Source organism: Fundulus heteroclitus, chromosome 20 (genome assembly GCF_011125445.2).
Source record: "Fundulus heteroclitus isolate FHET01 chromosome 20, MU-UCD_Fhet_4.1, whole genome shotgun sequence".
Classification (NCBI taxonomy): Eukaryota; Metazoa; Chordata; class Actinopteri; order Cyprinodontiformes; family Fundulidae; genus Fundulus; species Fundulus heteroclitus.
In genome coordinates this window covers 45476480-45618630 of record NC_046380.1, presented here as the reverse complement: position 1 = coordinate 45618630, position 142151 = coordinate 45476480, and the positions used below count along the sequence as shown (strand labels likewise).

General features: G+C 40.8%; 4 protein-coding genes across 6 annotated transcripts; 1 reads left to right on the top strand and 3 right to left on the bottom strand.

Annotated features, from left to right (window-relative positions):
* Window positions 1-23943: 23943 nt before the first annotated feature.
* On the bottom strand, window positions 23944-37254 carry pdrg1 (p53 and DNA-damage regulated 1). Its single transcript, XM_012873391.3, has 5 exons — window positions 37089-37254; window positions 32809-32884; window positions 32593-32667; window positions 32427-32507; window positions 23944-25465 (listed from the first exon to the last, which is right to left on the bottom strand). Exons 1-5 carry the CDS (start codon window positions 37170-37172, stop codon window positions 25383-25385), a joined length of 399 nt encoding a protein of 132 aa, XP_012728845.2. The 5' UTR covers window positions 37173-37254; the 3' UTR covers window positions 23944-25382.
* A 4982-nt stretch (window positions 37255-42236) lies between these two features.
* On the bottom strand, window positions 42237-45843 carry LOC105933724 (protein FAM217A). 3 transcript variants are annotated; one of them, XM_012873389.3, is made up of 4 exons: window positions 45652-45843; window positions 45359-45452; window positions 44298-44362; window positions 42237-44222 (listed from the first exon to the last, which is right to left on the bottom strand). In XM_012873389.3, the coding sequence occupies exons 1-4, from the start codon at window positions 45762-45764 to the stop codon at window positions 42932-42934; spliced, it is 1563 nt and encodes a 520-aa protein (XP_012728843.3). In that variant the 5' UTR covers window positions 45765-45843; the 3' UTR covers window positions 42237-42931. The 3 variants fall into 3 exon arrangements, with proteins under 3 accessions (XP_012728843.3, XP_021177622.2, XP_036008028.1); XM_021321947.2 differs by having other exon boundaries at window positions 45608-45692; XM_036152135.1 differs by lacking the exons at window positions 45359-45452; window positions 45652-45843 and adding an exon at window positions 44764-45340.
* An 8577-nt stretch (window positions 45844-54420) lies between these two features.
* On the top strand, window positions 54421-59463 carry LOC105933701 (zinc finger protein 271). The gene is made up of 2 exons (XM_012873364.3): window positions 54421-54712; window positions 57678-59463. Exons 1-2 carry the CDS (start codon window positions 54487-54489, stop codon window positions 58592-58594), a joined length of 1143 nt encoding a protein of 380 aa, XP_012728818.2. The 5' UTR covers window positions 54421-54486; the 3' UTR covers window positions 58595-59463.
* A 999-nt stretch (window positions 59464-60462) lies between these two features.
* Window positions 60463-114235, bottom strand: aldh1l1 (aldehyde dehydrogenase 1 family, member L1). Its single transcript, XM_012873377.3, has 23 exons — window positions 114129-114235; window positions 102856-103002; window positions 89338-89572; window positions 89085-89250; window positions 87144-87245; window positions 85668-85757; window positions 85301-85438; window positions 74697-74822; window positions 74500-74591; window positions 73950-74097; window positions 73758-73877; window positions 73460-73587; window positions 70443-70593; window positions 70052-70122; window positions 64010-64115; window positions 63839-63926; window positions 63663-63756; window positions 63477-63576; window positions 63289-63387; window positions 62183-62348; window positions 61365-61470; window positions 61063-61262; window positions 60463-60881 (listed from the first exon to the last, which is right to left on the bottom strand). The coding sequence occupies exons 2-23, from the start codon at window positions 102980-102982 to the stop codon at window positions 60826-60828; spliced, it is 2709 nt and encodes a 902-aa protein (XP_012728831.2). The 5' UTR covers window positions 102983-103002; window positions 114129-114235; the 3' UTR covers window positions 60463-60825.
* Between the last annotated feature and the right edge of the window lie 27916 nt (window positions 114236-142151).

Genomic DNA, 142151 nt, shown 5'->3' with positions numbered 1-142151 from the left:
TTGTAATTGGCTTTATTGCAAATGATGTGTTTTTTAATTATTTTAAGTATCCATATATAGAGTATCATGTATTTTTGGACTTCATGACTGCTGTTTTTCAGATTAACACCTCAACCTCCCGTTCAGCTGAATAGAGTTGTTCATCTGACTGTACAGCTGCAAATCAATTGTGGTCTTGGGTAAACCTGATTCAGAGAAGAGCCTTATAAGCTGCAAAGTTGTGCTTGGGACGGAACATCTCAAATACTGTAGTGTTGATGTTAGCATTTCATTGCATGTTAGAACCGATTAGAGAAGAGATTCCACACAGGGAAAATTATACAAAAGAAAAGATGAATGCTCCTGGAGACCCTGCTCTGTAATTTTCCATGGCCTACCACTCTATGGCTATGTTAGCTTTGTACTGAATTACTCCCACTTCCACTCCATTATAATACCACTAACATGTGATTGTAGAATATCTAGTAGTGATCCGAGATTCAAACGGATGTCTGTAGTACAGTAGATTATGATTTAAGTTAAAGCAACCATATAAGGGTAAAATGTGTAGAAAAGAAACAAACAGATGAAAAAGTTCAAACTAAAAAATTGAAGGGTGAAATGTTATCATAAATCATATGATGATGAGTGTCAGGATTCTGTAGCCGGCGCTGTCTGCGCTGCATGTTCTTGTCTCGTTTTCCCTCACAGGTGATCGTAGTTGATAGGTGGGCGTGGTGCACACCTGCAGCTCGTTTCGGCAGCTCCGGCTTGGAGCTTAAAAGTAGGTTGCAGTCAGCTGAAGGACGCCAGAGTGTTAAACCGTTGTGGTAAGCTTAGTGGCCACTGTCTCTTGACAGTTTCTTATCCCAGCGCTTCTTATGTTCCTGGTTCCCTGTGCTAACACTTGTCTCCTGTTTTTTCGTAGTTCGCTTTGCGCCTTGGATTACTCACCATTCGCTTCTCCAAGCGCTGACGACAGATTCCTGAATCCCCGCCACTCAGATTTTGCTCTGGCATTCCTCTCAAGCCCTTCTGATATTACCAAGACAGACAAGAGTTTCCCTTCCCTGGATTCACCCTGGTTCCTTCAGCTGCTCTCTGTTCCCTGCTACCTGCTGTGGTCCTGTTCGGGCTCCCCGCCTCTGTTCCACCTGCTAGCTCACCTGTCACTCGATCACCTAGTTCCTCCAAGAGTAAGAGTTCTACTGAATCCGTTCTTCCACTCCACTGCCCCCGGATATGTTACCCATACCTGGTGGTAAGCAGAGCTACACGCAGCTTATTTCCCGTACTCGCCCTCATTAATCTGTTCCTTTGTCTCGATCACTGTCAGCTGCTCTCTCAGAGAGCACAATATTCATGTACCTTTGAGCCTTAAATAAACATTTTTAACTGCTTGTTGTATCCCGACTGTGTTCTGCATGTGGGCCAAACACCTCAAAACCATAACAATGAGAAGAACACAGGTTATAAATAAGACATGGTTTTGTCTATTACGGGGTATTTTCATAAACGGTTTACTCTGCAATCCACTTGAAGGCTTTAGGAAAGTTCACATTCAAGACTGGTTGGAATGAAGATTTTGTTTGGCCTTCACTTCTTTGTGTTTTAATGTGCTCTGCTGGATCAGTCAAACTCAGTTAGAAAGCTGAGTGCTGAAGGGAGCTGCAGTCTCCTGTAAGGACGACCTCACACAACGCTTCACAGCTGGAAACTGCGAAAACTCCAAACAGAAGGATTCACCTAGTATTCCCAACTTCACTCTTTATTTTCTATTAACAAATTTGATGCCAACTACAAACATTTCTACCTCTTTAGGACTGCAGAGAGTCATAAATAACTGTTGCCCAGATTGTTGCAATAGTTTGTTGTTGCATAAACACCAACTTTTTTAAACTGCTGATTTCTCCATCTGATTAATTTAAAGCTCAAGATGATTAATTTATATTTTTTTTAAATCCCAATTTGTTATTTTCTTCTTCTCTTCCTTGTAGGCAGTGTATGAGGCAAGGCAAGGCAAATTTATTTATATAGCACATTTCAGTACAGAGACAATGCAAAGTGCTTTACATGATTAAAATACAAGATAATAAAACAGAATAAAAGTAAGTAGGAATAAAACGTAGAAACAAAATAGAACATTAAAAACAGTTGGACTAAAAAAAAATCTGAACTAATGATGTTTCAGTAGAAAAGTTTAACTGGGACAGTCAAAGGCAATCCTGAGCAAATGTGTTTTTAATCTTGATTCTCTGTGTTTAGTTCGTGCTCTAGGTATGCAGAGTAGGCTGGAGCCAGAAGACCTTAGTGGTCTGGAGGGTTTATACGCTGATAACAAGTCTGTGATGTATTTAGGCGCTAAGCCATTCAGAGATTTATAGACTAACAGAAGTATTTTAAAGTCTATTCTCTGAGATACAGGGAGCCAGTGGAAGGACTTTAGAACTGGGGTTATGTGCTCTACTTTCTTAGTCTTAGTGAGGACGCGGGCAGCAGCGTTCTGGATCAGCTGCAGCTGTCTGATCCACTTTTTAGGCAGACCTGTGAAAACACTGTTGCAGTAATCAATTCGACTAAATATAAACGCATGGATTCGTTTTTCCAGAGCCTTCTGAGACATTAGTCCTTTAATCCTGGAAATGTTCCTCAGATGATAGAAAGCTGACCTTGTAATTGTCTTTAGATGCTTTTGGAGGTTCAGGTCTGAGTCCATCACTACACCAAGGTTTCGGGCCTGATCAGTGGTTCCTAGCTGAAGCAGCTGAAGCTGTGTGCTAACTTTTGATCTCTCCACTATTGGTTCAAATATTATTACTTTTGTTTGTTTTTATTTAATTGAAGAAAGTTTTGACACATCCATGCATTGATTTCTTTTAGGCATTTACTCCGTGCTTGAACTGGTTCATAGTCACCTGGTGACATGGTGATGTAAAGCTGTGTGTCGTCTGCATAATTATGGTAGCAGATGTTGTTATTTTTTATTATCTGGGCTAGAGGGAGCATGTAGATATTGAACAGGAGGGGACCCAGGATGGACCCTTGGGGAACCCCACATGTGATTATTGTCATCTCTGATGTAAAGTTACCTACTGATACAAAAAAGTCCTTGTCCTTTAAGTAGGATTTAAACCAGTTGAGAGCTGTACCAGAGAGGCCAACCCAGTTCTCCAGGCGTTCTAACAGGATGGAGTGATCAACAGTATCAATGCTGCACTGAGGTCCAACAGAACCAGCACTGTGGTTCTTCCACAGTCTGTATTTATATGGATGTCATTAAACACCTTGATAAGGGCGGTCTCTGTACTGTGGTGAGAAGCCAGACTGGAAAACGTCAAAGCGGCTGGTCGTTGTTAAGAAGGTGTTTAATTGTTCAAATACAACTTTTTCAATAATCTTACTGATAAGGCAGAGGTTTGAGATGGGCCTGTAGTTCTGGAGTAGAAGTTTGTCTAAATTGTTCTTTTTCAGCAGTGGTTTGATAATTGCTGTTTTTAGGGACTGGGGGAAAACACCTGACAGAAGGGACGTCTGTCAGGTGTATTATAAACCAGTATTATCACCCACATAAGAAGGAAACAAAATTTCTCTGTGGAACTGAGCAACATTAAATCAAGAAATATAAAGACAGGAATTATATAACAAGACTTAAGTGACTAACATTCATGGATCCTGATATGCATGTTCAGGCATTTAGCTGATTAACTGGAGCTGCTCAGATGGAGCCTGCTACTGGATTTTAGTTCTGTAATTATTTACATCAAAAGATGCCTTTCCTTTGGTCATCTGCCATAACTGGAGCCATCGGCCATGAGGTGTGTCATCAGATGGTTACCAGCAATCATCGAGTGTTTCAACCCTCAAACCGTCATGTTTAAAGAAGTGAGACTCTGAATGAGGGCAACCACAGAGACTGACAGTTTGGTAAGAGAGTTTATTGACAAAAAGGTGCGGTTGGATCTGAGGTGGTGCTGGCAGGTTGGACTGTCCGGGTTTCTGCTGGAGAAAGACGAGGAGACTGGTGAGCAAGGGATGGTGCCCAATGAGAATACCGGTAGGGAGTTTGACTCACTCAGGTTGAGGCTAGCTTTAGTCCTGGGAGGGTGGTGTCCAGGGGTCCAGGCTGTAGGTGCAGGTCCGGCGAGTTATCTCCAGTTATGTTGGTGTTGGAGAGTGGACAGGCAAGGTGAGCTCAGGCAGGAGGACTAACCAGATAGATGACCTGAGGGCTTTCTCTAATTCATGGAGGTCCGGCTTGGACTATCTCAGGGTGGAGTCCAGGTTTCTAGGAGGGAAAACAGATACATGGGTTAGGTCCAGGCTGGGTGGTTTAACAGGATCAACAGAGTTAGATTGGTCCAGTACCAGCTGTAAGCAAGAAAGAACTGACGTTCACCTGCTGGTTTCAGGTCCTTAAGAAGGGCTCCAATTAGTGGTGATGTGGCGCACCTGCCCGTCACGCCCAGCAGAGGAGGGAGAGAGAAACCCAAACTTGCACCCAGACCTGAGAGTATGACATAACCATAATACTCTCATGATGGTGGGTCAGCATTGCTGGCCAGCCACTACTCATTACCTCCTGGCTGCTAGCTCAACTCCTCCTTCCTGTTCCATAGCCAACATAAGGCTTACTGCCTTGCCCAATCTTAGCACTGCTTGTTTTCTCTGACTTCCTGGCAACCCCACTGCTGTCAACACCGTCCAAGCTGACTGAGCTGGGAACCCTCTACCATGTCTGCCAAGCCCTACCCTTGCAGTCCTGCACCAGCTCTTTGTAACGATCTGTCTTTCTCATAAATTCCTTCTCATGGTACCATTAACTCGATCAGAATGATCTTCCTCACCTCAATAGAGACAATACTGTGTCAGGTGTTAAAGTAGTCTGAACAATATCCGGACATGTACGCCTTCTCTTTAGGTCAACCCTATTTTTGGGTACTGGTAGTTTTGCTTCCTCTTAATAAATGTTATTTGTGGAGGCTTGATGTAAGGGTGTTTCTTTCTTCTTTCTTGCGCCAAGATGCCAGTGAGTACTGCCAGTACTTTATGATGGGACCACCTATACCTACCCTGAGAGAGGGCAGTCTTACATTTAGCCCACAAAGTTTACATGTTGGATCTTCTCTCATGCCCCATCCATGCAAATTCAAAGGTGTTGGAAGGATATCATAACAGCCCTCAGCAGGAACGAGATCTGTAAAGGCTCAAGTCTCCATAATTCAGACCATTTAAGCCTATTCTTGTGGGACATTTCCTTCTTATCCATGTCCCCTGATATCCTAGCTCTACGTTTGCCTTTCTCTGTTCTTCCTATAGGTTACTTACTTCTGCCTGTATCATGGTTGTCTTTTCCATTGGGTTTGCTTTCCCCCACCTTGGGAGTGGGTCATTCCCAGCCCCTGCCTTCCAGTACATGGAACACCAATGACATCCTTAAGTTTGAGGTTTTCCTTCCGCCTTTAGCTATAAAGTCTGAGGCTTCCACTTTCAACCTGATCTTGTTTTTCTTCCTGTATTCCTGATCTTGGCATCTCTTGAATCCTTAAGGATCCTAACAAACCCTGCATTTTTCTACTCCTAACTCTTCCACCAGGGATGAAAGGGGTAGTTGTAATGCCTCTGATCTGATGTACAGTCTAACAGATGTGAAACTTGGGAGGAATCCTCAACCACCTCCTGAGGTGAGAGTGGGAGTCCAGATTTTTACATTGTATTCAACCAGATCTCTGGTTACCTATCAGTCTTGCGGACATCATTGTGGTCTCTCAATGACATATCATACCACTTTCCAAGGTACTAGATTGGATTATCCTTTATCAATAGAGTTGTCTTGCTTTGGATGTAGGTTGTACCTGTTGGTGACCTTGCCTTTCTGATCAAACAAACTCCTTGATTTCTTGGGTTTAAATTTAATTCTTGCCCTAGTTGCAACTATTTCTAGCTTTGTTAGGGCCCATCTTGCTTATACACGAATTGACATTATTGTCAAATTATCCATGTAACTCCTAATTGCTAGTTGCTGGAACCCAGAATCAATCTTTGGCCCTATGGTTTCCCTTTCCCAGGTATTAGTGATAAGGTTCATGCCCATGACAAATAGGAGGGGAGAAACTGTACATCCAGTAACTATTCCCCTCTCAAATCGCTGCCATTGTGCAACGTAAACCTTGGCCTTAAACCGAATCTTGATCCTTGGGATGTGATACTGCTTTGGTGCTATCCTGATTAAATTGCGGGAAATGGTACCATAGGCATTAACCAGGACCAGCCATACCACATTCAAGTCACTCTCCTTCAACCTGGCTTCATGCCTCATCTGGCTTAAAATTCCAGTGTCCTCAAGACATCCTGCAAATCCTGGAATCCCCGCTTTTTGGAAGTGTCAACACATCTATTTTCAATAAGAAATATAGTTAACCTTTTTGCAGGCACTGATAAGAACATTTCGCATTCAACACTAAGCAAGGAAATAGTTCTTAATTGACTTATAATTGCAGAATCCTCTTCTTTTGAGACAAAGCATTATTTAAAGACCTTTTATGGTTTTAACCTTATTTAAAGAGTTAGCAACAGGCTTTGAACTGCACATCTTTACTTGTTGCATAGCCCCCTAAGATGACCTTTTCTGGTTCAATTAAAATATCTCTTTCGATGCAACTAAGCCACCAAAAGACAAAACTGAAAGAACAGATACCTTTCAGTTCTTAATAAACATAATTTCCTTACAAGTCTGACCGCATGTCCATCTTGTCCACCTAAAAAGATGCCTTTAGTTCTTTACAAAACTATTTTTTAGTTCCTTCTATCTAAAATAATGAAATGTTGCTTATTGCTCCTTTGAATATTGTTTATGGCTTTGTGAATGTGAATAACTGTACAAATCTTGGTGTAGAACTTTTCCCTTACAATACACATGAGTGGAACAGCAGCTCGCCAACAAGAGATGTCCATGAATCAGCCATGCTCTTTGTTTGACCTCCTGAATGTTTCTCAGTGGCCTGTTGGGTATTCAGCAGGTGCTTAACTGCTATGGATCCCAGCTTTCCTGTGGTTTAACCCACCTTAATGCTGCCTTTATGATCTGTCTAGTCTGTCCTGTTAGTCTTGCTTCCAAGTAGTCTTCTGCAATAGCACAACCTGTCTACTTTGTATCCACTCTTCAGTGTAACTGTGTTGGTGCCAATGTGTGAGCATTCTAGGTTACCTGTATTTTTGACTGATGCTACTAGTACATCTGCAAATGTATTTATTTCAAAACATAGATTTTTTCTTCTTTTATTCAGAAGACTTTATATTTAATGTGATCATTGGAGGAGCACACAAATAATTACTGAAAGCCTGTCAGTCCTCCTAAGCACTCTGGAAGCTCACCCTTAATAGTTTGTGTTCATAATCCTCATATTAAAAAAAAATCACACTTTCATCATTAACTGTTTCTCATTGGTCTATTATTTTTCATGAAATAAAGTTTACCTGTTGTTTATAGACATGATGATGGGGTTCTATTGTGCATGGGAGTCAGCTCCACAGTTTGTTTCTGTGCTCCTCAGCTATAAAACCAACAACCTGAAGACAAAAAAATGTTCAGAAAGTGTTCTTCTGACAGAACTACAAAACAATATTGTTTACTGTAGGATAGCCATTATGATCGAATATATCTTTATCATTTCTATCATGCCTCAGCTTTTTATTTGCATAGATTTTGTCATTCTTTTATGTGATAATTTATCATGTTTCTTTTTTGTGATGCATTTATTGTCTGTTCAGGTTAAAGCTTTTTTTTATAGCTTTGAATAACTATGTGTATGAATGAGGCTATGGATCATAGCCAGTAAAAAGTGGCGATCTCTCCCCCAAGGTCACAGGTCAGCCTCTGTCTCACTTGTGTTCAATTACATTTGTATCACATATGGAATAAAAACAACTATCTAGATCCAAATCACATTGAATTTCATTTACTCTCCACCAACAGAACCAATCAGAGCACTTAGAAGAGAGGAAGAGATCTGGCTGTGTGTGTGAATGGCGGTTCCAAAACACACTGATGAAGAGTGTGGCAGATTTATGTAATGCATAACTTTACATAACTAAACATTTTAGTTGTATGCAGTAACTAGTAATAATGTTGATGGGATCAAAAACAGATTATTCTTGATTTTGTAAAGTGCCTTGAGATGACATGTTTCATGATTTGGCGCTATATAAATAAAAATTGAATTGAATTGAATTATTACTCTGCTTTCCATATGAACACACACGTATTGATAGCTGGAGAATATCAGGTCTGTCCTGAAACAGCCCACACACCAAAATAATATGGTAAGCATAATTTTAAAGATGATTAGTGACATTATTTTTAATTGATAACTGAAATTAGTTGGTGTGGGTCAGCAGGTCAGTTCTCACATCAGCTGATAAATTAATAGTGCAGTTGTTTTGAATTACATCTGTATGAGTGTGAGGGATTTACCCCCTCACTAACAAATAATGTAAACAGGCATTTGCTGTTTTTTAAAGTAATTGAGTATTTGGGGGAAGGTTTAAGTTTATTTGTATTTAATGTAACTTTATGAACTTGTTTTGTTCTCACCACTCTTTTTTCTTTGAGGTCACCTGGTCAGGTGTTGCCATGGAAGCGCGCCCATGAGCAGTACTAATAAGGACCTGGTGTTGTCAATCAGCCTCATGAGGGAAAATCCATTTTGATTGAGATGGAGGGGAGATGTTTTGGTTTTTGGAGAATTGTTTTGATATGTTGAAGTTGAATGTAAATTGTTTTTTTTTTTGTTTTTCCTCTAGAGGTTTTAATTAAGTTTGTTCCCTAAATAGAAATTGTAATTGTTGTAAAGGTTTTCACCCCTGTTTCTTGTTAGTTGGTACAGGCTGGTGCTTTAAAAGCTGGGTTATTGCAATATGGGAGTGTCTGTTTTTTGTTTGTCCTGCACTGTTGGAGAAAGTGGAATCCCTGCTCCTCTGCTGTATAATGTAAGGTCTGCCTTTTCACATTTTTTTTGCAAATATCTATAAAAAAGAAACGGAGCTCTACAATTTTTGGACTCAGTCTGATTCTGATTTTTTCCCTTTTTGTGTGTTTTCTGCACTATACCGGTCATTTTGAAGTCCCTAAGGTTTTTGCTTTGGCATGCAAATCCTTAAAATGAGGTACACCTTTTTCAGTCTGGAGAGACTCACACAGACAGAAAGAAACAATCAGAGGGATTAATTGACATAAATTAGAAAAATTCTTTGGAGCTCAGACCCTGGCAGAAAACGTGAAAGCTGCAAATGTCTAAGAGCTTGGATGTTCATTTTAGGATTAGGAATGGTGAAGTCTTCCCCCCGGGAAGGAGAGAAGGAGGAGTCAGGTGAAGGTTGAGAGCGTGAAGGAGGAGATGGGGTGGAGGAGGGTTGAAGCTCAGCTGAAGGGCAGGAGAATCCATGAGTGGGGCACCTTATAAGAAACGCCTTGTGGTATGGTAGAATGAGGTCTTCACACAGATTGGCTGGTGCATAGATGCTTGACGAGGCAATCAGTGGAAGCAGGTGCGCCGGGTGGAGTCTTTCAGCTTGAACTTTCGTTTAAGCTGCATTTGTCAAACCAAGGTATAATCAATATTAAAGAATACCCAAAGACTCCAGTTTACAGGAGTAAGCAGGGTCAATAACAGAAAACAGTGGCATGTATACTATATTACTAAAAGTTCTGAGTCACTGATTCAAACCATTGAATTCAGATGTTCCAACCATTTCCATGTCCACAGGCATTTAAAGTACCTAGACACGTAGATCACTTCCAAAACCTTTTTGCCTAAAAATGGGTTGCTTCCAGGAGGTCACTGAATTTCAGCAGGGTACCATGAAAGTATGCCATCTGTGGAATAAGTCCACTCATGAAATCTTTTTTTAGAGATTTTTCCACAGGAACAGTGTGGTCTCTGAAGTGCAGTTTAAATAGAGTGTTTTAATTGCAATTGTGTTTGTTATATTTGTACAATGTAAATGTCCGGTCACCTGGATAACAGCATGGGTCATTTTACACTGAAATGAAGAACCTTGTGCTGTAGCAGTATTTATAAATCTGGCTGGATGCTCCAGCAAGGTCTGCAGCTAGGAATCTTCAAATTCAAGGATCCTTCAAGGACCAATTTTCTCACATTTTAAGGACCATGGGTGGCAGCATTAACCTACTGCTACCACTACATATATTATCAATTAACAATTTTAATATAATGCAAATTCAATACAAAACTGAATACAAAACTTCCGACATGCCTCATCTGATAATTGAGGCATGTCAGAAGGGGAAGATCAAAGCAAAAATTGGGCTAATTCTCTGCCATGTCAGTAAATTCATGTCATAAGAAAATAAAGTTCCATTTCATGACAATAATGCTATAGAATAGATAATTAACATATTTTGCTATATCTTTAGCAAACCCTTCCTTTGTTCCAAATTGGAAAAATTTAGTGCACTTTAAGTCGTCTCATTTAAATTTGTGGTCACAGTGATGGAAACGTTCTTCTCCTGATGAACGTTTCACAGTTAAAATAGTTTTGATTTGTGTTTGAAGGCCTCTTGAAAATTCCAGACCCCAACTAAACCCCCATCCTTTTCCTCCAACAGTGATTTATGTCATACACTTCTGTAAGTATGAGGGCGGTATTTTGTTTAGCTACACAGTGGCAATGATGTTCTTCCTGAGTTTCTCTATCTAGTTTGTTTTCCAGACAGAGGATCTTCGCAGAAACCTCTCCTCAGTAGGAATAATATGAATTTTCAGGATGCTAGGCAACTACTTTTGGTTTATTGGAAAAAATACTTGTGAACAGAATGCAGGAAAACTAGGCAGGTCTTTTACTTCCTGAAGCCGAATTCACCCACCCCTGCAAAACAGTTTCACAAAGCAAATAACACCTAAAATAAACTGGCTTAAACACACATCAAATTCAGCGAGGTGCAAGCAGCTCACTACTCTCCGTGCCTGACTAAGAAAATATGAAAAGTTTCCTTACAGGAAACTCTGGGTTTTAAAGCTCAAAGTATCGAGGCACTGTTCAAAACCGAAAAAAAATAAATAACATTGCAGGTGGTGATGCCCTTATTGCTTCTTTAAAGACAGTGGAATAATACATCCCTTTAATAGGTTAACACAAAACTAATAAATAAAGTCTTTGGATGGTGTAAATGTATCAGATCATACAATTATTGCATGGTTATATAAATATGCTGTCCTTACTTCTCATTTAGTCAGAATTATAAATCAGAAAAATAATTTAAAAAGCAAAAACTGAACCCTTGATTTCCAGCAAGACAGGGAGGAACTCGAAAACTGTAACTGCAACAAAAGACAGGCAAAAATTGTCTTCAGTGCCAATAAGCCATTCCAGGCAAACCAGATCACATAGTTTGTTTTCTATATGCACAATTCCCCGAATTACTTGGGCAAAATTGCCACACCTGAGCCCTGTGGCATTCTCCATCATCTTAGAAGATCAAGGAGGACATGGCTCCAGAATTTTTGCCCAGCAGAGGGTCACTACTTTTGGCTGAGATTCCCTAAATATTCAACAGGAATGCTATGCATCTCTGCAGGTGTGATTTTTGGAGCAAATTACAACGTGAGCATGTCTTCAGGTTAGCAAGGACCACATTTCACAACATCATAACATGCAAAAACAGGTTTTGCATCTGTAGCAGTCTCAAGAAGAGGAATTATTCCCAAGCCTTCATTGAAGACATGGTATGGTGGTATCCCAGCTGGATAATATGTCTCCGACATATCAAGACAAGGCAAGGCAAGGCAAGTTTATTTGTATAGCACGTTCAGTAACAAGACAACAGTGCTGTACGTGAACAGAACAAAGAGAAACATTACAGAGGAAAGTTCATTGCAGTGGAATAGTAGGAGCAGGTCTAGATGCTCCACTGATCCTCAACACAGGAACGCCACAGGGTTGTGTCCTTAGCCCAGCTCTCTTCATCCTTTTCACTCAGGACTGTTCTGCTGTCCACCCCACAAACACAGTGGTGAAGTTTGTGGACGACACCACTGTAGTGAGTCTCATCTCCACCAATGATGAGTCCCACTACAGGGATGAGGTCAGCAATCTCACACAGTGGTGCTCCAGGAACAACCTGATCCTGAACAGCAGTAAGACCAAGGAGGTAACAATAGACTACAGGAGGTCCAGGAGGTCTGAACACGCTCCTCTCTGCATACAGGGGGAGGTGGTGGAGCACGTGGACAGCATTAGGTTCCTGGGCATCTCCTCCAACCTCTCCTGGACTGTGAACACCTCCTACCTGGAGAAGAAAGCCCAACAATGGCTCTTCTTTATCAGGAAACTGAAAAGGTCTGGACTATCCACTAAACTGCTAAATACGTAACTTCTACAGAGCTACCATAGAGAGTATTTTATGTATCAGCATAATTGTATGGTATGGGAGCTGCACAGTCTAGGAAGGATTTAGGACGGGTGGTGGGAACAGCACAGGGGATTGTGGGATGCCGTCTGCAGGATCTAGATTAAATCTATGTAAAACGAGTCCAAAGAGGGGCCAGGCGCATCTCCGCTGATCCCACTCACCCAGGCAATGCACTGTTTGCCCCTCTCCCATCAGGTAAACACCCCAGAAGCCTTAAAGCCAAAACAAGTAAACTTAGAAACAGCTTCTTCCCAAGAGCTGTGAGGGCAATCGCCCCCTGATAGGAGACTGCAGCCCAACGCTTTTAAATCACTGCCACTGTAACTAACCCGTCATATGTTACAATCACCATAATGTTATTGCCCACTTGCACACTATCATCTCAGAATATGTAAATGCACATTGCTGTCAACGAAACCTCAAATCATCATTGTTCAATAACCACCCTATTGTGACACCCATCTGCGACTTTCCTGAACCCTAAAAAAATTAACCCATGTTCATTGCCTGTTTGTCAGTTTTTGCATTCATTACGTGTAAAGTGAACTATAATGTGAGCTGGAGTAGCTAAAAAGAAATTTTGTTGCGGTGACAAATAAAATATTCTTGATTGTTGAGATATAAGAAAAGCTGGACAACAAACTTCAACATTAACATTCAAAGGCAACTCTAAACAAATAAGTTCTTAACCTTGATTTAAAGGAACGCAGGGTTACAGTACTTTTACAATCTTCTGGGAGTTTTTTTCCAGATAAGTGGAGCATAAGAAAGATCCTATTTCTACTATTTTAGCTTCCCTTCATTGGCTTCCTGTTAAATCAAGAATAGAATTTCAAATTCTCCTTCTAACATATAAAGCCCTTAATAATCAAGCTCCATCATATATCAGAGCTCTGATTACCCCGTATGTTCCTAACAGAGCACTTCGCTCTCAGACTGCAGGTCTGCTGGTGGTTCCTAGAGTCTCTAAAAGTAGAATGGGAGGCAGATCCTTTAGCTATCAGGCTCCTCTCCTGTGGAACCAACTCCCAGTTTTGGTCCGTGAGGCAGACACCCCGTCTACTTTAAAGACTAGGCTTAAAACTTTCCTTTCTGGTAAAGCCTATAGTTAGAGTAGCTTAGGTTACCTTGAGCTACCTCTATAGTTATGCTGCTATAGGCTTAGGCTGCTGGAGGACATCAGGGTCTATTTTTCTCTCTCTGCTTAGTTCTCCTACTGTTCTCCAATTTGCATTTTTGTTGTTTTTTCAAGTTTTAACTTTCGTTCTTTGTTTTTTTTTTTCTTCATAGTAGGTACACCTGGTCTGCCATTCTGTTAGCTGTGACACCATCCAGGGGAGGCAGATCACCCGCTATTACCATATAACATAAAATGGATTCCTGGATCAATGTGTGCTTCTATGCTTTTGTGTCTCTGCTCTGTCTTCTCTAACCCCCAGCTGGTCGAGGCAGATGACCGTTCACACTGACCCTTGTTCTGCTGGAGGTTTTCATCCCTGTTAAAGGGGAGTTTTCCTCTCCACTGTCGCTTCATGCTTGCTCAGTATGAGGGATTGCTGCAAAGCCATGGACAATGCAGACGACGGTCCACTGTGGCTATATCCTCTTTTAGGAGGAGTGAATGCTGCTTGTCAAGACTTGATGCAATCAATTGGGTTTCCTTAGATAGAAAACTTGTTGATCAATCTGTATGATTTGATTGAATTTGACTTTGTACAGTGCCTTGAGATGACAGGTGTTGTGAATTGGTAATATATAAATAAAATTGAATTGAATTGAATAAGAACTAAATGCTTATCTTCCATGGTTGGTTATGGGTCTGGGTATGCAGAGTAGAATTGAGCCAAAACTCCTGAGTGGTCTGGAGGATTGATACACTGATAACACTTCTGTGATGTATTCAGGTGCTAAGCCATTGAGTGATTTATAGACTAACAGAAGTATTTTAAAGTCTATTCTCTGAGATACAGGGAGCCGGTGTAAGGACTTTAGAACTGGGGTGATGTGCTCTCTTTCTTAGTCTTAGTAATTTAGTAATGACCGAGCAGCAGCGTTCAATTGCAGCTGTCTGATCGACTTTTTTTTGACAGACCTGTTAAGACACTGTTTAGACAGAAGATAAACTCATGGATCAGTTTTTCACGATCCTGTAGAGACATTAGTCCTTTAATCCTGGCAATGTTCTTCAGGTGATAGACGGCCGACTTTGTCTTTAGATGCCTTTGAAGGTTTAGGTCTGAGTCCATCACTAGACCCAGATTTCGGATTCTTCCATTGGTCGAAAGATTCTTACTTCAGTTTTGTTGATATTCAACAGTAGAAATTTCTGGCACATCCATGTATTAATTTCTTCTAAGCATTTACTCAGCACTTGAATGGGTCATAGTCAACTGATGACATGGTGATGTAGAGCTGCGTGTCATCTATGGTAACATTTTTATGAGCTGAGATAGAGGGAGATTTCAAATATTGAACAGGAGGGGACCTAAGAAAGACCCTTGGGGAACCCTGCATGTGATTATTGTGGTCTCTGATATTAAGTTACCTACTGACACAAAAAGGTCTTGTTTAAGTTGGATTTCAACCAAGTCGAGTACTGTGCCAGAAAGGCCAACCCAGTGTTCCGGCGCACGTTAGAGTGTGATCAGTAGTGTTAAATGCTGCACTCAGGCTCAATAATAACACCATTGTGGTTCTTACACAGTCTGTATTAATATGAATGTCATTAAATACCTTGACAAGGGCAGCCTCTGTACTGTGGCGAGCATGAAAACCTGACTGTAAAATATTGAAGCACCTGGTCATTGCCAAGAAGGTATTTAATTGTTCAGTTCAATTCTATTCAATTCAATTTTATTTATATTGCGCCAAATCATGAAACATGTCATTAGTAGGCACTTTACAAAGTCAGGTTCAATCATATTATACAGATTGGGTCAGATTATACAGATTGGTCAAAAATGTCCTATATAAGGAAACCAGTTGATTGCATCAAAGTCCCGACAAGCAGCATTCATTCCTGGAGAAGCGTAGAGCCACAGGGAGAGTCGTCTGCATTGTACATGGCTTTGCTGCAATCCCTCATACTGAGCAAGCATGAAGCGACAGTGGGAAGAAAAACTCCCCATTAACGGGAAGGAAAACCTCCAGCAGAACCGGGCTCAGTATGAACGGTCATCTGCCTCGACCGACTGGGGTTACAGAAGACAGAACAGAGACACAACAAGAGAGACAAAAAAGCTCAGAAGCACACATTGATCTAGTAATCTGTTCTACATTAGATGGTAGTAGCGGGTGAGCCGTCTTCTCTGGATGATGTCACAGTTAACAGAACGCCAGACCAGGTGTACCTACTATGAAGAGAAAAGAGAGAGAACAGAAAGTTAAAGCAGAAATGACAACACGTAATGCATAATTGAAGAACAGTAGAACTCTATAGAGTGAGAAAATTAGATCCTGATATCCTCCAGCAGCCTAAGCCTATAGCAGCATAACTATAGAGATAGCTCAGGGTAACATGAGCCACTCTAGTTATAAGTTTTGTCAAAAAGGAAAGTTTTAAGATTAGTCTTAAAAGTAGACGGGGTGTCTGCCTCACGGACCAAAACTGGGAGTTGGTTCCACAGGAGAGGAGCCTGTTAGCTAAAGGATCTGCCTCCCATTCTACTTTTAGAGACTCGATGAACCACCAGCAGACCTGCAGTCTGAGAGCGAAGTGCTCTGTTAGGAACATACGGGGTAATCAGAGCTCTGATATATGATGGAGCTTGATTATTAAGGGCTTTATATGTTAGAAGAAGAATTTTAAATTCTATTCTTGATTTAACAGGAAGCCAATGAAGGGAAGCTAAAATTGGAGAAATATGATCCCTCTTGTTGATTTTCATCAGAATTCTTGCTGCAGCATTTTGGATCAGCTGAAGACTTTGAACTGCATTTTGTGGACTTCCTGATAGTAAAGAATTACAATAGTCCAGCCTTGAAGTAACAAATGCATGGACTAGTTTTTCAGCATCACTCCTGGACAGAATGTTTCTAATTTTGGCGATATTCCTGAGGTGAAAAAAGGAAACTCTGGAAACCTGTTTAATATGAAATTTAAATGACATGTCTTGGTCAAAAATAACACCAAGATTTTTTACTTTACTACCAGAGGCCAAGTTAATGCCATCCAGATTAAGTGATTGATTAAGAAGTTTATTTTTTGAGGACTCTGGCCCAAAGATTACAACTTCGGTATTGTCAGGAGTTTATTTAATTGTTGAAACACAACTTTTTCGATAATCTTACAGATAAAGAGGAGGCTGGAGATGGACCTGTAGTTCTGCAGTAGTAATTTGTCTAAATTGTCCTTATTCAACAACTGTTTGACAATTGCTATTTTTAGAGACTGGGGGAATACACCTGATAGAAGGGACGTGTTTATTATTAGCCAAATCAAATGTTATGACATGCAAAACTTTCTGTGGTTAGAACATCAAGACAGCAGGAGGAGGAATTTAGGTGGTGTATAATTTCTTCTAAGCTTTTGTAGTTTAACACTGGCCATACATTTGTCTCCTAAGCCAGACAACAAGTTCACCCTCAAAGGAAAACCTTGCCATTTCTCCACTTCTGAAATGCACCTACATCCTGCAGTTCTATTTTTGATGCACCTAACATTTCTGTGCTTGACAAATGTTTTCCCCCATCTTTTGAATCGGCACACTTGAACTATTGTTACACACATTTTGTTACAAAAAAGTTGGGCTGCACACAGTTCCCATCGGGGAATATAGGACCCCTGTGGACTGGTAGAGGTGTTGAAATCCATGGCCCACAAGCATCTTGATGTAGCAGATAAACAACTAAACTGGGCCCTGTGCAACACCTAATTGTGCTTTTGCTTCAGTGCAACAACTTACAAAACTGATAAGGATATGAGAGAATAAAACAGCATCCATAAATAATGACATCTGAGCTCTATGAATTAGCTGCAATGTGATTTGGAGCATGCATGCAGCTGTGTAGAGCAGTGGCTTTCATTAGTCCATCAGGTGTTGGTGAAAAACTGTCAAATCTTCTTCTATAGTTCTTTGCTCTGTGTCATAGTTTGCTTAAAATGATTCAGTAATAAAAAGGGATGGGTAAGTAATAACACATAGCTCATGAAGCATGTAGAAAAAATGGCATGTTAAAATTCTTACAGCCAGTGAAAGCATTTATAAGACCTTATAGGTTTCCACAGTTCTTCCTCTCCAATTTATGCGAATATAAGTCATGATATCCTAAGATTTCACATTAAAGTATTAATAGAGAAGTACAAATGTGAGAGTTATATTTGTCCTTCTTTAATGATACTTTAATTTGAAATCTAAAGATTACATCTAATCAGTCTATAATTATATAATTATAGTTGACAAGAAAACGAAAAAGCTTTGAAACAGTATGTCTCATTCACAATGGCACCTTTCAGATCATGGCCAGTACCGTGCCACAATTTGCATTTTATTAAGGGTGTTCCTTGTCTATTTATTTAAGTACAAAAGTGATTTTTATGTGTTACATATTTAGACTGTGCGATTAGGCTTTGTTTCTATTGAGCAACGATCGCTTTACTGACCAAAGACGGTTATAGTTCATGTCCCAGAGGGTGAGCCGTCCTCCGACGTGGGACAGCAGGTCCTCATACTGAGTCCTGGAAAGACAGAAGTACCGTTGGAAGCATTCGTCATCTAGACGTAACTACAGGTGGTGGTACTCACCCAACCAGGTGTGTCTTTGGAGGATCTGGTCGACCAGGTGGCGCTAGCGGCATTGTTTGGCTTTCCACATTAAACAAAGCATTGTGACTTGTTCAGTAAATTCCTTCTCCGCCACGGTGAGTTGAACGGACAGGGGGAACCGGCAAGAGGATAGACTTTTGATGAATTGTCAAGCAACCAATGGCCGGTGATCCTGGCAAAAAATTTGCCTGATCATGTGCAGAACGTACCTCATAGATCAGGGGTGCCCTGTATGTTGATCACATGGCATAAAAACTGATCACCCAGTGTGCTTGACGCTGGCTGTTAGCAGCTACTGTCCGATCATGCATCTGTGGCTGATTCCAATAATCAGAACAGGATAAAAAAAAATCCAGATTTGTTTAATATGGATTCATGCAGATGCCACTGCAACTGACCTCCAGTTTTGTAAAGGATGTTAGACTGTTGTTTTTCTTTTACTCTCCTACTTTCCCATTGTAGTGTCCATATAATTTGAAATTCTCCCTGCAGGAATCACAATAAAGCTATTTACACGCACAAATCAAGTGGAGCATTATGGCGAAAGCTGTTTGCTCCACTTGTGAAAGCAAAATCTGTCAAGCTCTATTTGGGATTAAGATATCAATTCTTATTGCCACATTGCTAGACAGGACACTGGGAAAAAAAAAAAAAAAAAAAAGGATGTTAGACTAAGACTTAGACAACTTTATTTGTCATTTTGTATGCACAGAGTGCGTACAGAACGAAATTTCGTTGCATACAGCTTTGTAAATTGCAGTAAAAGTTAGATTACAGTTTTAGGTGCAGCAGAGATTTAAAAGTAAACATAGATTTAAAATACACTATAAAAACAATTAAAATGTAAACAATGCAGGAGAAGGTCACAGTATACAAACCGTTGAATGTGCAGAATTGGGTTGTGTAAGGGCATTTGTGCAAGGATGCTTTTAAGGACTAAGAGTTCGGCAGCATTTTAATGCTAGATGGAGATGCAATGATGCAAAGTGTGCAAATATGCAAATGTTGTGCAGAGTTTATGGGTTGTAGTTCAGCCGTTCAACAGCAGTTCAACAGTCTGATGGCAGCAGGGAAAAAGCTTCTGCAGAACCTGGTGGACCTGCAGAGGATGCTGCGGAACCTTCTTCCCAGAGGGCAGCAGGGAGAACAGTCCATGGTGGGGGTGTGAGGTGTCTCTGATGATGTTACGGGCGTGGGACACACAGAGCTGAGATGAAATGTCCTCGATGGAGGGAAGAGGAGCCCCGATGATCCCTTCTGCTGTCCTCACCACTCTCCTCACGTTCTTCCAGTCTGAGGCGCTGCAGCCTCCACACCACACAGAGACAGCTGGTCAGAATGCTCTCTATGGTGCTTCTGTAGAAGGTCGTGAGGATGGGCGGGGGCAGGTGGGCTCTCCTCATCCTCCGCAGTAAGTACAAGCGCTTCTGTGCCCTCTTGACCAGTGACCAGTGTTAATGTATACTACATCTGTACTACATCTGTAAATGCTAAGGAGGACTGTGTGGCATACCAGAGATGTATAACAAACTGAAATAATCCACATAGTAAACATGGCGAAGACGACATGAGCTCGAGAAAATATTTTTCCACGTTAGAGTTTGTTTTCCTGCACATCCTCTTCCAGGAACCATAGCTGACATTAGCTGATAGATGTTCACCAGCTGCTGGATATGTTTACAGCCATGTTGGTATTGTCTGCTTTATTTGATCCTGTCCAGATGAAGCTGTCAGAAGCAACACTGAGTGATGACCCTGAACTAAAGGTTTCATAAATCTGAAACAATGCAGTAAAGCACAGTGCTGTGCAGTCATTCACCACTACAAGCTTCACCTTTACTTGTTTCATTTATTTATTGGTCATATGGAAATATTTAAGTGTTACTTTTTTGTCATTTTCTTTTTATTGCTTTTGCTAGTGTTAAAACAATTCCAAAACGTACGCATGGTTGTAACTGATACACGGGACACCAGAAAAATGAACAAATGAAAAAAACAATAACAGAAAAAAACTATACTTGCATACTTGAAAATTAAATGTCCTTATATTACATATTACATTATATTACATTTATATTAATTATTGGTTTAATTTTGAAAACTGTACGTCTGTTTGCTAAGACAGAAAGTGTGATATGGTGATGGGATCGGCAGTCCAATTTCAATCTCTAGCATCAATGCATTAAAATAGCAGATCCTTTCACTGAATCACACATTTCATTGCAGAGTGACACAGTACCTCTTCCAGTACAATCCACGTACTGCACAAATGAGAGTATGATCAGTTCACGCTGTGACACAGCTTCTCGGTTAAAGCAGACATTTCAGTTCTTCCTTTTCACATTTTAAATCATGCAGTTGTGGTCTATATAAAGTGGACCTGCAATGCTTTGGTCTGAATTCCTCTTTAATTTACCCCCACATTTCCCCTTTCTACCCGTTCTGAGGTGCGTCTGAGAGCAACTGGTTTTGGTGCCGTCTCATTAAATCTAAGGTAGGCACTTCAAACCCCACACCAATCCAAGTCAGAGAATGTTCCACTCAACCGCTTGTAGCTATTTAGTCTACTGAAGGACGGTGTAATGAATTGTGAACAGTTTCACCTATCCACTTGTAGCTTCAACATCCTTGAGCTTGGACTACAAAATTGCTGTGAAAAATAATAATGACAGATTTGTGAAATTGGCAAGCTATAAGTCTATGGCCTTGTTTAGCAGTTCCACCGCAAACACTGTGACATATTTGTTAAAAAACGTAATAGATGACAGAGAAAACTGAACGGTTTGAAAAATATGATCCAAAAAGAATATAAAGATATCTACGCATTACCTGGTGAGACTACATGACTGCATATGCCAGTGATGACGTTGGTGTGGCATTTGGCATTTTCACAGTTCACTTAAATTAAATTCAATTATATTTATATAGCCCGTCCCTGGGCTGCCACCTTATCGTGGTGGAGGGGTGTGAGTGCCCCAATGACCCTAGGAGCTATGCTGTCAGGGGCTTTAAGCCCCTAGTAGGGTCGCCCAAGGCAGACAAGTTCTAGGTGAGGGACCAGACAAAGAGCAGCCCAAAGACCCCTTATGATGAGTGAAAAAATGGACGTAGTGTTCCCTCACCTGGATGCGGGTAACTGGGGCCCCACTCTGAAGCCAGGCCTGGAGGCAGGGCACATTGGCGAGCGCCTGGTAGCCCGGGTTTTACCTTTGGAGCCCGGCTGGGCTCAGCCCGAAGAGGTGACATGTGTCCCCCTTCCAATGGGCTCACCACCTGTTGGAGGGGCCAAAGGGGTCGGGTGCATTGTGTGATAGGTGGCAGCCTAGGGTGGGTACCTTGGCGTTCCGATCCTCGGCTGCAGAAGCTGGCTTTTGGGACGTGGAATGTCACCTCTCTGGTGGGGAAGGAGCCTGAGCTAGTGCGTGAGGTTGAGAGGTTCCGGGTAGCAATAGTCTGGCTCACCTTGACGCATGGCTCTGGCTCTGGAATCAGTCTCCTTGAGAGTGATTGGACATTCTTCCACTCTGGAGTTGCCCCTGGTGAGAGGTGCTGAGCAGGAGTGGGCATACTTGTTGCCCCTCATCTCGGTGCCCATATGTTGGGATTTACCCCGGTGAACGAAAGGGTGAGGGTTTAACCTAGTCTATCTAAAAAGATACCTTTAGTTCTTCAAAAACAATTTTTTAGTTCTTTCTTTCTAAAATAATGAGATTTCTCTTATTGCTCCTCTTCAATGTTTCAAAAGGTACTTTTAATCTGACAAAACAAGGCTGATCTGAATGCAGTTTCCAATTAATTGGATATGACTCTGTGATAATGGACTATTGTGACATTTATGAGGGTAACATTCAACACAAAAAAATTACTAGAATTAGTGACAGCCATAAGGCAAGATTTTGTGTTTATACCCATTGGCACATAATGACCTGTGTGTAACATATTCAGTCCAAACATCATTGCTATGGCTACTGCATACCTCACATGCTCCAAACTGTCCACTCTACAAATACCAAAAATAACAAACACATTGAACAGAAATGGCCCACCCTTGTTCCATTGCATATGTTGGAATAGAGCTATGTCTTTCATCAGATTAATGCTAACCATCTTCTGTTCCCTGTGAGCAGGAAGTTAGTCTTAGTACCCCATTTATAAGACATACAGGATCAATATCTAAGAAGTCACAGATGATGCAGCTGTATCACATCATGTCCTATTCTACACAATCCGGACTCTCCTGTCCTTGTTTCTGCACTCGCCTCCCCCCCCCCTCTATATCTGAGAACTGCAAGAAAATGTAGTCTGATGGCATCTGAAAATGAACCTGTAAACCTTTGAATTTGTTATACCAACTAGAAGAACTGACACAGATGTTCCACTAATGTGTTCTGTCCTATTCTAAGGGCATTTTTTTGTCTCTAAAACTACGTATCCCTACATACAGTGTCAAATTGTGAAAGTTTTAGTTGTTCCAGCGCTTTGTGCTGTGAAGGCCACAGGGGAAATTAAGGAATGTTGTGCAGTAGCATACAGTCATCTAAGGTCTGTCACCCATTCTGCTCAACCCAACACATCGATCCCAGCCCTGTCTGTGAAAATAATCATTCATCCCACTCTAAAAAAAATCCCTCCATCTGTTTGACTCCTTATCTCTGCAACAACGTGCATTGTGGGGTTACCACACAGTCATCTTACATAAATCACTCCCTAAATTCTGCTCTCAGATGACACAGGACAGACAATGAAATGAGATCTGATCTCTTGAAAGTCATTAAACAATTTCGTCTCACAGCAGGAAGGAACGGTTGCCACATGCAAGGCTCTGTAGGGGCAGTGAAGAGTTCATCATCCTGAACTAAATGGCAGATTAATTGAAGCCTTCTAGAGGCTGACAGCTGCTGGATGTGTTCTGCAGCTTGTTAATCCAAGAGTTGTGGCAACGTCACAGCTTTCTGAAGCATGTGAGGGTGCCTGAGCCTGACTTGGCCTTTGATACAGCTTTACTCTGCCTCTTCAAACTGCTATATGGATTCATTTACACTTTACGAGGGGTGGTGACTGTTTAGACCTTCTAGTTTATCAGAGGTAAACAAGATACTTGTAGAGCAAGTCATCAGTAAAAAAAAACAGAACACATTGACTGTCTGTGTGGTACTCATCTGACTTTTGAGACAATTAGCAGGTTCCCATCGTTTGACTCATGAACTCATCATAACGGCCTGGTTTCAGCTCTGAGAACTGTGGCACGCAACCAAAGCGTGTCAGGAGCAAAAGCTGAAAACACCAGCGCTTCCTCTCCCTCTCTCACACACACACACACACACACACACACACACACCTGTGTCATCAGCCCTACCCTCGTCTCATTGCCTCAGGGTGTTTGTGTCAGATGCTGAAATACTTCCATTTCTTTGCTGCCTCCCCCTAAGGACAATAACACACCATGTATTTATCATTCTGACCGGAGGAGCTTGTACGGTATGTCCCAGTGAAAGAAAAACAATCCAGTGTTTCACATTTACATCCTTTATAATGCAAAGTTAGGAAGTGAACAAAAGATATGATGGATTAAGCTTTTAAACGTCAACTGTAACCTGTTTGAAACATTTTTACATCTACAAGAGGCAGACCTGTTAATCTGCACTGTGCTGCCACCTTCTGGTCTAACCATTTCTTAACATAGAACCCCCCACCCCTCCTCCTCCTCCCCAGGCTGAACAGATGCACTCAACTGAAAGGTTGGATATTTCCAAATTTCTCAGTGTGACATTATGGTGCTGCAGTAGTAAACTCATTTATTTTCATCTTTTTACACTTCTTTAACAGCAGTATCAACAGATTTATCTCCACCCTCCCAATCATGACTAAAGAGGACAAATATCTGCTTTTGCAAATTATGCAGCTTCAGCTTTTACATTGACAGATTTTTTGTGCAGTATTATCAGAAGTGTATGAATTTATTGCAGTGACCTAATGGCTCAAAAGTGTATAGTTAAACCCCATTTATGTTCACCGTGTCACAAAGAGATCAACTAACTTTACTTCAGAACAGTGGTAATAAGAGCCCAGATGAAGCAGGGTTACAGAGCAAATCACTATTAAACCCATGAGCAGACACTTGGAATCAGTCCTCTTAGCATTTTGGTTACACAACAATCATTTTTTGCATCAAAATGGACACATGCAGGAAACTGCTGCCAAGAATATTTTAGCTCAAAGAAGAGTTTCATAAAGTCACACCACTGGGATCGTGTCATTGTCAGCACATCTACTCCCTAAGGGAGGTGAAGTCTTTTGTTTCACTTCCAGCTACCTAACCCTGACCTCTGACTCATTCAGCCATTACAGGTCTATAATCTCAGGGCTGAAACAAAGGAGGAGAGAAAAAAATGAATGCCCCTCTGCACAGACAAGCTGGTTCTATCAAAACACAGCATGATGTGCAGTTTTTTGTTTTTAATTAGAAAACCATCAGGAAAAAAGGAAAAGGCTTGAGAAGCTACTTCCAGCAGATAAACCTTTGGAAATTGTTCTTCAAAATTGTTGTAAAAATAATCCACCAAAGGCCTAACACAGGACCTGAGAGATGCGTCACCATTCAACTTATCATGGTTTTCTGGGAATCACCACATGTTCTGCTATAAAAGTAGTGTTTTATCACCAAACTCAATAAGGTTTAGCTGGTTTTTTCAAGGTCAAACATTTTAGAAGGAAATACGTGTTTTAAAGACGCATGACAAGAAATGTTTGAATTAGTTTTGTATTTAATCATAATGTGGTAAATAAAAGGAGCGTTTGCCCATTTAACAAAACAATATACAGTTTATTTTACACAAGTGTTAAATTCAGTGCCGAATCTGCTAAGCCACTAAAAACAGGTCCTGTCCAGGCTGGTGCTAAAACCATGGGATGATTTAATGATGGGTGGGCCGTCTGTTGCCAGCAGCCACAGAAATGAGCATTTCCTTCCAGCGCATCAGGAGCACTGAGCCACGCCGAGCTTCTGGCTGATGAAGAAGCCTAAAACCTGTTGCCATTTATCCCAGTGGACACACCCACCAGAAATCAATCCGACTTCAGGTAAAGCTGTCTCACATACTTCTAAAATTCATTGGAACTGCTGTGCTCTTGACTAGGATGGACTGTGATGTTTTCGAAGTATCGATCAAACTGTCTTTGAATGTGTCCAGATGTGTGGAGTGGTCTGCAGGTCATCTCGTTAGCAGGCTGTTGATTGCTCTAATTTCATCAGCGGACAGTGGAGAGAGATTGTACCCTGTGAGCTCAGGCTTTCCTGGAAGCACAAAAGAAGAAAACACATCATGGTCACCTACTAGGGAACTTCAGACATATAAAACTGCTGAAAATTAGGCAAATGCTGTCAGATGTAATTCCTTTGCACACGCCGACATTTCTGTTGGCTTTTCTTTGGTTTGGTATACTAGGGAGCCGCATACTCAGGCATAAACATTATTAGTATTCCTCCAAGTTTACAGCCATCCAATAACGCAGACTGGTCCAACCTCCTGCTCTCTGTTGTAAGGCAAGATGACAACTTCAGCAACACTTGATGTATTTGGAGCAAACTTTATTAGCAGACCAACACGTTTCAGCTTGTGGCTTTCTTGGATCACTCTGAAGAATGTGCCAATGTTTTAAAAAGATTTCTTTAACATGCCTTCTTTTTGGCGCAGTGTGATGTCTATATTTATTTGTTTTTCCATTTTCTTAATTTGGTACTAGAGTATTCATATGTAGAAGTAAACTTTTAATGGTATTGCAATTTTATTTTCTGGATTGTACTTTTTATTTAAATATAACTGGTGTAGTGATTTGTAAGGACTCTGAAGAAGGCCACAAGCTGAAACACGTTGGTCTGCTGATAAAGTTTGCTCCTTATACTTCAAGTGTTGCTCAAGTTTTCATCTTACTGGTTCGTTGACCCTCTTCATGCACTTTGGAGGTTGTAGAAGTTGTGCCAGAAACTTTTGAATCTCCATTGTAAGGTGACAGATTCCTCTATCCCGCATTGAAAAGCCAAAGTCATTTCAGTGGGTTAGCGACGAATGTTGCACCACTCTAAGGGACAATTCAGGTGCTCTGCACATGGCAAATAAAGATAATGTGACAAGCTGAGTTTGGCTGCAATTTGCCATGGTGGTGATTGATTGCTTGTGATATAACCTGTAACTGTGCAAGAAATATTCAGTAGGCAACTGGAGAAAACGTCAATGCCTCATTAGTTTTAGCACAAATTAATTAGTTATAGTTTACTTGTCTGCTCTTAGTTTCCATAAAACAAAGCTAAAATAGTCACAAACCAAATTGTTGCATATTTTTTCCTTCAGGCGCAGGAAGCATAAAGAATCCAGTTAGGAGCTGAATTAAACGTATAACTAAATGTGGAATATTTCTGTTTATGGAAGGAGAAACAAATAATTAAAATGTGATATGACAACATGAGTACAAATAGTGACCAATATGACTTGTTCCAGGTTTGGTCCTAGGTTTCTAAAAAGCAAATACAACTTCTACAATATGCTGATTGAGATTAATTTTATTATGAAAACAATCATGCCAAATCCACGCTTGTCTCATTTATTTCTTCTGAGACCTTCCTCTTCTCCTCATAAACTTTCTCTCAGCCATTTTCAAAGACTGAAACTGAAGCTCACTGCATACATAAACACTTGATGTGTGCCTCAAGGGGAAACTAGCAAGGAACATTGTTGTTATGTGAAAGTGTCACAATGATCGGTGTGTGGACGACCAATAGATGAGATCCCCCCGAACACGAAACTGAAAGATCGTCCACTATATATCTTTCGAGCAAAGTTATGTTTACTTAAATTATGTTTTGTTATGTTTATTTATGTTTTATTCATTTCTACACTTTTGTAAGTCACTTTGTTTTTAGAAAATATACAATTTGGGTTTTAAACAGTCAGATATGAGCAATAACAAGTGCAGATTGTGAGGTTTGTTTTGCTTAGGGACGTCAGGGAATCGGGGGTCAGTGTAACAAAGTCTGGCTTCTACAGACCACTGCTGGTCAGTGAGCAGCAGGATCTGGTCACCAGTAGCTACGCACAGGGACATACTCATTTAGGTTAATAATTTTTTTTATAAGCAGCACTTCACCACTGCTTTTTAGTCTGCATCATTCTTCTTGTAGTTCTTGTCTAAGCTTGTAATAAATCGCATAGTTTAAACCATGGAAGTTACTCTTTTAGCCTCGCTGTGATATGTTGTAGCTAATTGAATTTGCAGACGATTAGCCACCGTGGCTAACCTTGAGTCCCAGAGAACGATGCACCCTACATCCTGGGAAAGCCTGGTAAAATGAATAAGCTTCACTGGGAGGGTTTAGCTGAGTCATGATGCTTTAAATAATTTCTGCTTCCTGAGCATCACAAAACTGTGTGGATTTGAAACAATGCAAACAAATCCTGAAATACAATCATCTTTAATTGCAGTGGGAAAAAAATGTCCCCCTAAAGACAAGATCAAATCCAAATCCAAATATGGAATTTGATTAGGTGAGGGAAAATCATGTTAAGAAACAAGAGGAACAATTATTAATACTCCTCCTGTTGATAATAACCTCCATCAGGTCGCTCCACAGGTTTTCCACAGGCCTCGGGTCTAAGGAGTGGGAGAACCAGGACAGTAAGCTAATTTTGTGTTGATTTATTATCCTACGGGAAGGACCCGTGAAGGACTTTACTGGCAGAGACTATCCATCCATCGAGCCATCCATCAATCTTCTTTAGCTTATCCAGGGTCAGGTCTCGAGGGGTAGCAGCTTCAGTAGCGAGGCCCAGACGTCCCTCTCCCCAGCCACCTGGGCCAGCTCCTCCGGGGGAATCCCAAGGCGTTCCCAGGCCAGCCGGGAGACATAGTCCCTCCAGCGTGTCCTGGGTCTTCCCCTGGGTCTCCTCCATGTGGGACGTGCCCAGAACACCTCTCCAGGGAGGCGTCCAGGAGGCATCCTGACCAGATGCCCGAGCCACCTCAACTGGCTCCTCTCGACGTGAAGGAGCAGTGGCTCTACTCTGAGTCCTCCCCGGATGACTGAGCTCCTCACCCTATCTCTAAGGGAGAGCCCAGACACACTACGGAGAAAACTCTGTTGTGATATTACCGCCATGATTATCAAAATGGTTTGACTGAATCAGATTGTAATTCTGATCACACAGCCACGAGTGAGAGAGAGACAGCAAGGACAGCTCTCTCTCTCTTGCTCAGCAGGATGTCAGCTGGGATGGCCCTTCTTACCCAGCAGGGGTTCCTTCTTGCTATATAGTTTTCCCTACAGACAAAGACCTTCTCTTCTGTAGCTCCCACACTCCTGACCAGCCGCTCAGACCACCTTCTCCTGGGGCTCCCAAGGAAAGGGGGGGTGTCCTTCCTCAGCAGCCATGTAAGTCAAGGCCGGAAGCCCACAGACCAACCGTTCTGCAGAACTCATCTGCTGCTTCAATAAAATGACCAAGAGGGAGCGGAGGACTTGACTGAATCCAGATAAACAACACACAAATACAGAGCTAAATCTGCTGTTTTAACCTCATCACCGGTAGCAGGAGAAAAGATCCTGCCTGCCAAAACAGCTCTGTGTATTTCTCCTCAGCCGTTACCAGGAAGCGAACCCCAGATGGAGCTGAAAGCTGCATGCTGAGGAAAACCTCTGCTCAAATAGTGACTGCAACTGGGTCAGAGAATGTGGCAGAGACCAGGCCTCTGACCCCGACCACATGGTGCTGCAGAGCTAAAAGCCTTGCCGCTGCTGAACAACCAACAACCTCCCTGCTTTCAACGCTCCTTCCTTGGAATGGCCAAACTGGACAAAACTCACACAAGGCAAACGACAGGTTTGGGCAGAAAGAGCTGAGGGTGAACTTAAATGGTTTGTCTGGAAATGTTTGGTAACTCGGTTGGACATATGGTTGCTTTAGAACAAAGGGCTAACGGAGGTAGCTCACGCTAGCCTTCCGTTTATGGCATTGCTAACGTCATTTGAGTGTGTTTTTATGGTTATAATAACAAGGTTCTCTCCACAAGGGTTTCATACATTGATGGAACAATAATGTTTACGTTATCTCATTATGACTAAAAATAAAGCTAAAACCTTATTCGTTAGCGCCGAATGCCCACTAGCCAAAATGCTATTAGCTCCTGCTAACATCTGGTTCCAGACATTTCAAAAGGAGCTTGTGTTTAAAGCGTAAAGCTTAACCGTTCTGCTCGGCCATCCTTCGATGGTGTTATGAGCCTTATTCCCGCATTAATATTGAATATTAATGTAGGTTTTAAAGGCAACTTTGATAACTTTAGACTTTAACCAGGTTAGCAACCGATCGCTACAGCGACCCCTAGCGCCTGGAGGTAGAATCCTATAAACAAAGGCAGCGATTCTGAATGAAATTATTTTACAGGACAAACCGGTCCTCAGAATGTTATTCACTCAAAAATAATGTTCTGGTTAACTTGTGCTTTGCATTGTGAATGGGTAGAAACATGTCAAATGTTGTTCTGAATTAAGCTAATTTAATCACAATTCACATTCTTTAAGTAATAAATTATTATTACATCAAATAATGTTTTTTTTTAATTTGGGCTTTGCATTGTGAATGGATTGAAACATATGCCAAATGTTTTTAACTCCATTCCATGTTTTTATTTTTTATTTATGTTTTATTTTTTTAAATCAGATCTGCAGTGAACAAGGATTCACTGAATTATTCTGATTATGACAAACCACTTTTGTTTTGTCTTTTGTTTGTTTTTGCATGTAAATAGTTCCTTAGCTTAGCTTCTTTTTATCTTCATTTAGCTTAGTAGTTTAGTTAAGTTTCACTAGCCTAGTAGAGAGGATTTGTTAATCAAAATATTGTGTTAATTCAGATAAACAGCATTACATAGTGATGGATGTTCATTTTATTTCTGTTATTAAATTCTTGGACTTGAAAAGAAGTTATCACTCCTTTATTCTATGTGTGTGCAGGTTTTGCTGTTAAAAGATCGCTAGTGCTCGAATTCATCCCTTTCAACGATTGTCTTGATATCAGCTTAAGAGCTGATCATCACCAGACAATACTTAACAGACAGAGGGCTATTTAATAAACATTAAATAACTTTAACAGTGTATAATTGCACAACGACTCATTTCGGCCGCTTTTATCCGGGATCTCGTTCTTCGGTCATGACATAAATCTCCCTTTGACTCAGCTTTTAATTCATTACAATTGATCGCTACAGCGTCCGCTTCAATGAAGACGCAGGACCAATCCGCCTGTGGAACTCACGTTCCATCTTTCCCTCATTCATGAACAAGACCCTGAGATACTTAAACTCCTCCACTTGGGACAGGACATCCTCCCCAACCCGGAGTGTTCTGGTTCTTAGAAAGCGTCCATGATTCCAAGGTGCTTGAAAGAGACAGGCCCACACTATTACAGATCCTCCAGCACACTTAACAGTGGGTCTGTGGAGTGTGCTGTCACCGGGAATGAGCGAGGCTTTGTGGAGGCCCAGTGGGGCTGAGCATTTTCAGTCTGACCTGCTGGCTCAAGGCGCTGACTAAGCAATGCCGCCAAAGCAGCGGAGGACAGGATCGGTCTAGTTATATATTAGATTTCCCACTTCGTAATTCAGGTGGGATCACCAGCAGCTTTGTGCATCATGATTCATTTGTAATGCGGACACAAAGCGTGGTTGATCGTCTCTTTCACGACGATCACGAGTTCACAGCAACCGCAGTGAAGTCAGTTCTAGGTTGGACAGCGGACATCCGCGCTCCGCGGCTTCAGCGACGTCTGCCTCCTGTTTGAGCTGATAAAGGGAGGCTGATCTGCTGCTGTTGAAGCAGCGGAGCACGAATGTCCAATATCCAACCTAAAACCAACTTCACCTCGGTCTCACAGATGCCCCTTCTCAAGACACCGATGGCAGAACAATTGATTGCTTTCACATAAATTCACCAATAACACATAAAAAGTCGGTGGATTTGTTTCTAGTCGGTTATTTCAAGAAAAAAAGTCGCTAGAGGGTTTGAAAAGTGCAACAATGCTCGCTGTGGAGGCACAGGACAGAGGGAGCTGTGTGGGGTTTTTTTAAGCTGCTTTTATAGGTTTCTCTAAATTGTCCTTAGGTGTGCGTGTGTGTGTGAATGGTTGTTTGTCCTGTTTATCTCTGTGTTGCTCTGCGATAGACTGACGACCTGTCCAGGTTGTACCCTGCCTCTCGCCCAGTGACAGCTGGAGATAGGCACCAGCACCCCTCATGACCCCGATAGGGATAGACGTGTTAGAACATGGATGGAAGCTGCTTTTATATCCCACATCGGCAGAACTACTGACATCACAGTCTCTGAATTACGCAACAGCCACAGAAAGCTCTATAAGACAACCATGTTAACAGTGTATTGGGAAAAAAAGTTGATTTGGGGGTGAGTTACCCTTTAAGTTCTAAACACACCTGATCACTATTTTTAATAACTTTTTTTGCTTGGCTCTTCTACAGCCTGGGTCACAAATGTAAGAACAAATATGCAAATTAGATGATGACGTCACCAAACACGGTTTTAAAAAACAAAAATCCTAGAGGAAACCCTGATACAAACTGTTTGGACTCTTAACTTCAGGTGGCGCCACAGAGCACGGTTTACAAAGCCAGCCTTCTCTCAGGCCGTCAATGTGATGAACACCGAACAATCAGAGCGCTAAGATCCAAATCACGCTTGTTTGTTTGTACCAACCCAACCTGTTAGTCTTTTGTTTATGTTCACATATCATGCCAGGCCACTAGGGGGCTCTGGAGGATAGCCTACGGCTTCCTTGTTCGTTGTGGGTGTTTACATGGCGGCGTTGCCTGTACGTATGTTGGAGTAAAAAGAAAATAAAAGTTTTCCTGGACTCATCTTAAAGTGGAGTTATCTTTGGATTAACACAACAGAGTCTTCCTCTTTTGTAAAAACTATCTATACACATATTTTTAGTTCCCTTTCCACATGTTTATACTTTAAATGTCTTCAGTAAGAGCAAAGTGGAACCAAAGTCAAATTCCTTGTTAGTGTGCTCAACCTCAGAGATTAAAACTGATTCTGATGTTTTAATGGAAGACTACGCTGCTTAACGCTTTCTATCCATCTTTACCCCAGACGTAGCCATCATCTCCCCGCTATACCATATAATACAGAGAATGTGAGGGGACAGAGCACACAGCTAAACTACATATACAAACTGGTCTTTTCATACCTTGCATCTCATTGAGACGGTTGACTTTTGCTTTCAGCCCTCTACGAAGGTCACTGATCTCCTTATCAAGCTGCTCCAGATCTACAGAGAAGAAAAATGTATTTAGATTTTATCGTGAATTTGATACTTTGCATAATTTAGAAGGTTGTTATGTGAAACTGATCACCTTTCTGAATCATCTCTCTGGTTTTGGATGTGGGGAATTTGATGAACATGTTTCCAAAGCAAACCTTGACTTTTTCTGCCAACAGCCAAAGACAAGAACATCACTTTTAAGACCAGTGGCACTTTCAAACCATAGATTTATAACTTAGTGTAGATAGTACACTGAGCCATGACAGTCAGGAAAACGCTGTCAGTCATAATGCTGGAGATCACTCACCTGAATCGGACATCTCCTGTTTCAGAGCGCTCAGCGCCTCCCTGTTTCTGTTCCTCTTCATGTCCAGGTCTACAATCTGAAACACCAACAGACAGCCTTAGTTCAGCCAGCGATGCTCCAGCATCTCATAACCAAGCCGTTGGTCGGGTGTGGAAAAAGGAACTAGATGCCCCCACACATTTAAACCAGAAAGATAAACTGTCTCGCACAAGCTGGATGCTTCAGTCTGGGAAAAAGGTCAGAGCGTTTTAGTTGATGTTTGTTAATCTTCTACCTGAACTGCAGCAGCAATTGTGAAGCTTCTTTTTGTTTGACTTTGGGGTGTTTAAGAGTCCCATAACGGGACACCAAGGCTGAGGTGAGCAGACTAATCCCAGGTAAAGAATATCCCGAGCTGTGTTCACTCTCCCAGTAGACTCTGCAGAGCTCTCAAGTGTTTTTCCTCCTTTCTTACTGCAGCATGGCTTTCTCCACAACACTGCAAACCAGAATGTGGATCATGTGAAGGTTCCAGATCTCAGGCAGTTCTGGAGCCTGAGGAACAAAAAGCCAGTCAGGGACAAGGCGGGAGGATTCTGACCAGCCCGTCTGTTTCTGGCCAAACCGGTCGGTGGTCAAATGTTTTTTCTCCTCCTTTCTACCCAAAGATAAAATGCAGCCGCCCTCGCCGACACTGGTGACGCAGTACAACATCAGGCTGAGTCAATCTGATATTATACAAGATCCAATTGGCCCCTAATAATTACAGTTAAAAGCAAGAAAGAAACTCGAGCGAGTTAAAGTAGCAAAGATGTTGGAAAGAAAAGGAGAAAGAAGGGCCTGGAGTAGAGAAAATGTATTTCTGTATTTATTTTTACATATGGTAGAGGTGTATGGAGGACCAGCTCTACCATATTTAAAAATAAATACAGAAATAAATAAAAAGGGGCTGTGTGAATGGTTGTTTGTCTCTCTGTGTTTCCCTGCGACAGACTGGTTACCTGTCCAGGTGAACCCCGCCTCTCACCCAGTGAACGCTGGAGATAGGCACCAGCACCCCGCGACCCCATGAGGGATAAAGCAGTTTGGAAAATGGATGGATGGATGGATATATCTCTTTTAATTAGCTTCTTTATTTATTTGCGTTTGTAATAATTACCTTTTTTATTTATTGTCCGTTATAATCTTCAACTTTATTTATCAATTACTTATTTCTTGAAGTATTTATGTACATGTTATAATATTTTTGTCTGTTTTATTCTTCTTTTGTATTTTTTTACCCTATCAGGGCAGTCAAACTTTTTTACAGTAGCAGGCCACACACCATCAGGTAGGAGGGTGCACTGATGCCGGTGCACCCTTTAGAAAAATAGAGTCTCCCTGATGTATTTTGGAAGCTTTTAACACAGGTGATTATTTAAAGAATAGAGTCAGAGTGCATGTTTTAAATTGAATAAAAAGCAAAAAAAGTGAATGATCAATTCTTAAAAAACAACCTTTGTTTTTTTATTCTTAAATCATTTTTTCACATGTTATCATCATGTTTTAACAAGGTTTTGAACAAATTTGCATAAAACTAGTTGAATTTGAATTACCAGCACCATATAAAACGGATCAGATTAGGTGAATATATGACAATTTACTAACTTCCGAGCGCGCAGTGAGACAACACACTCGCGCTCGACCTGCTCATTCCATGCTCAACACCAGCTGTGCTGTGCGCTCGCTTGGCTGTGTCTCCACGAGCGTCGCGCGAGAAGAGTTTTTCAGAGTTGAGCTCGGATTGGTTCCTGTGCGCTCAACCAGAAGGCACAAATATCGCTCCATTATATAATCGGGGAAATGTAGGCGGCGGCAAGAGCTGCTATAGACAACGATTTGAGGCCGTTGACCGGCTACTTTTGACTGCCCTGTCCTATATATTTCTGTGATGCTATTTATTTCTGCCTGTCCTTTTTACATTTCTGTATGCATTTCTGCCTCATTATGCAAATGAGGAGGGGCTGTGTCTTAGGGCTCAACTTCCGCCCATTGGTTGGTTAGCATTTTACTGCATCGGTCAATCTACATGGCTTTTCCCCGCACTAAAGCATTGTTTAGTAATGTCAAACTCAGCAGGCAGACGTTCAGTGTCCGACCTCTTAAGGGAAGCTGCTAATAGACTGGAAGAATTAGAACGCTGTACATTTGGGATCTGAAATGCTTTTCTGTGGTTTCAGATTCGGCTTTTCCAGATCAATAACTCATCCGCGGATGATTTATTCTACAAAACAGACACCTCTCTGCAACACTAAGCTATATAATACACTGGAGTGCTGATTTTGCCGAAAAACTGAAGTCACTGGCCGCCATCTTGCTACTCCCTACTCTCCCAGAACCCCATAGTATTTGGTTGCAACAACAAGCAGTTTTCTGGCTGTGTGAAAACGTTTCACAGGTAATTCTACAGTCAGTGGATGTACTAACACTATCAATAATTAGGAAATTATGTGCTGGACTCAGGGTGGATATGACGCTGAGTTTAGTCACCTGATTGATATCACCTGGGGTCCGTTCTTCGTACGTCGCTAACTCAGTTAGCTGGATTTGATTGTTGAGGATTTGGCATGATCTTGGATCGTTTGGTTCTTCGAAACTCATCCTGGACTTGTTGTCATAGCAACATGTGAGCCAGCTTAAACCTGCTCGAGAGCAGGCTTATTTCATGTAAACAGGATTAGATCGCAGCTTTATAAGCGGATGAGATAGGAAGTCTGTCCAGCCAGCACACTTGGACCACCTAGTGGCAGAGGACGGGACAGAATTGTGGAACACCATAATTTAATGTTTAATAAAAGACGAAACAAATAATGCTTAGTTGCTGTCGTTTTATTTAAACAATTATTTATAAAGAAAAGACAACAAGTCATCTTTTGCCTGCAATAAGAGATAGTTATGTAAAGTCAGCAATACTACTGTCAAATGGTTTATTAGAACTTACTCTGAACGTCCTTTTGAAGCAACTCGATCTCTAGTGCAATGTTTCTCTTTTTCACGTTGTGGAGTTCAATTTCTCCTCTTAATTTGTGTTTTTTTCAGGTCAAAATACTATTTTTTTGTTGAAGATGCTGTTTATATAGGGAACGAATGGCGCTATGTGTCATTTTGTGAAAGAAAAAGAAATGGTGAAACATGCCTCATGAAACAAAAGTAAAAAAAGGGTTTTTTTCAGCCTTTTCCTTGGTGGCTGTTATAAACAGACAAACATCATTTAACAGTGGCTTTTAAAAAAGAGGAAGAAGTTGCTTTTTAAAATACAGTATAATAATTAAAGGCTACCATTTTGTAGAATATTCTTGTAGCCTACTTCACTTTTTTCCCCATGTTCTAGTGGGTCCCGTGGAGGCTCTGATATAAAAGAACAAAGTAAATATGAAATTATTAAATGCAAAAATACATACTGTAGAAAGTGATAGAAACATCTACCATGGACAGTATTTACGCATTAATTTGTCTGCTACTTTCTGCCAGCCCTCTCTCCTGGCTTTAACAGATTTTGAGGTGCTCCCTGTCGTTTTAATTAATGACTCAAATTAATCATAACCTTCCATTAAAAGCTCGTGTTCTGCTGGGAGAAAAACTGTGGACATTCTTTGACCATGCTGAACAGCCAATAGCAGCGCTGCTGATCATTGTTTCTACTATCGATACATTTCCCCTTTTAAACAAACGCATGAACGCGCAGTTGTCTCAGATAACTCAATCCAGCCATACTAATCATAAACAACAGGTGTGTTGGAAGAACCCAGTTAGCCGGATCATGATTAGCCGGATGAAATCATCTTGGATGTGTCATTTGATCTCGGATGTTTTAAGCAACGTATGAAGAACGGGGCCCTGGTCTAAAAGTATGACAGCGTGACGTAGAACACTCTGCTTTCTGCTCAGGGTAGACGGGTTATTGTTTCTGAAACGGGGCCGTGTGTGCTCCAGGACAGTAAGCGGAGCGGTTCTGCTTTCCTACAGGAGTTCAGGATGGTCAGCGTTTCATAAAGCGCCTGCAGCACTCCGCTCACGAGCCCAAAAGAAACAGTTAAGAGTTCAAAAACAATTTTTTTTAAATAAACTAATAATAATACTGAAGTACAATGCATTATAATTTTGAGAAGACTTGAGTACACAAGCGGCTTTAGCAGTTTTTTTAAAAAAAACAATTCGTAATGCTGTTGGCTTAGCTGGAATGATGAACACACGCGAGTGTTCCTCTGTGATAAACGAGTTAGCGTTTTGTTTGTTTGTTTGTTTGTTTGTGGTTCGGGTACCTGTTGTTTAGTAGTGAGGACATCCTCAGCTGCCTCTTCAACTTCTGTTAAATACTGTAAAACATGCTGAGAACCGGCGTCCATGTCGGCGGTGTAGCTCCAAAAATACGTCCGGCCTGAAACTTTACGCAAAGCTCTAAAGGACCCTTTTCTTCTTCTTCTTCTTCTTCTTTGTGGAATTTTTTGGCGGTTGGCACGCAACGAAATGGTGCATTACCGCCACCACCTGGCATGGAGTGTGAATCAGAATGACTACTACTGTACTTATTTATACTAAACAAAACAAGTCACAACCAAATCAACAAAACCAAAATAAGATTCAAATCCTCTCAATTACATTAATTAATCGAAGATAATGAAGAACAATTACATAACACTTATCTCTTGTGTTATATTTTTATAAGTATTTCTATTAAATCAAAGTGTGTTCTTTCCATTTTTAGATTTTGAACCATTTCCCTCCTTTCTCTTTTATACTTCTTACAGCGTACCATAACGTGTTCGACTGTCTCTTGTTGCTCACAGTATTCACATCTGCCAGTGTTATGCTTACCTATTTTGAATAATGTACTGTTTAATCCTGTGTGCCCAAATCTAAGTTTTAATATAATTGTTTCTTCTCTTCTGTTCCTCCCTGCACATCTCATTTCTCCCACTCTCCTCTGAATCATGGAAAACCACCGTCCTTTTTTCTCTTCCTCCCATTGCTTTTGCCACCTTTCCTTCATCTTCTGTTTAATGATGCTCTTTATTTCCATCTTACTAATTTTAACTGACACATCAATGTCTTCTTGTTGTAGCCTCCTTTGCAGCCTTATCTGCCATTTAATTTCCTTTAACTCTCATATGTGCTGGTACCCACAAAAATATGACTGTAATGCCCATCATTTGAATTCTGTATGTTTGCTGGATTTCTATCCAAATATCTGGCCTACTGTCTGAGTGATTTATCTGTAAACTGACTAGTGATGAAGATGAATCTGAATAATAATCACTCTCAGAGGTCTTATTTCCTCTACCCATTGCACTGCAAACTAGCATTTCTCCTGTGTATACTGATATATTATCACTGGTCCTCTTTCCTACTGTAATATGAAAGTCTGGAGCAATAAAATATACTCCTATCCTGTTAACTAAACTTTTTGATGCATCTGTGTTGATCTGAATGAAACTGTAGTAATAATATATTCCTGTATTGTTAAAGGACCTTTCTTCTTACTCGCTTGCATTTAATGGTGATTGGCTAACAACGATGTGGTGCATTACTGCCACCAACCAGTAAGGAGTGTGGATCAGGATAAACATGCTCAAAAAAGTCTTTTGAGCTAAACCTGTAACAGATACACAACGAAACATATTCTTATAACTTGAATCATAAGCATATTTCCTTAAAATATTCATAAGATTATACTGTTCAAGACTCCTCACCAATTCTGTCCTTTTTCTCTGATATTTCCTACAGATATACATTGCATGCTCTGTTATTTCACTTTCCCCACAGACATCGCATCTTCCTGTTTTCCCAATAACTGTAATGTTGAATTAAGTCCTATATGTCCGAACCGAAGTCTAGTTATTATCCTTTCCTGTATTCTGTTTGTTCCAATTTTTCTTTGAACTTCTCCAACCTTCCTTTGTATTCTGTAAAACCGTCTTCCTTATATATCTTCTTCCCACTGTTTTTTTTATTTTTCTTGGATCTTCCTTTTCATAAAACCTTTAATCACTGATGTACTCGTTTTAATTCTTACATCACTCCCACCCCGGTTTGAAGACTCTTTACTCTTCTTTTCTGCCATTTAATTTCCTTTCACCCCTGTATGCACAGGAGGGCAGAGAAACAGCACTGCTAACCCCATCATCTGAATGGTTTCTTTGTAAAATGAACAATGATGAACTTGAATCTGAACATATAACTGCTCTTAATGGTTTCACCTCTTCAATTCATTCTACTGAAAGTAGCAATGCCATGATTTCTGCAGTATAAACAGATAGTCGATTTAATTTCCTCCCTATATGAAGTTCAAACTCTGGAACTGTTACGGCTACTCCTGTTTGTCCTGACTGATTTTGTAATGCATCTGTATAAATTTTAACATAGTTATAAAACTGTTCTATATATTCCTGTACTATTATTGAATTACATATATATGTTTTTATCTTTACTTTTCCTTTCTAGTATTGTCAAATCTACAACGGCATCGGGTAAAATCCAGGGAAGTATTATTGGTAATGGCACAGTTGGACTGATGTTTAAATGGTTTAATTCTGATGCTGTTGCTTTCTGATTGATTGTCCAACCAAATGATTTGTTATTGGCTCCTTCTTTCTCACTGCAGGAATGTTTAAAGTTACCTGTGTAGGATGACTTTGATTGTATCCTTGCAAATTAAGCCAGTTATTTAATGACAGCTGAATCCTTCTCAATGCTAATGGCATTTCAGCCACCTCCACCTGTAAACCTGACGTTGGAGTAAAGGACCTTTCAAACAGAACGGCCTGTGATCATTGGAGGGGCTCATTACCACCATATACTGGACCGTAGTGTGGAGCGGTGACTTCACAAGAAAACATGATGTTGATTCTTCTAGTGTACTTGCATGTATATTCATGCACTGACTACTAAATGATGTATATTCTACTATATTTTACTGATTGTAATAATTTAATGAATCACTTTTATTTAATTATTATTTTATTATTTGTTTGGTGGAGCATATGACTAAAAGTGGCCCAGCAGCAGACTGTGTATTGTTTTAGAACCAGCTTGGACCTCATGGTGTTGGGTGTCCCCAGCTGTTCTCTAACAAACCTCCTAGACCAGGTTTAGTCAGATTACATTACACACAACTCCACTCTAGTTACTAATCTAAGGACAGTTGTCTGCACTGGAGTTTATTTTTGGGGGTTGGGGTAAAGTGGGCCGGGAAAAAAAGCTCAACATACCATATATTTTTACTTGCAAAACATTTTGCAAGGGAAAATTTTCCACCTCACAGTTATGCTTGACAACTAACTATATGACTATCACTCTGCTTATGCCCTGTGGTGTCCATTCTACACGTGTAGTGGGAGCGCTGACCTAGTGGCTAATTAATGTAGCGTCCTGGATAGGGCAAACGGTGCCAGAGCAAGACCCTTGGCCACAGATTGCTCTCTGTGGGCCATTGAGCGTTGGTAGCACCCTGCTCCCTCAGGGCTGGGTTCAATGCAGACAAATTTCACCTCTGTGGGACTAGAAAGGATTTTTTTTTGTTGCCTCTAGATAAACTGATAAACATATCCATCATGGGTTTCCATGTGTGCTAGTGTTGATATCATTTTGTGAAGAATTGCACTCAGTTGCACATTTTTTGTTGTTGCATGTATTTAATAATTCTGACAGATTAAAAAAAATTGTCCACTTCACTCATATCACCTTTAACACTGGAGAATTGTAAACCTTTTCATTTAAACATGGTGTTTAAAAAGCATGGTGTACAACACTCACAAAAACCTGTAAAACCTTATGAACAGTACGTCTTGTAATGTTACAATCAAAAACTTTGTTTTATTTTTTTAGACTTTCACATGGCAGACCAACACAAAGTTCTGCATAACTGTGAAGTGGAAGGAAAATGACACATTGCTTAAAAAATTGAAAAATGTTGTGTGCACTTGGATTCAGACCTCTCTGATATCCCCAAATAAATGAATTGAATGCAATCGACTACTCTTAACTGTGTAATGGAATGTGAGAGTACAGCCATATTCAATAAATTTTAACATTATTTAAAAGTTCATTTATTCTAAAGTTCATTCATGTAACTCGCTTTACTAAATGAGACACATTAGAGACATTAGTTACACAGACTGGTGTTTTCAAGCCTTTAATTCTGTTAACTTTGATATTTTTATTTTGCTTACAGCTATAAAAAACACAATATTTAGGATCAGAATATCATATCAGACCATCAAAAGAAACATTTTAAGAAAGAAATGTGCGCTTAATGAAAAGTATAGTTAATACCAGTCAATAAGTTATTTTTAAAAGGTGCTTTCAATCTGACAGATTAAAAAAAAAAAAGGGATTCAATTTTGCTTCTGGCCTCAGAGCGTTGCTAGAGAACATTCAAGAACAACCAGCAACCAAGGAACCCAGATCTTGTACCGCTCCAGCTTCAACCGTTTGTGTCCGAACTAAAAACAATTCGGGCCAATCACGTTGCAGTATTGTGGTTTAAGGCGGGACATGCTGGTGTGACAAAAGCCCAAAGCCAAACCAACATAAACATGGCAGCGCAGGAAGACACGCAGCTGCTGCTATTACATTTGTTTTGTAAGAATCCACAATTTCTTTGATAGTAGAAAAGCAAGAAGCGCCTTGACTAGCTTACCTTCTTGTGGTTTCTCATGATGCGTGCTGCTTACGTTTTAATTTGATACCGTGATTGGCTAAAACCAACTTTTGGTAGGTGAGCACTAGGTGTCGCTTTGCCCAATCAGCTCAGAGAGTTCTGCTGAATATCCAACCTTTCCCCAAATGGATCATCATCATGCTGTGGGGACACTTTTCAAGCAAAGACAGGAAGCTGTTCAGAGTTGATGGTGAGATGGATGGAGCCAAACCCAGGGTGAGCCTGGAAGAAATCCTGTTAGAGGCAGCAGAGGTTCACCTTCCAGCAGACATTAGTCTGTTTTTGCAGAACAATAACCTGTTGTTAATATTATAGTTTTTAAAATGTGTCAACGTGGAAAAATGGCAGTTGTTAGGAACTCATTGTTATAAATGTAAAAGAAATTCTGGGTAATCCTGAGAGCAACTGCTTCATTGCTCTGAGAGAGAATAAAAGCTACATTTTAAAAAATGTAGCTTTTATGATAAAATGTTTTATAATAAACACTAAATTTATTACAAAATCCATCCATCCATCGATTTTGTAGCATGTCTATCCCTTGTGGGGTTGTGAGGGGTGCTGGTTCCTATCTCCAGCTGTCAATGGGCGAGAGGCGGGGTTCACCCTGGACAGGTCACCAGTCCATGGCAGGGTTATTACAAAATGTTTCTTTTATTATAAAATGTCTCATTCTTCAAAGGCAGAAGCAACAGAAAAAGTATGAAAACCACTGGTTTAGATTAAAGCATGTCTTTGAGTTGAGAATGTCCTAGTCAAACTTCAGACATAAATCAAGTTTTAAAAATCAATGTTCCCAGAAGCTCTCCATCCAGTCTGGCTGAGATTCAGCTATTTGACAATTCCAAGGGCCCCTGACTGACAGGGGCCCCAAAAAGAAAATGTACATCTTTATATGAGCTTTTGGAATGATTTAGAATTTTTTGTCATGGGGCCAAAAATTCCTGGTAGCACCTCTGCTGGCAAATAGCAAGGGGCAAATATTCAATCTGTATCTCTTTAAAGCTGATAGAGACCTGCAGACTCGTGGGGTTGAATCCAAATAAGACTTTTTTCTGTGTAAAAAAAATTAAAACCCTGTATAACTTTCCCTCTACAACACAGCTCGAAGAAAGAATCCCTGCTTTGTGTTGGTCTACCACAAAAATGTCAATAAAATACACTGAAGCTTCTGTGTGTAATGTGGCAAAAATATAAAACAGTTGAAGGGTATGAACCCGTTTGTAAGGCAGTGTAGCTGACTGACTGAGATCCTGGGCGTTTTAGAGGTGCATTCCTGTGCGCTGTGACAAACGTTGCTGTAAACACTGATGATGTCGCAGCGTATCTGAGAGGAACGATGGGTTTGTATCGACGGCAAAGATGCTTCATGAACTCCTGTCTAGAAACTGAAATGACACATGAGGTCTTTGAGTGATGTGAGTGCCTGACCACACACTCAGCTTGCTGTTATGTAACAAAGCCAACCTGTTTGGCTCTGACGGGCCTCTGGACAGGGGAATATCCAGAGCCAGGTAAATGATCTAGAATTGCAGTGACGGCATCGGGCTTGATCTCTTGTTCGGTGCAGTTCACTGCTCTGCCCCGCTCAGCTCTTCCTTTCCTGCATGGGGAACTGCTCCAGCCCTTTTCTGATCCATTCTGTTGCCTCTCTCCTCCTCCTCTCCCCTGCTCAGAGCCGCTCCTCTTCCTGAGAACTCCCACTGTACGGTCTGACCCGTTTCCCCTCTCAGCCCAGTTACAGCCCCTGGCAGAGGAATGGGACCTCCCTGAAGCACCTTGGATGGGATGGCGGATGTTTCCTGAAGCCTGCATCCTTCTTAAGTAGCTGTTAGTCCTTGTGGGGCTGACGGACGTCTGATTTCTGAGCGTCCTGTCTGTGGAGTGGACCCGGCTCTCGCTGTAGCTCCTTCTAGGGAATGGCCTGGCGCCTCTGTTGCAATGCAGCATGGGACTCAGCCTGGACTGATGACTGTGGCTGTGGATGGAGCGGTTACATGTGGAACTGCAGATCCGGCAGAGAGCGCAGGCACATGCGGACAGCAGGGCCGAGTGACAGGCCAGCGACGGCAGGAAGGTGAGGGGGAAGGCACGCTGGCACTGGAGGATGCATTTGGGAGAACTGAGGCGTGATGGGGCAGCAGCAGTCGACCTCTGACAGCTGGATATCAATCCTGACGCCTCCTGCGTCCCATGATCCACCAGGACGGTCTGGATCTGGTACCACTCCAGCTGCAGCAACCTCTCCAGGTACCTCTCCAAAGCCCCCACAGGCCTGGGCCGAGGGGCCCCTACGCCCTCCGTGTTGTAGAACACAGCCAGCTGACTGAGGCTCCATGAATTAAACGGTGGAGGGAGAAAGTCTGAGAAGTCAAACTGTGCGTGGTTCCGTCCTCTGTCTCTCAGGCTGTGGGAGCCGGGCTCTTCATCCTCGATGACCTCGGGCCTCAGCTCAAGGTGTGAGGCGACTGGACAGGAGGACAGGGGAAGTCTTTCTGAATCAGACAAGTCTGTGTCACTGTCCTGCTGAGGGGGGCTGCTCAGCTCTCCTCCCTCCTGCTTGGCTGAGAGCTCCCCCTGCTGGTCAGGACTGGAATGAGGCAGGCTGTGACAGAGGGGAGCTGTTCTGTGTCTGTGCTGGTGTTTTCTGTGGACACAGTGCTCAGCAGCTGATGACACCTTTATCTTCATGCTGTCTTCTTCAGGGGCCACTGGATGAGACACGGAGGCTCCCTGAGCACTGCAGGAGAAAGGAAGTTGTGTCACCTTATCAAACACAGCTGGATGACACAATGCAGTGAAGCTATCGTCTTACCTGGGCAGTGAAGCACTGCATTTGGTCGAAGACGTGTTGGACTTGTGTTTTCTTCTTTGTGGTCTCTGTGGATATACAGTTAAGCCTGACATTATTGATACCATTATTACATTCTTGATGATTAGGTTTGATCTAAAAATCAACCAACATCTTTCTTCTGACAAGATGTGATATTATGAAGAGGCCCGGCTAGAATCCTGGCTTGAATCTGCAAGTATCTACGGAGGCAGATAAAGATTAATTGATAAATAAGAATATTTCATTCATTCAGATCTAGGATGGGTTATTTTAGTGTTCCCTTTATTTTTCTGAGCAGTTTGTGTGTGTGTGTGTGTGGGGGGGGGGGGGGGGGGGGGGGTAGCTGGTCAATGGGTGAGACGCAGACAGGTCACCAGTCCCCCTCAGGCAACAGAAACAGCCATGGATGCACACCTACAGGTAAATTAGAGTGGCCAAATTACCCAACACCTGAAAGGTAGAATGGTGAAAGGAAGCAGGAGTTCCCAGAGAAAATCCAGCCGTACACAAGAAGAGCACACAGACTCCACACAAACATGGACCTCCAGGTTTACTTGCACCAAAAGAAAAACCCAAATGTCAGAACTGATTTGTAATCTAATTAGCATATTTTTATTTAGCTTTCTACATGAGAAGTTAGCAGGGATATTAAAGTGTCTGTCTGCTACATCTTTAGCGTGTTTTTTTTTTTTTTTTAATTCTGCCAGTTAATGATCAACAATTTCAACCTTTTGTATTAAATTGGTGCCAGTGGTCATGGGGCGAGAGGCAGGGTACACCCTGGACACCTGACCTGTCTATCACCTGTTCTATTTACAAGGACATTCAGCAGGAAGGGAAAATACATAGTATCCCGTATGACAGCAGATATTTTGGAGAAAAGTTCTAGGATGTTTGTAAAGTATAGCCTACTACCAACAAGACTATTTCAAGCAAAAGAATACTCCACTGAAACATTTTATAAAAACAACTCATCAGTGTTTGGTTTTCCTATAAATATACAGCTTTATGTATATCTAATTGATTCTAACCCACTAACCCACCTTCTCATGGTTGTTTTCCTGACTCTGGGTCGCACACTGCGGAGGAAGACCCTTCCTCAGTGACTGCCGCCTTCCCATTTTAGTCCTTAAAATCCTACAGTGGGAGACAGAAGAAATCATCATTACACTAAAACACATGCAGAAAAAATAAACATGGCCGTCATCCGTGTTTTTAATTCCCCTTATCCGGTCTGTACATTCAGAGCCAGCTCCCAGTGGGCGTGAGCTGGAGATGCGGAGAGGACGCGCCTGCTTTCTGCTGCTCAGCGTCACTAAGGATGTTAGGAACCCACCCAGCCACAGTCGGCCTGCTGCTGCTTCCTGGAGCCTTCCTCCATTCCCTGTCACCGATGGAGACCCTCTCCCCGCTCCGCTGAGCGACCCTCTCCTGCAGGATGCTGCCCATCCCCGCTCTCGGAAGGGGTCCCAGATTCACCGAGCGCAGCCTTTTGTTAGTAACGAGCCATTCAGCTGCTGTCCAGTAGAGGGCGCCGTGGCGCTGCTCAACATCATCTCAAATAGAGAGACGCAATCAGCTTCTGCTTCTCTGCCAAGGGGAAATAATTCTATTTTTGAAACAAATATATTTTGTTGTGTATTTTCTGATTTGCTGTAGAAAGAAAACACACCGACATGCAGTGCTGTACATGCACATCTTAATATTCGATTCAATTCAATTCAATTCAATTCAATTTTATTCATATAGCACCAAATCATGAAACATGTCATCTCAAGGCACTTTACAAAGTCAAGTTCAATCATATTATACAGATTGGGTCAGATTATACAGATTGGTCAAAAATGTCCTATATAAGGAAACCAGTTGATTGCATCAAAGTCCCGACAAGCAGCATTCACTCCTGGGGAAGCGTAGAGCCACAGGGAGAGTCGTCTGCATTGTACATGGCTTTGCAGCAATCCCTCATACTGAGCAAGCATGAAGCGACAGTGGAAAGAAAAACTCCCCATTAACAGGAAGGAAAACCTCCAGCAGAACCGGGCTCAGTATGAACGGTCATCTGCCTCGACCGACTGGGAGTTAGAGAAGACAGAACAGAGACACAACAAGAGAAACAAAAAAGCACAGAAGCACACATTGATCCAGTAATCTGTTCTACATTAGATGGTAGTAGCGGGTGAGCCGTCTTCTCTGGATGATGTCACAGTTAACAGAACGCCAGACCAGGTGTACCTACTATGAAGAAAAAGAAAGAGAACAAAAAGTTAAAAGCTGAAATGACGACATGTAATACATTAGAATCATTTAAAAGCTCCTTTTTAACAATTCATTAGAAAAAAGAACAACTCAGATATTTAATGACCAATCACAGAGAAAAATTACATATGCGTTTAATGTATTCATTTCTGGTTATTTTGACAGTTTCAGCTTCTGGCTAATGAAAACACCAAATTCAGTTTTTCCAGAAAATTAGAATATTAGATCATACAATTGAAACATTTTCCATGACATTATGTCCATGAAGTGTACAGCATTTGCAGTGAGTATTTGGTTGGAGCTCCTTTTGCAGGTAATAATGCATTAAAGCAGCGTGGCATGAAGGATTTCATATGTTGATGTGTTCAGGAAGCTCAGGTTTACAATAGCAACTTTCAGTTCATCTCATCTTGTTTATATAAGCAGCTCATAATTTTGATGTGCGTTTTAGGTTTGTTGGCCAAACATTCAAAGTGATCAAAGTATTGATACATTAGCAGCGTGATCAGGTATCAAGTCCTGCTGGAAAATAAAATCAGCATCTCCAAAAAGCTTGTCAGTAGAGTAGCGGATGACAGGGCTCCATCCCTGACTCCCACTGGACATTGCTCCTCTCCACTCTTCCTCCAGATTGTTGATATCCAAGTGAAACACAAACTTTACTTTTATCTGAGAAAAAGATTTTGGGCCAGTGAAAGTCAGATTCTTTAGCCCAGTTTACAGAACGACTGACACCTCTGTGGTCTGTAGTTCAGGTTTAACACAGTCACTGCAACAGCTGCAGTCAGTGTCCTGGATTTGTTGGTGGTTCTTAAAGTGCTGCCTCCAACTTCATTCAACACCTTGTGAATTTTCCCAAAACTCTTGAATGGGCTTTGCTTCAAAATAATGTAACATTCCTGCATGATAAATCCTTTTTGTGTAATACATTTCCAAGAAACTAGATAATGGGCATTGATTAGCTGTAAGTCTTTCTCAAAACTAAGAGATGCAGTAATCTGTGTTATAGAAGCTGGTAGTAGAAACCTGAGTAGTCTTTTCAGAAAAGGAGGCCTAAATGTTTAATTTTCTGGGCTGCATGGTGGAGCTAGTATAACTCGGACATTTTCTGGGCTCTTCTTTGCACAGACCTGTGCATGGATTTTCTCCCTTTCATGTCTGGACTGTCCTTGGCTTCAAAAATCCAGAAACATAAGATTCTCTAAAGTGCTTTGAGCAGGGCCGTGCAGAGACCACTGAAGGTGCTCAAAGTAAAAAAGGCACATTTGACTGGATTCTAGTGCTGAATGTTTAACATAACTTTTACAGTTCAATGTACAATGATGTGTTACAAAATAGTTAACAGAGTTATACAATAGATTAAAATCTAGGGAAAATGATAAAACACAACACCATGCATATGTTTATTCAATATTTTATTACAATCACAATTTCCCTCTGCAAGAGTCCTTTGACTATAAGGAGTTATAGAGATGTTTCAACCTGCAGGGGAGCAAAATATGTCAATTAGAAACCAGGACCATCGAAGATATTTTATTTTTTCATAATTACACAGCTAAAAGTACAAACAGAGTGGGCACAATACAACCTTATAGTTTACTGTAATAAAGACTATAACTATAAATAAAGCAGCCCAGATGTTCTGGACTTACAGTTGAGGTGAAGACGGCCAGTTCAGAACAGCACAGATGGATCAACTTTAACAGCAAACTGCAAACAACAGAACGAAAAGGACGTTACCCTAAGTTAGCCGTCACCATGAGAAAACATGAAGCCAAACTCACCCCTGAACTTTAGCTTAAACCTCTTCTATTTGTGTGTGTGTGTGTGTGTGTGTGTGTGTGTGTGTGTGTGTGTGTGTGTGTGTGTGTGTGTGTGTGTGTGTGTGTGTTTTATTAGTACATATGTACATTTGTTTTTTCTCTCTTCTTTTTTCTTCCCAGTCTATGGTGTCTTCTTTTCTGTCTCATCCTCCCTGTAACTCTGTGTATTTTGCTAACTCTGACTCTCGTCCTCCTTTTCTCTGTGCTCCCTGTGTTCTCTACTGCAGCTTTGTGTCTTTTCTAATCTGCTTATCAAGCTCCTCATCTGACTCATCCCTTTACTTCTGTCCATCTAGGAGCAGGACGTTGCAGTTGTTCTGCATTTAACTATAGTACATCCTAACATAATTAACAACTTGTAAACTGACTACTTTCTACTTAGGCCCAGTACCAAACAGCTGTATTCTGACTAGAAAAACTTTGTTTTTACCTGCTGAAATCTTTCTAACCCAGCTGGTTAACATCCCTTGTCTCCCGCTCCCTTTGGCTGCTCCTTATTTTTTAATAATAATAATAATTAATAATAATAGACCTTTATTGATCTCACAATGGAGAAATTCACTTCTGCTTTTAACCCATCCCCTAGGGGAGCAGTGGGCTGCCATGTGCAGCGCCTGGGGAGCAGTCTGGGGTTAAGGGTCTTGCTCAGGGACCCAGAGTGCAGGCAGTGGGGATCGAACCGGGTACTTGCATCCTTCTCTGAGTGCAAGCCGAGTGGTTCTGTCTCCCACAGAATCACTCGGCCACGACCCCGTGAGGCCGAGTGGTTCTGTGGGAGACATTCTTTGGGAGGCATCTTTCACCTTAAAAATATTATGCATGGTAATCTAAAAACATTTATTTTAATATATTCTCATTATATTTAAATAAAAAGTATAAGTATTTTTGTTTTAGATTCTGGGGCATGTTTTTTTACTAATCACACAGGACAGGTTTTGCTCTGATTTGTCAATTCATAATTTATCTATCCCGGATTAAAATCTATGCAGAAAAAGGTTTCATTTTAAATTCCAAGTTTATGTTTTTTTAATTTTCAGTTACATTCAAAGTTCATTTTGAATTGTGAGATAGAGTCTGGAGTCTCCTTCACACATGATCTCTAAATCCTGAAAATCTGAAATCCTTGCCATGTTTTCCTTCTATACCACTCGGCACTGAAAGAGCGATTTTGTCTTCCCAGCTTGAACCGTGTTGGAATCCTCTGGTTGATGAGGTCCTAAACGCAGGGATAACAACACTAGATGTATGCACACTGTCTGACAGAACGTAAATGTAATGTGTGAAATTCCAGTATTTTAATTGGATGATTTGAGTTTCAGATCATACCTTATACCTTATTTTAACTAATGTTGATGGGTCGGCAGGCTGCAGAGTGTCGCAGTGGGTAGCGCTGTTGCCATGTAGCAAGAAGGTCCTGGGTTCTGCATGGAGTTTGCATGTTCTCCCTGTGCATGCGTGGGTTCTCTCTGGGTACTCCAGCTTCCAGCTTCCTCCCACAGTACAAAAACATGACTGTTAGGTTAATTGGTCTCTCTAAATTGTCCTTAGGTGTGAGTGTGTGTGTGAATAGTTTGTCCTGTCTGTCTCTGTGTTGCCCTGCGACAGACTGGCGACCTGTCCAGGGTGAACCCCGCCTCTCACCTATTGACAGCTGGAGATAGGCACCAGCAGACGTGTTAGAAAATGAATAGATAGATGATGGGCCAGCCCAGTGGCCCCAATATCAGGGCACCTTAAGCAGATTTACGGTAGCCTACAGACCTTGTCAGTTTTTTGGCACAGATTTAGCCCAAGATCTATTTTTTTTTTACAACATAATCTTACTGGGAATAACTTCTTTATAAATATTACTCTAAAAGAATGATAATCCTATTCCACATAATATTTTGAGAGCATAGAGCTCAACAGCGACATCTGGTGGAGCCAGGCTCCACTGGCCCCAAAAGCAGAGACACCACAGGAGATTATCAAAAGTTTTCATCGGGATTGTTGATCCTTTTCTTACTGGAGGAGGGCTGTAAACTGGAAAAGACTAAAATCCTTACTAGGATGAGTTTTGGCCAGGTGTTTACCTTTCCCGGAGAAGACTCTGAGTTTTGAACTTGAATCTCAGACAGTGGTGGCGAGTCAACCCATGCAGTGCGAATCCTAGGAGTGCTATCAGGACAATGCACAATCCCATCTCCACCATAAACTCCCTGCTACATCAAGGCTGCAGTAAGGATTGGGATTTTTTTTCCTGAATCGATTGAAGTGTGTACTTTTCTGACACACATAGTTGATGGACATTTGAAGCATTTACTAAACTAAGGAACTACTGCTGTGGAAAATTTAATTGATGTATGTAACTCTGATCATATCTTGTCTAGATGCACCTGCATAACATTCCTGTGTGAAAGAAGCTCACATCTTACAGAATGAATTATAGTGTTCTGTTCAACCAAGGACAGAGATAAGAGTTGTGTTGGATAAGAACTGGATCATACCAGCTGTGTGCATTCAAACGTTTTATGTCTTTGAATAAAATTGCAAAGACAAAGATGCATCTCTCTCTAATTAATGAGTACTGTAGTGTCTTCTTACTGAATTTGATAAAGATTTTAATCCACCACATTTCAAAGACAATATTATTTACAAGTGTGTGGCACCCAACACGCGTAGTTGATGGACATTTAAAGCATTTGCTTAGCTAAAGAACCTTGGAAGCACTGTTCAATTAATGTTTGCAAGTTATATTGATTTTATGTGAAAGTTTAGTTATAAAAGGGTAATTGTAAAGACAATCTGAAGCATCATTTTTGATCAAAAAAAGTGCATTGGGTGAATTGTGTGAACTTAAAGTGAGTTTAATCATAAAATGAAGCTAACAGCATCACATTTATTACCCAGAATCAGTCGGTCTCTCTGGTACAGCACTCAGCTGGTTTAAATCCTACTTAAAGGACAGGGACTTTTTGTGTCAGTAGGTAACTTTACATCAGAGATGATAAAAATCACATGTGGGGTTCCCCAAAGGGGTTCTCTCCTATATTCAATATCTACATGCTCCATCTAGCTCAGATCATGAAAAAACAACATCAGTTATCATAACTATGCAGATGACATGCAACTCGGGTGACTATGAACCAGTTCAAGCACTGAGTAAATGCCTAGAAGAAATCAATGCGTGGTCTCCAATTGAATAAAAACAAAACAAAAGTAATAATATTTGGACCAATAGAGGAGAGATCAAAAGTTAGCACACAGCTTCAGCTGCTTCAGCTAGAAACCACTGATCAGGCCTGAAATCTGGGTGTAGTGATGGACTCAGACCTGAACCTCCAAAAGCATCTAAAGACAGTTACAAGGTCGGGTTTCTATCACCTGAGGAACATTTCCAGGATTAAAGGACTAATGTCTCAGCAGGATCTGGAAAAACTAATTCATGCGTTTATCCAGTGGTCCCCAATCCTGGTCCTCGAGGGCCGGTGTCCCTGCGGGTTTTACATGTGTCCCTGATCCAACACACCTGACTTACTTCCCCAGTGTGCTGTCAAGTTCTCCAGAGTCCTCCTAATGACCTCATTATTTGACTCAGGTGTGTTGAAGCAGAGTAACAAATAAAAGTTGCAGGACACCGGCCCTCGAGGACAAGGATTGGGGACCACTGCTTTTATCCTTAGTCGAATTGATTACTGCAACGGTGTTTTCACAGGCCTGCCTAAAAAGTGGATCAGACAGCTGCAGCTGATCCAGAACGCTGCTGCCCGCGTCCTCACTAAGACTAAGAAAGTAGAGCACATAACCCCAGTTCTAAAGTCCTTACACTGGCTCCCTGTATCTCAGAGAATAGACTTTAAAATACTTCTGTTAGTCTATAAATCCCTGAATGGCTTAGCACCTAAATACATCACAGACTTGTTATCAGTGTATAAACCCTCCAGACCATTCAGGTCTTCTGGCTCCAGCCTACTCTGCATACCTAGAACCAGAACCAAATATGGAGAAGCAGCATTTAGTTCCAATTATCTGGAACAAACTTCCAGAAAACTTTAAAAGTGCTGAAAGCCTTTTAAATCAAGAATAAAAAACATTTTTTTTAGGATTGCCTTTGACTGTTCTAGTTAAACTTTTAACTGAAACATCATTAGTTTAAGTTTTTAAAATCATTAATATTTGCTTTTAGTTTACATTTTCCCATGTTTTTTTCTATATTTTATTCCAACTTGCTTTTATTCTGTTTTTATTTTTCCTGTTTTAATTATGTAAAGCACTTAGCATTGTCCTTGTACTTAAATGTGCTAAGCCGTGTGAAAGAGGGGTTGAAATATAGAGTTCACAGTAAAGAAAATACAAGATACCATTACAAAGGGAATTCAATTAAAACTATATAATCGAGATTTAGAAAGAGCTAGGAGTACAACATTTTTAGAATTAAGGTTTGATGAAAAGTTAAAGTGGAACATTAAAAAACAAAAACATTATATATAAATGTAAAAGAGTTTTAAATATGAAGTGTCTTGGTGGGAAATGATTGCGGAGCAGATTGAGTTGCTCTAAAAAGTATTTACGTGGGTATGATTAAGTCAAATATAGATTATGGGAGCTAGTATATGGATCAGCAGCAACATATCTGGAACAATTAGACAACACTCAACATTTTGTGTTACGATTATGTACAGGAGCATTCAAAACACCAACAGAAGCTCTTAAAGTGGAGATGGGAGAAATGCCTTTGGAATTAAGAAAAAGTCAATTGGCAATAAATTATTGGATAAATCTACAGAGCAGTGAACCAGATCATCCAACATTAGAGATACCAAAACCATGCTGGGAAAAAGAGAAAAGGGAGTCGAGACGTTTTGGCTGGAAAATCAGTAAGAAGTTTGAAGAAATACAAATAAGCAATGAAACAATAAGTCTAATAGCACCATTAACACTGATTCCGCCATGGATTTTACCACTTATGTCAAAAGCCTAAGCAGCAAAAGATTCAGTTCATATCACAGGAATATAAAAAAAATACAAGTAAAACAAACCAATAACGGATTGTCTGTGTATGAAGAAGAATTGTTAGCCATTTTATTAGCAGTTCACTGGACAGTGGAACTAAAATACGGAGTCCTTACTTGATAATAAAACCATTAAAAGCATTGGTGTGTTCAGACCAGACATTTTAAAAGAAATACAGCAGTCATTGTTCAGGATTCAGATGATGGGATTATCAGTTATTTTTTAATGGGTACCAGCACACATAGCACATAGTTGAGGGAAACAACAGCAGTTAAAATGGCAAAAAGGGCAACAACTGGGGAAATTAATTTTAGAGTTAGTACAAGCAAATCAGAGGCGAGAAGTATAGTTAAACAAAAATGAAGGAAAAGTGGCAAAAAAAAATGGAATGAAAGGAAAAAGGGAAGGCGGTATTATAAGATTAAAAAAAGAGTATGATAAGTTAGAACAGGTAGGAGAAACAGAAGAGGCAAGGCAAATTTATTTGTATAGCACATTTCAGTACAGAGACAATGCAAAGTGTTTTACATGATTAAAATACAGGAAAATAAAAGCAAGTGGGAATAAAATGTAGAAAAAAATTTAACATGGGAGAATAGAAACTAAAAGAAAACATTAAAAACAAAAGAGGATTTATAAGATTAAAGTTTGGCCACACAGGACTTGATGATAGATTAGTTGTAATAAATAAACACGATACACGATACAGTGTTTTGGAAAAGAGGAAACAATAGAACATGTTATATTAGAATGTGGGAAAATATGAAAAAGAATGAAGACATAATAGCAGATTCAGGAAAAAAATCAAGAAATTTTTTATTCAACAAACATCTTGCAAAAAGCTTCAGAAATTAAAATTATCATATTTTTTTAAAACTAACGAAGTTGAATAATATCATTTTAAGGAAAGCAAGAAATCAATCAGGATTAAACGATAATCATTCTGTACCAGTAGGTGGCGGTAATGCACACCTTTTGCTTTTTGCCAACCACTAAATAAAACCCCACGAAGAAGAAGAAGAAGAAGAAGAAGAAGAAGAAGAAGAAAAAGAAGAAGGTTTGCGCGCCCTCTGCTGTTCGCTCCGGACTCTGCAGTAATGGCTGGTGTTTTTAGGCAGGCCCTGTCCCCGTCCAGGATGTCCAAGCTGCAGCAGCTGAGGGTGTTTGTCAGGGAGCGGCTGAGCGCAGCAGCGGAGGAGATTTTCGGCGCTGTGGAGAGAACCTTGCTGGAGCTGGAAAACGACGTTTACGTGTCGATGGAAGCGGTCCGAAACACCGAGCTGCTGACGTCAGCCGAGGCGCTAACAGCGATGCCAAACACAGGTAGGTTCATGATGCTGCAGTTTGACTTTCCCTTCTGCTGCCACTGCTCTCTGTTTGGGTCAACAAATAAACTGTGCTTCTATTATCTGCTGGAAGAGACGGCAGAGCTCTAAGCTTTTACGTATCAGTACAAGATCGAAACGTCCGGCTGTAAGATCAACTTTAAATAAAGCACACACGGCATGTTAAACAATAAATGTCCATGGAGAAATGAAATGAGCAAAACCACTTAATCCAAACTGCTCCTGGTGGCTCTGATCAGGTCCTGAAGGAGTCAGGTGGAACCCTGTGAAGCCACCTCCCACCTCAGGGTGCTATGTGCCCACTGACAGACGCCCTGTCAACATTTTCCCCACCTTCCATGTGAATAGGGGGTTTTCAGCTGACGTCACGCTCACGTGACTACTCAGCGCGTCCGCCATATTGGGTGGCAGTCGTTTCGCACCGTTGACCTGCATTGTATGACGCCTTAGGCAGTATTGGAAGTGAACAATGGGGAAAACGTGTTTAATGGTTGGTTGCACGGCCCGTGGAGGTGGAGATCAACGCTCTTTCTATCGCCTACCAGCCGTAATAGTGAATCAGTGTGGAAAAAAAAAAAACAGCTGTCTGAACAACGCTGTCACCTATGGCTGACACGGATATCCAGGTCCGATTTGGACGGTGTTAAGCTGGAATACGCCAGAGTCTGCGGTGCTCACTTTGTCACAGGTAATTAACTGTTAAGTATTTAAAACATATAAGAAGAATATATTAATAATAGGGCTTGGGCGTTATGACTTATTACTTTCCGCGGCTGTCGTGTTGACTGCCTCCGCCGCCTCTACTGCCTATTACTACCGCATACTGTACTCCCTCTCTCAGCCGTGTTTTAATTTGATTAATTTCACCTTAACTTGATTTCAACCACGGTAAACCGTTGCTGTATTGTGGGCTGTAACAGCGCAACACATGATCGCCATGGGAAAAACATAGAAACAGATTAATTTTCCACCGCTTTCCTGCCTGGAGGCGCAACCACTGAGAACAACTGTTAGAGATAACAAAGAGTCGTCGGCTCGCTTGGATCGCGGCTGTAAGTCGACCGAACATAACTTTCCACAGTATCCCGATGTCAATGAGAGAGTGTTCTAAACGTTTGAAACACATAGCAGCAAGTTAAAAGTACATTACATTCGCGAGTGGTTGTTAGCGCTAACGGTTAGCATGTGCTAACCCGGCTGAGCGCAGCTTACCTTTGAACGAGTTACAGAGATAAAGAGATCGTCGGCTCGCTTGGATCGCGGCTGTAAGACCGAACATAACTTTCCACAGTATCCCGATGTCAATGAGAGTGTGTTCTAAACGTTTGAAACACATAGCAGCAAGTTAAAAGTACATTACATTCGCGAGTGGTTGTTAGCGCTAACGGTTAGCATGTGCTAACCCGTCTGAGCGCAGCTTACCTTTGAACGAGTTGCTGTGTTCCCACTGTTTGCTGGCTTTATGATCTGCAGCTCCTACCGGCGCCAATACGGTAAATACAACTTAATTTTGCACTGGTCATTGTTCTGCTTAAATAATTAAAGCCGCGAGCGGCGTCGATCGGCCTTGCAGCCAAGCGCCTTCGCGCACCGCCCGCCGCCGGCGGGCGGTGCAACACATTTGCGTCGGATTGTTTACATTTTTACCATCTTATTAAAACTCACCCGTCCACGTATGATGGCGATTTCCTTGATGTACATAACCAGATGTGAACTGGTTGTGAGCCTCTAGATCCTCATTTCCTCAAGAGTGTGCAGAGGGTTTTCACCGAACACCAGGTAATGCACTATGTCGCCGTGCTCTACATTTGGCCAATCATCTGGATTACGGCTAAACAAGGCACCGTGGAGGGAATAGGGGTCCATATGGTCGATCACGGAACATTTCCTCAGATATACGTCCTTATCTGGTCGCTCTAGCGTGCTGGCGTACTTATCCATTCGCGATACGATAATACGTGTAAGACAACTAGAGATAAGGAAGTGTGCCACCCAATATGGCGGACCGGAAGTTGGCCAGTGACGTCAGTGAAAACACCCTATTATAACTCCCTCCCCCTGAAATAATGTGATTAAAAATGCCATGGAACGGGCTTCCATGAAAGTTTGGTGGAGGGTGCATTAGAGCGGGCCTAGGGGGGATTCAGCGTACCGCGACATTTTGGAGAATTTCAGGCTCCCAACTTTGATGAAAGAGTTTGGCATCCCTTGTTGTTCCAGCATGACCCTTTCACCAGTGCACTAAGCACGGTCCACAAAGACATGGATGACGTTGGTGAGGAAGAACTTTACTGGCCTGCCTAAAATCAACATCAACCTGATGGAACACCATCAGCATGGATCAAAGCAGAGACTGTGAGCCAGGCCCTCTCATGAGACTTCACTGTCTGATCTCATCAATGGAAGAAAGGTAAAAACTAAAAAAGGTGCTCCTGAACCTGACAGGAAGTCTTCTGAGGAGAACTGAAGCTGTTATCGTCAGGGCTAACCTGGCATTAGACCCTGAAGGTAGTCAGGATGTGTTCAGGTTCATAGTGAAGGCAGTCCAGCAGAAACCTTTGGCAGCATAGAGTCTGCTGTTTGCCTTTAAACTTAAACTTTGCCCTTCAGTCCTAGAAGACTCAGCAGCGACCAGCCTGTTGGTGTGTCTGCTAAAGTTGAGATGTGTCTCACTATCTTCAGAAAATGTCGACTAGAGCAGCCGAGCTTTACCTAATCAGCCACATTTATTTAGTATTTCCCTCCTGAAAGATCTGCCTTGTTTTTCTGTGCCGAGTGGTCCAGCTCACAGGAGGAACACTTCTCCTGACCGCTTCTTTTCCCATCACATAACCCCGCCATGTGAGCAGTGTCTGTGACTGTGAGGGGAAAGTATCCTGAGGGCTTTCGTACCTCCATGTTTTTTTGTTTTGTGTTTTTGAAAACGTTCTTTGTGTTTCCAGCTTCTCAGGAGCTCGGCGTGTCTGAGAAACAAGCGTCCCAGGGAGCAGCTGAGGTGCTGGTGAAGCAGATCAAGCCGGAGTTCTGGGACGGCACAGAATACTGGCCTGGTCAGGACAACGGGACGCTGCTGGATCTGTTAAATAGTGAGCCTGTTGCCTGCTTAAAGTCAGAACAGGGCACACGCACTTCCTCCTGCTTCTCCCACAACGCCAGCATCATGGAGGAAGGGATGCTTTTCCCTCACGCCTCCACGGAGCAACTGAACACTGATGGCTATGACGGATCGGACTTCTGCCAGCCAGTCTCCTCTGAGGGGGAGGCAGAGAACGATGGGAGCGCTACGGATAGGAGCGACACAAACGCAGATTCAGCTCTGATGAACTCTGAGAGGAAGGCAAAGCAAAGACAGAACAGTAAGAAAGGGATCACCTTTTTCCACTGTGGAACGTGCGGAGAATCTTTCCTCCGCAGGAGTTCTATGGTGATGCACGCTAGATCCCACGTGACGGGGTTTTCTCCCCTCTGTCCTTCAAACAGCGCAGCGTCTGCACAGAGGTCCCTGGAGGGCCACAAGGTGGACAATCTGTGCCACGTCTGTGGGAAAACCTTCACCACGGCGACCCATTTAAAGAGGCACATGATGATTCACACGGGCCAGAGGCCTCACTGCTGCAAAGAATGCGGCAAGACGTTTGCCCGGGGCGAGTGTCTGAGGATCCACATGAGGATCCACACGGTGGAGAGGCCGTACATGTGTAAAGTGTGTCCCAAGAGCTTCAGGCAGAGGAGCAACTTAGTCACGCACATGAGGATGCACACAGGGGAGAAACCTTACCACTGCAGCATCTGCTCCCAACCCTTCACCTACAAGAAGGACATGAATAAACACATGCAGAGCCACAGCCTCACCACATGAAAGCCCACTGTGCTGGAGGTGCAGCCACCAGGCCTTCCTGTCGCTGCTCTTTGACTAAATTAAAGATGTGCTGCATTAGAGATCAACCTATTTGTTTGTTTCCTGTTGTGTTTACATACAGGAGACATGTGGGAGTTTTCAGCTTTAATACATTTATTTTGACCAGCGGATTGATCGGTTCATGGCTACTGTGTAACATCCTGCTGAAGGACAGATGTAGCTCCATTGTGTTCTGATTAGACTTTGGAGAGCTTGAGGTGCCTTCCCTGGTTAAAACATCAACAACTTTTTGACTCACCTTCAGCCAATTGTTCTGTTTTCTTAAAAAATAAGTTATTGGCCCCTTTTCTATTGAAAGCTTCAGGATGTTAAACCCCAGGCTTTGGTTTTCTGGGATAAATGAAGGGCTGGGGCTTTTAATCATTTAAATATTGTGTATTTAATTGTGCAGTGCTTGGTTTTGTTGTTTAAGTTGAAGCCACCAACCTGAGGCTACCACGCTACAGACTGTTTTTGCTGTTTCATTTGTTTGCACTGTACAGTGCATGGTGACCTGGCTTTTTAAAAACCCATCAACTGTTGTTCTTTGTCAGCTTTAAAACAGAATTTTCCTCATTACCAATTTGTCATAAACCTGTTGGTTCTGACAAATACATATTAACACTAAACTGTAGTGTTTCAGTTCGATTCCCAGCAGTTCCTGCCATCATCATCATTCTTCAGTTCCTTAGTTTTCTTTTTATTATTTTCCTTTTTATCTAGTAGCCTAGTTGAACGGTACTAGTCCAGTTAGAGGGTTTGTTGACTGAAGTTGATTTTTATTTTTTATCTTGTTAATAAATTATTATATATTGGAAAGAACTTGTTCATTCTGTGTAGGTGCATGAATTCACTCTGTCATCTATTGTGCCTATACCTAATAATCAGGTGGTGCCCTGACTTTAATGTAATACATTTTATTTAATTTACAATATACAAATCACTAACTTGATTGGTAATTGCTCTTAGCATTTCTTAGGAATATTCAGTTAAATTGTACTGAGTCAGTTCTATCAAATCCTCAGACAGATTGGTCAAAGTGTTTCCTATCTAAGGAAACTTAGCAGATTCTTCAAGTCTTGACAGGTAAGCATTCACTCCTGAAAGAGCGTAGAGCCACAGGGAGAGTCGTCTGCATTGTCAATGGCTTTGCAGCAATCCCTCATACTGAGCATGGATTTAAAAAGACAGAACATAAAGTTAAAAGGTGAAAATCAACAAATAATGCAACATTGGAGAACTCAGCAGAGTGAGAGAAATAGATGTCCTCCAGCAGCCTAAGCCTATAGCAGCATAACTATAGAGGTAGCTCAGGGTAACATGAGCCACTCTGATTATAAGCTTTGTCACAAAGGAAAGTTTTAAGATTAGTCTTAAAAGTAGACGGGGTGTCTGCCTCACGGACCAAAACTGGGAGTTGGTCCCACAGGAGATGTTTTTCTTTCAATATATTTCGCTACTGGCTGAGACCTCAGGAGTCAGGGATCATGCTGTCGAATGGGTTTCCTTAGAAGCAAAAAACCTTTGAACTATTTGACTCCATTGTATTCAGACTAATATTGAATGATAAAATATTTAATTGACTTTTAATCTTTCTATATGAATTTAATATTTATAAATATAAACTACAATTTGTCTTATAAAGTGGCTTTAGGCAACATGTCTTGTGAACTGACGCCATATAGATAATCTGAATTGAATCAAACTGGATTATGCTACATCAGAGACATGCATTTGGTTTTATTTGGATATTTATATCCATCACACAAACTGAGTAAAAAAGTGAAGTATATTGACTCCAACACAATAAAAGAAAACTGCATCAGGAGTCTGTTTAACAGGTTTTATTTGTGATCAACATTTGCTGGGAATGTTACATCTCTAATGTCTCTGGTAAGCATTGTTAAAATTAATGAAGTTTGTTAAATCTAACAGATCTTGCTTCTAGACCTGCTGGGTTAAATGCACAATGATTGTTGTGTTCATATTCACAGTTTTGGACCAAATCTCTTGCAGCTTACGCAATGGCTCAGTTGGAAAGGAGTGAATGAGTTAGAAAATGTTTCCATTACTGTTATTTGTTAGCATGTTGAGGCAGAATCAGAGCTATAATCAGTGTCATTATGTCAGCATCCACACACATCCTCTGTCCTCGTGTCTTCTTGAGATACTTCTCTCTGCTGGGTGATGACTTAATACTCGATGGTCACGGCTTTTGTCTTCAGGTATTCATTGAGCGCCTCCTGACCTGTTGACAAAGAGACACAGTGAACATGTTGAACAGTCAGTTGGTTCCTTCGTCAGTTCCTCTCCTCATTTTACTGAGACCCATTTCACCCTTCCTCCTCTTCCACTGCGCATCCATTCAGGTATATCTAATTTCAGTGATTGTGGTTCTGATTGAATATAAGCAATAGGTTTTCCCTTACCCAGGTCCTTGCCAAATCCAGACTGTTTGAAGCCTCCAAAAGGCGCGGCCACATCTGTTTTATTGTAGGTGTTGACAAAGACAGTGCCGGCATTGAGCCTCTCGCTCACATACAGAGCTTTGCTGATGTCCCGTGTGAAAACGCCTGAGGCCAGCCCATACTCCGTAGCGTTAGCTCTCCTGAGGACATCATCCACCTCACTGAAGGAAGTTGGGAGAAAGTGGAGCACATTGTGACAAAAAGCACTGGGCCTACTGTGAGAGCTGATAAGGTGCACAAAGCAGCTTAGGATTTCAGCATACCCATTCTTGAACTTGGAAATGATCATGATGGGACCAAATGACTCTTCTGTAGCGATGTACATGTGGTCCTGGACATCAGTAAACACCGTGGGTTCAAAGAAGAAACCTGCAAGCAGAAAGTAAAATTCAATGAATTGCATTGAAATGACTGTTGTCATTACAGCTTTTAACTTTTTGTTCTCTCTCTTTTTCTTCATAGTAGGTACACCTGGTCTGACGTTCTGTTAACTGTGACATCATCCAGAGAAGACGGCTCACCCGCTACTACCATCTAATGTAGAACAGATTACTAGATCAATGTGTGCTTCTGTGCTTGTTTGTCTCTCTTGTTGTGTCTCTGCTCTGTCTTCTGTAACCCCAGTCGGTCGAGGCAGATGACCGTTCATACTGAGCCCGGTTCTGCTAGAGGTTTTCCGTCCCGTTAATGGGGAGTTTTTCTTTCCACTGTCACTTCATGCTTGCTCAGTATGAGGGATTGCAGCAAAGCCATGGACAATGCAGACTCTCCCTATAGCTCTATGCTTCTCCAGGAGTGAATGCTGCTTGTCGGGACTTTGATGCAATCCACTGGTTCCCTTATATAGGAAATTCTATATTATCTGACCCAATCTGGTTAATATGATTGAATTTGACTTTGTAAAGTGCCTTGAGATGACATGCTTCATGAATTGGCGCTATATAAATAAAATTGAATTGAATTGAAAGTAAAACACAACAACAGCTTTACTGCTGAATCCAGAACAAACAAGAATCAGTCAACAGCACACTCCATGTCCCACATGATCCATGAGGGTGGGATCTAACTCATGCAGCCTCACCTGGTCGCTGTACCTGTTTACCACCATAGATCAGTTTGGCTCCCTCCTTCATGCCCATCTGACAGTATTCCAAAAGTTTGTCTAGGTGGGCTTTGTGATTTTGAGGGCCGTGGTCTGTGGAGCGGTCCAACGGATCACCAATCTTCATCTTCTTAACCTCCTCAACCTGAAAAAGACAGGATCATTTTACCAGAAGTCAAATGAGCACATTGCGTCTGTGAGAAGATTCCATCCATCCATCAAAGAGATGATTGTGATGTTGTTTTAGGCTCTCAGTGAATTCTTCCAGTTCTTTTCTCTGAGCTGAATAATCATTTTAAAAAGCCCTTTGTTTGTTTTCACAAGCAAGAGTTGGGTGCACAGGTTAGAATTTATGAGAGTTTTTACTGATCTACTTGTCAACATGCATGCTTGTCACTGCATACAGTAAACATATTTTACATTACGACCCCATTTCTGCATGAAACATTTCGCTTTTTTATTGGTTCGATGCAATATTCTAACTTTAAATGCTGTGTTTTTCTCAGTAGGAGGTGAAGAGAAATCTGACAAAAAGGCTTTAAAACATCTTCAGTCTCTGTTAATCTGTATAATGTGTTTCCCTTAAGAAACTGAGTTACTGGAATAAACAACCTTTTTGATAATATTCTAATTGATTGGACATGACTTGCCCAGGAGGAGGGATTGCTGTTAGTCTGTAACTTGATGCCGTTTAGGTTACTTTGATTCGAAACTATGAACTGAAAATCCAAGTTGGCCACCAGTTTTCAAGATGTTCGTCTCATAAATAGGAAATGTAAAACGGTTATAAATAGAAACATGCTATTGATCCAAATGTTAAATGGAATGTATTTTGACTGGAAAAAAAATTATTATATTCCAAAATGGCCTCCAGTTTTTAAGACGACGGCCATTGCAAGACTCAAACTTAGTACTTTCAATAATTTACTGTAACAGCTCTGGAGGGTTTTGTATAAACGTACAAAATATCAAACCTAATAAGTGATTCAAGTTAGGTAATAAATTCATAAACAGATAAACAAATGAAATCAGTTTAGACCGCTGGTCTCCTGTTCCAATCTTTAAACGAGGCTTGTGAAACGTACCACTTTCGCCACAAACTGGTCGTGAATGGTTTCCTCCACAAACAGCCTGCCAGCTGCGATGCAGTTCTCTCCTTTGTTGAAGAACACTGAACTCATGCCCTGAAATCCACAGACAACAGCTGGGCTTTAGTACAGCAAACCGTTAGCATGAGCTCCAAATGATGAAAACGGCCTCTAAAGGAACACACCATGCGCACAGCCTTGTCCATGTCACAGTCACTGAAGATGATGAGAGGGGATTTTCCTCCGAGCTCCAAGGAAACCTTCTTTACGTTACTGACTGCACAGCTTTAAACCAAGCAGAGGGCACGTACAAATGTAAGCAGCTATGTTTCCCAGTTTCAAAGGGAGTTCTTCGTAAGGGCCTCTCTCACCTCTTCATGATGTGTTTACCAATTTCTGTAGAACCAGTGAAGCCCAGTTTTCGTACATTTGGATGATCAGACAAACGCTGGCCCACCAGAGCACCTAAAAGAAAAGAGGAAGTTCCAGGAAAAGTTTCTGGATGATTTTGTTTTATTTCAGACAATGTGACATGTCTGAGGTGCACCTGATCCAGGTAAGATGTTAACCACCCCTTTAGGCAGTCCTGCCCTCGCTGCCAGTTCAGCAAACTTCAATGCTGTAAGCGGAGTGACCTGGAACCTCAAAGAATACAAATTATTAAAATGGCTTCAGGATTTTCTGCTCTCTGAGTCATGTCCATAAAGTGTTAACCCACCTGAGCTGGTTTGAGGACTACAGTGTTTCCAGCTGCCAGGCAGGCAGCTGTCTTCCAGGCCAGCATCATCAGTGGATAGTTCCAGGGAATCACAATGGCACACACCCTGAGCAGAGCAAGAAGAGGTCATATGGACTGTATGTAATGATCCGCTGGTTGACTGGGCTGCTGGAGGACATCACAGTCTATTTTTCTCCCTCTGCTGAGTTCTCCTACTGTTCTCCAATTTGCATTAGTTGTTATTTCAACTTTTAACTTTTTGTCCTTAGCTCTTAGTAGTAATGATTTTATGGGATTCTTCATAAATAAAATTGATGCCATTAAAAATAAAATAAATTCAAACATGATTACCTCGTCCTCAGTAAGTGAGGCAGCATTGGAGGAATCTTTAGAACCTGCGCGGTGCCTGAACTGTTTAAAAGCAGTAGAGCTTTCTGAGCTATCTAAAATTTTACCTTCATCTAAACCTTCTACCTGTATGTTAGACCCAATCCCAACCAAGTTGTTTAAGGAGGTATTCCCTCTGATCAGTGGTCCTATTTTAGACATGATTAATCTATCCTTAGTAAATGGATATGTACCACAGGTTTTGAAAGTAGCTGTTATTAAACCTTTACTTAAGAAACCTTCTCTTGATCAGGATAAGTTAGTAAATTACAGACCTATATCTAATCTTCTTTTCTTATCTAAAATTCTTGAGAAAGTAGTTGCTAATCTACTTTGTGAACATTTACAAAGTAATGACCTACTTGAGGAGTTTCAGTCAGGCTTCAGAGCTCATCATAGCACTGAAACAGCTCTGGTGAAGGTCACTAATGATATTCTCATGGCCTCAGATAATGGACTTGTGTCTATACTTGTCCTGTTAGATCTCAGTGCTGCGTTTGATACAGTTGATCACAATATTCTCCTACAAAGACTTGAGCATACTGTAGGGATTAAGGGGAAAGCATTAGGCTGGTTTAAATCTTATCTGTCAGACAGATTCCAATTTGTTCATGTTAATAATAAATCTTCCTCAAACTCTAGGGTCACCTGTGGAGTACCACAGGGTTCAGTCCTTGGACCAATTCTCTTTACTATATATATGCTTCTGATCGGCAAAATTATCAGACAGCATGGGATTAATTTCCACTGTTATGCTGATGACACTCAGCTATATTTATCCATAAATCCTGATGAATCCAATCAATTACTTCGACTGCAGTCATGTCTTGATGACATCAAAAGCTGGATGACTTTAAATTTCCTGCATCTAAATTCTGACAAGACAGAAGTTGTAATCTTTGGGCCAGAGTCCTCAAAAAATAAAGTTCTTAATCAATCACTTAATATGGGTGGCATTAACTTGGCCTCTGGTAATAAAGTAAAAAATCTTGGTGTTATTTTTGACCAAGACATGTCATTTAAATCCCATATTAAACAGGTTTCCAGAGTTTCCTTTTTTCACCTCAGGAATATCGCCAAAATTAGAAACATTCTGTCCAGGAGTGATGCCGAAAAACTGGTCCATGCATTTGTTACTTCAAGGCTGGACTATTGTAATTCTTTACTATCAGGAATTCCACAAAATGCAGTTCGAAGCCTTCAGCTGATCCAAAATGCTGCGGCAAGAGTTCTGATGAAAATCAACAAGAGGGATCATATTTCTCCAATTTTAGCTTCCCTTCATTGGCTTCCTGTTAAATCAAGAATAGAATTTAAAATTCTTCTTCTAACGTATAAAGCCCTTAATAATCAAACTCCATCATATATCAGAGCTCTGATTACCCCGTATGTTCCTAACAGAGCACTTCGCTCTCAGACTGCAGGTCTGCTGGTGGTTCCTAGAGTCTCTAAAAGTAGAATGGGAGGCAGATCCTTTAGCTATCAGGCTCCTCTCCTGTGGAACCAACTCCCAGTTTTGGTCCGTGAGGCAGACACCCTGTCTACTTTTAAGACTAGGCTTAAAACTTTTCTTTTTGACAAAAATTATAACTAGTGGCTCATGTTACTCTCAGCTACCTTTATAGTTTTACTGCTATAGGCTTAGGCTACTGGAGTATATCAGGATCTAATTTTCTCACTCTATTGAGTTCTACTGTTCTTCAATTATGCATTATGTGTTGTCATTCCTGCTTTAACTTTCTGTTCTCTCTCTTTTCTCTTCATAGTAGGTACACCTGGTCTGACGTTCTGTTAGCTGTGACATCATCCAGAGAAGACAGATCACCCGCTACTACCATCTAATGTAGAACAGATTACTAGATCAATGTGTGCTTCTGTGCTTTTTTGTCTCTCTTGTTGTGTCTCTGTTCTGTCTTCTGTAACCCCAGTCGGTCGAGGCAGATGACCGTTCATACTGAGCCCGGTTCTGCCGGAGGTTTTTCCTTCCCGCTAATGGGTGGTATTTCTTTCCACTGTCGCTTCATGCTTGCTCAGTATGAGGGATAGCAGCAAAGCCATCAACAATGCAGACGACTCTCCCTGTGGCTCTACGCTTCCCCAGGAGTGAATGCTGCTTGTCGGGACTTTGATGCAATCTACTGGTTTCCTTATATAGGACATTTTTGACCAATCTGTATAATCTGACCCAATCTGTATAATATGATTGAACTTGACTTTGTAAAGTGCCTTGAGATGACATGTTTCATGATTTGGCGCTATATAAATAAAATTGAATTGAATTGAATTGAATTGTTCTCCCTGTCTTTCTTCTCTCCATAGTAGGCAGATCTGAACTGGCATTCTGTTAGCTGTGGGGGTGGAGGGGTGGTTGGTGGTCGGGGGTAGCAGATCATCTGTCATTACCATATAACGTAGAAAGGATTCCTGGGTCAATGTGAGCTTCTGTGCTTTCTGTGTCTCTGCTCTGTCTTCTCTAACTCACAGTCAGTTGAGACAGATGAGCGTTCACACTGAGCCTGGTTCTGGTGGAGGATCTCCTCCCTGTTAAAGGGGAGTTTTTCTCTCCACTGTCGCTTCATGCTTGCTCAATATGAGGATTTGCTGCAAAGCCATCAACAATGCAGAAGACTCTCCCTGTGGCTCTACGGTCTTATAAGTGGAGTGAATGCTGTTTGTCTACAGTTGATGCAATCTACTGGGTTTCCTTAGACAGGAAACTGTATGATTCGATTGAATTGGACTTTGCAAAATACCTTGATATGACGTGCTGTGAATTTGTGCTATATAAATAATTGAATTAAATTAAATTGAATGGAATAACCCTGTATCCAATGTACAAATCTGCTCAGTCAGTCTCAGCACTCGGGGGTGGGGGTGGGGTGGGGTGGGGGGGGGGGGACTTGGGGCGAGAGAGAGGCAAAGCTAGGTGTTGTTAAGGAAATGTTAAGAAATGACCAGAAGTTTTTCTACCTAAAATTTTATTTTCTGACACACTATTGGTGCTGTCTGGGCTGGGCAGGGGGGGATGAAGATGTTTCCTAACGATCCAGTTCAGGAAACATCTTGTTAACCCATGCGCACACTGGGCAGATCAGTGTTACAGCAGACCGGGGCTAGTTGTCACATTGCAGTTATCTTCTCCATCAGAGGGTGCAACCAAAAAGTGGAATACTAGTTGTCTTCCTTTGCATGGTCAGGTCTCACGGACTGAGCGAGATGAGGACAAGACATTATAAGTTGAGATGAGCACCAATTGACCATTTTCCACTACCCAAAGTAAAAAATATGAACTCGATATTTTTTTAAAATAACCTTCACTCAGACAAAAATTCTAGCAGTTATACATATGGACTTGTTAAAGTAGATATTAAGGCATCCAGTCAGTCATTGTTCTTATTAAGCCTAACATTAAGATAGAGCTAGCATTAGCAAACATGGTCATTTGGGGCAACTTGTCACAGTCATTTTGGGATAAGATGTCACATGTAACAACTTACCCCAAAATCATAATTTTCAAAAATAATTTAAATCAATACATCCTAATAAAAAATTTACATTATTTTTACAGAAAAAAGAGTGATTTAAAAGAGAGGACAAAGTGAGAAGATGGTTAGGAGTTATAAAAGAGAAACAGAGCATGGCCGTGCAGCACCTGACGTGATGCTGAGGGCAGTCAGGCAGGTGACCCTCGGTCACAAGTCGAACAGAAGTACAGCGAAGGACTTTAATGTCAATTAACGTATTTTAGCGTGATACTGTAAAACATTCACACCAGCGGAAATTCAGAGTCAGACAGCTATCAATCTATGTTTCATAATATTTCATGTCATTTCATATGATGCATGTGCTCCTGGAAATTCAATCTACATAAGCTATTCCAAAACTGCAACTTTTTGAGGAGTCTGACTTGTGAGATAATCTTTTGTTGTTTTGTTTGCATTCAAAGTTTAAGTGTCAGTTTCGTAATGCATGTTGCATATTATTTCATGTTATTTCATAAGTAGTAAAAGTGGGTTATTGTCATTTATTCACTTAACATTAAAAAATAAAATTCCTTTTGCTCTTATTTTATTGGTTGCAAAACCCTGTGTGACAACTTACTCCATATAGTGTGACAACTTACCCCTTGGAGGGGCAACATGTCACATGGTGACAATCTCCATTAGATCGCTTATAACTCTGCACAGAAATAAGATATGAAATATACCTGAATACAAAAGTTATACCTGAGACTTTGGTCTTTCATCTGGTCCATATGTTTTTTATATATGGTGTTTTGATTCCAATATTTATGTATGAGTGTAAAAAGTGTGACAACTAGCCCCGGTCTCCCCTATCTCAGGAAAAATAGCCAAGTTAGGTGTGGGGTTCTCCTCTGTTGAGGCAGCAGAGTTGAGATGCTTCTGTTACCAAACTAAACAAGGGAGAGCTGAATACAGATGGTCTGGTTAGAAGACACAGGAGCGCTCTGTATCTTCATGGAAGACAAGTAATTTCTTATGGTTGATGAAATGATACCAAAATGCAACATATAATTGTAATTAAATAAAGAAAAGAAAATAACAATATTTATTATTATATTTTTATTTTCAGCTGCAGGTGGCACAGTGGCAAGAAGGTCCCAGGTCAAAATGCCAACCTGGGATCTTACTGCATAACTCTGCCTGCTAGCTGAATTCTCATGTTATTTTACATTCACAAACACAAACAGAATCCATCTTGTCCTGCTCCCACCTCAACCATTCGAGAAGCGACCCAGTACGGATCGGTCAGTCACATTGCAGCCGAGCCCAAAGTCGAACCAAAGTAAACATGGCAGTGCAGGAGGACGCACGCGTAGCTGCTGCTGTTTTGTCAGAATCCATGATTTCATCTTTAAATGAACTCCCTGCACCCACCAAATTACCTGCTGACGGTAGTCAGAGGGCCCGGTGGCGCCGATGTATGGCAGCCTCGCCTCTTTCAGTCTGCCTCAGGGCAGCTGTGGCTACTAATATAGCTCACCAACGTTACGGTGTGAAATGGTCAATGACTGATTGTAGGGTAAAGCACTTTGGGCTCGTTGGACTAGTTAAAGTGCTGTACAAGCCATTTACCATTTAAAAGGACAGCAAGTGCTTTTGTGCATGCATTTTACCATGCATGACGCCGTGATTGGCTAAAGTCGAAACATTGGTAGACAAGCACTAGGTGTCACTTTGCCCAATCAGCTCAAAAGGTTCTGCTGAGTGTTCCTCCTTTCCCTGAACAGATTCGATGTGAGCAGACCTAGATTGATAACGTGTACAACTACACATTCGTTCTGCATGGAATTTGGATGTTCTACCAATGCGTGCGTGGGTTCTCTTGGGTTACTCCGGCTTCCTCCCACAGCCCAAAAGCATGAAGGTTAACTGGTTATCTTAGGTTTAAGTGTGTGCCTGGTTTTGTGTCTATAATGGACTGACAACCTGACAAATAAATGCAGGAGATAGGCATCAGCCCCATCTATCAGCACTAAGAGTTTTTCATACAACCTGAATAATTTAAACATCTTGTAGTCATGCTTAGTTTTCAGATCATCTTACAAGTAGGTGGTAAATGTCTTGTCTGTTGCCAAATAAATCTTACTGCGTAAAGCAATCAGAAAAAATTAGAAAAACAAAACATTCTCACCCAATTGGCTCCTTCTTGGTAAAAGTCAGATTGCGATTGGGTCTGGCCTGGTTGATGGGGATGGTGCATCCCTGGAAGAAAGTTACATGATTTTAATGAAAGCAAATTAAAGGGTTTAGTTGTAAATATACAATGTTATGGTAAAACGCTTGCACTCGAACTGCACTTTATCAGGTGCTGAGGACCTCAAAGTGCTCTGACCGACAACAGACAAGGTGGGTAAAATGCCTTGCCCAAGGACACATAGACTAAGGCAATCAGAGCCCATAGGTGGCAGGACAAACCCCTAGCTCCTGTGCCACAGGAGCATGATGTTGATGGGAAACAATAATGCTTATTTTTGTGTCTGAAGACAGGATTTGTCTGACTCTTGTAAAGTCAGCCATCTTACTTGGATCTTGTCACACCAGCCAGCGAAGTAACGGAATGTCTGGATGGACATGCCCACATGAGTCTTGAGGGCCAATGTGTAAACAGCTCCAGAGTCGATAGCTTCAATAGTAGCTAACTCCTCCTGGTGCTCCTCCATCAGGTCAGCCAGTCTGAGGGAAGAGTTGGAGAAGACACACACCTCTGTAATGCCATCATATATGCTTGAAATTCTAAATCCGTCAGCAAGCTTCCCAGTCTCTTAGTTAGCTAGCAAATCCTAGTCTGTCATTTTCACCTACATTGTTACAAGTGTTGTGCATAAACAGTCTTAAATAAATGTGTTCATTATGGAAACTCACATTTTTTAAAACTTTGATATGAATGATGCTGAATAGTGTTTTGTAAGTGGAGAATTTGAGGTTAATTTAGTTCATCCTGATGTCATTTTAACTTCCTATAAACCAGACTAGATTGCAGAACCCTGATTTCTAAAATGATGTAATGCACGTCAGCCTGTATGATACAACGGAGGGCACATCTGTTCAATGGTCAATCTTTGAAGGGAAAACCATGGCAACAACATGCAAAATCTTTTGCATTTGATATACTTGTGCTAAATCAATTGTAAAGTCGGAATCTCCAGAGCAAATGGACAGAGAAGTACTTGATTATTCTACAGACGGCAACGAGTCTCAAGCAGGTGTGTTTACTTTGCAATCAAAGTATTGCTGTGATGGAAAACAGTTTTTAATGAGAGCACAATACAAGCCATGACTCATTGTCAGCAAGTTTTCCAGATGGATCTGAGAAATGGACATCTAAAATACAGACTGTGCTGACATCCTTTCAATGGACTCAAGTGGCTATCGCACACTATTCTACGGAAAATTAGAGAGCAGAGATAGCATTCCTATGGACATTAATGTGGAAGGAGTGACTTTTTACTGAGGCTTAAACTATGAGAGAATGCATGCTTGCCGTTCTTGAAATAAATGCTAGCCACCTGCTGCTGCTTATGCCCTCTACTTCGTCACCGGAGGCAGCAGCGATACATCCTGGTTGGTCGGTGTCTGGTACAGTGGCATACGGGTTAAGTAGCAGCCAGCCCTTAACTTTCGCTGGCATTTGGCCAAATGAAATGTTATTTAGCAATGTTTCATGGTCATTAAAATTTTAGCATTAACACAGTACCTAACTATAGTGGAAACTTTGAGGATAGCTCCATCCAGTATAATGGCAGATGGAGACACTTCTTCAGGAATATTTAGAGCACGGAGCACGGATGAGATTGACGTTTATTTTCAAACTATCTTTATTCGGTCAATAATCTATTGTGCTAGCTGTAATATAACAATCACAAGTGGAAATAAGTCCAGGGCATATGTGAGCAAAAGAAAAGTTAATATTTGGTAGCTGACTATTAATTATAATGGAATGACACAACCTATGAGACAACAATGCATATTTTGGTGTCTAAAAATGGTTTAGCTTGTTTCATGTGAACAGAGGAATGCTGGTGTTTCACGTGTGCACGTGTGTGTTGGGTGGTGGTATTGCGAGTATTGCCTGATGGGCTAGACCAATTTCGAACGTTTTCCACTGTCCATGGTGTTGACTAAATATTTAAGGAGGGCATCATTTCATTCATGCAAAAAGTGCCATTGTAGGTTACATCAGCCCTGGGGAGTGTGGAGTTAATAGCAAACAATGTCTCAAAAGAAATGTTTTTAGAACTCAGAAAAGCAGACATGTATTTTGCAGTGGATGAATCAACAGATGGAACCAACACAGCTCAGCTTTGCATGTATGTACATATGTTAGGTTTAATGATGCCGTTTGCTTTCATAATGATCTTCTTGGTTTTACTCTGCCAAAAGGACACAAAACAGGTCAAGTGTTTGTTTTTTTCCAATATAATATGCATGTTTTAATAAATATAATTTTGAGGTGCAAAAGGTTTGTCTGCTGGTTACTTATGGTGCTCCAGCTGTGATCAGCAGAGTACACAGACCTGTTGCCAGACATATGTTCAGTTTTTACACTGCATTATCCATCAGTCCGTGATGTGTGCAACGATCAGCGGTGAACTTAAAAACTCCGTGGGCACAGCCATGATTATTGTTAACCCAAATGTCATTTAAATATACAAGAGTCAGACCACAATAAAACAGGACAGGAGATAATGGCGCAGAGAACTAATGTTCAGTAATTTATTTGACAAATAATAATTTTTCAAGGTTTTCGCTGGGGGAAAGAATAAAAGACTAGATCGGACAGACCAGACTTAAAAATCCAGCAGCAGCAAAGTGAGAGCAGATGGATTTATTTTAAAGTAGTTTGTTGTTGTGCTGTAAACCCCAACCACTGGTGCACCCACCACACCAATCCTGTAATTAGCAGATGCCACTGCTTACAAGATCAAAATCTTAAGATTTCAATCAAACCCCGATGAGACTTTGGCTGACAGCTGGGAACCTATCCCACCAAGATGTGGGGTTAGATTCCCCACGAACAAAAGACGGCCATGCCCCCAGTACCCAGCTCCCCACTACCATCCTCATCCCTGGTGTATGCATGTGTGTCTGTGTTAATGTGAAAAGTTGCAGTGAATGCAGGTGTGTTTGTCTAAAATGCTTTAAATAGGGGGTTGTAGGTTGAAGGATGCAGACTCCACTACCTGACAGTAGAGTCTCTTCCACCCCATCCCCAAAGCCCTACTAGTACCCAGTGTATTGAAATGAAGGTGCAGGATGGGGCCAAAGAAGGAGGAGTGGGAGCACTGGAGGGTTGTCAGGCCGCCCTTCAATGCCTGCATGGCCCACACCCTGAGACCCTGCTGTTGAATGGGGTCACATAAGGAGGGAGAGGCAAGGCATGATGTGAATCCCCTGCTGCTGGCCAGCATCTAAAAAAATATTTAGCTGTTTTCATTTAGAATTTCTTGATAGAGAGCAAAGTAGAACCAAAGTCCAACCCCTTGGCTGTGTGCACAAACATTGTGAATAAAGCTGATTCTGTTAAATATGGCATACTTACTTGTAGATGAGCCTGCCTCTGTCTCTTGGGTTCATCTTGCCCCACTCCCCCTCCTCAAACGCCTCCTTGGCAGCAGCCACCGCCTTGTCCACATCGCTGATCTGGGCCAAGGACACCTCACAGATGGCCTGCAAGGCACATTGATCTTGAGCGTTTGAAACACATGGCCAGCAGCAATAACACAGCCAGTGGAGGAACTCAGCCAGACTAGCTTTCTTCCGTTGGGATCTCTTTATAAACAAGATGTAGACATGTTATACATAAAATCATGAGAAAGAAGACGTTGTTCATCTCTCACTGTGCCATCGGTGGGGTTGATGGTCTTGTAGGTCTTCCCTCCCTCTGCATCAACAAACTCTCCATTGATAAACAGCTGATGGGGAATCTTTACAGTGATGTTGTTGATGTTCTTTTCCACCTGGGAAGGTAAAAGATGAATGAATAAGACACTCAGACAGTTTTTTCCCCTTAGTGGATACCAACCACTTACATAGTCAACTACAAGCTCCTCTTCTCCATCCTCCCCCCGGAGCTTCCTGACACACATCTGGATGAACTCCTGAAAGGTGGTGTTCATGTAGACGTCCTCGTTCTGCAGCTGGCAGCTGCTGGCTCGAAGCTTCGCTTCCTCAACAAGCCTGAAGGTTTGGGGAAATGCAAAAGAAGAGAGAGACTTGTTAAAAAGATGGAAGCTTAACAAAGACTAACCCTCAGATAATATAAAACACCATCAAACAGGTTATTTTTCTAAAAGGCCTCTCATACAGATGGTAAATGGTAAATCTCATATATTTGTGGTAAATTACCATATAGGTGACCATGGCCTCACACTACAACCGATGGGTTCAAACTCATAAAAACATTGCATTTATTAAATAGAATAAGTTATATTTTCATTACGTTTTTGGAATTGACCATTACCAATGGGGTCAAACCTTCTTTGATGAAGCCCAGGAAGCTCTTTAACATATTGCCAATTTAAACCTGGATTATTGAGATGCATCAGGACAGCCTGCCAATAGTTTACAAATCTTGTTTACCTGACCACATCCATTGAAGCAGCACCAGACTTAAAGAAATCTGTGGAATCGTCAATCTGGCTTACATTCGTCAGGATGCTCTTCCACACAGCCTGACAGAGAGTAAATGGGAGGCAAGACCAACATCTTCGGTTTGACACGAGCACTTCCTCATAGTTTATTATCTTTTCTATTTTTAGTACATGAATATAACCCACCCTCATCTGCTCAGCGAAGCCCTTCTCTTCCTCTGTGAGCTCCACTGCTGCACTGCTACCGGAGCGGAAGTACTGTGCTGCGGGGATCATCTTGCCATCCTCAAACTGCAGATTCTTTACCAGCAGCTGTAAAGGACAATAAAAAGGACCACATAATGTTGTCACTCATAAAAGAAACCTTTATCAATCACACTGATCTTGTCAAGCTTGCATATAAAGCATATCCACTTGGGCCGGCAGGAAATAAAAACTTAACCTTTGTTTCAACCAACAAACCTGAAACAGCTGAGAAATAAAAAGCAGATAAAATCAAATATAACATAGTACAAACATAACTGACTTCTCATAAATGATCAAAATTTAACTGGTGGAAAATTCTGACAGAGAGTATAAGACAGGTGGACAAAAAAACGATTTCAGCTTTAGCTGATACAAAGGATGTCAAATTAGATTCCTTCTAAATGAAATCAGCATCCTGCATCGGGGGTATTACACCAGTGTTTTATTTTTTTGTGCTGTGAACCACAATACCCGATACAGTGCTAAGATGGGGATGGATGTCCCTATTAGCATTGGCAGTGAGTTAGAGAGACGTGGACCTAGTTTAGATAACAACGCTGCCAACTCTTATTACACTGATATCGACTGTAATGAGTCAAAAGCATCTAGAATTTAGAAACGTATTTGGATACAATCCTAATGCAAGAAAGTAGACAACCACTGAAAAGTAAAGGCTATTTTCATGGAGAAAGAAACTCTAAATTGCCTGTGTTGTCCCTCCAGACAATTTTACTCTCCTATTAAAATATTTCAAGAAGTTGCCCGGAGAGTAAGGTACAAGTAATAAGGCAGCAGAGACTGTAACTCCCCCTGCTCCCCCTGCCATCATGGATGAATCAGCAGTTCATGGTCGGTCTTCAGCACCAGCTACAAACCTATCAGTGACCCAAAGCCATAGAAATAAAGAAGCTTCCAGACTGAACCTGCTAGGTTCTGCTCATGAGGAGGTTGTCCATTGCTGAGCAACAAATGTCCATCCCCACCCAACAAGGTTTCTATTAAAGGTCGGGACAATATTTGAATTGATCAGAATGCTGATTGGCCAATATGATACGGCAGCATCATAAACTCCTGAAATTGTGTTATGCACCCCTGAAAAAATGATAGGTGACCCCTATCTGTTCATCCCTTCTAAAACTCCCTTAAGACCCCCAATACATGAAACCATAGACATCATATGTATCATGTATCATGTATGTGGTAGAAAGAAGTTAAGTTCTGTTGTAGTGAACATCTATCAGAGAAGATGCCTCATTCCTGTGCTATATATATATATATATATATATATATATATATATATATATATATATATATATATATATATATATATACATATATATATGTGTGTGTGTGTGTGTGTGTGTGTGTGTGTGTGTGTGTGTGTGTGTTATGAATATAAAAGTCAATTGGTTAAATCTACACTGTGGTCTTCATTATTTCATAAAACCGTGTCACATGTGAACCTTTTAGGTTCTGAAAACAGACGTTTTGGGGGAGTATTAAAGAGAATGTTACTAATATGAGAAAAAAAAGTCCTAGGACAATAAAGTAAAAAAAAAAGACAAAAGTGGTAATATTATGAGGAAAATGTCATATTATGAAAATTAAGAGGGGACATTTCCAGAATAGTCACAGTTTGCAGAACTATTTCATTCCTGGAGTAATAGAGCCAGGTTAGATTATTTTGATTATTTTTATTCTTTACGAGTATAACGTCAGGAGAATGAAGCCAAAGGGATATGGAAATAAACTCGCAATATTACAGAAATTTAAATATTATGAATATAAAGTATGTCCTGAGATTAAACTCCCTCTGATACTGTTTAAGTGACTCAGACTAACTGCAGGTTTGCCACATTCAACATGGCGGACGCTCTGACGCATCGCAGCATAGACAGAACCCGCCCAACGAGGCGTCTACGTTTATGATGTCTATGCACGGAACGGTTATACTTTATAATGCAGATAGGCACAAATGGTCATAGGATTTTGTGGGGTCGAATTGCTTGAGAAGGGGGGTTAAATATATTCAGGTGTTTGTGTTGGTTGGAATATTAGGTAAAAATGACCACGTAATTTGGACAGGAATAATTCACACTTTGGGGAAATTAACCAGGAAATTCAAAGTAGACGTGTTCACATTCCAAGGTTGGAAAACGAGATGAACTGTTGTTTAATTTAACACATTTAATCAAAAGGCAAAATGCTCCTTGGCAGGATTAGAACCGCTGCAGTGAGACAGGTGACAGTGAGAGCAGCGAACAGCAGGGGGCAGTAGTGAGACCCCAGTGAGGCTGCAGCATCCTCCCTACAGGCGAGGCGGCCGCTGCCTAAAAGCCTAATTAACATGGACGTGGCTGCTGCTACCCTGCTCTCATTCAACGCATTCCTCACGGAGAGGCTGACTGCTGCCGCCGTGGATATCTATGGCTTCGTGGAAAAGACGGTGGTGGAGTACCAGGAGGAGGTCTACCGAACCAAGCTGGAGAACCAGAGGCTCCAGCGGCTGCTTGATCTAGTCTACAAGCCGGAGATAAGGCTCCAGAGGGCGGGTACGACTCTGCGTTAGAATGACCCAACTCTCGGTTCCGTGTGTCTAAGCTGTGATCTGTTCCTGGTCCTGCTGCTGTTGGCGGCTCCGAGCTGACAGGCGGCTTCAGGTTTCCTCTGGAGAGCTGTCCCTGCAGGTTCTGCTGATCAAAGGCCCATTCCCTGGGTTTCACCCTGTTCTCCGGTTCCTAATGTTAAACATGTGGCATGATCCATGGGTTATTTACTTCATCTTATTGTTAAATTCACAGGGATCGCTTTGGAAACCTGTTCAGTTAGGGAATAAAGAGCATTTTAGCAAACAGCTCTATCATTTCCATAACAGTGGCGTTTCAACAAACACACGATTTCATTTGCTCATCAGAAGAGCTTTGAAATGATAAAACAAATCATGTAGGTAGGTTAAAAAAGTCAGAAAAGCCCTGATTCTGGATTTTCCTCAACAGTAAGCATGGCAGCATGTAAGGTTGGGACTGAAACCCCTACCAGAACAGCTGATTTGACAAATATTTTAATATCGCTATATAATGATCAAAAAATCATTCATCCTTTTTAAAGGCAGGTAATAAACGTAATAATAATCCCTTTATTAAGCCATAAGCTCAGGACCTTTGTCACCAAATCTGATCTTTTTAAGCATAAAAACAAAATATTATGTTTTGTTTGGCGTTCATTCTTTGTCCAAATGAAACCTTACTAGGTTTAACTGTAAGGAAGTCCTAAATGCTTTCCATGTTTTAGCAGTAGCTCCAGCTTTGCTTTTAGCAGATAAGAAGAAATGAGCCAGTGGGCGTTGTTCTGCTTCTGCTTCTGAAAAAAAAAATCTAATATCAGCAAACTGCAGCCAACATCACTGTACCTAATAAAAGGGCCATTTGACAGTCGCTTTAGATGGTATCCAGCTTAAAAACTGCATTACCCAGGCTGCACAGATCTGGAAATAATTATTTTAAAATTAAAAACAGATTCTCTAAAACAGATGCTTTTTTTCTTCCCATTAGCCGTTTTGTGCTGCTTTCTGTTGGGGGCTGTACAGTTGATGCTGTTACCTTGCTTCTTTCTCCCTTTGCATACGTGGGTTATCTCCAGGTACTGTGGTTTCTTCCCATAGACCAAAACATGACTGTTGGTTAACCTTAGGTGTGTGTGTGTGTGTGTGTGTGTGTGTGTGTGTGTGTGTGTGTGTGTGTGTGTGTGTGTGTGTGTGTGTGTGTGTGTGTGTGTGTGTGTGTGTGTGTGCATGGTTGTTTTTCCTGTTTGTCACATGGTCCCCTGTGATGGACTAGTGACCTGGGTGTAGAACTGCAACTATTATTTCTATAGGTGACAAATCAAGCAGACCTTAAATAGAACAGAATACAACATCATATACCTATCCTAAGTAAAAAATCACAACGGCAACACACCGTTTAGAAACGGCACATTAGATTGTTTTGCTTGACAAGCTGTTGTACCGATTTGAGCCACAAGGTGTCAGAATTACTTATAGCTCCTTTAAGCCATATCTTGATAAGCCAAGCAGATATTTTGGCTTCAAACAGCCACATTCTCGCCTAAAATCAATTTAAAAGTTAACGTCGTACCAAAAAAAGTGTAATTTAATAAACTTTACTTCTTCTTTTGGCTGAAGCTGCACTCATGTGAGAGGGTCATGTGCACTGATCTCTATTATACACTGGAGTGCTAATAGCCCGCTGTTAGAACGAGACGCTTTGAAGCCACCAGCCGCCATATTGGTACTCCCTATTTCCCCCCAGTAACTAGGGAATATGTGCGCTACAGCATCGAATAACGAGGATTTTCAGGGAGGGCTTAAGTCTTTTAAAATGTCAAATGCCATATACTTTTATGTTATGTACTAAAACTATAAGTACTAAGAAAGTCATGTGCTGAAATATTTTGCGTGATATATATATATGTATATATATATATATATATATATATATATATATATATATATATATATATATATATATATATATAACATTTATAAATATATAAATAACAATATACAAAAACATATATTTCCATATATGTATACATATATACATATACATATATGTATATTTAATATGAATAACATGTCAAATATTTCAGCACCTAATTTCCTAGTAGTTGATAGTGTTAGTACATTCACTGACTGTAGAATTACCTGTGAAACGTTTTCACACAGCCAGAAAACTGCTTGTTGTTGCAACCAAATCCTGTGGGATTCTGTGAGAGTAGGGAGGAGCAAGATGGCGGCCAGTGACTTCAGTTTTTCGGCAAAATCAGCCCTCAGGTGTATTATAGAGATCAGTGGTCATGTGATACAGGTGCTTTTTGCTCACTGGGAAATGACTGCCCTCTGCTGCAGCCGTAGTGAACTGCATGTGATTTAAACTACCAATGAAAGTAAAATATTGAGACCGCAGCATGTTTCTATATTTTTAAAGAGCGCGTCTATGCCTGACTTTTTGCTTCAACAATTTCTCATTATCGACATTGTCGGTAATGTCGACTAATCATTGCAGCCTTAACTTGGTGCACTCTGCCTCTCGCCCAATGACTGCTGGAGATAAGCCCCGCCCATAACCCTGCATGGATAAGCGGGTATAGATAATGGATGGATGGGTGCTTTCTGCTGGTCCATTAGATCAAATCCCAATGAAATACATGGAAGTCTGTGGTTGTTATGTAACCTGGCCGACTGGGGGGCCCAGAACCACCTGGAGCTAAACCCACTAAAGACTGTGGAGATGACTGCAGGCTTCAAGAGAACCCTACCCACTCCGCCTCACTTTGTTTCAAAAGTAAAATGTCAATTGTGCAGCAAGAATCTTAATTTTGAGGCAGAGTTACTACAGAGCTGTTCGTAGCACAGGAGGCGGTGCTGAGGCAGGTGATCTATGGAGGCTCAGTTCTATTAATTAGAGGTATCCTATGGAACAGCTCAGCACGTCAAACACTGGATTAGTCATGAAGGTCTCAGAGTTGAGGCTTGCTGAGGTTAAAGGTCAGTCAGCTTTATAGAAAAAAGTTCACTTTTAGAAGTCCATAAACCAGAAGTCCATAAAAAAAGTCCACTGGTTATCTGAATAGTGTCTGAGCATTAAATAAGTCATAATGTGTTCATTTACATTCAGACCGGGCTGCTAACTACAGTCATGGTAATCCTAATATGGGCGTATCAAAAATCAAGTGTTGTCATTATGGAACCATAATGAAATTGTGATGGGCCACAGGCTCACAGTTCACATATAACACACAGACACAAATCAAAGACATCTATGGAAAACCCAAGACTGAGCATTCCTAGAGGACAACCTCAAAAAATCATGGTATGGAAAATAAAGCTAATTTTAAAGTTAAGCTGTGCAGCAGAAGAGAAGGTTTTATCACGATTCAGTCTGTATATCTTCTGTTAAATCAGCTCATTTGAGCCACGAAGGTGTTCAGCTGGATTATCTTCACATCAAACCTATTGCTTGTTCTATTAAAAGTGGATAGGTCTTCTGATCTGAACATCTAGCATTTAAAGCTGCTAATGAGGAGTGGAGAGGTATTTTGTTCATCCTAATAAATATGCTGTTTACTATAAGCGTCTTCATTTGTTTTTGTCATTATAGATGCCAAGCTTCCTACTATACCCACTCCCACAGAAGAAATTGCTCCTAAGCAACAACAGGAACTGAGCTTGGAGGAGCCGGGGATTTCAGAGGTCAAAGAGGTGGAGCAGGAGGAGCAGGTGGAGCAGGAGGAGCAGGAGGAGCAGGAGGAGCTGTGGACCAACGGCACAAAGGAGCTGGTACCCATTGAGGACAGCGATGACGGTGACGCTTTGACAAGAGAACTCATTAAAACTGTGCAGCAGTTAGAGGACTGCAGAGCAGCAGAGGAAAGTGGAGAAGCACAGCAAACTTCTCCAGAAGATCCAAAGCTGGCTGAGGAAAAGACAACCACCACTCTGTACCGCTGCCACATCTGTAACTACATATTTACCAAAAAGGTGGTGTTAACGTGGCACCTCAAGATGCACGAAAACACGTCCAAAGATGGCAAAGTCAACTTCAAATGTCACATCTGTGGCAAGCACATCCCCTGTCAGAGCAACCTGCTGAACCACATGAGAGTTCACACAGGGGAGAGGCCCTACAGCTGCCAATACTGCGGCAAGGGCTTCAAGCTGAAAGGACACATGACCGAACACTTAAGGACCCACACGGGCGAGAAGCCTTTCAGCTGCCACATCTGTGACAAGTCCTTCAACAGAGGCTCCACTCTGAGAAAACACGTGTTTGCCAAACATAAAGAGGAGAGGCCGTACAGATGTGATTATTGTCACGAGTTATTCACTGAGAAGCTGCTGATGAAGAGACATATAAGGAAAGTCCATGGTGTGAAATCCCAATCTCCCAGTCAGAGCCTGGCCTAACTTGGCTCTGATGGTGCATGTGTCCCATAGTACAGAATGGGCATGCTACCTTCCTTGAAATCTTTCACAATCTTGCGTTGAACTCGATTTATGTAGACATTTTTCCTAACTTAAATGAGGACTTATAAGAAATGTTATGCTCTGATACTAGTAGACTTAGAATGTTGTGCTTGAAGAGTTTTGCATAAACGTCAGAAGAAGACAAACAGTTGGCACCAGGCCTGTAGACTACATGAAGAGTTCAAAACAACTGACCTATTAAGGGATCAAGGAGTTCATGACAGCTATTCACTTTCAAGCTTGTTACAATAAAAATCTGTTTTATTGTCTTATGGTCTTGTAAATTGCTGCACTGTGAACATATTCATACACACTGGGAGGCTATAAACCAGGTAAACAGTGACATTACAGCTTCTTACACAGTCCAACCCATAAAACACAACTTTATTCTAGTACTACAATCAAGAATCTTTATTGTCACCATATGTTACCATGGTGAATTTCTTTTTAGACAGATACCGTTTACAGGATGTACACAGATAACTTACAGACACAAACATAATTCATATTTACACATTTTTATATAATATAAAATATTAAGTTACAGGTACCATAATTTTTTGTCCAGGCTAGTTTCATTTTTTTAATGGTTCTGTTGAACCACAATTCAAAAGCAATGTCTGATTTTCACTGGTAAATTTTCAGTAAATTTTGATTTATTATTATTATTGTCAGTTACAATTTATTTCAGTGACTGTTGTGGGATTTTCTTTGAATAACAGGAGTACCAATAATTTTGTCTATGACTATATGTCACTGCTGTAGACGGTCTGAATACAGTTATTTAATGAACTAGTATTTATTGTGCTCCAAGCTGTTATTTGCAATATTTATACTATTATATTTAATATTTAAAATTCTCCTTTTAATGTATAAAGCCTTGAAGGTGATGGATGGTCCAGGTGGGCTGGCTGACTACAGCCAGCCCACCTGGACCATCTTCCCCCCCGGACGATCCGGAGGGTGGGTTGTGGAGTGGTGGTGTTGGTCTCCATTTGAAGTTGGCGCTTGGACCCTGCTGCCTATCTCTAGCCCCGCGGACTATGGTGATGTGGCTGGCTTTTTGTAGGTTTTTGGAGAACAGGGCTGTCTATTGGAGTCAGCGGGGGAGCTGATTTCCGGATAGGGCATGTCACTCCCCAGTCATTGATCCTCATCTCTGGACACCTCCCTCTGCCTGCTCCACCCTCCCTCATGCTGCCACACATGTAGGACCTTGGGGGGTGGTAGTGTCACTTGGGAGAGGGGAGGATTTCCAAGCCCCGCTGTCTGGTGATGTCCTTGACCCCAATTGTATTATACATCTTAGATACTTTCATTTATAACATTCTCTCAAGACACATATGTAGGGCATCGGGGTGGAGGTGATTGTGTAGGCCTCACCCCTGTTGTCTTCCTCTGCACCCATTTGCATTTAGACATTTAGGGGTCTTTCTCACCCCTGTTCTCCAATTGCCATCTGGAGTCTGGGACCTGGAGGAGGAGCAGGCCACCTGGTCGGGGTCTTGGCTGGGGGTTGACATTGGGTCCCCCGGGTCTGGCGCTTTTGCTCTCCCCTGCAATATGGAGGTAGGGCTTAGGTATGGAGGGTAGGGTGTGGGGGAGGTAGCACCTTAGGGTTTGTGGGTTGGGCTGTGGTTGGTTGGTCCGTTCGGTTCATGTTGGGCCCATCTCCGGGAGATGTGTCATCTGGTCTGGGATCGTGGTGGGGGCTTTGGACCGGAGGATGGACCGGGTTGTGTTGGTCCCCCACATCCTGATGTTGATGCCAATCCCCCGGATCTGGGGGGCAGGATACCACTCTGGGGTTCTGATGCCCGGACCTGGGAATATAGGATGTGTGTGGTGAGTGCGAGTGTGTGTACCGCGTCCCTTTTTGTTCGGGTAGGAGTGTTGTGGGGGCACTAGGGTGGGAACGTGTGAATGTGACGGTGTACGTGGTTTTCTGTTTGTCTTTTTGTCAGGCTGAGTTTGGGCTGCCCCCTCTCCAGGGACATCTCAGGTCTCCAGTAAGTGTGGAGCTCATCCCTCCATTCTCCTCTCCTCTGTTGGCTAGTGCCTTGACACACTGGTGTGGTCCTCAATGTCCAGGGCCAGGTGCTCAGGTGGGCGGCGGCTTGCTCTTGGCAGCTGCTTCTTGGAGCCTAGGCCCCCGTGGTTCTGTCAGGGTCCCCGCAGAGGGGCGGGGCACCTCTGGGCTTCTGAGCACATGGCTGGATCAACTCCGGCGTAGCTGCCTGTTGGTAGAGCCCACGGGCTCGTCCTTGTAGCTTACGGGGGCTTTGGCATTGTCTTGTTGGGGGGGGGGGGGGGGTCCTGGGGCTCCTCTGTGCTCTTCCCTCAGAGTGGGAAGGCCACTTTCCCTGTGTCTGCCCCTCTTTGGCACCTTTGCTCTGGAGGCCCCTTTGGGCATCTGGGGTTCTGGTTCCCTTGGCGTCTGCCTCAGTGCTCTGGGGGTTGGGCTTTGGCTCCCCACAACCACTATTAAGACCACTGTCTTTTTTCTCTTCATAGTAGGTACACCTGGTCTGGTGTTCTATTAGCTGTGAGATAATCCAGGGAAGACAGATCATCTGCTATTACCAAATACCATAAAGAATTCCTGGATTAATGTGAGCTTCTGTGCTTTCTGTGTCTCTGCTCTGTCTTCTCTAACCCTCAGTGGGTGGAGGCAGATGAGCGTTCACACTGAGCCTGGTTCTGGTGGAGGTTCTCCTCCCTGTTAAAGGGGAGTTTTCCTCTCCACTGTCGCTTCATGCATGCTCAGTATGAGGGATTGCTGCAAAGCCATCAACAATGCAGACGACTGTCCACTGTGGCTCTACGCTCTTTCAGGAGGAGTGAATGCTGCTTGGAGAGACTTGATGCAACCTGCTGGGTTTCCTTAGAGAGGAAACCTTTTGACCAATCTGTCTGATTTCATTAAATTTGACTTTCTAAAGAGCCTTGAAATGGCATGTGTTGTGAATATGCACTACATAAATAAAATTAAACTGAAAATGTAATGTATGTTGTGTTAAATGGCAGGGAAAACAACAAGTCTTTAGAAGAAGGAATCTGCCCCACAGCCAATAATGAACAATGTTTGGTAACGCAAATAAGTCCTTTTTCTATACCCAGAGATGGAAAATAATGAAATTCAACTATTTTTCCAGACTGTGGAAAACTCTGAGTTGCTGAATCTTCAGATGATAGTTGATAGTGAAACCCATTGACATTTTCAGCACTTTTATTAATACATTTTTTAATAATTAGTTGCATGTTGCCCTGGGCTGGTTGGAAATCGCTACCTCACTTGGTGAGTCAGGGGTGTCACAGAGGTGGGCTGGTTTTAACTCCCTCACCACATCTTTTCTTTCAATGAACACTTTGAGATGACAAAAAATAAATCCTGCCTTTGGGTGATTTGTTAACAGGGGCAGGTGAACCCTTGGTATTTTCACATAAGGTTGTCATACAGTGAAGATCTTATGTTGATCCATGCGTAGTTGCATGTTCATCCATCAGAGAGTTGACTCACCATCTTGCTGTTGTTTCCAAACAGCACCAGCCCAGCTTTGGTGACGATGCCCGGCTGGCTGGCACCAGGAATCTCCAGGGGCTGGCCGTTGACTGCCGTGTTGTTATTCATCAGAGTGGAGCCAAAGAAAGTCACTTTCTGCAGAGGGAGAGACGACTAGTACAGCAGAACTCTGAAAGCAGGTTTTTTTATTTAAATTAACATCTCTAGTTCGGGATCTTGCACCTTTATCTATATGCATAATTGTATCCTCTGTTATCTTGACAAGACCAGCTGCGTTTTCTGATGGGATTAATGGATTCATTGAGTGGAGTAAAGCACATCCCGATGTGCCCAGCATAGGAATAAACAGAACCTAGGAGGTTACCTGTCCATCAACCTCTGCCCAGGCCCCAGGTACTTTATCATTTCCTCTTATCCAGTTGTGGATGGCCTCAGCTGGCTGGTTCCAGTCAATCTATCAACACAGAAAGCAGCTGTCATTATCATAATACATTAAGATGTAACACAGAATGTTTATAGTTTATACAGTCCACTTCTTCACTATATACTGCACCATATAGAGTTTAGAGGGTCTTCTTTTCTTTACTCTGAGCCTGAGAATGTTTTATACCATGTTCAAAATCTTTTCTTCAAACCTTTGTTGTCAAAGATACACAATAAAGATGTTCCAATGCGCAGAATAGAAGTGTTTTTATTTTGATAGGCAGGAAGAGGTTATGCAATATTCTAGTTATCTAGATATCTAGAGAATATCAGATTTATATGAATTTTATTTTGTCCTCAAATGGCAATAAGTCATTTTATGCAGTGCTCAGATGGAGACACTAACAAGAACCAATTATAAACTACTAACACATTTTAGACAACTGATAAAAATATGCTGTCATTCTCTACCCACGATGTATTTAGCAATATTGGTAGTAGGGCTAACAATCATAAACTTAACATAGCTTTTGTGTGAAAATAATCTGAACGAGGTATTTCTTAAAAAGGTTTCCAGTTAACAGGACCAAGGTTACCTAGAATGGTAAGGTGGCCTAGACCTGCTGCATGTATGAACCTTCCTTAGGGGGAACTGATGGAAAAGACAATTTTACAATTGAAAGCCTAAAACGAAATGATTGCAGTTTTACTATCATCCTAACCTGTGGGAAGGATTTTTATCAAAGCACACTTTTTGTTATGCTTCTAAAAAGGAGAATTTCAAGGCCACAATGGGATTATTTACATGTTTTTTCCTCATTTCATTAGCATACACAAAGTATTGATCAGCTGCAGTGCTCTGTTGTGTTTGTTTGTACTTCTAACAAACTGGATGTACTGCTGCAAGGGCAAAGTTTTCAGAGGAGTATCACAACTGCATCAAGGAGACTATCTCCATTAAAAAAATGCTCATTTACTTCTTTGTCCTTTAAAGCCTAATGTTGCTGTTTTACCTACCTAAAACTATGTTCACATTACTATTAATTGAATGTGCTATCTCTATGTTGACAAGCTTTACCTAATTTAGCATCTGCTTGACAGACAAAACACAATTAATTTGCCTTTTAACAGCCCACAGTCTGTCACTGGCAAATAAATCAAGAGCTTCTGGTCACAGACAAATTTGTTCATCACCCATCATAACAGTGATCTATAGCTTACACCCCTCCACATTGCATAAGAGACAGACTACTAATGAATTTTAAATACCAGACCACAAGTGTAAGTCGAGTCTAAATTTAGAATTACAAGTTTTTGCCAAGACTTTAGATCCAGTTTAATAGTTAGACCGTTAATAAACCTTGAGTCACCAGCCTTACTTCATCATCCTTTCTGAGTGTTTTTTGTTTTGTTTTACCTTTGCATTTTCTTTCTTCTGAATGCACTCATAGGTGGCTCCCTCCTGAGGCTGTGTGATCTTTGGGGCCTTCCCTTTAGCTATCAGCCTCACAGCTTCTACCTGGAACCACAACAATGTTATTCAATCTGCTGAAGTAACCACATCATTCATTTCAGGACTTTGCTGTCCCAATTTTCTCATATTGGAAAATGACAGGAGACAACAACATGATGGGAAGATGAATCCCTGAAAAGAGACGGTTACAATATACAGCATTGTGATTATTTTGTTTTCCAAATGCTGCCAATGGCACCTGTAACGATTGTCTAAGGACATTTGTAGTGACATCTGTATTATTGGTTTCCATAAAATTGGAACAATACGCAGCTATTTGCAGATAAAGAAGATTAAAATGCCAATAAACTTTGATGCCAAAAGCATCTCAACAACCAAGATGCTCAAGAAATGAGAGGTATCTGGTCAGCCAGCCCACCCGAGCCATGCAGACCCCTGTTCCCTGGATAGAACCAGCACTGAGAGGCGTCATGGACCATGACCGAGACAAGGCGCTTGACACAGAGCCCTCCAAGCATCCCCAGTCCCCCACCCCACCAAGGAAAGAAAAATAAATTAAACCCACCCCAACTCTAACGTTCAAACTCCCACACCACATACGACAATAGAGACCCAGGCTTAATCTGGATGGGATTAAATTGGCGTCCAATAATGAAGTAAACAACCTTGATGTTATTTTTAAACAGAAATTTAGCTGTGACAACATCCTGTAGGACATATCAGCTGAGCTACAGCTGTCAACAACATCATGTTATAAAGGATAACCTTGGCTCTTTCTTGCAGTGTTTAGCTCTGTTTTCTCTCCTAGACTTTTGTTTTGGCTGAGCCTTTACTGCAGTATGTGTTCTCTTTGATCCCCTTAACCTCGTTAGTAATTTGCTTAATGAATGCTGGCATTATTTTGACTGTTAAAAGTTATAATTGTTTCAACTGATAAAGTAGGATTGATTATTGGAACATTTGCACTGTGTGGATTAGAATTATGAATTTAGTTAGACACGTAAGATGCACACAAGGTTTCACATGTTGCAAAACTGATTTCGTATCCATGACAGCACATTCTTCCTACAGGTGACAAAGAAAGAAGGCCATCCCGGTATTTGGGGTTGTGCCTAAAGGATGGAAGGCTATCTACCAGAGGAGAAGGAGGTAGAGGGATAAGAGGAGAGAAATACTTTTGATTGCTGATGTTATATCTCTTTTGTTACTGAGTTTGTGGAGTTAACCGCAAGGAGCTCAGCTGAAACTTGTAATTTCTCTACCGTATTTAGAATAAATGGTTAAGCTACACTCTGAAGTTGTGTCACCCTTAGAAGGTTCTTGTAATTGTAATATGCTTGGAGGAGTTAAATGGACTGGTGGGGAGGAACCATGTTTGAGTGCTGTTGGGTGTACCTAATTATAGAAATAACATGAAAACTCACTCAGAGCCTATCTGCTTAACTGTTTTTTTATTCCTAGACACAGCCACCTATGAAGCTAGTCTGTGATTACCCTCTCTAAGTGAATGTATCATTCCTGACCCTGTTAATGGGGATTTTCCTCTCCACTGTCACTACATGCATGCTTTGTTTGATATATTGCTGCAAAGTCAACAATTGATTGAAAGGAGCTGTTCACTGTGGCTCCACACTCTTTCAGGAGGATTGAATGTTGCTTGTCAAGACTTGATGTAATCTGCTGGGTTTCCTTGGATAGAAAAAGTTTAACCAATATGTCTGTATAATTTGATTTAATTTATTTTGTAAAGTGCCTTCAGATGAGATTTGTTGTGAATTGGTGCTATATAAATAAAACTGAATTGAATTGAATTTAAAAAAAGAAATTGGAGTCCCAGTGATTGGATGTACTCTGTGTTTTATTTATACAACCTCTGTCACTCACCATGCCTTTGATGCCTTCTGGGAAGAGAAATCTCTTGTAGATTGTGTTGACCGTGTCATTAGGTTCAACCTCACATTCTCTCTGCAACAAAATTGGTCCAGTGTCAAGTCCATCATCAGCCCAGAACACTGTGAAACCTCCCTTCTTGTCTCCGTGGATAAGGGTCCTGTGAAGGACAGTTAAATAGATGTTAGATGGCTACTAGGAATTGCTTTCCATTCTAAACTCAAACAAAAACATTTTCAGCACTGACCAGTTTATTGCAGAGGCTCCCCTGTGACGAGGTAGCAGGGAGGGGTGGTAGATGATAGAGCCATGTTTGGGGTGGTCAATAACCTCCATGGGGATAAACTGGGAACAAAACGGAAGGACATTGAGTTCTGCTCCTGTAGCCTTGTACTGGTCCACCACCTCTGAGATGGCCTGACCCTTCAGACGCCACCGGGGGAACTTAAAAACAGGCACTGCATCCTTCTCCGCTTCTGTAGCTGCAAGAGAAGAAGAAGAAAAAAGGCATAAATACTGGTAAATATAACTAATACAGATATTGTGATTAACATTTTACCAAAAAGGATGGTTCTGATTATTTTTATACACTTTTTAATTTATAAACATTTTTAGGGAATAGCCTACAAAATGAGAGGAAGAGACAAAAAAGAACAAAAGTAAAAGTAATATTCAAAAATAAATAATGTCTCCACACATATGAAAGGTCCACAGGCACATAATGTAATGCTCCTGTATGTGGTGAACCAGATTATTCACCCAAACACAGAGTATCATTACTTTTAAGAGTTTTGTTTAAAAACAGATGATGGCAGATGAGACAGGCAGGCAAGAATAGGCAGGAGACCAGATGATGCAGTCAGGGACTGACTTGACCAGGCAATGCAGGCAGGCATTTGTCTTGACCAGGTGCTGCTGACGGAACCAGACCTGACCAGGTAATGTATGCTGAATCAGGCTTGACGAGATGCCACTGACGTGTTCACAGCATGGCCAGAGCGAGACAGAAATCCCAGGAAAAAAAATTAACCAGGCGGTGCACACCAGCACCAGAGCCGGACAGTAACGGAGTACATTTACTTGAGTACAGTACTTAAGTACAATTTTGAGGTATCTGTACTTTACTCGAGTATAATTTTTGGGGAGTTCTCATGACTTTACTCAAGTACATCTGAGAGGTAAATATTGTACTCTTTACTCCGCTACATTTCTATTCATAACTGTGAGTAAAAAAAAAAAAATCTTCTAAAAAAATAAAATAAAATAAAAAAATCTCGGAAACCTTTAATTTGTTGTTTCCCTCTCAAACGTGATTGGATTGTGCAGGCGGCAAGGCGCCACTGATTGGCACAGCCTATCAGCAATCCCATTCAGCTTTCCGCCGAAATCAACTCCATGGTCAGATTTATTAGACGAGAGACGAACAATGGATGAAGACGCCGCAGTTCCATCCCGGGAATGTGTCAACCCGTGGCCCCACCTCGCCCGACTATTTCAATTTTCGGAACAATTGAATGATAGTTTTCGCTTCAAGTGTTTGCTGTGTTTACCCAAACAGAACTTCATCGCTGCCTACAAAAATTAAGCCGAGCATTTGGTTTGATGTTCTTTAGTATGCGGTGTGTTTAACACTGTCAGGTTCAAATGTGGGTGCAAAAAAATCCATTCAAACTCTAGCAGAGGTTTGTCAGAGTCCTGCCATTGTGCTATTGCCTTGTGAGAAATGTTAAATAAAGCAACATGGTAAAAAGATTAAATGACTTGGTTTTACTTTCAATTCCTTTTACATTCTCCAAGGTATTAACATTAACATTTTTCATAACTCGACGTGTAGGACATTTCTGTACAAAAATGTAAGCACTGTGGCAATAGTAATGCAATATTTAGAAAATGTACTCTTGATACTCAAGTACTTTTAAAAACAAGTACTTCAGTACTTTTACTTAAGTAGACATCTGACTGCAGTACTTTTACTTGTACTTGAGTAAAATTTAGCAAGGGGTATCTGTACTTTTACTCAAGTAATGAAGCTATGTACTCTGTCCGCCTCTGACCAGCACTAGCCAAACAAACTTGCGAGGGCAGGCCGAGAACCGGCCCAAGGGATGAACAGGCAGAGCGACGAGAAGACACTGGGGAACAAAACATACAGGCAGCGAGACAAGACAAGACGTTCTGCCAGGGAGTGGTTGGATAAGGCAGGTAAATACAGTCAGAGCAACAGGTGGAATGACTTCAGGGTAATTTGTGGCAGCAGGTGGATCTGATTGTGATGCCCAGTGGTGGCTGGAAGGTGACTGAGATGAGTGCAGTATGGAGTGAATGATACATTCACTTTTATTTATTTAATATACTCAGTTTGTATAGTTACTCTTACATTGACTACCCTCATAACTCAATTGCAGCAAGAAGGTCTTGGGTTTGAGTCCACCCTGGGGTTTTCTGCATTGAGTTTGCATGTTCTCCCTGTGCATGCGTGGGTTCTCTCTGGGTACTCTGGCTTCCCCCCACAGTCCAAAAACATGGCTGTTTGTCCTGTCTGTCTCTGTGTTGCCCTGTGATAGACTGGCGACCTGTCCAGGTTGTACCCTGCCTCTCACCTATTGACAGCTGGAGATAGGCACCAGCACCCCTCATGACCCCAGCAAGGATAAGCGTGTAGGAAAATGGATCGGACCTGACTAGACATCTAACGGGACGGACCCCTCACCTAGATGATACAGTATTGAGCTGAGAGATCCCTCATCAACACCAGCATTAAAGGAAAAAAACAAGCAGCTGGAGCAAACATGATTCCATCTTCCTTATCTCCGGTACCAAGGATGAGCCATAACACTTCCTGTAATGTCTCCATCTGGAAACCCACTAAACTTTGCTGGACTTCCTCTGAAAAACAGATTTGCTGCTCTCCAAGTGTTACTATTTCCAAGATCTCTGTAATTGATGTCACCCTGTCAGATAATTTCTTCGTTATCTTTGAAGTACAATCTCCGTCCACTCACTTAGCAAACACTGTAACGTTTTTGTCACAAAACGTTACAGCCAACACAGCTGAAACGTTTAATCAAATCTACTCCTCCACCTCATTTCAATGCTATAACGAAATAGATAAGTTAGTAGATAATTTAATTTAATTTAATCTGAAAAGGAGCATCAAAGAGGCCAAGTACTGCTACAAGCTTAAGATAGAGGGACACTTTTCCTACGCTGACCCCCGACGCATGTGGCAGGGCATTCAGGCCATCAGTGACTATAAACCGACTCACTCCACCTCTGCAGCCACTGATGTCAACTTCCTGAACGAGCTGAATGACTTTTATGCTCGCTTTGAAAGAGACAACAGTGAAACTGCCACTAAGCTCAAATCCTCAGCCGACCACCCGCCAATCATTCTCTCCTCCACAGATGTCTGCACTGAGCAGGATCAGCACGCACAAGGCAGCTGGACCAGATAACATCCCTGGATGCGTGCTAAGGGCATGTGCGGAGCAGCTCGCTGGGTTTTTACAGACATTTTCAACCTGTCTCTTGCCCAAGCAGCTGTACCAACATGCTTCAAATGCACTTCCATTGTGCCAGTGCCAAAACACTCCAGCCCAAAGTGCCTTGATGACTACCGCCCTGTAGCACTCACACCAATCGTAATGAAGTGCTTTGAGCGGCTTGTCCTGGCACACCTAAAAGACTCGCTACCATCCACATTGGACTCACACCAGTTCGCATACCGCAGCAATAGGAGCACAGAGGATGCAGTTTCCATGGCACTGCACTCTATGCTCACACATCTGGACAATAAGAACACTTATGCAATCGACACTGTCATCCCAGCTAAGTTAATAGCCAAACTTCGAGACCTGGGCATCAACACCTCCATGTGCAACTGGATTTTGGACTCTCTGACCAACAGACCCCAGAACGTCTAATCAGGCTCCAACTGCTCCACGTCCATCACGCTCAACACTGGTGTACCACAGGGCTGTGTGCTAAGCCCGTTTCTCTACTCCCTCTTCACCCACGACTGCAAACCTGTGTACGCATCCAACTCCATCATCAAGTTTGCAGATGACACTACGGTGATTGGTCTCATCAGCAACAATGATGAGACTGCCTATAGGGAGGAGATCAAGCACCTGGCCACATGGTGCACTGAAAATAAACCATCTCCTCAACACCACCAAAACGAAGGAGCTCATTGTGGACATCATTCAAGAGGCACGCACGACACCATCTACATCAATGGAACGGCTGTTGAGTGTGTCACCAGTTTCAAGTTTCTGGGGACCCACATCTCAGCGGACATGTCCTGGTCAACCAACACCTCCTGCCTGGTCAAGAAGGCTCACCAGCGCCTCTTCTTCCAGAGGACACTCAGAAAAAATCAGCTATCCTCGACTATCTTGGTGAACTTCTATCGCTGTGCAATAGAAAGCATCCTGACCAACTGTGCAACAGTGTGGTATGGTAGCTGTAGCTGTTGAAGAGCGCAAGGCACTGCAGCGGGTGGTGAAAGCCGCCCAGTACATCACTGGGACTCTACTACCCACCATTGAGCACATCCAGAAGAATCGCTGCCTACATCGAGCTCACAGCATCCTTAAGGACTCTTCTCACCCAGTCCACAGACTGTTCTCTCTCCTGCCCTCCGGCAGGCGTTTCAGGTGCCTCTGGACCAGAACCAGCAGACTAAAGAACAGCTTTTCCCCCAGAGCTGTCTCTTTATTGAACTCTAAACCTCACTGATAGACTCTCCTCTCCCTCCTCACACCTACCTCCATTTTGTTATTCTGTTATTTACAAGACTGTAATGTTCACCTGCACTCCTGACTGTTACTATTGTACAGCGTCTACATGCATCCTGCACTACTAACTATGACTGAAAATTGATTTGCACTGCTGACTGTCTAATCACAGTACCAATTGTTTACATATACATCTGCAATACCATACTTTAACTGTAATAAGCAATTACCTTCCACTGCACTTTAATTTAGATAGCTTCTGTCCAACTTTATTTATTAATTTTATAGTAATAGCCACCTGTATATCATGCTCACAATTCTGTCTATAGTAATAGCCATCTGTACATATATTCATAGTACATGTAAACTCTGTTATAATAACAATCATCTGTATATTATGGTATTGTACATATCTGTAAAACTCTATTTATAGTAGTATCCACCTGTATATTATATTCGGTAGATATCCAGCGGTAAATTTAGGTCTCAATACTAGTTATCTATATATTATATTCATAGGACAAATGTATCAGTAAAATTATGTTTATAATAGTATCCATCTCTATATTTATTCAGTAAAAACCCATGTCCTGTACTTATGGAACCATTGTTTATCCTGCACTTGCTGCTATTGCACTTCTGGTTAGACCTAAACTGCATTTCGTTGCCTTGTACCTGTACCTGTGTAATGACAATAAAGTTGAATCTAATCTAATCTAATCATTTCCATTCTAAGATTTCAGACATTATTGATTCCATTGCTCCCATTAAAGTGAAGGTTGCCTCTGGAAGGAAGAAATCTCCACAGCGAAATGCCTCATTAGTGAGATGTGAAAGAAAACTTTGTCATAGTGCTGAACGTAAATTGCATAAAACTCAACTTCACGTTTATTTAGAAATCTACAAAGAGAGGGTGCAAAGCTACCACTCATCACTAAAACATGCAAGAGAAACGTTCTTTGTGACACTCATAAAAAAAAACATCAGCAATGCTTGCGCTTTATTCACCACATTTGAAACACTCACAAACTCTCCTGTTACTATACCAGCAGAGCTCCACTCTACCAGGGCCTGCAATGAATTGGCCAGTTTTCTTGCAGAGAAAATTTAAAAAATTACAGGGTTAATCTGCACATTCATACAAAATCCAGTACCAATGTTATGCTCAAACATAAATGACTACTTTTCAATTACTCAATTATAAAAGTTTTTAAGAAGTTATAAACCAGTTAAGCTCTCCTGGTGCTGTCTTTATATCATACCTACTACCTTCCTTAAAAAAGTCCAGCCTGTCATTGCATCTGACTTGATCCAAATAGTAAATTCATACCTGACATCAGGGATTTCCCCCCAGGCTTTAAAAACAGGCGTTATTAAACCACTGATAAAAAAGAGCTATCTGGTCAAATCACATCTGCAGAATTACAGGCCAATCTCCAACCTGCCATTTATCAGTAAAATGATTGAAAAAGTTGTGTTTCAACAGTTAAATAGTTTCTTTACAACGACCAGCCGCTTTGATGTTTTTCAGTCCAGTTTCTGTACTCACCACACTACTGAGACTGCCCTCGTCAAAGTGTTCACCGACATCCACATAAAAACAGTCAGTGGAAAAACCACAGTGCTAATACTGTTGTACCTCAGCACAGCATTTGATACTGTTGACCATGATTTATTATTAAAGTGACTGGAGAGCTGGGTTAGACTCTGGTATAGCACTCAACTGGTTCAATACCTAAAGAACAGGGACTTCTTTGTGTCAAGAGGTAACTTTTCATCAGAACGGACAAAAGTCACATGTAGGGTATCCCAAGGTTCAATCCTGGGACCCCTTGCATTCAATATCTATATGCTCCCACTAGCTGAGGTTATAACAAGAAACAAGATTAGTTACCATAACTACGCAAATGATACTCACTCAGCTCTACATTACGATGCCATCATGTGCACTCTGAACCCATCCATGCACTGAACGGATGCTTAGAACAAATCAATGCATGGATGTGCCAAAACTTTCTCCAGCTGAACAGAAACAAAACTGAAGCTATTATCTTTGAACCTAAAGAGGAATGAACTAGGGTCAGCACAAAGTTGGGTTCTTAAAAAGCACACCAGACATCGCTGACAATCCAAAAATATGCATGTTAGGATAATGGGTGACTCTAAACTGCCTTTAGGTCTAAGTGTGGTGCCTGTAAAAGGGTGCACCAGCCTCCCCTCTACTGACCTTTGGAGATGAGAGGCAGCCTTTCCGATGACCCAGAATGATTAAACGGGTATATAAATGGAAGAATAGTTAGAAAGTGTTTTAGACATGTCATTATGAAAGCCCTAAGTGTTATGCCATATATTATGGCAGATCTGACTATGGCTCTCAGCATTCAACACAGCTTGAGACCAACCTAAGCGTCCCTCTGACTCCACCTACGAGGTGATAAAACCACAGTGCAGACAAAGGCATGGCTGCTGCTGATGGCATAAGCTTTGTCGAAGAGAACCCATCATCTCAGCTGAGATTTCTTCATGCTTGGACACGTGTTGGACCCGGTGATCGGTGCTGGACAATGCTGCAAACCACTTTTACCTGTTGTCATGGGATTGGCAAAGGAGGTCCTGGACTCAGGATTATTACGTCGACGTGCACAACCAAGGAGAAACGAAGAAGTCCCCCCCACCTTTCCGTCGGTAGACAAGGCGAGATCTTTTTCAATTCAATTAAATTTTCCCTCACACTGAGCAAGCATGAAGCGACATTGGAAAGGAAAACTCCCCATTAACGGTAAGGAAAAACCTCCAGCAGAACCAGGCTCAGTGTAAACGATCATCTGCCTCGACCGACTGGGGCTTAGAGAAGACAGAGCAGAGACACAACAAGAGAAACAAAAAAGCACAGAAGCACACATTGATCCAGGAATCTTTTCTATGTTATATCGTAATAGCTGGTGATCTGTCTTCTCTGGATGATGTCACAGCTAACAGAACGCCAGACCAGGTGTACCTACTATGAAGAGAAAAAATGAGAGAGAACAAAAAGTTAAAAGCTGAAATGACAACAAGCAATGCAAATTGGAGAACAGTAGGAGAAATCAGTGAGAGAAATAGACCCTGATCTCCTCCAGCAGCCTAAATGGTAAATGGTAAATGGCTTGTACTTGTATAGCGCTTTAACTAGTCTTGACGACCTCCAAAGCGCTTTACACTACAGTTCAGTCATTCACCCATGCACACACACATTCACACCCTGACGGTGGTGAGCTATGTTAGTAGCTACAGCTGCCCTGGGGCAGACTGACAGAGGCGAGGCTGCCATGCACCGGCGCCACCGGGCCCTCTGACCACCGCCAGCAGGCAATGCGGGTGAAGTGTCTTGCCCAAGGACACAACGACAGAGACAGTCAGTGCAGGGGATCGAACCAGCAACCCGCCAATTGCAGGCCAGCAACCCGCCAATTGCAGGCCAGCCTAAGCCTATAGCAGCATAACTACAGAGATAGCTCAGGGTAACATGAGCCACTCTTACTATAAGCTTTGTCACAAAGGAAAGTTTTAAGATTAGTCATAAAAGTAGACGGGGTGTCTGCCTCCCGGAACAAAACTGGGAGTTGGTTCCACAGGAGAGGAGCCTGATAGCTAAAGGATCTGCCTCCCATTCTACTTTTAGAGACTCTAGGAACCACCAGTAAACCAGCAGTCTAACATGTTGAGTTAAATAAAAATTTCTAAGTGTTTCACGTTTAAATCCAAAGTGCTCCCACACTACAGCTGTCACGTTCGGCTTTAAGTGTGTTTTTATGGTTATAACAAACGTTATGTCCATAAGGGTTTTTTGATGGGATATTGATGTTTGTTTTATCCGCTCCGCTCATCGTGACTAAAATAAGGCTGAGGCTTTTTAAAATTAGCACCGAATGTCCGCGAGCCTTATGCTATTAGCTTACAATAACATGCGGCCTTTTTGGATACGCAACTACGCTTCGTTTCAAACATAAAGTTTGTTTCGTTTCGCGCCTACATTGTTCGATAGTGCTATGAGCATTATGATCGTATTAATATGGAATATTAATGTCGCTTTAATGGTGTTTTTGTAAACCTTTAGGAATAACTGATTTTAGCGACCGATCGCTACAGCAACCCCTAGCTTTGCGGATGTATAATCACATTAATAAAATCAAGTGTCCCTTATGACCCGATTGATTTCTCCCGTTCCTGGGAGCAACACCTGGAAAGAACCCCTTTTTTTCTTGCCTAGGCAGAAATCTCATTTAGAAATAGATTAGATGGCGATGTTTTACTCCAGAAGAAGTTTATTGGACTATCTTATGAATGTTTACATGCTGTGACTGAATTCAGGTGATAAAAAGAAACACAAGAAAGCAGCTTATTTGGTTGCTTTGTTTATTATGGATTTTATTATTATTATTCTGAATGAGCCGTGCCGTTGGCTCGGGGTTATTCTGAACGTTATTGTTTGCTTCCAATCTCTTTTCCTTTCTTCTCTGTCTGTCTGCCTATCCCCTTAGGGTTTTGCATGGATTTTGTAACAAGCTCCTTCATTGGGTCAGCAGGTAGCCTTTGTCTTGAGTAAGCTGCCCCTTGGTAGTTCCCCGTGCTTATGGCACCTAACTATGACTAGCGGTTAGCTCAGTGCATGATTGATCGCCATCTTGAGCCTTTAGCTTAGCAGCTTGAAGCTCAATGTGGCTAATTGGGGCTGGCTGCAGGCCTATGCTTTGAAGAACCATCACATTATTAAGTATTAGCCAGATTCATCTTAATGCTGTTTTATATCAGGTGCTGCTGTTTTAATAATGATTATTTAATGCTTAATTAAGTGAAGCTTATTTAAATTAAGAAATTCCATAAGACTACTATATCCAAGTTTCATCACTTTGCTGTTCTGCTTTGTTGTTTAATTTCTTCTTTTATGGTATGTTGTTTTGATTCAGTAGAATGTTAAGTCGTATTAGTATTAAACAGTGTTGTGCCATCAAGCCATGGGCAAAGATCAGACTGAATTGGGAACAACATGTAACATGAAGAGAAATCAAAATGGGTTGTAAGCAAAGGAATTTCACACATCCACGCAGAGACAGCCCTCAGCAGGGTGCCTGCTATGAAGCCAGGCTACACCTCACTTCTAAGAAGAAGAGTCCATAGGCAAGAGCCTATGGACTCTCAAGGAGAGGGTCCGCGCTGCCGGACCTGCCAGCCATGTGGGGGCGACCAAGCTGAGTAAAATGTGCTTTCTGTGAAACTCAGTCCCGTCTCTCCGGCCTGGGGTGACAAAAATGGGGAATTTCTCTTCATCCAGAGGACCTGACCGGGCTGGGAGAACTGGCGGTTGTATTGAAGCTAAGTCTGCTGTCTCACTTCTGCATAACCTGACGCCAAAGTGAAAGGAGCCATCTATGCCGAAACCTTGTTTTGTTTTTCTCAGCTGTTGCAGGAAACAGACTACAGAGGCCTGGAGCGGCCTCACAGGATCTGTTTTCCCAAGCTGAGAGCAAAATCTGGACTGAAATCGTCCGCTGCGTCCGGGACAGAAACTGCATCTAGGACGCCAGAGCGGCCTGCTCCGGCCGTTAGCCTTCGCCTTCAACCCCCTGCTTCACCTGCTTTACATAGCTCTCAACTCTCACGCATTGACCGTGTGACACACGCATTTCACTAACTTTACACGCTCACACGCAGCACATGACATTTCACACGCAAACATGGAATTTCTCACGCATAAAAATCACAAAGCCCATCTGGGCTGCGGACCACAAAACTCCGCCTTCTGCTGAGATGTTTCGGCTTCTTTCACAACTTGTGGCCATCAGTAATTCCTGCTGCAGTTCGTGTTAACAGAACAGCAGGAAAAGTAATCAGAGTTAAGAATAATTTCAGTCTTAACAGTGGTGAAAGTGAGCCGGTGTTATGCTCAAAAGTGCATGCCTGCCGAGATCTGCATCCCCTGTCGCGGGAGCGCGCCTCGCTCTGTACAAATGAATATCGACGGAAAACGAATTAAAATACGACCAACGGAGCGACTTGTTCTTATATTAATTATATAAAAACGTTTAAATGTACTTCTAGTGTAAAAAAAACTGTGTGTATTTGGCAGATTCGTTTACAAAAGTACGGGTGTTATGAACAACATTAAATCCAAAGTTTTTATCCGAGGTACGGCTGATTTATTTGTTGTGGTCTCTTGTCATTCACACACAACAATAAACCGTGAGAGCCGACGTGAGTTTTGAAACTGAAAAGCTTTTTCTTAAGCGGAAGATCAAACGTGCAGAAAGCGTTCATAGACCAGTGTGATGCATTCATGAGCGTCAGAAAGCTATGGTGCATTCAGGAGCATGGGACATTTCAAACTTACAAGGAAAGAGGCATAAAACGGAATAGAACTTAACTCATACAATAATCTATTTATCTAGAAACAGTGTGGGCTTTCTTACAATACTGAATGCTCTATAATTGTATGTCTGTTATGTTTTGATTCTGCACATCTGCTAGCTTTTTATTCTGAAAAATCTATAATATTACAGCAGTAAATTATCAAAGTTTTTCAAAAGCCTGTTTAAAAGCTCCAAATGGGGCTTCAGATCATAGAGCGACAATTGCGCTGTCATTGTTTTACAGGGCAGAATTTGCATTTGCTGACCCTTGTCCTTTAATTACAGATGGATATACAGGAATACAGTCATACAAGTGTCAACTCCTCTGAGATAGCAGGGGATGCGTTTTTTGGCAATGGGGCTGCCAAAAAACGCATCCCCCTATGTTTTTAATCTAAAAATTGTCCCACACACCTGAAATTCACACTAGTAGTTCAGAACACATGTGTAAACACGTAGAAAATGTTACATCAACTACAAGTGTATATTTCTATGAAACAGCAGGGGATGCGTTTTTTGGCAACGGGCTGGTTATAAACTGTAACAGTCTAGAAGTGCATTGACTGAAAAGAGGGAGACATCAGCAGCTGGATCGTGCATAAAGACGCAGCGGGAACCTCTGTGTGCTTTAGTGTTGCTGCTGAGGGGAAAATGTTGACCATAAAGGCTTGATGAAACTCAGCCTGATTCACCAATCAGGTTATAGATCTACAATGATAAACAAACCCATAGATTAATGTGTAACAGTGTAATAATTCGGTGAATAACTTTAAACTACTTAATTTTATTCAGTATTATTTGAACAATTGTGTGTTTTTTATGTTTTAATCCATTAACTGAACAATAAGGTATTAATACGTCTCTTTCTCTTTTTAACAAAAGTAATACATGTCTACTTCAATGTCTGGTGGGATAAAAATGAGATGGAGTTGAGACTCCACCGGCTCTTCCAGGGTCCAGTTAGCCCCGCCCCTAACAAGCCCCGCCCCAAAATTAGCATAATCTCACTCTTAACTTTTGATAAAAGTTGAGAGGTCTGGTTATTTAGAAGTTTACTTAATGTGTTGTCACAGTGTTTTGCAACATGTGGAGCTTACAGGGTAGTTCCCGTTAGCATTCATCGAACCCTGCCATTGCTGATGTAATTTGAGTGTGTTTTTACGGTTATAACAAACGTTATCTCCAGTGCTATAAGTGTTATTACCGCATTAATATGGAATATTAATGTCGATTTAAAGGTGTTTTGTATAACTTTAGGATTAGCTTATTTTTGCGACCGATCGCTACAGCGACCCCTAGCCTCCCAGAGGTATAATCGCATTAATAAAATCGAGCGTTCTAGAAGTTTACTGATGTTTACTGGGAAAAATCATTCTTTAAATGTTATTTCATCAAATAATGCTTTGTTTAACTCAGGATTTGCAATGTGTATGGATTGAAATATATACCAAATATTGTTCTGAATTAGTTAAGCTAATTTAACCTAAATTCACATTCATTAAGATGAACTTTGGCTCTTTAACTCAGATCTGCAGTGAACCAGGATTCACTGAATTATTCTGATGATGCCGATGATGATGATGATCAACCATTTTATTTTGTCTTTTGTTTCTTTTGTGTGTACATAGTTCTTTTTATCTTCATTTTGCTTCATTTTAGTTAAGTTTCACTAGCCTCGTAGAGAGGATTTGTTGATTGATGTATAGTGTCAATTCAGATAAACAGCATTCTATAGATGTCAGGACTCAGTCAGCAGGGCCGTGCAGCTAGCTGCCGGTTCTGCTGCCCTTGTTTTTCCACAGGTGTTCGGTGTTGGCTAGTGGGCGGAGCCCACACACCTGCGGATGGTTGAGCAGCACCGGACAGCTCAACAAAAGCAGCGCTCAGACAGCGGGAGGATGCCAGAGTGTTACCGTCGTGGTATGCAATCAGCCTTGACCTCTAGCTTCGTGATCTTCCTGAATAGCTGAGTGTATTCTGCATGTGGGCTAAGCACATCAAGCCAAACATGACAATAGTGATGTTCTCTTTTTTTTTTTCTTGAACTTGAAGAGAAGTTGTGACTCATTTATCCTATATGTGTCCAGAGTTTGCTGTTAAAAGAATACCAGTGCTCGAATCATCCCCTTTCAACAATGGTCCTGAAACCAGCTCTAGGGACAATATTGACCAGACAATATCTAACAGACAGAGTTATTTATTAAACATTAAATAACTTAAAACAGTGTGCAATAGCACAACAAAAGAATAATTGCTGTAAACGGGAATTATTGGTTTAACTATGTTTAAGTAGTTTAATCGTGATTTTTATATCAGTGATCAAATCGTCTCTAAGATTTTACGAAATATTCCTTTTTGAGTTAACATGAATATACATAACATAATACATAACAGATTTTGCCGACCCATTAATTAACAATTAACATTTTAATTGTTAATTAATGAACCCAATTGCTAATTATAATCATTAAATGTTTGGTAGCCCTTAAACACAACCATTTGGAAACAATTTCATTGTCGCTTACCGTTGACTGGAATAACATTTTTTATAACATCTAATAATTATTAATGATATTCACAATAAATTGGTTAAATTGGACAACATCAGCATGGGGATTACAGTTTAATAAGGGTTCTCACCTAGCGGGTCGGCCTTGCCTTCCTTGTCTGGAATAGTGAAAACTCCAACGATGGTGTGGCCATCCTTCCTCAGCTCCTTGTAAACCTCCTGGCCGAACAGACTCTGACCGATAACTGCAATCTTCATTCTTGGGACTTCAATGGTTTCTGAGAAGGCAAAAACCCACAAGGGTAGGTGACACGAAACCAGCAAACGCAAACCATAAAGAAAGAAGTGAGATTTTTGTGGATTTCATGTGCACATCACCGAAATTTGATTTGATCCTGTGTTTATTTATTCCAAGAGATTATGAAAGCCACTTCAGGATCTGCAGTGGGTGGGGGTGGAGTATGTGTGTGTCTCGTAATGAGTTTTTAATCCTAACACGAGCCAAGTCTGTATGTTTCACTTAAGAGACAAAGAAGTAATAAGTAGATCAAAGAAAGAATTGGTAATTTTTTAAAATTAGAATAAATTAATAAAAAATTACAATGTTGTGAGAGACTATTGTGTATGTAAAATCATGTCTTTGCTATAATAATTAACATTTTAGCAATGACGCAAGTTCACCTGACTTTACATCTATCATATGTTTAAGAAAGTAGCTGTAGGGCTGATAATATGGACAAAGCCAGAGCAAACTGGCTCTGTGCAAGATAGTAACTGTACTCAAAAAGTAGAAGGACCCTTACTTCTACTTTTTTAGCCCTTAAATATATATTTACGAGCACTTAGTATTTGCAGTAAAGTTAAATCTATATTAGATATCTTTGTATTCTGATTGGGTCATATTTTTTGATACATTCAGTTTTCTCTATTAGTTTTCTCTATTGTGGGAATAAACAAGAAATTTTACTTTGGATTTCATCACTCGAATTGTGTAAAAACAGACAGACAAGCAGAACAGCAACCACAATCTATAGAAACTATTTTACAGGGGAAAGGCAAGAACAATATGCCACTTTTATGTACAAGAAAGTTGTTTTGCTTTTTATTACATACATGTCTGTAAATTTGTATATATGTATTGGAGGCCCTACTCTGTGCTGTTGTAAAACCAGCAGAGCTAGCACGGAGCCACAGAAATTTGCTTCACATAGCGGTCCTTAAGCAGAACCCGTGCAGTCGGGACCTCAGGATGGCTGTGTGACGAAACATAGGAAGTATGGAGCTAGATCCAATCCACAGGTCACCACTAACCGGTCTGCATTTCTAATAGATTTTCTGCACTCAGCGACACACCCAGTGAGAAGCCAACTCTGGTAATTGGAAGCTCCATAGTATGGCATAAGAAAAAAACAGGGACAATACTCAAATATTTGCCAGGGGCCAGAGAGGGCTAGAGATAAGCATAAGTACAGTAAGATTGTTATTCACGATGGCAGTATTGACACTTAATTTAGTGTTGCTGGGTGTGTAAGTAAACCCATGCATCCACATGGATGGAACAGCTCTTCTTTCTAGGAATCTGGCCGTATTTATTAGTTCTCCAAAATGCTGACAACCCAGGGCCCAGATCAGGAAGCAGAGCTGTAGTTTAACACACCTCTCTGCAACTTCTGTACTGTTGGTCACCCACTCCATTGAAACAGTGTCATGCCCACGGCCAAAACCGATAGATTAAAAACTGATCCAAAAGGAGCCTATCATGAAAAATTAATGTGACTCTGATTGAACAAAAAAATAAAGAAAACTGTTAAATTTGGTTTGTTGAACATAAGAGCACATTTTCACTTGCAAACCACAGGGTTTAAAGCCCCTAAGCCCAGTTTTTTCAGGGCCCGCCTGGGTGTCACTGGCACTGCTCAAGACCAGGGTTAAACCAAGTGGACTCAAGCGAGTTTTGACCGAACACACTGCTTTTCAGTGATTGGCCGATGGGCAAAGAGAAATTAGACAGACTTTCTCCAAGGAAGTCCAGATAAACTAAAGAGCAACATTAATATTAAGGACCATCATGAGTGTGTCAAAAGGAACATAGAATTTTACAATTTACAAACCATTACCTACGCTTGAAGAGAAAAAGTGAAAAGAAAAAAGGACACTTCAGCCTTCTGTACGCAGCTGCATGGGATATGCAGATTTATCTAGGCTTTGTTTCATTTTACACTCTCTGAGAAGCCGCTAAGCTTTGTCTCTGAAATGTCCATTCATCAACTACATGCGGTAGAAGGCAGCGACTGTCAAAAACAACCAGGGGAAGCAACCAGGTGCTTTTGCAGAGGTGCCCGTCGAAAGCAGCTTGTAGCTGGGGAACATCTGACAGCTATCCTTGCTGACACAGCACACACACACACACACACACACACACACACACACACGCGCACACACACACACACACACGCGCGCACACACACACACATGCGCACACACACACACACACACACACACACACTTTTGTCCTATTGCAAACAGTACAGAGAGGGGCTGTGCTTTATTTTATTATTAGTTTAAGCTGATGTGTGATTCAGATATTTATCCCGGGGAATAACTTTATCCTTAAAAAACATCCAAGACAATCTTGCATATACCAGTATACAAACATTATATATATTTTTTTATCTTTATTTATGTTTGTTATTTAGGATTTATTTTTTCATTTTCCACTTCTCACAGATTTCTTTAAAGTGTCAATGTCATAAACAGGGCATGGAGCCGGAAGATGTAGGCCAAAGCCACTGCCGTGAAGCATTTCCCTCTTCCAAGCATTTCTGGGACAGTTACAACACAAACTGTGCAAAGTTAAACTGAGTAGGGAGGAGTTGAGCTGAGCTGGCCAGTAGGGATTGATGAAACCGCAGCTTAACTTTGACACATTTCTGTTTGCTAGGGACAATTTATGAAAATCAGACCAATGACTTATGGGGCAGTTGTGAGGAAAAATGCAGTAAACCTCCGCTCCAGCAGGTGGCAGCAAGAAGACACCAAAGGAGAGACAAACTGAGAAGTTGTATCCATATTCTGCCACTCATCCGCAGAACAGAATGAAAGCTGTTACACCTTAATAGCCCCTTTTACATCGGAAAATCCTATTCTTCTCTGCCTGGACAGGGACCGCAGTGGTTCAAAGTTTGCCTCACGAAGTTAAAATTTAGGGCTTTAAGAGGATGAGAACAATGAGAAGCACAAAGCCGCAGACTTCTGACCACAGCGAAATTGCTTTTATAGGTTGGATATTATGCTGATTCGGCTCTTCCTCCAATTTCTCCAATTCTGCCGGTACAGGAAAGCAGAGAACCTGCATGTCACAGTGATTTGATCAGCAAGACAAAACTTAATATCTTTTGGTGTGTGTAAAATGAGAGAAGAACTTGCTAAATGTGCGGATCTGATTTAGGTTATGAAATACAGCACTCCTGTATGTGCATAGAAAGCTGAAGTGTCCTTTTTCTTTTTTTTCTTCAGGCATGGTTTATGGTTTGTAAATAATAAAAGAGCTCAAAGTCCACCAACTTTGGTTTACAAGAAAAGTCAGTCTTAGGGAAATGTATGTTTTCTGTGTACAAGGAAAATCAAAGGGTTCTGTTTGATAATTAGTACTCCATTAAAATATATGGTGGCAAAAAGTGTACAATTATTTAATTTATTTAAATTGCCTAAAACATCCGGTGCAGATTTTCACATTTGATATCTGGTACTTGAAGATGTTCCCCACAAGCTTAGTAAATGCTTTCACATTTCAGCTGTTAATATGAAATTCCTTGTGTAAATTTGTATATAAATGCTATCGTGCTTTTGAACACCCCAACATTGGTTGTTAATGATGATATGTGATAATCAGGTTGATTTATTTTATCTAACAGAAACCTGGCTGCAACAGAACCACGTTAGTATAAATGAGTCATCTCTTTTAATTATTAATTTAATTACAATCCCCCCCCGGTTCAGCGGAGGTTGACGGAGGCTTTGTGAAGCCCAGTGAACCAAAAGCTTATCGTTTAAGGTGCTGACTAAGCAATGTTCGAAGCCCGGTGCTGCCAAGAACGTGGAGGCAAATTTCAGGATAAGGCAGCAGCTGTCTGCCTGGGAGACAGCTCTATGGCAATACAGTTAACATTTAATAGCTAAACTAGATATTAATTACTGATATCTGCAACAACATTTTGCCTAGTCAAAATGATAATCTGTAATTCAGTTTTGCCTAGTAAGATTCACACTATAAGATTTTGACATTCATCTGTTGTTTGTCATCATAGATATCTGTAATTTAGTTTTGACTTGTTAAAATTACATTAGCTATGTTTTAAATCGGGGGTCGGCAACCCGTGGCTCTAGAGCCACATGCGGGTCTTTAGCGCCCCCCTTGTGGCTCCCTGGAGCTTTTTTAAAAATGTATGAAAATGGAAAAAGATGAGAGGGAAAATATATTTTCCATTTTAGTGTAATTTTTGTAGCAGGGAAACCCCGAGACAGACATTCTCAATATTTTCCAATTATGTAAAATGTGTAGAAAACATGTTACATTTCAAAATATCTGTCAACGGAGATAAGCTGCGGCACACGTTTTTTGCAGCTCGGCGTAGCGGCATGCAGGTCGCAGTTGTAAACAAACCGGCAGGTGTGTGATGAGTCATGGATCCCAAAGGGAAAAAGAGAAAGATAGCTGAGGATTCAACAGTTCTTTGACCGAATCATTTGCTTTCATTGGCGATATCATAGTAAATTGGGCGAAAGATGGCTATTTCTGCCCTGCGATGCACTGGTGACCAGAGCTCTCTGTGCGAGTGCGCCATAACATCCAAGCTGAACTTGATAATAAACAAAATAATAAACCAAGTTATTTTATACTATTTTGCAACTCTGATGAGACGGTATTCCGCTGATCGAAGCGCACTGCTGATTGATGGGTGGGGCAGACGCCTTTGGACAGGTTGCAGTGTGCGTCTTTGTTCTGGACTCCGTTAAAGAAAAAAATACCGATCCACCCCGAGTAGAAAGCTGCTGCTCTGAGTAGTTCTTCTTCCCTCTGTCATACTCAGGATTTCGGTTTCAGAACAGATGATATCAGTCTGGTAACTAAACTCAGTGGCCAACCAACCATGATTCAACGCGAGCACAAACATAAAAGAAGCCCTGATCAATGGAACGCAGATAACGTGCTTCACCATGGCAACGACTGGAAATAAGCCTTAAAGTGCGCATTTCCAACGAGTGGAATTAAAAATGTTAATGAAGGCATATGGAGAATATTTAACCACAGGAAATTATGCTGTTGCTGCTGAAAAATCGAGTTGGCTTGATATGAGAGTTATTTGATGGAGAATTAAACATGTTTTCTCCCACTTCACTAATTCAACACAAAAGGAGGGAGTGGGGGGGGGGTATTAATTACAAAAAGCATTGAAAGGACATGGCAGCCAATCTTGATGAAGTTTAATCAGGTATGGTTAAGTTCTAAGTTTCCCTATGTTTAACCATACTCAACTAAATCATTAATTGACTATATTCAACATATGCAATTAATATTGGGATGGTGTAAGTTATTGAATAGCTGAGATGTTCATCTTTTTGCGAGCGTTGTCTTGTAAGTGTTTAATTTGTTCCAACCTCACTTTATATTAATCATATAGGCTATATGTATATTTCCAGCTGAAGTAAAGGTAGTGTTATTTAAGTGGAGAAATGTGCAACAGATCTAACAGTGTTGGAGAAAAAATAGGTGAATGGAAACTAAAATATATGAATAGAAAAGTAGAAATGCAAGTGCCAAAATTTGACACAGAATAAATTATTGCTTTCATTCTGTAAAGTTCTGTTATTAATCTTGTGGGTCTTTGAGTATGGAACACCTTTAAACTATAACTGAGTGCAACAGTAACATTTCTGACAGTACGACATACAAATGCCTCTGAAAGATTTTCTGCGTCTCCTATGTTATTAAAAAGATGTCTTTGGTATATAAAAAAGGAGGAGCACAAAGAAATTGTTCAGAACTGAGAGCGTTCCCTCCTTGTGTTAGAAAAGCTATGTGTGGCTGAGAATATTGAAATAAATCATCTGAGGATCCCAAAGTGCTTTACAGTGGTCAATCATTCACACATTCACACCCTGACGGTGGTGAGCTATGTTAGTAGCCACAGCTGCCCTGGAGCAGACTGATAGAAGAGAGGCTGCACAACACCACATCCTTTAGCTAAATCTCACTGCAGAAAATGTAAATAATGTAATGGAAATAAGAGTGGAACTCTGAAAGAGAGATGTGCACATCTCTCAGTTCTTCCTTGGTAGGGCCCCTACTCTGAAATAAAAATAAGCTATATGGCTCTTTAAGAAAATCCAAGAATTTTGTGTTTTTCATGTAATTGGATTAAATCAGTTTTATCTAAACTAAATAACCTAAAAGAAATTATTGCTGTAACTTGATTCTTTTATTAAACCCTGTAGCTTGATATAACCTCAGGTTTTGGACAGGCATAATGTACCCTCAGTATGCTCGTGTGATGTTGCTCACAGAGGCCAAGTGAACGCTCAGGGAGTTTGTGTGTTTGCTCAGACACATGAAAAACTAGTGGGAACATTGCTGGCGACCTGTCCAGGGTGTACTCCGTCTTTCGCCCATTGACAGCTACGCACCCCTCAGGACCCCACAAGGGACAGACGTGTTTGAAAATGGATGGATGGATGGACTGGGCTATTTCGTCTGGAAACTGATAGAACACCTTATGGGCACAGCCATGATGAACTGGTTGAACTCGCATGGCTGACAATACAGCGATATGATTGGCTGAGCAGCAAAACTCTAATCATGTGACCTCTTGGACCGGAGCGCAACGGTTTATATTTTATATTGACTATAACATACTAATATGCAAGTGAAAACATGGGAACATTGGTGTTTTGAGTTCACTGCTATGTGTAGCAACTGATCCAAATGGAAAAAAGTTGCCCCCTGACAGTTCATACAAAAAGTCACCCTACAGATTCTGACCCACGGCCTAATTTGCACAAAACCAAAGAGAAGAGGATAATGCACAGAAATTAAGCTAAAACTCTATTGTTTTATTTTATATACGTTACCTTTTTAAAGGGCTTCTGTTTTATGTGACTTTGTTGCCAAAATAAGGGGCAGGGGGGGGGGGGGGGGGGGGGTTATTTTGTTAGTGAGCATTAAAGATAACTGCACTTTATTTTCATGGGGAAGTCTGAAGTTGTAGGACGCCTATTGTGCATGTTTCATTGTTGTTTTTCGAATCCCCTAAATAAAAATGACATAAAAAAATAATTTCTTTATTATTAATCAACACAATAAAATATAATACGTTAATATTGTTATGGAAGTTAAATTTAAAGCCTCATCATAGAGTAGTATAGTCAAGTTGTGCTTTATTCTCTCCAGGAGGTGCTGCAGGGAATATAAAAACTAAACAAGAATGCTCATTATGTATTCGTAGCCTACTTAGCCATTTGATAGTAGGCTAACATAGCTAATATAGACACAGCCCATGTTGCCTTTATTATAAGGCTTATATCAGACTTTTAATTTTTTGCGGCTCCAGACAGATCTGTTTTTTGTTTTTTTGGTCCAATATGGCTCTTTAAACATTTTGGGTTGTTGATCCCTGTTTTAAATCAATTCATACTGTTAGTAACCAAGTTATAAATATATAAAATATATTTAGAACTTTGTTCCTTAGTGTTGAATTTACTTTTTCAGTGACATGCTATTATTTTTTTACTATCATAATTTCGAAAATACTTAAAATATATGCTGCTTAGAATAGTGTGACATCTGTTTAATTTTACTATGTATTTTGTTTTGTCATATTACTTGAAAAATATTATTTTTATTACTATCGCCATTTTATCGCCAGTTGCAGTCAGTTAATGTGTAATAATTAAGTTCTAAAACATTTTAATTACTTTAGTTCTATTATCATATCTATTGAACATAATGATTATAATCCTACCTACTTAACTATATTGCAATTGATAGGTGTCTTTACCCACCACACATACTAAAATTGTATAGATTAGTGTGCAATGTTTTCTGATATTTAGTCAATTTATTTATTTATTTATTATGGATTTTATCTTAAACAATTAAACTCAGTAGTATTTAAAGTTCCAATAACAGGAAAGTTATCCAAATGCATTGACATTTTAGATCATAAAAAGTAACTGCATAGTTACTGTTTTGCCATTATGACGTGACAAACCAGCATGCAACACATTTGAGATTACAACTTTCTTCTTCTGTGCAGCGGCGCTGTTTTAGACAAGACATTTCTGCATGCTGTCAACACGCGGTGAGCCTGAGATCGAATTCTTGGCAGGACCAAGTTTCGCTGCATCACCTCTTTCCTCTGTATCGTCCATTGGGGAGGTCTGGACTTTAATTTAACGTTAATTTATCTTTAATTCAACTAGAAGATCCCATGTCTCTCAGTGAACCGATGAGATCCATTTGTTTTGTTTTGGCCAAACAAATCATGGGAGTGTCCGGAGCAGTCCACATCGTTGCAGCATCTCCACGCCAACCCCGGCTGAGATCCAAAGACTTTGAGCAGTGCACCACCGATCTCCTTTCTTTTTCTTAGGAGCAGCACCGAGTAAAGAGATCTCCTTTATCTCTTTTTACACCCATAACGAGATATTTTGTGTCAGGGCAGAACATATTAGGAACAGCTTTACTGCTTAAAGTACTCCACAGGTAGTTTGTTTGAACTGTGCTGAATATTTCCAATGTGTGATTACGTTATAAGTGATTTACGATGTTTTGATTTGTGTTGGTAAGAAACAAGTCACGCCGATCGGCTGAGTTTACAACTCTTTTCCACACTTCCTCCCCCTCCTCTCTCTCCTCCTGGTTTCCCGAGGTTTTGTTGAAGTTTTTGCCTCGACTGCCTACTGCCCTTCATTCAAAGTCCACCTTCACGCTAGGCTTGTGAGTTAATGTGTGATCTCAGAGCTGCCATCTTGCACATAATATGTAGGGGGTGGAGGCCATACATCGTCAGAGCTGCCATCTTGTGCAGGGCACCCAGTATAAGGTGACAAAATTTCTGTAATCAAATCTGGGGACATTTCTTGCTCGTACATAAAAAAATCAATACATCTCATCAAGATGAAATTAGGAAACGGGGACAGCTTTAGCCGGGGACAGGTGGTCCCAAACGGGGACAGTCCCCGGAAATCGGGGACGTCTGGTCACCCTAACCCAGTAGCTCCCCAGGCCCGTAGCTGCAGGCTGTTGTGAAGTCACTTGTGGCTAACTGACTAGCTACCATTAGCCGATCGCCACTTTGAAGCCCAAATTAGAACGGGTTAGAAGCTAACTGTTGCATGAACTAACTATTGCTAGTGGCTAGTTTTGCCAGAAGCGTCTGCCATCTTAGCTTCAGGCCTGTTTGTGTATACTAGCCTCTTTCTACCTCAGAGCTATTTAGCCAGAATTCTTTGAATGCCGTTATCTCAAAGTGCTGACATGTTGATTGTGATAGTCAGTGTTGAAACCAATAGAATTCCTAATCAACTGTGAATTGATTACAAATTGCTACCTCTCAATAAATCCATTTTGACTGATTTTCACTTTCATTTTTTTTTCTTTTTCATGTTTTATTTAGTCGCAAGTAATGTTTCTAATACTGTCATTAAGCAGAATAATTACTGTAACAGGGGATTATCAGTTTGATAAATAACAAATAGCTCAATTGCAGGTGTTTGCTGTTATTTCTAATCAGAAATTGAATGGTCTCAAGAGTTACCGAATGACCTCATTTTGAGTTAATAACTGAATATACTGAGACATTTTCATTGGCCTGTGGTGAATGAGTAATGGTTAAACCTCCAATTGCAATAATAACTAAAGTTGTCAATGTTTGCTGGACAAGTCTAACCCAGTCAACTACTGGTTAAACAACTGGCTAAATAAGTTAATAACTGTTAATTAATAAGCCAATTGTTAGTGCTAATCATTACAGGCTCATAGCCCTTGATCACAACTTTTTGAAATAAATGGTGTTATCTATCCTTAGTTAGCTATCCTTTTATTTTGAATGACATATTATAAATTATAATTGCCAAATATAATTAATAATAGTGAATAACACTAGCTAATAACAGTTACTTTTGCCTAGTAACTAGTTACCTTAATAGTGCAGTAACCGAATTAGCTGAGTCAGTAACTTTTTGGGAGAAGTAACTAATAACTTTAACCTGTTACGTTTTTATTTGCCCAACACTGATGATCTCTCCTTGCTTGCAAACTGCACTACCATCCCAAAAGAGGTCCAGCAGCATGTACGCTTTCCCAGAGTGCTATGGAAGAGTAATATGAAGAAGACACTAATTGGAAGAATTCCAAGATACTGCAATACTGGCAATGGGATATACTGGATGTACAGCAAAAGACAAACAAAAAAAATTGGAACAGAATCAGCGATTCTGGGAAAAAAAAAGATAATTGTTGTTGATCCAAAGCAAGCCTCCATGGCAATAAACCAAGAAATTATATTCACTTCTATTTCATCCAGGTCCTGTATTGTATCATTATTTAATAACAATACATTATTATAAGTTGTTGTCTGATGGAAGGTTGCTACTGTCTACCTGGCATTAAAGGACATGCTGATCTTACAACTGTTTAGTTATAAGGAATCTGCAACAAATTCTGGTCATTTTGAAGAGTTTCCTGCTTTTCATTGGAATATTTGAACTGCCTCTTGAATAGGGTGCTAAAGTCTAAGGGTGAGCACTGCAGCAGCATGAACACTGACAATGTTCTGCCTTTCTGAATCTTGTCACCTTCCCCTGACCCCCGTATCTGTTAAGTAAGAAAAAAGCTGTATTTTCAATATGGTCCTATAACAATTCTAAAAACAAAAAAGTGCCACAGGACAAATGCAATTGGTGGTCAGCACTCATGACTCACACGGACATTGACAGTTAACTTTACACAGAGGGACAGGGCCTGAGCTTCTGACAGTCAGCTTAAACCAATCAAATCCCATTGTTCAGTTCCTGCCTCTGGTCCCTCCCAATCAGATGCACTGACAGACGCAGGAAACTTCATGGGAGCAAAGTTCACAAATACAACTTTAAAATTGAAGTTTTAACACCCCCCCCCCCCCACACACACACACACACACACATACATACATACATGCACAGAAACACTTCACTCAGTAATTTAATTCCTTTCATTTCTCTGTAAAATTGTTAGATGTTGTATTGTTGGGTTGTTACTCCAAATGTTTTGAATCTTTGTGTTCGACTGCATGGCGGCAGAATGCATTCTCTCCTATAGAGTATATAATGCAAAGAGCTTAAAAGTAAAAGCCAACACGATCCCTACCCTGCTGCAGACCTTGGTGCTCCTCTTGCTTGAAAAGAGGGAGTAGAAGAGAAAAGTTTGCTTTAAATTTCCTCCACTCAGTCCCACATGCAGGCGGCCCAATTACATAACACATAAATGCAGTAAAGCGATTGGACAGAGTATGTCTTTTAGGGGTGCTAGGGTTGACCAATCAGCACGCACTGCCTGTGAATGGACCCAATCACAAAGAAGCAAACACATGTCAGTTATCAAATAATCAAACCTCTTATTTACGGAGCACTTTACACACCCAAAGTGGCCAAGAGGCCATTATTTGGAAGAAAACTACAACAAACAACATAAAATAAGGGCAATAAGACACAAACAATCAAAAAAAGAAAAAAAGAAAAGAACAGCTAAAACAGTAAGTAAAACAAAAGACTAATAATAAAAACAGCCTGATATTTCTCATCAACAGGAATTACAAGCTTGTTAATGATCGTGTCTTTAAAAGGGATGTAAAATCATTCAAGGCATCAGCTATCTTCACAGCAAGAGGGATATTATTACAGAGTTTGGGGTTAACAACAGAAAAAGCTCTGTAACCTTGGGACACAACCGTGGCACAACTAAAAGCAAGAGGAGCTCTGACATCAAACCTCACGTCAAGAACATCAAGAATAGCTCCACATTTAGCTAAAACGTGCCAAAACTTTGCCAAGTGTGTGTTTTACCCCATAAAAGGGAATCTGTTCATATAAAAGGGACTGATTTCTTTTGCAGGACTCCTTGTGCATATGACAGAGCCATTGGTTACATCATTTACTCTGTATATCATCAGCTCTGTCTGGAGCAGTTCATAAGGCAAACTGAGTGTAAAACGGCTTATAAAAGCGCCTGTCTTTTTTCTCCGTTACACATGGAAATTAGACGTCTGACGACATTCAAAAAAGATGTGGGATAGGTTGTTGAAAAGGTATGACTCTTTATTTTCCAAGGATACCAGCCATGAAGGCAGAGCAAGAACATATCTGTGTCCTGTAACATTTTTCCAGAACACTCTGCCATGTTTGATAGACCTGTAAAACCAAGTGTTAATAAAAAAAAAAAAAACACTATCTTTAAAGGAATTTAGGGGGAAAATATGACCGTGTTTGAATCATTTTTATAGAAGGTGCAAAATGTGCATCACCCTCTCAGCCAGGTACCAGGTCAGTTGGGCTTAAAGCATTTAGGGAGCAAAATGTAATTTTGTTTAAAATCTTAAAACGTACAGGTTACCAGTGTGGGGATGACAATATGGAGGTAATGTGCTCACGTTGCTTCCTGCCTTTAAGCTGATGGCTAGCAATGTTTTGGACTAGCTGAATACTCAGAATAAACAGAGAATCTTGAAAGAACTTAAATCAATTGCTTCAATTGGCAACAAGTAATTTAATTAAGTTTACCCTGTTTAATTTATTCCCGATGGTTTAATTTGAGAACTTAGAAATTAAATGAATTATGTTAGAACCCCTTAATTCAATTACTTACCAATTGAAGTAGTTCATTTAGGTTGGAGCTGCATTCTCTTTTCAATGTCTACACTGTTGGAGTGTACACTCTAAAAAGAGAAAACATAAATGTCTTATTTTCATTAAAATGCAGGATATTCATCTCTGTCCAAGTTTTAATTTAATTTATACAGTTTACTTGATTCTGTACTGATGGGCATCCACTTGCTCGGAAAATAAATGACGCAGATCAACTGACATCACAGCATGTCTGGTTACTATCATTTAAGCCTTTTGTTTCAGACTTTTAGCTGCCACTTTGGCACAGATAATCCTCTGACACTCACCTCATTCCATCCCACCCTATCTGCACTCTCTCCTCCACTTCTCTTGTGTATGTATACTTTAAAGAGTTGACTACAGGTACTTGAACTCAATGACTTTAATATGTCAATTTCTTGCAGCTTCCCCATTTCATTTGTCTTACTCTCATTCACACAACAGTCTTCCACCTGTCCTAACAAAAATGGTAATCCAAGTGTATTGTATTTATTTTTAACTTCAGTTACATTATTTAAGTTTGTATAAAATTGAAACTAGCTTTGAAGCCAAAAGGATTTAAAAACATCTTCCATAACATAAATTCTGTTCAGCTGTTCTATGACTGTATTGATAAAAAAAACGATAGGACAGACGTGTTTTTTTTAAACTATAATATACATTTTTACACTGTTAACATCAAGCAATGGATCAACTTTTATTTGTATAGCCCTTTACAACACACGAGGTGACCAAAGTGCTGTGCATAAAATCAACATTATTAAAACAGAATTACAGAAATTAAACCGGGGAAAAAAACTGCATCTGAAATAACATTAAAACAGTAAAATGAAACTGTAGAAGGGAAGTTTTACAGATATTAATATCTAAATTACCTGATCAGAGCAAACATGAACTAAACAGTGATGTGGTCATTGCTTTGGTCTTTTTCTGCAGAGGTAACTTATGCTACACGGTAATTATTTCTGTCTTGCACCCGGCACACTTTGCTAACAACTACCAGTGCAAGAAAATAGATTTCAATAAAGAACAATAAAGAAGCAGGAGATTGATTAATCAGGCCCTTCAGCAACCAAAAGACCTGGTTACTTATTTGAAGGGTGCAAAACATGTAACAACCAACACCACCTAAACACCCATTAATGACTGTTTACAGATAAAGTCAATATAAGATCAATTTCACACATTCAATATAAAACATGACCTTGTTTATTCTTACATATTGTTATGAAACTTTAGTCAGATAAGCTACCAAAACCAAAAGAAGTCCACCACAGTCAGATATGGTTACAAAGGTAAAATGTAATTATTTTGACTGATGAAATATTATGTCTGAACAACATAAACCATCTGAGTCATTGAAAGTTGACGCTGACAGAAACATAACATTTTGTAAGTTGATAATCTGCTAGTTGTTGAAAAGTCAGAGGTCAAAAGTCTGAGTCTTCTTCTACAAGCCAACTTCAGACTTGATTTATTTCACTCACACCTTCAGTTTCTACAAGCCACTCTTTGTCTGCTTCTTCTGAGGGCACAGCTTAGACTTGCTATGTGTTTTCTCCTTACTGAAGCTCCAGACTAATAAACCAGATTGGTGTTTCGTTACTGAATTTTCCCCGTTATCTAATCACAGTCCATAACTCTTTCCCAACAGGAAATGTTTACCTTTTAGTTTTTATGATAGCTGTATTACCTCATAGCAGTTTATTGGTTTATTGTCCTGACACTGTTGTCTTCCTAGGACTGTGTCTTTATGTTCGAATCTTTCAAACTATTGATTCTTTAAGAACTGGCTTTAAAGTTTAGACCTAGCCAGTGCCAGAGCGCCACCCACGTGCGCCACACACTGCACATAGGGCACCAAGTGCTTAGGGGGGCATCAAAAAAAGTCATGAGTTGATGAAAGGAAAACCGGCTGTTCATTGTTTTCATGATCAAAACAACATCCATATTTTTTGGACCTCTGTGCTACAGTTTGAACCCTTTTAAATGTTTTGTTTCACCGGTTTCTCCAGTTTCTTAAAGAGTCAGGGAGACAGCTCCTCTCTGTCCCTCCGGTTCACCTCTTCCACTCAGTGCGCTCAGAGGAGCTGTGGATGTCCCTCAGAAGCAGCTGACAGGGAGAGAAAGAAGGACTCTATAGAACCTTTGGAGTTGTTTTTTTTTTTTTTTTTTTTACTGTTGTAGATTAAAAATATTTAGCAAACCATCATTGCACATGGACGTATTCACTACTGAAGCAAGACTAAACTTCTTTGAGAAAATTAAAAACATGAAAAATGGGGCAAAAATGAAGTGCAAAAGCAGCATTGCATGATAAATTGTCCCATGTTTAGACTGTTAAATCTTTCCTTATTTAAAAATTATTAACTCTTAACGGCAGTATTAAAGTCTGTGAATCTATAATAATATTTGGAACTATGCAAGAAGCAGAACTATTAGTTTTGATAAATTTCTGCTCATGAATCTTCCTCAGGAAAACTAAATTTGTGATTACGATCTGTGTCACGTCCCTCTTTAAAGCCAGACCGTTTGATATTTTTGGAGTTTCGGCGTCAAACAAACAACTGCATTTAACAATAAGTATTTTTCTAACAGCTAATTTTAGGGTCCTTCGAGTCCTAGTTCTGTATTACACTCGCCATTGTAACATTTCATTCATTGTACTTTATTTGTTTCCTTGTTTTAATCCCTCTTAAAATCTGTTGTCTGTTAATTTTCTCAATAGGTATCACAGAGACAGACAGACAGATATACATAAATAGAAACATACATACATACTAGGGATGCAAGTTTAATAAGTTAATCTAAATTTCATTGATCTCATCGCTTGACTAACAATTATTTGCTAAGCAGCCATTTTCTTAAAAACACGATTTTTCTCACATACAAAGAGGGTCTTTCCATAACATGAAGGGCTACATTTTTTTTCAACATGCTGAATATTAAAAGAGGCACAGCATTATATTTTAACATCTTATCGTGCTCCCTGTATTAAATACTGACTTAATTAATAAAAATTGGGGGTTTCTCACACATTGTTAAACTTGGAAATTGTTATAAAATATGTCAAAACAGAAATCTATTTGCTCACTGAATAGAAACAAGTTGAAGAGAATTAAAATATATAAAACACCAATAATCCCCACGAAAGCCGTCAACTGAGCTTTTACTCTCCCCTCTGCTTTTCTCTCATCACATCCTCCGCCATGCAGCTCGGCCAGGTGAGAGTTATTTATTTGACATCTTAAGTAATTTGTTGCGTGTTTATATTTAAAAACAGAACTGCATAAAGAGCATTTTGCATCCTCATTAAATATTCCAAAAATAACTCCATATATTTGGATCACTTTTTTCTTTTATGACTGCAGTGTGACTCCACTTTAGAATGACTGACAGCGCCCTCTGTTGGATGGCAGCCATACTACAACACTGAAAGAAGGTAAGGCCTATCAGTTAATCGGATGGCACAGATTGCATCCCTAATAGCTACTTTATCCTGAGGGAAAAATAAGAATACAATTTAAAATAAACTAAAATTAACTGGTTAAAGTGTTGTTGCAACATGATGCAAAATTAGTTTGGGTTTTTATTTCTTCTCTTATAGCAACTTTGTTCTAAACACCGAAATTGAGAAGTTATCTTAGTAATCAAGAGAAAGACATTGATGAATACTGTATTATTGTTCTCTTTCTGTGTGTGTGGTTGGCAGGGGGCACCACAAAGTATTTGCGCTAGCACCGTCCCTGGACCAAGCTAACCTTGATTCACCATCATATTCTGCCAAAGCCCCTTTAGCGACAGAATGCTTTAGTCACTAAAATACTTTTAGTATGCAATTACTCTCCTTTAATGCAGAATTCCTTTTGTTTTCTTATATGCAGTTAATCTTTTAGAAGTGAAAACTGGAAAATACTTCCAGTATATTTTCCCTGTCATAACTGGATGTTTTAATTTGTGTTATCTTCCTAATTTAAGAAAAATAATGATTACAATAATATAATCTTATAAAGCCACAATGTTCAGTTATCAACTTAGATAAAAAAAAAAGTGAATGGACATTCATAAAAAATAGGATTTAATGGTTTTGCTGGGTTTGTAATTCTCCCTGCAACTTCCAGCCTTCATCCAAACCATTTTCCAAGTAGCTTAATATTTTATTTTTACATATTAAAATGTTCTGAACTATCCCCTTAATCCTTTCAAGTCCATATTCATTCACCCAGATCGTTTATGGAGAAAGAGAAAGTCAATCTTAGAATTTGACCTCTGCTCAGTAGATTCAGGTTTAATCTGCATTGAGCTGTGTTTGAGTTTCAAACAAGATTTAATTATTAACAAAAACAGCTCTGGTGAAGACATTTATTTTCTGCACAAGCCAGTTACAACCCTCACTGCTGTTTCTGTTGTGTGTGTGTGTGTGTGTGTGTGTGTGTGTGTGTGTGTGTGTGTGTGTGTGTGTGTGTGTGTGTGTGTGTGTGTGTGTGTGTGTGTGTGTGTGTGTGTTCGAGTCAGTTAGTTCAAAGTGAACCGGCTGGTTCTGGTCATTAGCAGTACCAGCAGTTAATGATCCACTGAAAGTATAACCTGACCATCAGACCAGCCGTGCGACTCAGTGGTTGGACGACTTTGAATGTTTTGCTTGGGTCTCATTTTCAGAAAATGTATAAAAATCTATTTCTGATGGACAAACCTAAACATGCAGATGTTTATTTCCATGAAAATAACCCACACATGGCTCAAAATGGATTTTAGTCAACTTGTTTTAATCCATCCACACCTTACACAGCTAACAGCTTCAATAAATATGTGTTGCAATACTCCTTAAAACAAGACAACTCTCTTGTCTTGTCAAACCAACTGCCATAAAATAGAGACTTCTGTGTGTGGCCAGTAACAGCCAAATGGGTCGCTTATGGCTATCAAATGTTTGAAAAACTCCTGGTGTTAAATTCGCTTTTCCATCATGCTGTTCATACTGCTACATTAGCACCTTCAGGAGCTGATAAGGTAGATGACAAAGTGTCGGATGGAGCATAGAGTAGCAAGCATTCCCCTCCCCCACCTAGAGCTGTCCACTACTAATCAGCTGAGTGAAAGAGGGCTCCAAGATTTTCCCTTAATTAAATAAAAAAATAAGTTTGGCTTCTTGGAAATGTTGCCAGTTAGAAAAAAAAACATGGAGAGTAATAAATGGGGGAACTAAAGGATTACCAACCATCACTAATATTAAACTAACTGTTTTAAAACACAGCAAGCTGCCAGCAGCCTGTAAAATCCCAACAAAAGCAGATTCTACCCGAGCATAGGGCTTGGCAAATTAACCAGCTAACATCAATCTCTAACACTTGTTAAACTTCAAAACATCAAAACCGTATAAACTTCTGTCTTCTCTGGTTTAACAACAGTTAATTGGGTTATAATTTTCTGTTCTTAATACCATATTACCGTAAAATTCTGGTATTTTTGTTAACAATTGTAATATGAGACTGCCATTCCTTCCTCTGAGTAAACAGTGAAAATTAGATTTTGTCTTTCAAAGCACCAAATCAGCTAATAATCTCTTACTACACTAATGCTACATAACCTATACTGACTTAGTTTGGAGCTTAAGTTGAGTAACCACTTTCTAGTGGACTTTAATAAACTTTAGACCTTATGATAGTTATAGGTTTTATGAAGAATTTATCAACACAGGTCAATCCATTTCTCAGTCCATTTAGCTCCTCCCTTATTCAGGAGTTAAGCAGCAAATCTACAACTTGCACACAGACTTGGCAGAGTTTTCACAAAGAATGTTGTTCCAAATGAGACTTTGAACCCTGGTACAACATATTGGGCATGTAGACTTAATCCGCTACGCTGCAAAGGGACTAAGTCAATTCATTTGAATATTACGATTACCTCAACAGAGTAAATGGGATAAAAGTTTTTCTGTTTCCATTGCTTGTTTTATTCACAAGAGGGCAGCACGCTGCAACAGATTAAATGACATAGAGGTCGATCATTGACACAGGAACCATCTGAAATCCATGGTGTTATTATATGAATAATCTTTGTCCAGGGGTTTCCAATTTAGTTTATCAGATGGGACTGGATTATATGTGACTGAATTTAAACGTATATTCAGATGTGTTCAACCTCTCTCTGTAACACTCACACTTTCACATGTACAGACAGGAGTCTGCATTCAGGTTAAGCCTATATAGCTACATATATTTACCTAAACCTTTAATTATTGCTGCTGAATGGTTAAAAGGCCATGGCCATATCCAAGGTCAACTAAAACACTTATTAGTGTTGATGACTAACTACAGCTGTCAGTTTCTCTTTGTATACATAAACATTATTCGTTTCAAAGGAGTTCTAAATATTAACTGGTGATTTACATAAGTTGCTGTGGTTTCTCTCTATTTGGGGCCAGTGGGGCCAGGCCCCACCAGATGTCGCTGTGGAGCTCAATGTTCGCAATAATCAGTGGGACATAATCGTTCTTTTAGAGTAATATTGTAAAAAAAGACAGATTCCTTTACCAATAAAGTTCAGCCATAAACATCTGTGTCTATATAGCTAAGTCTGCCAAAATACTGACAAGCTCAGTAGGCTAAATCCTCTTGAGGCGCCTTGATATAGGGGCCGGCCCACCAAAGTTTGTTTAAATAATGGACATCTGAAATCACAGTGCACATGCCCAACACGCTCTCAGTAGACAGCTATGGGGCACAAATACTGCGGCCCAAAGCTCAGATTGTCCAATCAAAGTACTTGAATTGCACATGTTACGTTTACGTTTTGCCAGATAGTATGTGTGCGACCATCTAGGCAAGGCAAATGTATTTGTATAGCACATTTAAGTACAAGGAAGTTGGAACATAAGGCTAGGCAAGTTTATTTGTGTAGCACATTGTCACAAAAAACACATTTGAAACATTTGTCCTCCCTTTGGAAGGAAATGATAGTAAAACAAAATAATGTAAATGGGGTGATGGTGTGAATGGCAAAGATGACTTTAATCAATGCTGTATATTTACAGCTTTTAAAAAAATTGCAGTTGCCTGGAGGCACAGTGACACATCATTTAGCAAAGATGCATGTTTCTCAGTTGGAAAGTAAGTAAAAAGTGGGGCTATAAATACATACATACATACATACATACATACATACATACATACATACACACATATATATATATATATATATATATATATATATATATATATATATATATATATATATATATATATATATATATATATATATATATATATATATATATATATATATATATATATATGTACATATATATATATATATGTACACACAGACACACACACACACACACACACAAACAAACACACACACACAAACACAAGTTTACCTCCTTTGAGCTAAAAGCATTCAAACAGCTCTTAGAATATCAGATCCATACCCCCAAGTGTTTCCACTTCATTTAGTTATAGCTAAGTACACATTCCGTGTTTGCTGTGCATACAGTTTGTTGGCTCAGACAGGAGTACCACACATTCATCACACTGAATGATCTTCATAGGAAGCTCTGTATGCTGTATTCACTCAGCTGGTATAGATACAACAGATGTACTGTACCTATATATATATATATATATATATATATATATATATATATATATATATATATATATATATATATATATATATATATAAACATGTTTAAATCATAGCACTGATATAATGGAACTTTATGACTTGAGACCATAACTTTTAAAAAGCCAGTGTAACCTGAGACCAGTCACTGGCCCATGTCTATTTGCCATCCTAAAAGCAAATATTTCCAGTTCCGGCACTTCAGCATGCTGAAATAAGCAAAACTTCCAAATCCAATTGAAAGATGTGTTTTAGTGTTATCCTATGTATTTTGTGTTCGCCTCCAGTGTGTGCGTGTTTGTGTCCCATGACTCTTGGCCAACAGTGTGCTGAAAAAGGCAGAATTTCCAGCCCAGGGAGGTCTGAACATAGCAATAGCAGGTCCAAGCCTGCATGTCAGTCAACCCTGTTACTTAAACTCAGCAGTTTGAGATAAACAGACAGACTGATACATTTTTTCAGCACTCTTACTTCAGGAAATTTTACCTCCTATTGGAGTTAATGGTGTGTGGAGAATTAACTCATTGAGGATATGTTGATGCTAAGGGAAGGTTTGAGATTCAGAGATCACTTTTGGGGATTTCTTTCATCCTTCCTTTATACACAATTTTGATCTCTGTTGTTACAAACTTACTTGATTAAAGTACTTAATGTAAACCAGTAGATGCTGTAGTGTTACTAACCTTGCCTGCAAGATGAATTCTTGCAGTATTTGTTCATTCATAAACACACAAGAATCTATGTTGTACCGCTCTGGCTTCAGCTGCTTGTGTCTGAACCAAAAATGTTTCGGGCCAATCACGTTGCAGTATTATGGTTTAAGGTGGGACATACTGGTGCGATCAAAGCAAGAGCTACTGAGCTCACAGCTGAACCAACATAAACATGGCAGGGCAGGAGGATGTACACATAGCTCCTGCTATCACATCTGTGTGATACAGTGATTGGCTAAAACCACCCTTTTTTAGGCGGGCACTTGGTGTCACTTCACCCAAGCTGCAATGAGAGTTTTGCTGAATACATCTCCTTTCCCCAAACAGATTAGATGGGAGCAGACTAATAATGGAAGAAAATAGAGTGCTAAACATTATTAATCTGGCTAGTCAGTCTATAGTGTTGCTACTGAATTCAAACATCCTATTTGAAATCAGTCAGGCAAGAGTTTAAAGAAGTGTTTCTAAAATATTGTAAAGCAAAGCTTTGAAGAATGAAAAGTTTAAATAGGGAACAGTAGCGTATTTTAGAGCAGCTTACGGTTAAAGAACTGTTAACCATTCATGGTATTTACCACCTAGAAATTGAGTAGCTGTGACAGTATTATTTTGCTGATTAGAGAATATTATGTTTTAAAGAAAAGTTATGTTACATCAATGACTCATATACTCAGGATGATACATACAAGTTCGTCTTGAAAACCAAAGTAACTGTTACGGTTAGTTTAAATATTCTGTGATTCTGAAAAACTGTAGCTGTCAGACCAATGTTTTCTTTTCTTTATCTAGATAAACAAGCAGGACCTCATTCGCTCTTTCAAGCCTGCAGCCTGCACAGGTCCTTCACCCAGCAACTAAACTTTTTTTTAACCACTGCCACCACTTTTAACAGCTAGTATGAGACTTTCATGTTGATATGCTCTATTTTTGTTTTTGCCAACTCAGCTGCTGAGCATTGCAATCAAACATCCCTACTTTAACCTGTCTAAGGGGAACTGTTTTAGATGTTTTGTGCTTCTTCAGGATATTTACCACACGCTGGAAAGAGTGCTAGTCTATTATGGTCCAACGTAGAGACAGACAGGACGGGACCATTGATATATGCTTTGTAACTCAAACTATTAGATTTTTTTTAATCAATTAATTTGAGTGTAAAGAACCTAAAGCAATTATAATAAGGTAACTCAAATTAATCACTCATTTTATTTATCATGATTGAACTTAAACCATATAATTTGTTGTACTAAAACGCTCTATTCAAAGTGTTTTAAAAAGGGTTATATGTTCATATTCAAATTAGGTTAAACTAGAAAAATTTGCATTTCCTGCGAAAATGCACTGTGAATGCAGATAGCTGAATGATTGAGCAAAAGATGCAGAAGATCTTTGAAGAAGAGGAAAAAATAGCTGAAAAGCATTGAAGAAGTTGAAAAAGTTGAAGAATTTGAAAGAGTTGAAGAATTTGAACATGAAAGAACAATAGCTGAATGATTAGAAGAAGAAAAAACTGAGGGAAAGGCACCAAACATTTCCTAACTCATTCTAAACACTGAATCGTTTAACAAAGCAGAAGTAGAATTTCAAACTTTAATATACTGCAGCCATATGTGGGCCTGCATTTATAGGGAGTATAAGGGGTTTCGCCACCATTGAAAAGCATTGGATGTTTGACACCTCCTAACTTGGAGATGCTTTACGTGACGAGGCCCAAACTTATTGTGGAGCATTCTGTATAAAGGAGGTACAGACTCTGTAAAGCAGAAGTTTGTCCGAGCTTCCTAGAGCTACTTCCGATTAGCAACATGCTAACCATTAGCCGCTAACATGGTTGTGTTCAGTATCACGGGGGGATTGTACTCTGTCAGTTTGGTCCAAATCCTGTACTGGGAAGTGCCTCAAAAAGGTGTGCCAATACTTAATGTCACCAAAGGTCACCGAAGCTCATGGGTCAGATTGGCCTCCTTTAGCAACTCAGTCTCACCATATCTGGGCCCAGAACTCAACATTTGACCAAAATGGCGTGTAGCGCCATTTACCACAGGTGGGTGGTGCTGTATTGGCCAATTGGGTCGTGTCTGGGCATCATGCCAGGTCCTGATGGAAGCAAAGGCCCAATAGGAAAGCATGTGAAATCCAAATTGGCACAGAAAACTGACACATGGCTGAAAGTCACTTGAAAATTTTTAAATATTAAGAGGAAGTGACTGTGCGAATTTCAGATTCCTGCATTAATCACAGCCGCTGCAGCGGGCGTCGAAAGTTGCCATTGTATCCTAATGGAGCTTCTCCCTCTGGCCCTCAGAGTTCCGTCGTCATGGAAACTCACTGACACACCTGCAGCGGCCAGTCTACCGAAGTGCAGAGACTTTGCTCACAATAAGTCCCATTGGATTATAATGGAGAACTTTGCCCCGAACAACGCTTCATATCTCCTGATCCCTAAATGGTAGAGACGTAATTTTTTCTGCATTTAGTTCGTATCGGATAGGGGAAGAAGAAAAGCTATCGTTCTTTGCTGGAAAAAGTTTAATAAAGGCGTAAAAAATTATGATCTAAACGGGATTTTTAAGAATTTTCCAAAATCCTCCAAAAACGGTCCCGAACAAATCGCTCTAGCTGAAAAAGTATAAGAGATATCAAATTAATTCTTTCACTGTGAGTATCAGCAGGCTTTTGAGGACTATGTTGCTCATTTTAATGTTTGTACAAAAATCGGTGTAGACACAGCGACGATGTAAAAATGTGGATCATTTGGGGTGATGGAGGTCCAAAGCGTCTTCAGGATTTTGCAAATTCGCTACTCCCGAACAAATTGTTCCTGCGGAAAAACCGTAACAGTTATCCACAAAATTCCTTTTTTGTGAGTGCCAGAAGGGTTGAGACATTCATGTGTGAAAGTATCATGCCGGTACATCAAACGGTTTAGGAGTAGCGATGATGCGAAAACGTGTGATGTTTTGGATTTTCAGACGTCATTTTTCAAAACCGCTCCATAGGAAATGAATGGGGGAGGTTTTGGGTTTGTGTCGCTCTGAGGTGATTTGCGAAAAATCTATAAATGCTACACCAATGACGGTTACATTTCCTGAATCCAGACAAAAATTCCTACGTTTTGATGTATAATTTATGTGGATAGGTTGAAAATTGAGCGAGTGAGAAGAAGTTGTTCGGAGAAGAAGAATTTGTTGAATTTCTAGAGTGCGCACTCTATAACTGCCTCCTTGACGACAATAGCAACGCATGTTATTTGCTGAATTTCTTGAAAAGCCAAAATAATTTTAAGGAGGTACTATATGAAAATGGTAAAAGATATGAAAAAGCTGAAATAGACCATAATAGCTGAAAGATATCACTACATTTTAAAAGTTGAATGGCGTTTCTAGCTGAAAGTAGGCTGAAGCAGTAAGCTGTCAAAAAGCAGCTGAAATGAGCGGAATTTTAGTGAATTACATTCATTTCCTATGGGAGAAAAAAAAAGCTGAAAATGTGCAGAAAAAGCTGAATATTTTAAAAAGTTGAAAAGTTAAAAGTACAAAAAGACATAGCCATCCATTCCAGAAGAAGCTGAATAGTTTAAAAGTTGAATGGTTGAAATCAGAGAAAAACTGTAGGAGGAGAAGCGAAGCAAAGTTTAAACAGTAAAAAGGCGGAAGAGGATCTCAATAACTGTGAATGCCTACTGCATTCACAGTAATTAACTTGAATGATTCTTCTTTACATGACTTAACATTAACATAACTTTACATAAGTTACTCAATCCAATGAGGAAAATAATATGAAAATCAAAAAAAAAAACTTCAACTTTTTCCATTTACTTGAACTGTACAAAATACAGAATAAAGTGAAAGTTTACCTTTTGACATAAACTATGGCTTTAAAAGCCACTATAAAATAACCAACAAATAGGTATTTAAAGCTGACACTTCAAGATACATTTTTGTACTAATATTTAATATTCTAAATGCTTATAAAAACATTGTATTAGATGTATATCAATAAATTAGAAAACTGTACAAACCGAGAATTCCAATACTTATGAAGCAAATGATTTTAGTATCAGTAGTATCAGCCAAAACCCTCACAATTTTAAGATACATTTTGAAAAATTGCATTTTCACCCATCCACAATATTGTGATATACTGACATGCACCTACAGCAAATGCAAATATAGGTGAACTACAACATCAGTAACAATTATTCACACATACTGTCAGAATGCAACAGTTGAGTTCATAACAGTAAACTGTAACAGAAACTGTTTTACAGTTTGCTCAAGGATCTGTGGCTTCTTGACAGCTTTACCCAAACCTAAATGGCAAAAACTAAAGGTACTCATCTCACAATTCAAAAATAAGGCTTGAAAAATGTGTCAGGGTTTAGTTATGTTCTGGCCTCATTTATTGTTAGTTTTCAGTTCCTCCTTCCCCTCACTCAGCCTTCCCTTCACTCCCGCTGCAGTCAGTCACACCTGTCAGTCACTAATTAGTCAGAACTCACTTCACCTGCCAGCCTCCCTACTTAAGCCTCCCTCTGCCCTCACTTCTCTGCCAGTTCGTCTTCAGTACTCCACTACTCCTTGCCTGTCTTCCTGAGTTCTCACTGCTTACTGTTGGAACCCTGCCACCTCTGCATCTCAAGTTAAGTTTTGCCTGTTACTGGATTCTTCCTATCCTGCCAGTAATGATGGGCAAATGAAGCCTCATAAAGCAATGAAGCTTTCCAACACTTTGCTTTGGAAAAAGGTTCTTTACTCGATGCTTCATTCATCACTCACTAGTGACATGTGCTGGTGAAACTCTAACAGCCTTGTCACTTAGTTGGATCATACTTCCAAAAATTAGTAAACGCAATATTGTCACAAAGTTTTCATCAAACTCATGTTTAATAAGAGAAGAATCAATTAAATCATATTTAATTGTCATGTTTCAATTATTAAAATGATTTGTAGCCAATCTAATCCTTGACCATCAGTGGTTTTATTGGGTTTTCTTTTATGTCATGAACTTTTTTGACAATGAAGATATGTGTTACTTTAGTGTATTGGGAATTGAGTGATTGTTGTGGCAGACTCTGTATGCTTTGAGCTTGAAACTTGCTTCCTGAAAAACAGAATTTGTTTAAAATCATCTCTTCCTGGGAGTTCTAGTTCTGGTTCCTAATATTAAGTTACACGTAAGCTTAGAGTTTGCCTCTTCCAATGGCTTTTAGTCTGCTTTTGATGTGTGATTCTGATGTATCTCCTGATCAAACAAAAGAAAATTTAGAAATTTCTGGATTTTAGGTTTAATTGTTTATTTTTATTTTTTTTTAGGAACAGGACTTTTTTTCACTGTTTAATGTTTTCGACGGTTTTGTTGTCGGCAGATGACCTCACCCACAAAGCAACAGGGCTCATTGCGCTTTTATTTTGAAAAATGATACGCAAAATGAAGCAATGACGTAGAAGATGTAATGTGAGGCCCCGTTTGTTGTTGATCACGTGATTTTCCTCAATATGACACAAGCTCCGAAGCGGGGCTTCGTCTGACACGCCCCCTTTTTACTCGGTACACGCCTCGAAGCCTGGCTTCAGATGTCCCATCACTACCTGCCACTATCACTAGTTTGCCTCTGCCTGTTTGCTGGACCAATTAGACACCTCTCTGACCCAAGCCTCACCAACAGTTGGTATAACCTGTCTCTCCTGTGCTCCAGCAACCTCAGCCTGCCGTTGATATTACCAGCTGCATCCGTTCTAACCCTCCTGGACTTTATCTGCCAACCTTCTGTGTCTATCCCCAGCAACTGTGGAATTATCCAGCCTCATCTGTGCAACAATCCTGTTGAGACTCAAGTATTCATTCAGCCCAGCTGATCATCCTGTTGTAACTCTGACCAGCAAGTATTCGTCTCTGCCGTGCTGTGGATCCTGCTACTGGGTTCTAGTTCCCTCTCTGCCGAGCTGTGGATCCTGCTGCTTACTCTGGTCTCCAAGTACCCTCTCTGCCGTGTCTCTGGTCCTGCTTGCTAGCTCCTGCACACATCTACACTTTTGCTCCAGTTCAGTCCTGCATCTCTGGTTCCACCTGCCATAATTCATCCACTGTTACAATAAACTCTCAAGTTCAGCTCTGTGTGTGCGTTCTCTGTCCGGGTTCATCCAAAGACGAATCATGACATGAACCAACAGGAAATACAAATTTAACCAGGGTGTACAAAGGAAAAATCTTGAATATTCTAAGAATCCAAAAATAAATTATATTTATTTGTAAAAATGGTGTATTTGAAGCTGCTCAGTAGTTTACCTTTAAATTAACTCACAACAAAGATGTATAGTGTTTATTTGTAGTTGTGCATGTTACCTTTTTAGAAGGTAGAACCCTTGAACAAATAGAACTGTAGAGGCTAAGCTGACGCTTAAAGCCACTGGAGTGTTTTTAAACCGGAATCTTATGGTTGACGCGCATTTGCCGGGGTGAGATGGTAAATAGGAAATGTCCAGACGCTGTTCTTGCAGTTAAAAAAGCCAATTTATTCCCAACTTTGCTTCCTTACAAAACAAAAAATGATACAAAAGGCCAGCTGTGGGTTGACAGCGTTACCCCTGCCAAGCGATCAAAACCGAATTACCTTTGCGGTGAAACACACACCCATACACACATCATTTCCTTTCTTATATATACCCTTGTACAAATTGACTTCTAGATACCGGCCGCTAATTGTTAGAACAATTTCACATTTACAAGCCAAAACCATTTAAACCAATACCATAAGTTACATTTCATGCAAAAGACGCAATTTGGTGATGGGGCACTCAAAAAAAACATTTGTTTGCTGATCACTCCCTTTCCAGCCAAATGATGCAACTCTGTATGAACAGACTCCCCAAAGTCCTTTGGTAGAATACATCGACTCATCTGAAATGATGTCAAGAGTACAAGTTCTTAAGTCCATGAATTCCATTTTTTCAAAATGTCTGGAGGTAAAGCCTCATCCCAACCACATTTTCTTTTGCAGAGTTCTTGTTGCAACATCTTGGCATAGAGAGTGATGGGTGCAAGAATTCCCAAGGGATCATACACAGAGCTGGTTACTTACAGCATACCACGCCTAGTGAGACATTGCTGTTTTACTTCGATCTTAAACTTGAAGCCATCCGATTCCACACACCAGAGTAGCCCTAAAGCTCTCTCCATAGGAAGTTTGTCCCGGTCTAGGTTAAGCTCTTTTAGATCCTTTGCCCACCAATCTTCTGGAATGCTTTGCAAAACCTCTCGATTGTTACTGATCCACTTCTCCAGAGTAAAGCCTTCTTTCTTGCAGAGAACACCAAGATCTTTCATCACCTGTTTTGCTTTGTTCTCTGAACCAAAACTGATTACGCAGCCATCCACATAGAAATTTTCTTATTCAGGTCTCCGTCTTGCCACCAGAGGAAACGAAGAAGATCTTGCTCGTGCTCTGCAACCTTTACCTGATGAAACATAGCATGTATATCGCCCATACATGCTATTGGCCTCTGTCTGAACCTGATGAGGACTCCAAGCAGAGAGCTGATGAGATTGGGACCATGTAGTAACTCCTTATTGGGAGATTTTCCTTTGAAAGTGGATCCACAGTCAAAAAGCACTCGTAGAACGCCTTTTCTTTGGATGGTATACGCCGTGATGTGGAATGTACCACACCTTTCCTGATTTTCCTTCCAACTCTAGCTCTGGAACCTTCTCTGCGCACCTTTGGTTTATTACATCTTGTAGATATGACACATACTCTTGGCAAAATTGCGGGTTGTTCAATAACTTTCTCCTCAAGCTAAGAATCCTCTGTTTTGCCACAGAAATGTTATTGGGTAATGTAACTACTGGATTTCTGAGGGGTAAGTTAAGAACATATCTGTCTTCCTGTAGATGTGCAGTAGAGTCCATAATGTCCATAAATCTCAAATCCTCCCTTGACATCTCTTTAACTGCTGAGGGTTTTTCATTAAAGTCATGATTATATTGACTTTGTAGCATTAGCTCCAGATTTGTCACAGAAATTCTGTTCACAACTGTTGCTCTGCCCGTTTTATTTCCATGTGTCGGTCCATTGATGACCCATCCCAACACTGTCCTTATAGCATAAGGGCCATCCGATTTACTGTTGATTACTTCCCAGGGCTCCAATAGCTTGGGTGTGTTGGTTCCTATCAACAGCTCCACAGTAGCATCTATGTTGGGAATAGAAACCCTTGACAAGTACGGAAAAATGTTCAGGTCTGCAGCTGTAGCAATGTTAGACTTTATTACTGCATTTGTTTTTGTGTTAAAACCTCTGGAAGCAGGCGAAAAGTGTTTGAATTTATTCCTGCAACTTCCAATCCAAACAGCAAGTGTGCTGGAACCACCTTTTCTTGTCCCATTGTAGTGAACAGAAACTGGATTTGTCCTCCTTTAACCTTTTAATTTTTGCATAAGCTGTTCTGTGCAGAATGTAGCAGAACTACCAGGATCAAGAAATGCGTAAGTCTCCACTTCTTCGTTTCCTGTTGTGGACTTGACATGAACTGGAACGATGGATAACCAACAGTCTTTTCCGGCCCCTGTAAGACCACATGTTTGTGTTGGATTGAGTGAAAAAGATGTTAATGACATCTTTTCCTTTTCCAAATAAGAGTTCATGCCGTTGGATTTTGCAGTTGAACGTTGATCCTCCATAGCCTGAAAAATGTCCAGTTTGGCTGTTGCTGCAGCGAGCTCCGTTTCCATTTGAAGTTGCTCTTTTTTCCTTTTTAGCAATAGCTCCTGTTCCTCCAATGCATGACGCTTCTTCAAAGCTGCCATACGAGCTAACAGACCCGCTTTTCCTGCAGCAGCTTTTATTCTTGCAGAGGAAGTACTTGTTCTTGAACTAGTCACACTCTTGGTAGCTTTACCCACATTGGAAATACTATCATCAGGATTTATGTTATCATGGCAATCTTCTTTGGTTTCACCAATACCTTCCTTTTCAACATTATGTGCTTGTTTTTGTACCACCCACAGATTAGAATTTTTGACAACATCTGTATTAAACATAATTTTTGCTTTAAACCAGGTTTCACGTTTTTTCTTTTCTTCTTGTGACAATAAATCCATGATAGAATTATGAACCATATATGTCATCACACAACTCAGAAAAAACATTCAAAGACATTTTCACTTCACAAACATTTCCCATTTCCAATAAACCTTTGATATTTTCTCTTAACTTACTAGCCTTATTCAATTTAACCTTTCTAATACTCTGCCATTTTCAATCTTCTCAGCCAATGCCTTGGTAGTAAGTTTAACCACCCACTTACCCAACTGGGTTTCAGTCTGAAGGCTACTAGCCTCTTGTTCCTTAAGAACATGTTCTTTTTCTGCAGAGTCAGTGTTCTTGTGCGCATCAGAGTCTTCCATGGTCGAGCTGGATCTTAATGTCAGTCAAAATAAATTTGATTGTGAAATCACTTGTCTCAGCTTTTATTTTTTATTTTTCAAATAGCAACCAGTGCACTGGAATTACGCATTGCTATTTTAAATAGCCATGGCCTGAGTGTAGCGCTACACAACACATACCTGTGCGTGGAAACCCCCCGCTTGTGCCACACCTGTGAAACCAAGCCGCTGAAGCTCCTCAGGTTCCTTTACACGGCGATCCTCCCGCTCGTTCCTCCACTGAACTGACCGGTGGATCACACACCCACGCTCACTGGCGCCATCCCTCCTATTGCCGCATCTCCGCTCTAGTCGATCCGCTCGCTGATCTTTCACTGCAGACGACTCCCCGCTCCGCTTCCTCCTTCCTCAGTTTATGTGGTTATTAACTCAAAAGGAGATAATTAATTAACTCTTAGAGACCATTCAATTTCTGCCTCAAAACAAATACAAACACCTACGATTTCACACGCTATTATTTATTAAACTGATAATTCCCTGTTACAGCAATTATTCTGCCTAATAAAACACTGGAAAACACTACTCATTTAAAATTCTCCTTCTAACGTATAAAGCCCTTAATAATCAAGCTCCACCATATATCAGAGCTCTGATTACCCCGTATGTTCCTAACAGAGCACTTCGCTCTCAGACTGCAGGTCTGCTGCTGGTTCCTAGAGTCTCTAAAAGTAGAATGGGAGGCAGATCCTTTAGCTATCAGGCTCCTCTCCTGTGGAACCAACTCCCAGTTTTGGTCCGTGAGGCAGACACCCTATCTATTTTTAAGACTAATGTTAAAACTTTCCTTTTTGACAAAGCTTATAGTTAGAGTGGCTCATACCCTGAGCTATCTCTATAGTTGTGCTGTGATAGGCCTAGGCTGCTGGAGGACATCAGGGTCTAATTTTCTCACTCTACTGATTTCTACTGTTCTTCAGTCTGCTGTTCTCCAGTTTTGCATTGTATTACATTGAAATTACTGTCGTCATTTCAGCTTTTAACTTTTTGCTCTCTCTCTTTTTCTTCATAGTAGGTACACCTGGTCTGGCGTTCTGTTAACTGTGACATCATCCAGAGAAGACGGCTCACCCGCTACTACCATCTAATGTAGAACAGATTACTAGATCAATGTGTGCTTCTGTGCTTTTTTGTCTCTCTTGTTGTGTCTCTGTTCTGTCTTCTGTAACCCCAGTCGGTCGAGGCAGATGACCGTTCATACTGAGCCCGGTTCTGCCGGAGGTTTTTCCTTCCCGTTAATGGGTGGTTTTTCTTCCCACTGTCGCTTCATGCTTGCTCAGTATGAGGGATTGCAGCAAAGCCATGTACAATGCAGACGACTCTCCCTGTGGCTCTACGGTTCCCCAGGAGTGACTGCTGCTTGTCGGGACTTTGATGCAATCAACTGGTTTCCTTATATAGGACATTTTTGACCAATCTGTATAATCTGACCCAATCTGTATAATATGATTGAACTTGACTTTGTAAAGTGCCTTGAGATGACATGTTTCATGATTTGGCGCTATATAAATAAAATTGAATTGAATTGAATTCAATTGAATACTCACTACTCAATAGAACATGAAAAGAAACAAATGAAAAAAAGTCAATCAAAATGGATCAATTGAGAGGTAGCAATGTATAATCAATTCACAGTTTGTTAAAAATCTTTTTGTCATCAACATTAACCATCACTATCAACATGTCAGCCCTTTGAGGTAACAGCATTGAATCGGGTAAATAGCTCTGAGGTACCAAAACTGGTGTACCAAAACAGACCTGAAGCTAAGATGGAGAACACTTCTGGCAAAACTAGCTGCTAGCAATGTTCATGCACGGTTAGCTTCTAACTTGTTCTTGCACAGCTTCAAGGTATCACTGGGCTAACGGTAGCTAAGCTAGCGTGCCTTCTCAACAGCCTGCGGCTAACCACTTCGGGCTACTCAATGTCTCACCCACGATGGCAACTATGACGACATACAACTTCCAACCTTGCGTGTGGTGCGTAAGGAGGTGGTCCTAATGACGTATGACCTCTGACCATGTGTGTTGTGTATAAGGTGGCATCTCCGTGATCATCACATTTAACTCACTAGCCTAGTGTGGAGGCGGGCTTTGGACATAAGGCCGTACCAAGTTTAGACAAAAGATTTTTAAAAGAATGCGGGAAGAGAGAAAGAGGAAAAGAGAAAGAGAGAGTAGACGATAGAAATATGCAAAAGAAGTCTAAAATCCGCCTATCGGCGTGGCCAGTTTATCCTCAAACAAAACCAACACAGCTAAAATCACTTAGAATGTATGCACACATTGGAAATATTCAGCACAGTTAAACAAACTTCCTTTGGGGTAGAACCTATTAGGAACCTATTAGGAACCTATTCCTAATAGGTTCTGCCCAGGCACAAATTACCACCTTATGAGTGAAAAAAGGGAAATCAAAAGAAAATTCTTTTACTTGGTGTTGCTCCAGCAAGGAGGCTGATTCGGAATCACCACGTACCCTGGGCGCTTCTCCGACGATTTCTTTGACCAAAACAAAATGAGCGGATCTCGTCGATCTCTGGAAGATAATGGAGCTTCCAGTTGACTCAAACATGAAATAACGTTAATTTTAAAGTTAAGACCTCCCTGATTGGGTGCAGGGGAAAAGTGACTCGGCAAAGCTTGGAGCAGTTGGGAATCGAATCACTTGCCATGTTGGGGGGGGGGGGGGGGCAAACATGAGAGACAGCTGAAGGTCTTCTCAACAAGGCAAACTGCCAGAAAAGAAGAACGAGAATGGGCCGCCTTCACCTTTTATAGTTGGTCTCCATGGTGACCAGATAAGGTTTCCACCAGGGCGGGGATCTACAGTGTTGCATGCTGGGAGTTACAGTTTGTCACGTCATCATGGCATAACATTAGTAATCCGGTGAAATTCACAGTACAGCTTAGGAGAATTACCAAAAAAAGGATAATATGAAAAAAAGAACTGCATACTTGACAAATTCTAAATTTAATATAGCTGTACTTACCTGTGACTCATTAAAGAGTGCTGGCCATCTCTCCTTAAGCTCTGATACAGGAGCAGAAGTGGTGCACATCATGTGCTGATGAATAAAAGGGATGTTTCTTTCAAATGTCTTCTGGAACTCCTCATCTCCAACCTCCTGGTTTCCACAGACTCCCTTGTTTCTCCAGAAGGATACCTGGGAAGGAAGTTGACCCCACCTCTCCTGGGTCTTTTAGTTTTGCAGCTTGGTGCAGCTCCTTCTGGGTTTGTTCTGCTGCGTTATCGAGAATTTACAGCTAATCTTTGATGCCAGCTTTAGGCAATTTTTTTCTTTGGTTTCCTATTTTCTGCCTCAGACTATTCTGCCAGCCTTTCCATCTAGTGTCAGAATTTTTCTCCTTTAAACACGGATGTTTTCCAACTAAAGCTTCTGCAGGCTTGCCAATTTGTGTGCTATTAGGATATATAGGATATAGGATCAGTCTATAAATTTCTTCCCCCATTGTGTCGAGAATGTTGTTTTTGATCTCTAGAGAGTGAAATTACTTTCCCTTCTTTCTCAAATGCTGTTACCTTTCCTTAGCAGATGTTTCCCCTCATAAGAAAATGTTAGAACAGTAAAAACCTCTGGCAACTGGCTACTATGCTCGGGTGAGTCTGTGGCATTAGTGATATCAGTCAGAATGAATGTCTCATCAGTGCGGATTGAAATCTGGTCCAGCTCAACTAACCTGACCACTTTAACAGATGTTGTGCCAGGAAGGTCTTCTATTGTACCCAAATTACACAACACGTTATCAAAATCTGGGTCATGAAACTGAAGCCGAAAGTCAAAAGTCAACTTTAACCTAGTCTTGATCTCATCTACGGTGGCTTTTACACTGATTGGGCGAGATGGTAGAATAAGCCTTTCTGCATCGTCAGTGTCAAGGATGATCCGTAGCTTCAAGCTCTCTGTTGCCTCCATCCGCACAAACTGCCTCCAACGTTTGTGCCATTAATGGTTATTTGTTTTGTTCCGTATACAGTGTTACTATCAGCAATGGCTGTTATAAATTATTGTGTATCTGCAGGTAATGATGAAATGTAAAATGATTCCATTTTGGATGTCAGCACAGGTGGTTTGAAAAACTTTAATGACGACAAATAAAATGGCAACATGCTTTGATGTCGTTCTGCCAAAGTTTTTAACACATTTTTGTAGTTGTGAGTGTCATGAATAATTTTTTTGAAAACTTTATGTTTTCCCTCAAATCTCATTGTCCAAAGATGGACTAAGGGACCAAAGCACTTTATTAAGTGCAGGTAATCCTTGATATAACTTCCTCGGAGAGTTGTCGGTGGTCAAGAATTTGTACAGAATGGTCTCTTTATTAAAAGTGTGACACATGGCAAGCTGAACAACATGTTTAAGTCTCTTAGCACTTCCCAAAATGTGTCTCTTTCGGGGACTTTTGAGCCAATGAGAAGAGGCAAAAGCTTAAGCAGGGCAAGATTTTCCTGTCGGGTCCCACCAATTGTCCCACAGCAGGCAACATTTGTGGGTATTGGATGAGGGCGATCCACTTAGTTGGTATGGAAAATACAACATTGTGGATGAGGGCGATCCACTTAGTTGGTATGGAAAATACAACATTGCTCTGTTTAAGTCTTCTAAGATAAAATATTTCTTAGAAATTAAACATTTTAATCAATGCGCAGATCGTGAAGTAGGTCAGGTGGGAAGCCTGTGACAGGATGGAAGGATAAGAAATTATCAGAAAGGACACAACTGTCTTACACCATAATTTTCCTCACTGCCACCACTCTGAAGCTCTTGCACAAGATTATCATGAAAATCTTTTGTTCTCGTCCTTTAATCCCCTGTAATAGCATTTACTGTTTGCATTTCTGTATGCGTAGCATGACAAAACCTGCAGAAATGTGTAGACCTGAAACTCTCATTAAAACCAGCAACCCTATGGGCACCAAGGTTATCTGCCACAACAGAGTAGACAGTGCCTCTAAGACATTCACCAAGCGTATCAATGTTCACACCTACTTCTTCAAGAGTTCTCAGATCATTTAAGAGTGGTGAAAACAATTTCTTATACCTAAAAAGCCAAACACCATTAGAGAGCAAGCTGAGTGCAATGGAGAGCAGACATTTGACTGGAATTGTCCAATAAACTGCAAAAACCTTATGTATTTTCTTTGACATACCAAGTGGATTTGCAATTCCAAAATCATCCGCAGTCTAGGTCCCCCTTGTGACAGTAGAACATTTTACTGGTAGTAGGATCCATCACAAAATGATGTAAAATGTCCAGGTATTTGTGTGGGTGCCTGTCTGACTTCAAGCACATTATTTGTTTTCAACAACAGTTGCAAAGATTTAAGAACTAGCATATATATATATATATATATATATATATATATATATATATATATATATATATATATATATATATATAGGTGTGCTTTGAGGATTCAATTAAGTACTCCACAGGCTTGACATAGAAAGTTTGCTTCATAGTATGATTTCCGCATGTGATTTTTGTGGTCTCTAAAGTAAAGTTACCTACTCTCTGTCCTTTAAGTAGGATTTGAACCAGTCAAGTGTTGTACCATAAAGTCCGACCCAGTTTTCCAGGCGTTCTAATAGAGTGGAGTGATCAACTGTGTTGAATGCTGCAATCAAGTCCATTAGTACCAGCACTGTGGTTCTTCCACAGTCTGCATTTATGTCATTAAACACCTTGACAAGGGCAGTCTCTGTTGTGTGGTGAGTATGGAAACCTGACTGGAAAACATCAAAGCGGCTGGTCGTTGTTCAGAAAGTACAGTGGTAGTTTGTCCAAACTGTTATTTTTCAACAGTGGTTTGATAATTGCTGTTTCTAGGAACTGTAAGGAGTCGGGGCTGGACCCAGTAATCAACCGAGACAAGGTCAGTGACGTTAAAGTATAGTTTATTTGAGAGAGAGTCAGCTCGACAACTCATGGCGTTCGTCAGTGCCAGTGTTGTAGTCAAGTCACTATGCCTCGAGTCCGAGTCCAGGTTCGAGTCACCAGTGTTCAAGTCCGAGTCAAGTCCAAGTCATTAAAAAAAAAATCCGAGTCGAGTCCGAGTCGAGTCACTATTGATCCAAGTTCGTTGTAGGAACATGCCGTGACGTGTGATGTATGACATGAATCAGTAACATTCCATTGCACTAATAACTCTTTCGCTGTAGTTACCCTTGGTTTTACTCGGTAAAACTACCGCTTTTTCTAAGTCTAAGACGTCTCCTAACCATGGTTTTTAAACATTGTTGTTATGGAACGTGCAACAGCGACTCGAGGTACGCTGACAGGCCGCATATGAAGGATGTTAAAGCCGCAAGCGGCGTCGATTAGCCCTCGCAGCCAAGCGCACTCTGGCCTATTGGCCACCGCCGCGGCTCCGGCCGGCCGGCGGGGTTCGCGCACCGCCGGCCGCCCGCCCGACATATCTGGTGCAGATCGGTCGTTGCAGCGAGGAGATACAGCCGTTGGATAATGATAATGCATTTGGCCACCGGACCGGACTAAATTGTTCGGCGGGCCGGACAATTTATACTGATTCTTGGACGGTGACTACAAACAGAAAAAAACGGCCATGAACGCCGAGCAGGAGAAAAACAACGACTTACCGGTTTTTCCAGGCTTTCCAAGCCCTCGACACTCAAGCCATCGTTTGAGCTGAACGTTGGTATGTTGTTCCACAGTTCTACCAGTAAAATGGGCGCCTGGACATCCTCTTGTGATAGTTTAACAGTGGAAAAGTCGGTCATATCGTTGTATGTGTTGCATGTGTAACGGCTGGTTGCTACGTGCGCTCTCACACTGTTTGCCCAACCTTAGCGGCAAGGGGCGTTGCTCATGAGATGGTGACGTCAGGTGCGCGGTACGACATTTAGATATTAAAATCATACACCAAATAATATTCTAATGACATATTAAAATTATAGCCTAATGATTTAAAAAAAAAGTCGAGTCTTTTTCTCAATTTCCGAGTCAGAATGATCTGAATGTAGGAGTCTGAGTCCAAGTTCGAGTCATCAGTGCGCAAGTCCAAGTCAAGTCACGAGTCTCTAAATTTAGCTAAAGACTCGGACTCGAGTTCGAGTCTCGGACTCGAGTACTACAACACTGGTCAGTGCTAGGACTGGGACTCCTGGAGGCAAAGACAGCAGGTTAGTGATCTGACGGGCGCTAGCAGGTCAATGTGCAGAGAAGAAAGATCACCAACCTGGAGTATTGGAGTCGGGAGCTCAGAGTATCGGCTCGTGATCGAAGTACAGCTGACAGATCTTGGGCCGGCGGGGCTTTGGGGCAATGGCAGGCACATAAACCGAGCAGGACTTTCCGGGTACGTGATCCAAGATACAGTCCGAGGTCGAGTCCGAGAGAGCAGAGGTCCACTGACAATCCAAATGGGTAATCCAGAGCGAGGTCGGGTTTCAGTCCGGGTCCAAAAACAGGAGACAGGCAGACAGAGTCAGAGGGGGGACAGGCAGGCTCGGTAATGAAGGACAGAACTGGTCTAGAAACAGGCAGGCAAATAAGGTGAACACCGGATTCTTCTAACCGGTACGCTTAAGACGAACTAGCACTGCAGTCTGGTCTCAGGGCTGGTTAAGTAGTGGGTTATGCAGGTGGAGCAGGTAAAGGTTGATTGCAGCAGGGGTGGAGCTGGGCAGGTGTGTGGAACGAGTGATCAGGTCAGACCCAGCACCAGAGCACAGAACAATACAGGAACTGGGGGAAAACACCTGACAAAAAGGAAGTTTTCCTTATCTGAGTCAAATTAGCTCGCAAATTTGGTCGCAAATTTGTGAGCTAATTAGGTGACAGGCAAAAATTTCCTAAAGAAGGCTATGGGTAGAACATCAAGACAGCAGGAGGACCCATTTAGTTGATATGCTTTTTTTCTAAGCTTTTATAATTTATTTCGCGGAATTTGGACATTTTGTCAGTTCAAGTTGGAGACAACCTTGGTATTGAACTTGATATGAGCAGCGCTTTAGGTCACATGACCCATTCAGCGACAGAGCCAACCCTCTCAGAAGAGTTTTTGAGAAGGGCAGCCTGCACGGAGCATCAATACGCACCAAGTGCTGTATATTGACCTGTAAAGTCATTCAATATACCTGAAATTAAGCTAATAAATCCTACAACGGTTCAATGCCATCCATTGCAATCATTTGAAGAAAAAAAAATGCTAAATTAAACACAACTAAGCAGGTTGAGACTTGTTTTTATAAGGCTCTATACTTTTCTACTTTACAACTTATATTTCAGCATTTTATTTCAGATCTATTTTTTCTTGCAGGGAATTCATGGAACAATGTTCATGACAACTCTTTGATTGAACTTAAAAGAGTACTTCATCTACGGTCAAGGCAGATAACCGTTCACATTGAGTCTGGTTCTGCTGGACATTTTTCCCTCCCGTTAATGGGGAGTTTTTCTTTCCACTGTCGCTTCATGCTTGCTCAGTATGAGGGATTGCTGCACAGCCATGGACAATGCAGACGACTGTCCCTGTGGCTCTACGTTCCAGGAGGAGTGAAGGCTGCTTGTCAAGACTTTATGCAATCTACTGGGTTTCCTTAGATAGGAATTTTTTTGACCAATCTGTATAATCTGATTGAATTTGACTTTGGAAAGTGCCTTGAGATGACATGTTTCATGAATTGCTGCTATATTAATAAAATTGAATTGAATTGAATTGAACTTGATGTTATAGGTTGAGGCAATAG

Bases quoted from the DNA above. Each gene is read 5' to 3' on its own strand.
- LOC105933701 (XM_012873364.3), top strand. From the start codon at position 54,487: ATGGCTGGTGTTTTTAGGCAGGCCCTGTCCCCGTCCAGGATGTCCAAG. The intron at 54,713-57,677 runs GTAGGTTCATGA...TTGTGTTTCCAG, and splicing joins AACAGCGATGCCAAACACAG to CTTCTCAGGAGCTCGGCGTG.
- LOC105933724 (XM_012873389.3), bottom strand. From the start codon at position 45,764: ATGGGCAGCATCCTGCAGGAGAGGGTCGCTCAGCGGAGCGGGGAGAGG. The intron at 45,453-45,651 runs GTGGGTTCCTAA...CTCCCACTGTAG, and splicing joins AGCAGGCCGACTGTGGCTGG to GATTTTAAGGACTAAAATGG. The intron at 44,223-44,297 runs GTAAGACGATAG...TTTCTCCTGCAG, and splicing joins TGCAGTGCTTCACTGCCCAG to TGCTCAGGGAGCCTCCGTGT.
- pdrg1 (XM_012873391.3), bottom strand. From the start codon at position 37,172: ATGGACGCCGGTTCTCAGCATGTTTTACAGTATTTAACAGAAGTTGAA. The intron at 32,668-32,808 runs GTGAGTGATCTC...GGCTGTTGGCAG, and splicing joins ACAGGAGATGTCCGATTCAG to AAAAAGTCAAGGTTTGCTTT. The intron at 32,508-32,592 runs GTGATCAGTTTC...TCTTCTCTGTAG, and splicing joins CAGAGAGATGATTCAGAAAG to ATCTGGAGCAGCTTGATAAG.
- aldh1l1 (XM_012873377.3), bottom strand. From the start codon at position 102,982: ATGAAGATTGCAGTTATCGGTCAGAGTCTGTTCGGCCAGGAGGTTTAC. The intron at 64,116-70,051 runs GTGAGAATGTTT...TGCTCTGCTCAG, and splicing joins ACCAAGAAGGAGCCAATTGG to GGTGTGTGCCATTGTGATTC. The intron at 62,349-63,288 runs GTACGTTTCACA...TGTCTTTTTCAG, and splicing joins ACCAGTTTGTGGCGAAAGTG to GTTGAGGAGGTTAAGAAGAT.